The sequence below is a fragment of the Triturus cristatus genome, chromosome 8 (genome assembly GCF_964204655.1).
Source record: "Triturus cristatus chromosome 8, aTriCri1.1, whole genome shotgun sequence".
Lineage (NCBI taxonomy): Eukaryota > Metazoa > Chordata > Amphibia > Caudata > Salamandridae > Triturus > Triturus cristatus.
In genome coordinates, this window is record NC_140591.1 from 662,582,685 (window position 1) to 662,726,863 (window position 144,179).

The following is a 144,179-nucleotide window of genomic DNA, read 5'->3' on the forward strand; positions in this document are numbered from 1 at the left end:
ACCCGGCCCAATTAAAGCCCAGCATTCATCTATCCTAAGCACTGCGCCATCCAACCATCTTTTAATTGATGCATACATTCCTACTTATGTACATACATACATCTGTTCCTGCACTTATCTTAAGCATCTATGAGCGCACTCGCCTATTGTAAGCACTGTGTCATTCATGCAGCCATACGCCTATATATCCATAGATACATCTGTCCCATAAACAATTCTAAGCATCTATCAGTCCACCAGTCTATCGTAAGTACTGGTCCCTGTATTCATTTATCCTTCCATTCATACATTGATACATCCATCTATGTATATATGCATGGATGCATCTGGCCATGCATCCACTCGCCTTTTATTCAACTATGCGTTCTCATTTTCGGGCTTCGTCCGCCCCCGATCCTAAATAGGACGTATTAAACTCATCCATCCAGCCTGTTAAGGGGTCGAAAAGGTTTGCGAAAAGCTTTGACAGGCAGATTATTTTATAAAGAATAACAAAGCTTTGAGTTGCTCTTTGTGGAGCATACTTCACCATCCTTCTCTGGTGGTGTTTTAAAGAAAGGTACATAAGCAAAAGAAATGTAAAGGAGCTTTTAAGTCTAAGACGTTAATCTCAAAACTTAATGTTTTGTCGAGTTGTATATAGGTACACTCTTTAAAAGTGGCCATGACTGACAGATTCTGAATACCTGTATTTCTTAAATTTGAGAAAGTATACCAGAGAGGTAATTTGGGGTGGTGAGAACCTTGATTTCTATATTTCCATGTGAAGTACAGCATAGGAATATAAAAGTAAGTGGAAAGCTTGTATGTTCATATTAAAGAGGGGGTTTGAGAACTAAGTGAGGCAGGCAAAGCGTGTGTTTTCGTAGCCCTAAAACAAGAGAATGTGTAAGGTCAGAACAGGTTTGTGCTGGAGTTGCTTGCTTGTGGTTGTTTCAAGAGGCGCAAACAGAGCAAATTTCGGGGGAGCCTAATTTTTTCAGCAATAGGCAGAGTGGGGATGTAGGGACTGTAAAAAGGGGTGAAAAAGAACAGAGTCTTCTTTACCAAAAAATGATCTTTTGAAAACCTGTGAAGTACTCGGGTGCGGCTGTGTGTGTGCGCTCGGGAAGCTGTTTGAGAGAGTCCGGGTCAATGGGCGATGCGCATCTGGTGGTGTGTTTGCTAATTACCCCACAATGATGTTGCTGCTGCGTTGCAAAAAGAGTAGGGAAATTCTGAGAGAAAAAGTGTCTTTTTAAAGGATTTCTCTTCTCCTACAATGCGAGTCACCTGGCATGATGTCTGCACTTCTAAGTAGTGAGTAATGTGCATGCTCTCACAGTCTCACTGCAGTGCAATAAAGAAAAAAAAGGGATGAGGTTTGCGAGGTGCGAAAGTAGACCCCCATAAAGACCACCTAAAATAAAGTGCTGTTGCTCAGAGACCCACAGAAACCCCCGCACTTAAAACTGGGGGTTCAGTGTTATGCTTGGAAAGTTGTAGGTAAAATTGTAGGCTAATAATGGTCATTTTTGTGTGTGCTTTTTGGTTGATAATATCATCTTAAGTACATAGATTAAAACATTTTTAAAATACTATCTATAAAGTTGTCTGTGGTGGGTTGAGGGGGGAGGGTTGTGGGGTGGTTGGGTGCGGCCGAGAGTTGAAAAGTACGAGGTAGTGCAGTTACATATGAATTGTAAAGGTGTTTGTAAATAATTAAATAAATACTTGCTGTATGTTCTATGGCACTACTTGTCATGTTAGTGCTGCTCTGTCATGTTCAATCACGTTGCAGCACTGGGTGTGGAAGTCATTAGTGGAAGTTTTGTAATTGTATGTTATAATTTTAATATAGTGAATAAAGGTGAAAAATAATTGAATCTATTTTATTTTTCCGAACATTTTTTCATTTGGATTAAAATTTAGAAATGCCAAGAAGAAGTAAAAAAAAAAAGAAAAGAGAAGAAAAATATATATTTTTGCAAAAGGCAAAAGTTTGTATTTGGAAAAAATGGGAGCAGTACAGAAAAACTTTGTTCTACTATAAGTACAAGATGAACAAAGGATCACACAAGAGGAAAAATAGGAATTTTTCAAGTAAGGTGAAGCAGAGTTCAATTTTAAATACCAGGAAAAGGAAAGATGATAAAGAAATAGTATCTGTTACTCGGAGACAAAAGGAGTTTCATGAAAATCGTCAGAGACTTTTTCGATCTAGAGTGATTCAGAATTCAATGAAAGAATGCTTCAAATATAAAAGGAATGTTCTTGAATTGAAAGAGAAACAGCGTATTGAAAATATAGTGGATAGTGCTTTCAATTTAAAGCAGGAGTTATTCATTTTGATTTTGAAGAGAAAGTATTAAACAGAAAGTTAAGTTGTTACAAGGACTAGATCTATGTCATGTAAGAAAATATACTGAGAAGTATGGGCATTCTCTGGCTTGTCTTTGAAGAAAAGTTTGTAAAAATGTTTTTTATCAGTTGAGGATGTTAGCAGTATGTTATTCAGAAAAGCGGAGGTTTGTGAGGAAAGTGTACTATGAAAAAAGTTTTTTAAGTGAACTGAGTACAAGTCTTTTATATGCTTCTTTTTTAGTTGTTCAAAACAAGTGTGATGATATTGAAATGCAATATTTTGGTTCAGAGGAGCAGTTCATAGAACGTGAAAGTTTTACAATTACAGATGTTGGAGGAGATGGGAAAGCACTGATCAGTTTGAAGAAGAAATTGGAAAGTTTAATGTAGTGTGGTGTGAAATACGAGACTATGTTTGTGTTTGTTGTCGATGTTCTGATTATAAAAGTCAAAGTAGGAATGTTGATTTGTATTTGAAAAGTGAAAAGGATAACAATGGTAGGTGGGTAGAATTTACAATTTACTTGTTGGTGGAAGGTCAATTTGAGTTAGGTAGTGATCAACGTATATGTAAATATTGTTAGAACAAATTAGAAGAGAACAAAATGCCTTTTAGAGTACATTATAACTTAGAATTAGTAACTATTCCGGAGGAACTGGCAGAATTGAATACATATGAGTCTGTTCTAATTCAATGTGTTAATTATTTTCAAACTATAATTCGGATGGAGCCTAAAATCATGTAAACTGTCACCAACAGACTAGCAAAGAGGTTTGAAGGAAGAGTGGTCTACTTACCCTTGGATTTAAAGAAAAATATGGAAACTATTGCTGGAGTGAAAGATGAAAATTAGGCAGTAGTCATTCTAGTAAATGTTGTAGTAACAAAAAGTCGGAAAATATGGGAAGATTTTGTGGGTGTTAATAAAGCTGAACAGGCAACCTTATATCTTGTAGAGAACAATATTTATTACAAAACTGTAAATGTGGGTGAACAGGTAATAAGTTTGGAAGACGAATCTTGTTGATCGATATTCTGAAGCTGTAATCGGTACAGGTGGATCATTATACCATCCACCTTCTCCTGTAGGAAACAGCTGTGGAAAATAATTACCTTCCAAGGTTTTCTCCCATACACTTATTGGAGTTCCCTGTGCTTTTTACATTTCAAATAACTCAATGCTGCTTCCTATTACTTCTTTTGAATGCAAAGGACATATTGTGTAATGTTCATAAATATCTTCAGTCCTTGAATTGTCCACTTTCTCTATTTGACCACTTGAAATTTCAGATTATATTCTGAAGATCCTAGATTTCGACAGTGCATTTTATACATATTTCACCTTTTTGTTTGAAAGTGATCTGTCTTCTTTGTTGTATGCAGTGAACCACATACTTAAAACTAAAGTTCATCAATAAGTTCTTTCTGTGAAAGAATTTGTGGAGAAACTTCAAGAAAGATATGAAAATTTAGAAGGACACTTAATCAATTTGATGGCATGTCAATGTAGAACAAATGAGTATTGGTATTGTCGTCATGAAGAACTCAAGTGTATGTTACGGAATGTAGGTACAAGAACATGGTTTGTCTCACTTAGCTGTGCAGAGTATGCATGGGAAGATTTGCTTGACTTTCTAAGAGAAGCGAATTCCAATATAAATTTTTTTTAAATAAAGACTCGTGGTGAACCGTGTTCATTGGATCCTGTATATGTGTGCAGATATTGTAATGATAGGTTTCAACCTGTAATGTCTTTTATCTGCAATAAAAAGAATACAGCTCTTCGAGAGGTTACCAATTTCTTTTGGAGAAAGGAGTATCAAGTAAGAGGTGCACCTCATATACATATGCTACAATGGATCAAGGATGAACCTAAATTTGGAAATGATTCTGATGAAACAGTATTGTCTTTCATTGAATAGTATGTGACATGTGATATACCAAGAGAAGAAGGAGATACAAAGAAGCCTGAGATAGCAAGTTTTACGTTTCCAAAGTCACAGTTGTTGAAAGTATTGCTAAAGAAACTACAGCTTTAAAGGAACCTTTTACACCAGATGATGGTTTGGTTTCTCCTGTCCAGTCATTTGTAAAGGAAGAGTAAATAATTTTTTTTCTTCTGTAAGGCACACAATAACTCGGAAATCTCAAAAGAATAACTACAAGTTAAAAAGAAGAGAAGTGGCAAAGTATATCAATGATTACAATACAGTAATTTTAAAAATGTTGAACGCAAACATGGACATTCAATATGTTGCAGATAACTCAATTGCTGTTGCATGTTACGTTACATCGTACATAACACAATGTCACATGTCATGAGTGATGTAATATGTGACGTCATCAGCAGTGCATTGCAGGCACGCAAGTTATAGTTAGCTCAACTAACTATAACTGGTGAATTTCTCTGGTTTTATATGAGTCAAATGTCCAACTAACTATAATGTCCTTGAAACCTATGTTTTTTTCGGTGAATTTCTAAGGTTTTTTAAATGCTAATTCCTAACTATAACGTCTGTAAAACCTATGTTTTTTCAGTGAAAATATATATATATATATATATTACCTACTGGCGGTCGCCAGTAGGCAGTTATAGTTAGGACCACGTTTCCATAGGAAATCTGCAACATTCTATTTTGAATAACTTTGGCGCCGGTCGACGAATCCTCGCGAATTTTTCAAAATAGGTGGGCCGCTCCGCTCCGCTCCTACCCTGAAAGTCTCGGGGGGATTTGTCAAGCGGGGGCTGAGATAAAAGGGGTGTCCCAAAACGCGTTTTTCCCATGCATTTTTCCATAGGACCTTTAGACAGGGCTACAGCCCGAACGGCTGAACAGAATTACTAGAAATTTGGCAGAGAGGTAGTCCTCAGGTCAAGGAAGTGCCTTTTGTAGGTTTGGTGTAAATCTGTTCAGTAGATTCTGAGAAAATAGCCTTTAAATCAATATATATATCTGAGCCAGCTTACGGTGCGCTTACGGTACGCTTACCGTACGCGTACGGTGGCGTGCGCGAGCGCGATTCTGATTGGCTCTTAGATCTTAGTAAACATTCGAATCGGCCGAAACCAGGAAGCGGCGGCCGCCATTTTCTCTCTCGCTCTGAGAGTGATGTTTAAAATATAAAGCACAAAAACATGCAAAGGGGCTGTTTAGACAGCTCCCACACACATAGCAATGTTGAGAGAGTCCCCAAAGATCCCCCAAGGCCAAAAACTGAATTTTTATTTTTTCGCTAATTTCGCCGATTATGCTTACCGTACGCGTACGGTAAAAAATTATAAAAAAAAAAAAATTATCCACACTCTCCCCACCCCGTGTGCAATTGGTGCCCGAAAAATTAAAATATTACCTTTCAAAACGAAGTGCATCATATGTCCTCCATGTGCGCACGGTGCGCGAAGCGTATCGTGCGTACATGGCCCATCTAGCGTAACGTGGGCACGCGGTGCGCGTAGCGCACCGCGTGCCCACCGTGCGTGCATGGCACTAACTGCGTAAAGTGGGCGCACGGAGCGCGAAGCGCACCGCGTGCTCACTGTGCGCGCACGGAACGAACTGCGTTAAGTGGGCGCGCACGCCACGAATGGCGTAAAGTAACTTAGCATTTAAAAAACCGTACAAATTCACTGAAAAAACCATAGGTTTCACACACGTTATAGTTAGGAATTAGCATTTAAAAAACCTTGCAAATTCACTGAAAAAACCATAGGTTTCACACATGTTATAGTTAGCGGAAATTTTACTGATAAAAAACCAATGAAATTCCCCCGTTATAGTTAGTGCAGGCAACTATAACTCACGCGACCGCAATCTTCTGCTGATGACATATGTGTCTTTATGAAAAAAAAATATTTGTAATATATGTATAGCTAAAAATGTATGGAAGAAGACATGGGCAAATAAGTGTCTAAATACAGTATTAGCATCAGCAGAGGATTGCGGTCGCGTGAGTTATAGTTGCCTGCACTAACTATAACGGGGGAATTTCATTGGTTTTTTATCAGTAAAATTTCCGCTAACTATAACATGTGTGAAACCTATGGTTTTTTCAGTGAATATATATATATACAGATATATATATTGATATAAATATATATTAGTATATTATCTACTGGCGGGCACCAGTAGATAGTTATATAGTTAGGACCGTGTTTCCATAGGAAATCTGAAAATTCTATTTTGAATAACTTTGGCGCCGGTTGACGAATCCTCGCGAAATTTTCAAAACTAATAGGGCGCTCCGCTCAGCTCCTACCCTGAAAGTCTCGGGTGATTCGTCAAGCGGGGGCCGAGAAAAAAGGGGGGTCCCAAAACGCGTTTTCCCCATACATTTAGTTGAAGGTACAGCCCGAATGGCTGAACAGAATTACTTGAAATTTGGCAGAGAGGTAGTCCTCAGGTCTGGGAAGTGCCTTTTGTAGGTCTGGTGTCAATCTGTTCGGTAGTTCCTGAGAAAATAGCATTTAAAAGCATATAAATATCTATAGCCGCGCACCGTGCAAGCACCCTAACGTGCGCGAGCGTAATTCTGATTGGTGGTTACATGTTAGTCAACGTTCAAATCGGTCAAAATCAGGAAGTGTCGGCCTCCATTTTGTTTGTTTTCAGTGCGAGAGTGAAAAAGGAAGGTGGCGAATGTGAAAAGGGGGCAGGGTAGAGAGTTCCTGACCCCCTAGCCTTTGTCAGGGGGTCCCTGAAGGACCCTGAAGGCAGAACATTTTTTAAAATTTTTTATTTTTTAAAATCGCGGGTGTGTGCGCACTGTACGCGCACGGTGAAAAACCAAAACATTTTTAATACTTAGTTTATTGTAAAATAAATATATAAAAAAAATAATAAGACATACATAACTTAGCATTTAAAAAAACGTACGAATTCACAGAAAAAACCATAGGTTTCACACACGTTATAGTTAGGAATTAGCATTTAAAAAACCTTGCAAATTCACTTAAAAAACCATAGGTTTCACACATGTTATAGTTAGGTTGATATTTCACTCATAAAAAACCAATGAAATTCCCCCGTTATAGTTAGTTCAGATAACTATAACTCGTGCGACCGCCACTCTATCACAAGGATGATGTCATCAGTGATGCCATGAGTGATGCCACTGACCATGTCATGAGTGATGTAATATGTGACGTCATGAGCAGGATTGCGGGCCCGCGAGTTATAGTTATCTGAACTAACTATAACGGGGGAATTTCATTGGTTTTTTACGAGTGAAATATCCACCTAACTATAACATGTGTGAAACCTATGGTTTTTTAAGTGAATTTGCAAGGTTTTTTAAATGCTAATTCCTAGCTGTAACGTGTGTGAAACCTATGGTTTTTTCATTGAATAGAGATATAGATTTATATCAATATATATTGATATAGATATATATACATTCTTTTAACAGTAATTTCTGAGCACACATGCAAACACCACAGAAGTGAGCGAGGGAGTGAATCAGGAAGAAAGAAAAAAGGGAAATACAAGCTATTGCATAAAAGGCATAGGGAATAGCGAAAGTGAAATCGTCATATTTCCTTGTGTTACAAAACCAGCCATGAACATCAATCCAGTAAAACAACTGTAACCAAACAGATCACAGTAAATGAACACTGCAGAGGAGGATCGTACTTCTCACACTCTCTCTCTCTCTACATCCAATTTCCTTTTTCCCTTCCTGGCCCTCCCTCTCCTTCACTAAGGTAGTCTTACAAGAAGGGTGGAGGTGTGGAAGAAGAGTTAGGAACATGCAACAAGAACTTCAACCTCAGTCCCATTGGATCAAAACAGGTCAGTGCTGATGGTGTAGCTGGGAGAGGGCCATTGTGCCAGGATGGCTGGGGGTGGAGCTGTGCCCTGTTCCACTTGCACTTCAAATGGCTTACCTTCACAATACACAAAGAAACCAGACAGCAGCTTTTGTCACCCCACACATCTTGGAGTTTTGACAGAGAAAGTGAAGAACTTTCAGAACCAGACTTGTTGGCAGGACCAGGCTTTACTCAAAGGCACAGTATAAATATTAGACCCTCAGAATATATCATCATTTCTTTAGTACACTCCTGGACTTGTCATTACAGAAGAGGGACTGTCTTGTTCCCCAAAGTTCTGCCCCACTGCTCGAGGCCTGCCTTGTTCCCCAGAAGACAGCCCTGCTGTTTGAGGCCAGCCTTGATTCTCGGAGGACTGTCCTGCTACTACCAGAGGACTATCCTAGCGCTTGAGGCACGCCTTGTTCACCAGAGGACTGCCATTCTGCTTAAGAAGACTTGATCAACCCCCTTCACCCAGGCTAACCTAAGTGACTCCAAGGTTCAGTTGGATGACTCCTGTTCTGAGCTAAAGAGATACATCAAGCTCGAGAGGCCTCTCTGCAAATGTCTTGCTGAGCTGCTGCAACTGGACCTGCCTGAGACCTGCTGGCCTACGCCAGGGTGAGTCTCTGATTCCCAAGATGTGCCTCCCCAGGTTTTGGACTCTTCGATGGCCTCAGAGTGCACTTCTCTTTGAGAAAAGAAGGAATCTTTACATTTTAAGCTCTTCATAACCAAGAATCCAATGTTTGTACCAAGTCTACGACTGGCAATGTGAGATCTGCACGTCTCATTACACCAATGACAACCTGCAGAGATCCCCAACACCAATTTCCAGAATTTGCCATCCACAATGCCCAAGTGTATCAGTGTGCTGCAGTGATGACAGTTTGTGATGCCAGGCCTGCGTTTTGTCTTACAACGATAACATTTGGAATACTTTTCCTGCTCTTTGCGGCCTCCTGCACGTCAATCGTTTTTTATTTTTGTATTATTTTATTTTTTATGATTTATCCTATTTCTCTAAAGTGATGTGGTATTTTGCTTCTGGTGTGTTTTAACTTTATTACTGTTTGTATACTGCATTACTTTATACATTGCCTCCAAGTTAAGCCTGTCTGCTTTTTTGCCAGTCTACCAGAGGGTTAAGCACAGCTTACTTTAGTGACTTTTGTGGTTCACCCTGACAAGGATTGCGATTTTTGCTTGCTTAGGGTTCTCAATCCCCTCAACCTATAACTCAATTTCTTACAGAGATATTTTTGCGTCCCCTGGAATACCATATTGCTAATGTGTCACATTTTATTGAGGATTTCCAGGAGAGTGGTTTATAATGAATACATTTCAAATGATTATCAATTGTAGGCGCTTGATTTTTACAAGACTACTCTGAAATTATTTGGTTTGAATTGTATATACATATTTTGCAAAGGCGCTTATGTCTGTGTGTTTAAAACTTCAGAGGAAATAGCCCACATTGATTTTGCTGTGCACAGGTTTGAGTTACTGTTGTAAAACTCCTAGGTTACTCCTTATTTAAAAGAATACTCCCAACACACTTCTAGGCTAAAATCACAAATGTTAAACTATGTGAAGAGCCGCGTTTTATAACTTGCATATTTGCAATTTTTATATAACCGCATCTATGTTTACTGATGCTTAAAATGTTTACAGTAATGTTAGAACTGGGGGTCTCTAGATGGCTGAGGTAGGTACCTGAGTCCAAATAGGGACCCTTGCTTCTAGTCAGGGAAAGGAGGGACACACTCTCAGATAACCCCTGCTCACCCCCCCGGTAGCTTGCAGGAGCAGCCAGGCTTATCTCCAAGGCAATATGTAAAGTATTTGCAACCACACTCCCAGTAACACAGTGATAACACCAAAAATGGACAACACACTGTTTTTATAAAAATAGTGGTATCTGTATCAAAAGGAATACGATGAGACCAAATGATAGAAATCCAACATATGCGTATTCGTAATATTTCATTTTGCCGGTTATTAGGCCAACAAGCACTTTTAGGTTCTTACGGTATTAATGAGCAATTCATGATGATCTAATGCAGTCCTAATGCATTGCTATGCAGTTTGTAATACAGTTCGTACTGTAGTAATACGACAGTCCTTTAAGCAAGTTCTAATGCACTTCATAACGCGAGAATAAAGCAGTTCGTAATGCAAAAATAAGGCAGTTCGTAATGCAAGAATCAGGCACTTGGTAATGCAAGGAGTATGTTATAAGCCAATCTGTGCATTCAACTTGGGTACCACTAGGCCCCACCAGCAGAGACAATGGTCATAAGTTTAAAGAGGCGGCCCCGGTACTGCTGGGCAGGTATGGGCCGCTCGGGGACTCAGCGCGTCTAACGTGGTGCAGCGGGAGAGAGATCGGAGCACTCCTGTACTCCTCCTGCGCGCCTCCCCAGACCACATGCGCTTGCGGCTCCCGAACGGAGTACAAGCCTTACCTGGGGAGTGCGCTGCCTCGCTCTCTCTCTCCGCTCGTCGGATGTCCTACTGGGTGGCCCGACGTCATTGCAGCTCCCTTCCTAGGCGATGCTGTAGCCAGACAGGTTACGGCGCTGCCTTCTCCTTCATTGACGAAATCGGGCAGATTCCTTTTGGCGAACAACGATCACAATCCCTTTCACCTTGTAGCTTCCTTTGCTTCAAGAAATCCTTTAGCACGATGCGGCTTGGGCCAGCAGCAGCGATCCTCACTCACAGCCTCAGTTACGATGATGGCTCAAGCCAGAAACAGCAATGCAGCAGTGTGGACGGTGTTTCACACTGCGGGTGCAATGCGGTCATGGGGCACCTCGTAAACAGCACCACAGACCACACGGGAGTCTCAGGCGTGCAAAAGCACATGCGCTAAGCGTCGCTGAGACGCGGTTGAAAACTTTGATGGTCCTGAGTTTCCACAACAGGGGACCAGCTCTCCTTGGGCCCTTGGAGACAAGTTACTTCAGGACATAGCACACAGCAAAGTCTTCTCAAGCAGGGGGACACAGCACAAAGCAAAGTCCCTTGTCCTCTCCTTAGTCAAATCAGCAAACTGCAGGCCAGCCCCAGAACACACAGCAAGGGCAGTCCTTCTCTTCAGTCTCTTCAGCTGTTCTCCTTTGGCAGAGGTTCCTCTTGATCACAAAGTAGTTTCAATCCTTTTTCAGTCTTTAGTTCAGGGGTTTCAGCTCATTTATACCCCTAAATGCCTTTGAAGTCTATGTGTTCAGGGGGCTCTGAACCCGGTCCAAGCCAGTTCTGGGCGTCTTCCTGCGAGTGCACACCTTCTTCCTTTGATAGTGAGGGTCTGGACCACAGACACTCCGCAGGAGGTGGAGCCATTCTTTGGTGGCAGCAGCACAGGGCTCTTCGCATCAAAGGGGCTACTCCTCCCACTACACCAAATGCAGGCCAGCCTGTGTTGTCTCACCTACTCCCTCCCTGGTGTCAGGACACTCCCCAGACCCTGTCACATCCAAACCCAGACAGTCAATAAACCACCAGCCAGAGGCACACAGGATGGTTTAAGACAAGAAACCAGCCACTTCTAAAAGTGTGGTTTCTAAACACACAATTCAAAAACCATCTTCACAAAAAGATGTGTTATTAAATTCTGTGTTCAGGCACAATAAACTCCATCCCTCCATCTTGTGCCTGTAGGAAGATATGCTAAAAATATGGGACCCAGCATTCCCCATTCTGTCCTATGGGCAAGATGGCCTTTCAACAGTGAAAAACGAATTTGGCAGTATTTCACTGCCAGGTCATGGTACAAACCTCAGTACATGTCCTACCTTTCACATACACTGCACCCTGCCCAGTGGGGTACCTTGGGCCTACTATAGGGGTGTCTGATGTACATAAAAAGGGAATGGTAAGGCCTCGCATGTGGGTACACTTGTCAGGACAACAAGGCAGTTAACAAACTGAGTGCAGGCACTGCGGTGGATGGCCTGAGATCTCTTTTTAGGGCTACTTATGTGGGTGGCACTATTAGTGCTGCAGGCCCACTAGTAGCATTTGCATTACCAGCCCTGGAACACATAATGCACTTTACTAGGGAATTTACTAGTAAGGCAAACATACCAATTGTAGACAACCAATTACCATATCACTTTATACAGTGAGCACTTGCACTTTGACACTGATCAGCAGTGGCAAAGTGCCCAAAGCATGTAAGTCAGCAACACAATGTCAGAAAAAGGTCTAGGAGGAAGGCAACATGTTTAAGGAACTTCAGCCAAAAAGGGCCAAGTCCAACAAGTAATATGATTATTACCTAACCATTTGCATTTCATTTAATAACCAGTTTTAATATTTGTATATTTTGACTTTATCAGTGTGTCAAAGTTTACAATTATATGGCTCTTTTCTTTTTTAAATAAACTTTATATTTATTGTTTTTTTTAATACATGTGCAATGTGATATAGATGGTTTAATGCAATGTAAAATGCAATGTAATAATTAAAAATTACTTTTGTTAATTACATTTATTTTAATTTAATTTTTTAGGTGTTAATCTTCATGCTTATAGTGTTATTCACTGCTGCCATTGATATGTATGTGATTCCCTCGCACCACCTGTGACTGGCCATGTGTGGTGTTTGAGTGATCCATACACCAAGGCTTGGGTGGAGTAGATTTGTGCAAGTTTAGCTTACAGTACTGCTGGAGTATATACAGGCGTGACTTTAACAATTATAACTGACTTGCACATTTGTAGTATTCTTGGTTAACTCCCTGAATTCAGAAGTAATACACAAGTTTGAACTCATTTCACAAAGGTTTTTCAGTGGCTTACTCTAGTAATACTGCTGAATTACAGAAAGAAGTCAGACATACTACTGTCTGTCTGCTGAAATTCAGAAGTAAGCTATGAGTACTACAAGTGTAAGTCACACTTATTCATACATTAATCTGGATCTAATTCTTCATGAATTCGGCCCAATATATGTGACAAACACCTTAATAAATTGCATTTAGTATTACATGGAGTAGTAACACTGAAGTACTACCTGATGTACATCTGCAAATTAGCCTCTAAGAAGCAGTCACTAAAGCATTTATAGGTACGAGAAGTTGTTTAACAGGTTACTTTTCTCAATTAGTCAGTCAATAATAGTTTATTTTGGCCAGTAAACATTCTCAATCCCTTTTTATCAGTAATAGAATTGAAATATGTTGTGACCATTTAGATTTTATAAGTGAATAGGATCAGGGGCGTTGTGAACGCCCACATTAGCAGCTACCGTGGGGGTGGAGTTCTTTATGGGCCTCCTCTGTCTTCAGCTCGGCAGACAAAAGCTCATATAATCAACGTGAAAGTGTGGGAGAGTAAGTGAGTGTAAGAAAGGATGGATGGATGGATGCGTGAGTGAGTGAGTGAAAGGTTGAATGGATGGCTGAGTATGAGTATGGAGAGACGGCTAGATGAATGAGTGAAAGGATGGAAGTAAGAATGGATGAGTGAAAAAAATGGAAGGATGGGTGAAAGGGTGGATGGAGGAGTGAAAGGATAGATGGCTGAGTGAAATGGTCAAAGGATGGGTGAGTGAAAGTGTGGATGAATGAATGAGTGCAAAGGTGGATGGATGGATATGTGAAAGGGTGGATGGATGGGTGGATGAGTGAAAGAGTGGATTGTGGATGAGTGAAAGAGTGGATGGATGGATTAGTGGAAGAGAGGATGGATTAACTGGAAGGGTAGATGGATGGATGCCCAAAAGGGTGGACGGATGGCTAAAAGGATGGGTGGAAGGATGAGTAAAAGGGTAGATGGATGGATGGATGGGTTTGGAGATGGATAGGTTTTGACAAGGTGTTGTGAACCCCCCTTAGCAGATACAGTGGGGGTGGAGTTCTTGATGGGTCACTTCTGTCTGCAACTCGACAGACAAAGCCTCATACTTGATGGAAATGGAGGGGTGTGTAAGTGCGTGAAAGGCTGGGTGGATGGATATGTGAGTGAAAGGCTGGAGAGATAAATGGATGGATTAATGAGTGAAAGATGCCTGTAATAATGGATGAGTGAGAGAATGGGTGGATGAGTGAAAGAGATGGTGGATGGACATATGGATGGATTGATGATTGAAAGGGTGAATCTTTGGATGGATGGTGCAAGGGTGGACGGATGAGTGAGTAAAAGTATAGATGGATAAGTAAAATAGTTAATGGATAGATGAGTGGATACATGGGTGTCTAGGGATGTGGATGGATGAGTGAAAGGATGGATGGATGTGTTAAAGGATGGATGAACAAATGAAACAGAGAATGGATGGTGGATGGATAGATAGATGCAGTGAAAGGATGGATAGATGGATCGATGGCTGGGTCATGGATGGATGAGTGAAATGGGTGATAGAGGGATGGAGGACTTAAAGGATGGATGGAGGGATGGGTCACCAGAAAAGTGAATGGATGGATGGATGGAAGTATAGGTTTGTATATAGAAAGGTTTGGATATTAATGGGTGGTCGGATGGATGAACAGACAGAATGGTGAAAGACTAAATGATGGATGAAAGAATGAATGGCTGACAGAATGTAAAGGTGAAATGGTAGATATCAGTGATTGTATGGAAGGATGAATTGCAAGGTTCTAGGCTGGAAGAGACAAACAATCTCCTATTGTGAATGTCACAATGACTTGCTTCAATGTATCAGAAAGGGCCCTGGCACTTCTAAGGAAAGACTGTCTCCTCTTTCTTCACCATAACCTCTGGCACTCCTCCCCCAACTACGAGATGTCATCAATAAGCATGGGCTGTGTGGAGAAACTAACTTCTCCTTCTTCTTTTACTCTGGTCCAGGCTGTGGTCCTCGAAAATGATTCCCACAGGCCTGTATCACTTGTATACAGTACACTAACACATCAAGTACACACACACATACATACAGGTACAATGTACAGAATGTCGTGTCCAGGAATCCTGGTTTGTTGTGAGCAACAAAAATGTATATGAATGTGCATGTAAGCAAAATCTGTCATTATAACTCATGAACCAAATTACACTGCCACCACCACACTGCATGCCTAGAGACCCATGACAAACGCAGTAGTCTCCAGTCATTACAAGGGTGTTCTTGCTGTGCCCTCTCCTGGGACCAGAATCTATCATTGTCAAAAGACTGGGCATAAGTTAACGTACGCACACAAATTTAGTGTGTGGCATGACCCCCCAAAATAAATAGGATCACAGGTATGCAGTTTGGGAACACGGGCCTGAGGCACAGCTCTATATCCTTCAGGAGATGTTCCCATATTCCCATCACTAATTTCTTTGCCTCTCACATGACCAGTAGGGAACAAAGCACCTCACTAGACAGCACAACAGTGATGAAACAAAACACCTACCAACACGGCACTCACCAAATCTGAACTACTTAAAAGCCTCTCTTTTTTTCGGCTGAATTATGAAAAGAACTCTATTTCAAAATCCGTGGAAAGCTTGTAAGCAGACTTATGCCCTTAAGTAGACTTGCTTAGAACAGATCTGAATGCAGTGCACTCCTGACTAATAAACACAGAGCTGAAGGTGGCAATATTAGAGGAGAGAGGTGAGCAATGAGAAAATAACTGCTTTGCTTGACTCCATAAGTAGATGTGATAGCCCTAAAATGTTAAGACCTTAACAAATAGGTCACTGTGTAAAAACTACATCATCAAATTCCTGGCAGAAGGAGCAGAGGTTTCAGATCCAGAGACCCTCTCAATGGGCCTTTTTTCTCATGTTCTAAATGACAAGAGAGCACTTAGAGTAAGCCCATAGCAAAACTTGAGGACTGAGAATCTACTGAGATCTCTTGGTAATGCTTCCTAACTTCAAAATGTAAGAATGAATATTGCAGACAGCTAGGAAAATAGAACCTATCTTCTTCCAAGAGTGCACTTGTAACCTCTACCCAGATACATTCCTTTCTCAGATGATGGGAGAGCCAGGTGAAACCCAGAGCAGAGCAATGGCTCTTCGATGTATGATGGGCACATAGCAACAGGACATAAGTCATATGTGCAAAACTGTTCTTTAGAATAGGCAGAAGTAAAGGCATTAAAAGGAAATTAACTACTTCTTTTTAAGTTATTATACCTTTGCAGCTACTTCTCCACCGGCCCAATAATGGTGGTAGGTATGTCAATATTCACCGGCCAATTTTGTTAGACCCTTGAATCCTTCTGATATATATCCATTATTTCCCTGAATTTAAGGAAATGAGAGGACCTGATAGATCATGGAGAATTTCATAGAGAGAAAGCTGAGTTTACAACCTCATATAGAAGCTACATATAATTCTTGCACCATTTTCTGACAAGTAAAATTATATCTTTGAAAAACAGGAGGCTCAATTTTCCTATTTAAAGCCTAATAACACAAACTCTGGTGGCAGTTTTGGGAAGGACAATATGATTTTGTTTATTCAAAAGCATGTGCAAGAGCAAAGAATAGCCGACCCATGTTTCTCACAGGGCCAGCAGGCCAGGGCTTTCTCAAGGCAGAATATCTTATGTTATTAGGTTGTTGTTCAAATAAAAGGAAAACTGTGGTTCTGGCAAGGTTGCAGCTTCTCCGCATCTGGAGATCTCTGCGGTCCGCATAAGATATTCTGCCTTGAGAAAGCCCTGGCCTGCTGGCCCTTGGGCAAAACATATGTCGGCTGTTCTTTCCTCTTGCACATGCTTTCGAGTAAAAAAAACCTATTATAACCAAGCACTCGATTTCCTGTATATACCACGTCCAATACGACACCTTGGGATTTATTTACATTGCAAATTCATAAGATCAAGAGGGCATAAACCTATCACAAACATGAATACTTACTTAGAACAGGTGGCCTCTGGGTAAAACCACCGTTTTGGTATGTGCCACAGCCTAAATTGGGTCCTGATAAGTTGAGTGTGAATCCTGGTAACACCCATCATATTTGAAGGACCCCAAGGACAATATGATATCTTAGTTCTTTAGGGGACACCCCTTTGAATCTGTTGGTCCACAAAGTGGAAAAAGAGGGCAGATATATTATGGTTTCTGTAACCTACAAGCTAATCCCCTTACACAGGCCAAGACTCTTATGTCATTTCTCATTGCCCTGGGACATTTTACATATGAAGACCTGATAGTTACTGGTGACTTCAACTCCATATGGGACTTGTTGGAAAATGGCCCTCTCTGAAGGGTACCCCCAAACCTTTTGCCTACCTCATAATTTTTTTGATGAATTCCTTCTGTTAGTCTTAGGACTCTGAGCACTTCGTCACTGCTGACCAGTGCTAAAGTGCATGTGCTGTCTTCTCTAAACATGGTAAAAATGGTGTATACATGATTGGCATATTTAGTTTACCTCTAAGTCCCTTGTACAGTTCTATACCATATACCCAGGGAGAATAAATTAAATGCTACAAGTCGGCCTGCCACACTGATTGTGCTACCCACTCAAGTAGCCTTTCAAACCTGTCTCGGGCCTGCCATTGCAAGACCTATGGGTGCAGTTTACTGCCACTTCGACTTGGCATTTCAAACCATTTGCCAAGTATTAAACGCCCCTTTTATTACACATAAGTCACCACTAAGATGGCCCTAGGTAGCCATAAGGGCAGGGTGCTGTGTAAGTAAAAAGCAGGACATGTACTTGTAAGCTTCACATGCCCTGGTAGTGAAAAGCATCCATATTCGTTTTTCACTGGTGTGAGGCCTCTTCCTCTCATAGGCTAACATTGGAAATTCCTTAATACACTCTTAAGCTGTAATTCCTGATTAGAAAGGAGTAGCTGCTTTATGTTTCATATCTTTAAAATTATACATCCTCTTTACTGGTAAATTTGGATTTAACATGCCTATATTAGAAATGTCGCTTTAAGAAACTGGACAATTCCCTGCTTTTACTGCTCTGTGTACCTTGCAGCCTATCTCCAATACATGTCTGGGATGGGTGACAGCTACATTTTGTGCATTCTCTTCAGTCCGCCACAAACACAGGAATAGTGGGTGTGACAGAGAATGTATCTGCATTCATCTATATTCTGATAGCTCTTCCTGAGCAGGAAGAGGGAGGGGAGCTGACTTTTACAACTGAATAGGCATTGTCATGTATCCTCTACAAAGACTGATTACTCCCCATAGATAGCCTGGCAGTCAAGGATGGGATGAAAGGGGACCTGTGCACTTCAAAGTCCGGCTTCTAAGTCACCCTCACTTCAATGGCACATCTTGGTGTAAGTACTGGGGCTTTGACCCTACCAAGACAGTACACTCCTGGGCCTGTGAATAACTTTGCCAGGAGTAAAGACTGCTGTGTTGCACGGAATGCCACTTTCCCATTCTGCAGCACACATAGAAGTTACAAATGCCATTACTGATTGTTTATGTGCAGGAAGGGACACCTTCCTGCCCATAAACAATCTTACCCTGCAGCACAGGCACCCTTGCAAAATGGTGCAAGAGTGCCTGCATTAGCTCTAGGCAGCTAAACATAATGCCAGCGTAGAGCTTTAAGGGCTGTTGTTTGAATGTAGTGTGACTTCTGTTTAAGCAGCAGCCACAATTCTTGTTAGGGTGAGCCACCACAGTCATTAAATTATTCTGTGCTTAACCATCTGGTGGACTGGCACAGTAGCAGTCATGCTTTGCTTAGAGGCAATGTGTAAAGTATTTCTGCAGCAACAATTTATAAAAATAGAGTACATTTTAATTAGTTATTTGTTATCAAAATGTCAAAATTCCAATCAGTAGAACCAGAGTTATACATTTTTAAAGTTCAAAGTAAAAACTTGTGCATAAAAGATCAAAACAGCAACTGCGGACATCTCATTGAGGGAGTCTCAGTCAAAGTAGCGAAATATGGGCAATTACAAGTCTTATACAAAAAGTGAATTGGGCCTGGTTGGCACTTACCGTATTCAAAAGTAATTTGAAGAAAAAGTCTCTGAAAAGGTAGAAGTTCAGCGAGACAAGGCTGCAGGCAGTGTTGGAGGAGGAGTTGTTGCCTTCTGGGAACCACTGCATTCAATATTGGAAAGCTCTACGCAATAGCTCACACTTCAATCCTATTACAAATCTGGAAGGATTGAAGTGTGAGCTACTGGGTAGAGCTTGCCAACATTGAATGCAAAATTAATATAAATATTTGCTTTAATAAATCCATTGTAGGCGCACTTACTTGCTAATACTTGAATATCTCAAGCCTCCAAGGGTACAGTGGGTTTCCCACTCTTCCTCATACTACTTTCTAAAAAAGTGCCATTTTCAAACACACAATTTAAAAACCATCTCCTGAAAAAGATGTGTTATTAAATTCTAAGTTCTGAGAGCCTTAACTACATTTCTCCATCTTGTCCCCATGGAAAGGTATACTTGTAAAATGTTACAAAGTAACTCCCAAGCTAGCCAATCAATCAGATAGCCTTTCAAATAGTGAAACAAGAATTGCACAGTATTTCACTATCAGGACATGTCACACACACCAGTACATGTCCGACCTTTCATTTACACTGCACCCTGTCCATGGGGGTACTTTGGGCCTACCTGAGGGGTGCCTTACAGGTAAGAAAAGGAAAGGTTAGAGCCGGGTAAGTGGGTGTACTTGCCAGGCATTTCAAAACTCTGTTCAGACACTGCAGTGGCAAGTCTGAGTCATTAGTAGAGCTACTTAGGTGGGTGACACAATCAGCGCTGCAGGCCCTCTAGTAGCATATGATTTACAGGCCCTGGGCATGCACAGTGCACTTTATTAGGGACTTAACAGTAAATCAAATATGCCAATCATATATAACCAATTGCAATAACAATGTATACAGTGATCCACTTGCACTTTGAAATTGATCAGCAGTGGCAAGGTATCCAAAGCATCTTAGCCGGCAAAAACGAAATCCAGCACAGCATCTAAAATACAGTAGGTAGAGGCAAAAAGTCAGGGGAAACCACATCAAGGTTGCCAAGTCTAACAGGCGTCCCGTCCAGCTTAAAAGTAGGGAGAACTGACCACCCTCTTGGGAGCTCTCATCAGGAGAACTACCCACCCTCTTCAGAGTTCTCATCAGTAAGACGGAAGAATCTGGACAGACCATCAGCATTGGCGTGTTCTGTGCCACGGCCGGGTTCCACCATAAAGTCCATTCCGTAGGGAGATGGGCCACTTCAACAGTTTTGCGTTCTCATTCATGATTCATCTGATTCCTGGAGCTGCGTCCCAAGGAGCCTATATGATTAATCTTGCTTGGAAAAAAAAAGCAGTTATGGCGATCATGGTTGCCCCTGACTGAAAACCCGCTGCCCAATCTCCGAGCCATGTCCCAATAAGTTTAAACGCTGGTTAGTCGCCTTGAAAATAATCACCCAATGCAAACTTTACTGTTCTGACTGAAAGCACTGATTGAGAGGGGATTAATTAGACCTCATACACAGGCTACAAATAAGACTCCTTGACACAGGAACCTATCACAGCAGCCACTACGGCACAGGAAGGATCCACTTTGCTTGACTTTGAGCCAAGGGTACACTTATGCAATAGCTGCCTTGACATTGCAACGAGAAGTGACATACTACTAAATTTAAGGTCACACACTGATATTAATTAGAATAGGCGTGTTCTTAAGTTGCAAATACAAATGTATAGGCCCCAAGAGAAAACGTCTTATTTTTCCCAGAAAAGGATTATATATGGGACCACTATACCTTTTTAAACCATTGTTCTCCTAATAATACTAAATACCCCAGGTGCCCAAATTTTAGGATCCCCCTGTTCTGACAACATTTAAGTCCAACAGTTGGGCGGTCTACTGCACTGTTTAAAGTGTGCATGTCTGTTTGGCTGGCTGTTGCAATTATTATTAATATTATTATTATTATGGAACTTATAGTGCACGTAGCTACCCTAAAGTGTTTCCCGGCGCATGGCAAGAGTAGGGGGAAGATACAGAAAAAACAGTAACAGAGTTCAAAAAGCCATCATGGGGCAGATTTATGAGCCCCTTGTGCCACTTTTGCGTCACTTTTAACATGGGAAAAGTGACGCAAAAGTGGCGCAAGGGGCTCATAAATCTGCCCCCATGTTTTTAGTCCCTTACGAAAATCTAGGAGAGATGCGAAATCTGCAATACACACTTAAACTTCTCAACCCAGTTGTCTTAAGACAGCTGGGTTGAGAGTAAGTGCAGGCCTCAGAGCGCTGTGGAGCGTTGAGTAAGGCCGATCCCTCCAATCAGGATGCCTCTTACATGCTGCATGTGAGTAGTACCAAGATTGGGCAAGGGAGTTCCAGCATCCTGTTCCAGTTCTTGCAAAGACGAGGACTTTGCAAGTTGTATTTAATTTTTTTAATATTTTTTTGCGCAAATTCCCCTGCCCCCTCCCCGTAGATGCCAGATGCCACTGGCAATGGCAGTTTCCCACTCGATTTTTAGTGCATAGAAAGTTTGCCTTCCAAAAGCCTGTTTTCCATTACACCCTCACATGTAATATGGCAGGAAGACAGAGTAAATGCGTTCACTCGTTTACACGGAACAACAAACAAGAGCCTATGGTTTTTATTTCATAAAGGTTCTTCTGATAGCAGAAAAATCAAACAAACAATATTGAAGCATTGACCTGTTCCTCGACGTGAACATGATTTTAAAAGCATGTTCAATTTACCTACATTATTATCATACAAGAGAAGTAAAGGCAGAAAGGCCCTGGTATCCAAGCGACGGAACACAAAAGTTGGTCTCAGAGAACGCTCTGCCACCCCTTCCAGGAAGTATCCTCAGAGGGGGCCCTGACTGTAGCCAATTTGCGGTGCATAGAGTTTTCCTTATAACAGCCTGTTTAGCATAACATCCTCACCTATATAATCGCATGGAGACAGAGGTAAAGACCTGCCGACGAGAAAGAGCGCATGGCTTTATTTTATCAATATTCTACTGAAAGCAGAAAAATCAAACAAATAATATTGAAACATTGACTTGTTCTTCAAAATGAAACTGACTTCAAAAGCATTCCCAATTAGCCTCCATTATTATCATATTAAAAAGGGGTGAAGCCATAAAGGCTCTCGTATCCAAGAGACAGAACAAAAAATCACTGCAACAATTCTGACCCAAACCCAGAAATGAATCATTCCCATGTTTCAACTGCATTCACTCTATTAGCATCATAAAAGGGACTGAAAATGCATAACCCGGAACTGGAAAAATATTGTGTTATGTTTTTAATCTTCAGATATGTGCAAGAGAGCATGGTTGCATAGATGATGTTTTTTCTATTACAGCTTGAAATTCTAAACGTTACGTTGTAATTGATTGTAATTTATTATAGGAACATGTGTTGATACGCTCTCTAGTGGACTACATAGGCAATCTTATATGTTGTTGGAGATTCGGTTCCTCCAGGTGACCAGAAATGATGCTTGTGTGATAGGACGCTCCGGCAATCATCTAAGCATTTACATTTTGTGTGCTGCTGATATCACGACAAAGGTATATGACCATTGTGTGCCAGTAAGGTGTATAAAACATGAACATCTGCTTTTCCTTCTCTTCTTACCTTGAGGCCTCCGTATATTTCCATCACCATTCTGATTTTTTTTCAGTCAAAGCGTTTATAAGATCAGAGGGCCTCAGTTAAGGGTTTTTTGCCGCAGGGCAGCCCAGCAGGCATTGCTGCTGCGATGTCCTACGGCAAAGAAAAAGGGCAGGACTACACCATATCTTTTAGATATGGTGCATTTTTGTCCTTTCCCCTTCACTGGCACACAGTGGGCTGCTGTGCGCCAACGCAGGCACCTTTGCACCATGGATCAAGGGTGCCTGTTGCGGAGATGATTATTTTTGTGCAGTATGGGAAACCTTCCTGCACAAAAACAATCACAAGAGGCTTTTTCCTCTTGGTATGTGTGCTGCAGAATGCAGCACACATAGAAAGAGAAAAAACGAAAATATTTATCCTCGTGCCTCCCTTACACCTCCCCTGGGGAGCCATTGGTTTTTGGCGCTGCCTCAGACTTACGATTTCTTGTACATCTGGGTAGTGTCAAAAAGCCATAGATGTTGCTTGGAACATCCTTAGCAACACCCTTGGAACGCCCCTTTCACGCTGCTTTCTGTGTGAAAGGGGCTCATATTTATAAGGCCATGTAAGCTGTGTTATGGAGAGGCGTAAGGTAGGCACAACGAGGGGAAATATCTTTATTTCTCCTAATTTTTCCACTTTCTCTGTATGCTGCATTCTGCCGCACACATAGAAAGAGGAAAAGGCCTCTTATGATTGTTTTTGTGCCGGAAGGTTTCCCTTCCTGCACAAAAATAATCATTCCTGCAATGCAGGCACCCTTGCACCATGTTGCAAAGGTGCCTGGGTTTGGCGCAATGTAGCCCAATGTGTGCCAGCGCAGGGGAAAAGGACAGGAATGCATTCCTACCCTTAAAATTGTGGTAGGGCAGCACCGCACGCTGCCCTAAAGCAAAAAACCCATAAATGAGGCCCTCAATGATTGATGGTGAGGTGTTCATTTTGTCTTTGTAGAGAGATATGTTTATATTGTTTATCTAAATTAATAAAACATACATTGTCAATGTTATGGCTATTACTTTTCAATCCAAATAATTAAAGTTTAATAATTAATGTTCAGAGTCATTGCAGAGACTCAAACCCAGTTCCCCAGATTCGAGGTCGACCGCCCTAGCCGTTAGGCCAACTCCTCTCCCCACTAATGATATATTGTTCACATTGTATACCATACAGACACAAAAACACTGAGACTAACACTATAGGCTAAAAAAATGGAACAATATATATGAGTCATATATCGTGTAGCACACCACATATACAAATATATAAAAGTACAAGACAATTCAACACCATATAGCATTACATACAAAGATATATGCCATATAATCAACATAGACCAACATTTAACATTTACATAGTCCTGAAGAAGAACTGTGGAGATGTTTTTCACTTACACTCTTTGAATAGGGGTCGAAACGTCGACTTACAGATCAGACATTCCGCACTAACACTTCACATATTGGTGCTCAATAACAAAGCTATATGCGTTCATTTATAAGCTAAGTTTCTACGGATGCCTAATGAAAACAATTATTTCCTTTTCAATGTGCATTGTAAATGTTAAATGTTGGTCTATGTTGATTACATGGAACATATCTATGTATGTCTTGTTCTTTTATGTGCACTTATGAGTTCGCCATTATTCATTTAGCATAGCGTGACACCGTTACCACAAGCAACCAATGAACGCAGCTTGTCCTGGAACAAAGAGTAAACTGATGTCTCCAAATGGTTGAGTTGAGTGCTTTACTGGGATGCTGCCACCCTGACATGCAGCCAAAAGACCTTTTATGTGACGCCAGAGAATGCTTCTGCGCAGCACAGTCTCTGCCGGCTTTCCTGGAAACCTCCGCAGACACATGGCTTCCCATCAGTTGATATTTACAGAAAGGTGAATAGGCACTCGAGAAAAGCAAGCTGATGTGAGCAAATGTCTAGCACCTTTAACAACTGGTATTCTATCGAAACACTACAGGTTTCAGCCAAGACTTTATCGACTTCAGAGATTTTTTAAACTATTTAATCTGATTAGACAATTAATAATATAGTGAATCCGTGTCCAAGAAAACATTATACGGCTTCGCAATTTCACAACTACTGCACAGTATCACCGATTCAGTCACACGAGATATCATTCTCCTGTAGTGTTATTGTGCTTTAGGAAAATGCAACACCTTACTGTGTGCAAATAGTGGAGTGCTTGAGGGAACCTGCGGAATATTCCAGTAAACTGCCAGCTATTGGCTGTCCTCGAGACTCGCGTGCTGCATCTACAACTGGCACACAAGTCACGTGCTGACATTTTAGCCCCTCCAAGAAATGGGAGTAAATTGCACTAACGTCAGGTAATATCTAGCTATGATTATTTGCGTAAGTAACCCACGCCTCTCTTAAAATTGCAAAAAAGGCAACACATTATTCTCGAATTTGAACATCCATTTTCATTTCATACGCAGTGCCAAAATGTGTTTTATGGTGGATAGAGTTCGTGGCCCATATTAATTGTCATTGATCCCAATTTTATACAGTGCTTCCGGATCAGCGTGTACATTTTTTCTTTTGACAAGCCTTTATCATAAATTAATTGGAAATATTCTGTTATTTTGGCGTTCGTATATTACTCTCCGTACCTCTTGCCAGGCCTAAAGTACACATGTCACTTGCACCTTATCATTCATAATCAGGCTTGGACCCAGATGAGCAGATTTAAAAAGGCGGAAAATAAAAAACCCAAATGTAGAGAACAATGGGAAACATGATGAAACGAGAAAGCAGGGTGATTAAAAGCTGAAAGAAAGAGATGAAGAAGCAGAGGGACACATCATATAAAGTAAGCACTGGAAATGCTAATCCAAAACACGTCTCTGCCTTACGTCTGGATAGTTGAAAAACTTGAAGGACTGTATTTTATCACCATAAGTAGTGATACATGGACATACTACTACCGGTGTTCTTCATTACTCTGATCCATTGTCATGTAAGGCGCCCTGTAGAAAGGTGGAATCTGACTACATGGTTGCCCCCAATTTTTTTCTGGTGTTTTGATGGTTTTTGACTTAGTTTGGCTGGGAACCTGCTATTCAGGTCCCCAGAATATTTGCTTTCTCTTATAAATTGATTCCATGTACGTACATAACAGATTGGATTCGGAGGTGCCCTTATAAGTCCCTAGTATATGGTATACTATGTACCCAGGGCATAGGTACCCCAGAGGCCTTCCAGGGGCTGACGCATGTATTATGCCACCCCTTGGAAAGCACTCCAAAATGACACCACAGGTCTGCTACTGCAGCCTGGGTAAGGTGGTGCAAGCACCCCTTACTGAGATATAGGTTCACTATATCTCACCTATCACTGCACATAGAAACCTATCAGTCACCCCTATGGCAGGCCTTATCAATCCCGAAGGCAGGGTGCTTGGTTGTGTGTGTGTGAGAGGGTGCCCAGGCATGAGCTGATCCCCTCTGCAGCCTTTGGAATCTCTTCTCCGGGGTTGTCTGTGATGCAGCCTGAACATATACTCTTAAGTGCATTACAACCCAACGGTAAATGCTAACTTTGGACTGGCTGCACGGAAACATATTGTGTTTGGTGTCAAACACCTTGGAATCATACCCCCACACCAGTAACTGGTGTGGAAGTATGATCCCACCCTTCTAGAGGGAGAGATATGACAACACCTGTATACCTGGTACCAACTTAAAAGAGCCCTGGCATCACAAAATGGATGCTGCAGCCACAGACACGAGTCTGGCCTCCTGCTGCTGATCGAAACTCCAGCAGGGGAGGCCTGAACAATAGGTTTCCAGTCACAGGGAGGTATCACCACCTCCCAGACAGGCTTTAGCGTATTGGGGCTGGGTGGGTGCACTCTGAGAGTGCTTTGAAGTCCTGCACTGGGGCCACATTTGGTGTCCCTGTGCATAGTCAAGCTCAAACCAGTTCAGGGGCTACCAGCCCCTGCTCTCGCACGAAACTGGGCAAAGAAATGGGTGTAGCCACCCCTCTTTCCAAACCCTCCCATAGGTGGGTCCCCTGAGTTAGTCCAATCCCTTCCTTGGGTATAAAGTAGGAACCCCTGGCAACAGGATTTTAGATATCCCTGGACAAAACTCTGCAACTGAATCCTGGAACTTCGGCGCTCTACTCAAGACTAGAAGATCGAAGAAATCTCCCTTGGGTTCAAGGAGTGACTCCCCTGCTTGGCAGGCACCAACAAAGCAATTGCCGGTCTGCATCTCCGAAGCTCCAGATGGACTCCGAAGTATCTGCAGCCCAGGATGGGGATTTCCAGACTTCTCAGAGGCTGACCCGAGTCCACAGCAAAGCTGAGACCCGCAGCCTTCGTGAGTGACGTGGAACCAGAACTCCTGGACACCGTGCACATTTGCAAGAACATTGACTTCTCAATGTCTCTTGAAGTTGTGCTTTGGGTTGCTTGTAGCCCAAGCCCCGAGCACCTTTTGCACCAAAGATCGTGGGTGTACACTCCACAAGTGTTCCGTGAGCCCACTTCTTGAATTTCCGCTTAAGGCTCCTTCACGATCCCTGGTCCTTCGACGGGTGGGTCCCTGTGAAGGCAACTATGATTTTCCTTGGGCTTCTCTGGTTGCTCCAGATGTCCCCTGACTCCCCACCACGTGGTGAGTCCTTCAGACCTGGCTGGTCTGCAACAAAGCATCTTTCTCCTTTCTGCGTGGGTTGCTGTTGCCAAGGCTTGTTGTGTCCAATCAGGGTACCGACACTGCAGCACTCGACATCCTTTGTGGGACAGCTCAAATTCAGCTCCTGGTCATCTTCAACGCCTCCTGGTCCTCGTGGCTGAAGAGTAAATCTTCACCTGCTTCACCTGAAACACCCGACATCGATGGGCATTCGTCTATCGTGCCCCTGGTCACCCTGTCCCCTCTGCTTTCAGTTTCTTCACATCTTCAATCCAGGCTTGGATCCCTTCGGACACTTCGCATCTTCCCAGCAGCAGCACTTCTTCGCCACCTTCCATTGAAAATGACAACGCGACCCAACACCATTTGACACCTATGCACCCCGGCTTCCCCGGGTGAGGTAACTCGAGTACACCGGTGCTCCCATGGGTGTTGACCCTAGAACTGCCTAAGTCCAAAAGGGTTTGGTCCTAGTCCACCTCTAAGTGTCCTTAATCTTTCAAAATCCAACCGTGACTTTCCCCATAGAAGCTAACTGGAGCTCGCGGCTGTATTCTCACACTGCACGCGGCCCCCGTGGGTCCCCTGTGTCACTACCTTGGGTGGTTCCTTGGGGTCCCAGCGATTCTACAGGCTCTAGGCTTTGTGTCTAGTTAAGTCGTGGTTCTTATACCACTATTTTAGTATATGGTTTGGCTCGCCCCTAGGGCCTAACGTGTATTTCGTGCTACTTTACTGTTTATTTGAAGTGTAACATGTGCATTTACCTCTAGCCTCATAAAGAGACTAGAGGGGTGTGTTTAGTAATAAATACATATATTTTATATATATACCTGGTGTGGTTTCCTTTCATTTAGCCATTCAAGAGATTATAGACTGGTAAAACGTGCTGCTTTACATTCCTTCAAGACTTAGCCTGAAGGCTGCTCTCCATAGCTACCACTAGGATAGCTTTCAATGAAGGTTGTCTTTAACCTATCATCAATAAGTGGTTGTTTGGACTGGTGCAAGGTGCCCACTATAACTAGTGGACAGCATATACCAGGCCATCTTCTCACATTGGTGTGCAGTGTCCAACTTCTCACACGCCCTGTCTGCTCGTGATAGAGTGAGCTAGAGCTACTAAACACAAGTCTTTCTTCAGCTATTAATTTAACCCAACACCCCTCCGCCCAATTAGAAATAGAAATTACCCCTTACCTTCCCTTGCTCAGTTAACAAGCTATATTGAAGGGTAAGGAAAATGTGATAGGGAGGGAACTAGACTGTGATGGGGAAGAAATAGGCTCAAGGTAATGAAGATTATCAGTAATAATATGATCATTTTCTAGCTAAAGAGTTTGAGAAAAGTATCTGCAGAAGGTCATGTTGCAGCCCTGCACCAGAGGACCATCATGTGCTTCTGCCCATGATACTGCTTCTCCCCCGGTTGATCTTCCTTGGATGTAACCTGACACCTGAAGTTGAACAAAAGATTATGTTTTTGCAGTTGCTTGTTGTGTCCACCTACTAAGGGAAAATGATTTTTACTCTGCTTGGCCAGGCAATAGAAAATAATTCAATTTTTTTAAATCTTCTGTCTCTTCCAAATAGATTTGCAAACCCCTGCATGCATCCAGCAATAAAGGGTCCTGATCCTTTTCCTCAGACAGGAAAATTGGGAAGCACTTTTTCAGCTACGGATGAAACTGAGACTGTATATTGGGCTTTAACTTGGGCTCAAACATTTGAACCTCCCTATCCAGTGAAAATCTGACATAAAGATAGGATGCTAACAGTTCCTGTATTTCACCTAACCACCTAGCTGAATAAAATGGTTACAAGGAAAGTTTCCTTTGATGTTAACCATTGCAGATATGCAGAATTTAACATCTCAAAAGAGGGGGTCCTAAATACTTTTAATAACAGTGAGCATACCCCATGGAGGAACAACTGACAGTTGAAGAGGAATGATTTCCGAGAGGACATCCAAGGGCTCCCTAAAACATCTAAAGGCTGCCTGTTGGGAAGAAAGGATGAGGGAGATAAACCTTCTTGAAACCCCTCCTTCGAACAGTCCAGAATGACAAGAGTTAGCAACGAGGTTCTTGATTGAACACCACTTCTCAAAATATGTCCAGTGCTTTGAGCACAAGGACAAAGTAAAAGGTGTTCTGGGCTCCTGAATACAAATGGCTTATTCCCTAGAACAGCCTTGGTTTCCTAACTTGCTCCTCTCAAAATCCACAGATTTAGTTCATGTGATACTGCGAGTCAAAAGAGGGTGCCTGATAAGAGGCAGACATAGCAGAAAGTAAATGCATTGCTACTCCAATAGTTGATTTAGAGTCAGAAAGCGTATGTTTCGGTGCCTGAATGGAGATGTCAGGATTATTATAATCCTCTCCTCCTGAATCTTCTGAAATAACCTAGGGTGAACAGTAATGGGAGGAAAGTCCTGCAGCAGACCCTAAAAGACAGAGCATCTATTGCCGAAGCTTGATTGTTCCACATTTCCAACCAGAAATTGATGAGGAGAGCATAGGACTGGAATGCGAAAAGATCCAACCACAGAAAACTATCTGTCTCTATAACTTGCTGGAATGCTTACCTTCCTAGCTGGAAGTCACTGAAGTCGAAAATCTCTGCTTATGCTGTTGGCTTGAAATTTATCCTTCCCTATGATATACATTGACATTATACAAAAGGGATCTGTCTCTGTATATACACTGATTGCTTGCACCACTTCAGCTAGAGGCTAGACCCTGTTTCCTCCCTGTTAGATGATGGAGATCTTAGCCATCTGGTTGTCTGTCCTAACAACTGCTTCCAATTTGAGGACTGAAGAGAGTTTTCCTGTGATCAGCTGTCCTTTGCCTCCTATTATTCCAGTGTGGCAGCCCCAACCCCAATTATTTGAATCGGCTGTCAACACTACTGGAATTGATAGAATTACCAACATCTTTTTAGGAAGGTTTTTTAGACATAACCTTCAGCTGAGGTCCTTTGCTAAGGTCTTAGATAGCAGAATCAAAGTTTCAAATCGTAGGGAACTGGAGACCACTAGGCTAAAAGGTGGAGTTGAAGCGGTTTGAGATGGAGGTGTGACCATGAGACCTCTGCTGTTTAAGTGGTCATTAATCCCTTAAACCCCCAACATCAGTCTTAGAAGTGCTTGAGAAAGTGATAAAAGATTCCTTAGGGCATCCTGTAAAATCTATGCTATTGATTTCAATAAGTAGACTTGACATTTGTACATGTTGATCAGCTCACAAACACAATTTCCGGGCAGGACTGACACTCAGAGGCTCTCTGTACATTGACTTGTGCTCCAGAAAGTGAATGGGAATAATATGCAGTCATCTAGTATGGCATGATTTGAATATCGTTTAAATGCAAAAATGCCACCACTGACTCTAGTTCCTTTGTAAAAATTCTCAGAGCTGAGGAGAGGCCACATGGGAGGGCTTTGAACTTAAAATATCGTCCGCCTACCACAAACATTACAATTACCTGACTTTTTCAACAGATGAGAACAAGAAATAAGCATCATGGATATCCAAAGTTATTAAAATATCCCCTTATGAAATCAGGGGAATCATCTCTTGTCTCATTCTGACTTGTATGTACTGAACAAACTAGATCACATACTTCAAGTCTAGTACTGGTTAATAAGTACTGTCTGGTTATGGAAACAAGAATACCTTTGAATGTTCCTCCTGAATTTCTTTGGGGACTGGTTACTTACATGATCTCTCCCTTCAATATTAGATGTGCAATGCCTTCTAGAAGAGAGAGTATCTTACTTGTCTTCCTGTAGTCAGTATTTCTCAAACATTGATTCTGGTTACTGTTTTAGCTCTACAGAATAACCACTTTTAGCAATGATTGCATCCACTTGTCATTTATGAACTGTTTTCATGTGTTGTAAAACTTGAACAGTCTTGCACCTATCATCTCCCCTTGGTAGTCATGCTTTAAGAGATTGAGATTGAAGTTGCACTGGGACTTTTCTACAAGTGCAGCCTACTGTCCATGGGCTTGGCCCTGAAAGGGATGAAACTCCTGAAAGATGAACTGCATCACTTTACTTTGTGAACAAGACTTATTTGCAGGAAACAGTCTGAAAGTCTGAAAATACTCTTTCTCAGCTGCCTTCTGAATATACTCTTTTAATTCCAGCTCAAAAAGCTTGTAGCCTGAAAAAAAGAAGACAAATCTTGAGACGCTGACCACATCCAGCTTCCATACCCTCATGCAACACCCTCCTGGATGCTGTCAAAGCACTTTCTCCAGGTGCAGAGGACCATCACGATTAGAACTTTGTGTACAATAAACGTTTTGCAAGTAATTTCACATTCTCTACAATTATTGTAGGATCCTACTCCTCCTGGAAGCAGTCAAATTAGGACTGAAAATCCTTAGATTGTGTTTGGACCACATATGCCAAATATGAGCATACATTTTATAGTGAAATTCAAAGCACCATATACCCATTTCAGGGTACACTTTTTTTTATCTCATTGAGCAGTCAATAAAGGTGCATTTGAGGCCCAAGGGAATGAGGAAGCTACACAGGACAAGATTGAGTTTACCTTCGGTACTTGAGGATAACTTTTAACAAACTTTTCCAAAGGATATCTTTTGTTTAAGAAACAAGGGAAATTGATATTATCGATATCCTTCCACTCTCTAAGGACAATATTGTTTAGTACCTCATGGAAAGGTAGATGCTCTGTATCTTGCAGTTTGTATTGAGCTTAGAAGCCTTCTTTTGGGTTAATGGGAGGAAGCATCTAAACTCAGTATTTCTCTTATATGCCCCTACATCTGCCGAAAATGAGCTCCTTGGACATATTTCCCTGTAGGACTAATGTCTTTCTCTCCCTCAATAGCACAACCCATTAATTGTTTCTTAGTAGCTCATTCACTCAAGGCTGTAGCTAATGCCTTATGCATCGTTGACTACAAGTCCAGTCTTGTTAAAGATATGACCTCCTGGTCATTCTTCTCAATTTCTGTATGGTATCTTTTTTTAGAACACTTAGCCTGTTGCATGATTGATAAGCATATGCCCCCAGTTTTCGATTACCATTTGCTGGGAATTTCTATAGTAACTAAGGACCCAATTTAAATGTTGGCAGTATGGATACTTTGTTGTGACAGAGCATCCTCACCACTGAGAATATTGTACGCCTGACTCATTTAGATGTCAATGGATCTTCGGGTTAGTTAAGGGGGGGGGGGGCTACTCTACCTCCGCTGTGATAAATCCTCTCCAATGGCTCTGGGGACTAAGGGCCACAAGAGAAATGACTGCATGTCTGCCCACCCAATTTGGATGGGTCGATATGTAGTAATTTTTTACTGTTCCTTACCACCAGGTAAAACCTGGTGGTAAGGCATAGTAAAAACATTTTAATGCTTCACCCGCTATGGGAGGAGCCTCCCAGAGAGAGGAAAGCATTACTTTTTTTCTTTGCAAAAAGAAAGTCCTGAAAGAAAAAAAGATTACTGTTTGTTAAAGGGCTGCTTCCTTCCGACACAGCCTTGTGACACACAGGTAAATACATTGACGGAAATTGCTGTGACATCGGTTCCTGCCAATGACTTTATAAATGACTGCAAGCTAGGTTGTCATTTATAATTTGTCGGACGGAGTAGTCACGACTTGGAGGACATAAAGTCCTCAACTTGGTCAATAGTGACTACTGAGTCTGACAAAAGATAAATCAAGTCCTAAATCTCTTCCTTTGAGATCTGTACTACCAAATACATCTCCCCTGCACCAGACCTGTCTCCTTGTGCAATCTTTTTGTCACTGTAGCAAGACTAATTTTTCTCCCAATGCATAGGGTTTGGCCACAGCTCACCCCACCATCTTGCTGAGAATTTTGTGACCCTCCCAGCTCAGCACATGGAAGAGGTGTGTGGGACAGACCAACACCCTGAAGCCTGCGCTTGCTAAACTGAAGAGTTGTCCCATAAGATAGCAAGCAACAATAGCATTACTATTTAAGAAAGTACATCTTACCTACCCGTCACCTCCTGACTTTTCCATTAAGGAGGCAAAAACAAAGCAGGGGGGAGGAGAGTGGGGAGCAGCAATTTTTAAGGCGGCAGAAGGGAGTTTGGGTGTTAAAGAAAAGACTTGTTTTTAGTAGTACTGTGTCTACGAGAGTTGGAGCGCCTCACATGGTGCTGACTGAAATGGGGAGGATGGCTGAAGGGGTAAGGGTTGCTTATCACATGCACTTTAGAATAACGTGTTGCTTTGACTGGAAATGAAGTTTTGACATTGTTAAAGTAAACAACAGAACACCGCACAATGATATAACACACAGTAACATAGCAGCACAACAAAATAGTGTGATACAACCAATCATTCAAACTAGAATGCTGCACAACACAACAGCACATTGAAATAATGCAGCACAATAACACAACTCCACAATAACACATAACAACAACATATTGCACCAAAACAAGTATGCACAAACATTCTGGTCCCACAGCACCACCTCCACAAATCTTCTTTTATAATACTGAGGTAAAAGGTGTTCGCACCAAGCACTGACTCACTTACCAACAGGGACGTGTTAGTGCCTTTCAAAAATGATTTATGATGCAGTCAACCATGACAGGGGAGGAAAAGGCATGAGGTGGATTGATAATATGTAGGCAGCCTTGGCGTGCGATGACAGACATTCAGCAGAAACTGCGTCGTCTTCTGATAAAAAAAAATGTTTTTACAAATCAAGCACTGAATGTTACAAGTCATACTGGTGCAGTTTACAAAATGTATTTATGAAACGGCACGGGAAGAAATGTAGGCCGGGTAGTTACAGGCATCTTGCGCTGTGCTGGCCATTTAGAAGTTTCAAGCTCTCTGGGGTGCCAGCAGGAGGCTTTTTCACTTTTAAGTGGTGAGAAACATACAACAGAGATTTCAGATGGCATTAAATGTATTCCAGGCTGTGCAGGTGTTGGAAAGCGGCTTATGGGTGCAATGAGCAAAATATAGCAACAGCGGTCACTACAGGAATCCTATCGCACTCCTGAGGACAGCCAATTGAAAAGCTTGTCGTTCCTACCCCCCGGAGCTGCTTTCTCGCGATCTGTGATTGATCCACGCGCTTGCAACTGTCAGCTATTTTCTAAGTCACTCTTCAAAGACGCTGTTGAGTTTCTTTTCTTTTCTTGTTACGCTGGATCCTAGAAAGACACACATTGCTTCGATGTTTTCTCAGAAAGGCTACATATATTTCCATTTATGGACAGAAATGCACAAAGCTGAAAGTAAGTTGCTCAAGTTGTAAAAATATATTTTACAATCTCATTCTAGTACATTGCAACTGATGTAAAGAAAAGCCTTTGCATGAATGTTTTGTATTTTTGATGATGTTAGAATTTTAGTGTTTTTATGTTCGTGCTACTAAAAAAGTAGCAAATGAAGTAGCTTGGAAGTTACTTGGTAGCGATAATAATAAGGAACTAGGGGGCATATCAACAAGGGCTTTATCTCTGCTTTTTTGGCTTTAAAAGCCAAAAAAGGAGAGATAAAACTAGCGCCCTATCAACAACAGGGTGCTAACATGCAAATTGGCATGTTAGCACCCTTTTATACTACGCTTCCCCTTGCATCTCTAATGAGATGCAAAGGGGGCATTCCAGAGTAAAACAATAGGAGCAATGTCGCTAAGCGACATTTCTCCTATTATCAAGAATGTCGCTAACCCTGTTAGAGACAAAAAAAGCAGCGCAAACCGCGGTTAACGCTGCATTTTTACGTCTGGTATTTTTCAGACTTAGCCATGATATCCTATGGAAGAAGGATATCATGGCTAAGTTTGCCTGTCCCTATCAACAAGGTAACGTGAGATTATCGCTGGGTTTCCAGCGATAATCTCACGTTAGCCTGTTAGCGTGAGGATTTTTATCGCTATTTAGATAAGCGTTGCTAATAGCACGCTATCTCAGCGATAAAAATTCACGCTAGCCGGCGATAATTATCCTAGCGCTAAGTGCGCTTAGAGATAATTATCGCCGGTTGTTGTTGATATGCCCCAACGTTCTTCTTTGGTTTGCACTCGAGGAGTGTTCAAGCCCTTAAGCTCCAGTGGTAAACATTTCTGTCCTTCCTGCCTGTACTGGCACCTTTATGGCAGCCTAGCTCCAACTTGGGCACCCGTGCACCATGCCTCCGTTGCAGGCAGGATTGGTTTTGTGCTTCTGTGTTTGCTGCAGAATACATGGAAAGAGGAAAAAGTGAGGAGAAATTAAAATATTTCTCCTTGTTATGCCTTAGAAGAGTATGATTTTGACGCTTCCCCAGGTTTACATCACTTTGTAAATCGGAGGCATGTGTCAAATTCCATGGGTGTTGCGTGGGAAAACCCGCCACAGTGCCCATGGAACTCCTCTAGATTTGCTCTGCGTCAGCTTATTCATGATTTATGAGGCCACTCAAAGCCAAGGAGGGTGGCTTTGTGTGGCTTCGCTAATCTTTAAGAGAGCCATGCGTTATGGATGCACCCCTTTACATGGTCCAAAAGTGATCGAGGGCTCTCATAAATTACTGAAGTGACTCTTTGGCACAGCAGGTTTTTGGGCCCCCTTTTTTGACCTCAAGACAATTCCAATTACATAAATGCATGTAGACTCAAGTATGTTTCCTTCTGTAACACCAATTGGGCAGGTACACATTTTTCGCCTGTGCATTGAGAAGAGGGTATTTCGTCTTTTACAAGGACACAGCAATTGATAAAAATAAGATAATGCATTGTGCTTTGGTACAGCATTACTGACAAATCTGCAGACGCACACAGACAGTTTGCAGGCGCCACCCAGAAAGGGTACACTATGGAGCAGGACGTTTTCATGCACGACGATAAGGATTCCACAGATTCTACCAAGAATGTACATGGGCTACGGTGCAACACACTGTTCCTCTTTAAATAATTTCTTAACATTTTGATATCCTTGGACTCGTTTGGGATAGTGTTTTGGGACAGCAAGATAACATTGAGGTGCTCCACATTACTTTTCCTGGTGAGTTTTCGTGGACACTGACATCAAATTCTGTGGAGTGTCTTGGGCAGTCGCCACAGACATACAAAACAACACACCAATGAAGTTAAGAGCTGCCATATACCTGCGGTTATGAAGGTAAATAGACATAATATCGAAAAAATAATATCGAACAACAAGAATATCGAAGTTAAAATATCGAGATAACATTAATATCGAAGTGTAGAATATCGAGGTAAGTAATATCGTTTTTTTAGTGTTTAGTAAAATATCGAAGTATGAAATATCGATGTAGTAATATCGTTTGAAGATAATATCGATTGAATAGTTTTGTTAGAAATATCGAAATATAATATATATATTGTTTAAAATGTGTATTTAGTGTATATTGAATAAGTAAATTGTTTAATTATATGTATAAATACTTTATTAAAGTTTAAAATATAATTAATAGTGTTAAGTAATTTATAGTATGATATGTTTTAGGAGCGGGATGTTGGGTTATTAGGGGATAAGGGTGGGGAGTGTTTTAAAAATATTAGTGTAAAATCAGATAATAATTTAAAAATATTAAATAATAAATAATTATGAATAGTAAATTGTAATGAAATTTCTAAATTAAATATTTATAATTTAGAAAATAATAAAGAAATTATATATATTTTTTAGGAGCGGGATGTTGGGTTATTAGGGGATAAGGGTGGGGAGTGTTTTAAAATTGTTAGTGTAAAATCAGATAATAATTTAAAAATATTAAATAATAAATAATTATGATTAGTAAATTGTAATGAAATTTCTAAATTAAATATTTATAATTTAGAAAATAAAAAAGAAATTATATATATTTTTTAGGAGCGGGATGTTGGGTTATTAGGGGAGAAGGGTGGGGAGTGTTTTCAAAATGTTATTGTAAAATCAGATAATAATGTAAAAATATTTAATATTCAAGATTTCGAAATTTCAAAATTTCAATAAAAATTCGAAATTATATAATTTGAAATTATAATGAAATTTAAATTTTGTTTTATGAGTGGGATGTAGGGTTATTAGTGTATAAGGGTGGGGAGTGTATTAAAAAGATTACTGTAAAATTGGATAATAAGTTATAAATATTAATACTAAAGAATTAGAAATGTTAAAATTTAAATGTAATTTTGACAATGTTTTTAAAAAAAAATTCAAATTAATTTCGAAATTCTTTTTTTGTTTCATGGTTGGGAATTTGGGTTATTAGGGTGTAAGGGTGTGGATTGTATTTGAATAATTATTACAAAATTATAGATTAATAAATAAATATTTAATTTGGAATAAGTCAAATTTGTGAACATTTTATGTCAAAATCTAATTATATAATTTACATTGGAAATTATAATTTAAATATTTATGTTGTATTTATGGGTGGGGAGTAATTTTTTAAAATAATATTGTAAACATAGATCATAAAAAAATTCAATTTATTAGTAAATATTGTGAAATCTAAAATTTTAAATAAAAATTATAATTAAATAATTGTATATTTGCAATTTATATGGAAAACATATTGTACATATTTATTTTGGAATTAGGGTTAATATGGGATAGGGGTGGGTATTGTAACTATAGTATTGTTAAATTTAATAGTTTTTAAATGATATCTCATAGTTAATGAATGTAGATTATTAATATTTTAAGTGATGTTATAACCAGCACCTTGTCTCAGTTTGATCTTTCTGGAGCAGGAATATTAAATTTAATTGGGTTAGTGTCCAGCACCTTCCCTGAGTTTATGTTAACTGGAGTGGGAATAGTAAATTATATAGGGTTACTGTCCAGCACCTTCTCTGAATTTATGTTAACTGGAGTGGGAATAGTAAATTATATAGGGTTACTGTCCACCACCTTCCATGACTTTATTTTAACTGGAGTGGGAATAGTAAATTATATACAGTTAGTGTCCAGCATCTTCCCTGAGTTTATGATAACTGGAGTGGGAATAGTAAATTATTTAGGGTTAGTGTCCAGCACCTTTCTTGACTTTATGTTAACTGGAGTGGGAATAGTAAATTATATAGGGTTACTGTCCAGCACCTTTCTTGAGTTTATGTTAACTGGAGTGGGAATAGTAAATTATATAGGGTTACTGTCCAGCACCTTCTCTGAATTTATGTTAGCTGGAGTGGGAATATTAAATTATATAGGGTTAATGTCCACCACCTTCCATGACTTTATCTTAACTGGAGTGGGAATAGTAAATTATATACAGTTAGTGTCCAGCATCTTCCCTGAGTTTATGATAACTGGAGTGGGAATAGTAAATTATTTAGGGTTAGTGTCCAGCACCTTTCCTGACTTTATGTTAACTGGAGTGGGAATAGTAAATTATATAGGGTTACTGTCCAGCACCTTTCTTGAGTTTATGTTATTGGAGTGGGAATAGTAAATTATATAGGGTTACTGTCCAGCACCTTTCCTGACTTAATGTTAACTGGAGAGGGAATATTAAATTATATAGGGTTACTATATAGCACCTTCCTTGACTTTATGTTAACTGGAGTGGGAATAGTAAATTATATATGGTTACTGGCCAGCACCTTTCCTGAGTTTATGTTAACTGGAGTGGGAATAGTAAATTATATAGGTTTACTGTCCAGCACCTTCCTTGACTTTATGTTAACTGGAGTGGGAATTGTAAATTATATAGGGTTACTGGCCAGCACCTTTCCTGAGTTTATGTTAACTGGAGTGGGAATAGTAAATTATATAGGGTTAGTGTCCAGCATCTTCTCTGACTTTATGTTAACTGGAGTGGGAATAGTAAATTATATAGGGTTACTGTCCACCACCTTCTCAGAATTTATGTTAACTGGAGTGGGAATAGTAAATTATATAGGGTTACTGTCAAGCATTTTCCCTGAATTTATGTTAACTGGAGTGGGAATAGCAAATTATATAGGGTTACTGTCCAGCACCTTCCTTGACTTTATGTTAACTGGAGTGGGAATAGTAAATTATATAGGGTTACTGTCCAGCACCTTCCTTGACTTTATGTTAACTGGAGTGGGAATAGTAAATGATATAGGGTTACTGTCCAGCACCTTTCCTGACTTTATGTTAACTGGAGTGGGAATAGTAAATTATATAGGGTTAGTGTCCAGCAGTTTTCCTAACTTTAATGTAGGTGAAATGGGAATAGTAATTTGTATAGGGTTAGTGTGCTGAATGTATATGTATTGTGTTAATGAAGTATGTTTTTGGATTAAATGTTGGAAAAAAATGTGATTATTTACATTTTTAAACAATTAAATTAGCTACATTATATATGTGAGAGTTATAAATTATGAAATCCAATGACACATTTTATATTTTTAGATAAGCTTTATTTTTGTTGAAGAAAGTAGACAGATTTTTTTTTTTTTATTTACAGAATGGAGTATACATTAGTAGACATACAGCAAATATGCATTCATTTGTGTCTTTTTGCAATGTTTTAAGGAAAATAAAATGTATTGATATTATCACATTTTATAACAGAAGTATTGATAATTACAAAAAAACATACATAACATTTATTACTTTTTAACATTGTTTGCAAATAAACATATTCTTACAGTATTCATATCATAATGTTTTTGTTGGCTATATACATAAAAAAAATCATTGCATATTTAATTTCTGAAGAATATTGTTTCATTTTTATTTTGTTGTTGTACATAATTAGTACATGACAAAAAGTATATTTTTATGCTATGTATTTTTAATGATGATTAATAATATTATTGTAGGAAATGTTAATATTATTAATTGTTATATTTTATAATTATATGAAAAAAATTGTTTTGCAACATGTACATTTTGTAAATAATTTTTAAATAATAAAAACATTTTATTATAGTTTGTACAGTTGTGAAAAAAAATTACTGTATTATAATCATAATAATAATGTATTTATAATTATTATGAATATAATTTTTTAAGGTATTGTTTATTACAAAATAATGTTAAAAAAATTTAGATACATTTATGTTATATTACCTACTGGCGGTCGCCAGTAGGTAGTTATAGTTAGGACCACGTTTCCATAGGAAAACCTCAACATTCTATTTTGAATAACTTTGGCGCCGGTCGACGAATCCTCGCGAATTTCTCAAAATAGGTGGGGCGCTACGCTCCGCTCCTACCCTGAAAGTCTCGGGGGGATTCGTCAAGCGGGGGCTGAGATAAAAGGGGGGTCCCAAAACGCGTTTTTCCCATGCATTTTTCCATAGGACCTTTAGAACGAGCTACAGCCCGAACGGCTGAACAGAATTACTAGAAATTTGGCAGAGAGGTAGTCCCTAGGTCAAGGAAGTGCCTTTTGTAGGTTTGGTGTAAATCTGTTCAGTAGATTCTGAGAAAATAGCCTTTAAATCAATATATATATCTGAGCCCGCTTACGGTACGCTTACCGTACGCTTACGGTAAGCGTACGGTGGCGTGCGCGAGCGCGATTCTGATTGGCTCTTAGATCTTAGTAAACATTCGAATCGGCAGAAACCAGGAAGCGGCGTCCGCCATTTTGTCTACCGCACTGAGTGTTATGTATCAAACATGATGGCCAAAAACATGTTACGGGGAGGTTTTGACAACTCCCTCTCACATAGTCATGTTGAGGGAGTCCCCAAACATCCCCCAAGAGCAAAAACGGCATTATTTTTTTTTCGGCAATTTCGCGGGGTACGTTTACCGTACGCTTACCGTAAGCGTACGGTAAAAAAATACAAATAAAAAAAACACTATCCACATTTTCTCCACTCCTTGTGCAAATGGTGGCCGAAGGCCACCATTTGTGCATGGCTTATCAGAGCACAGAAATTTCCCAAAAAATTTCAACAGATTACCTATCACAAGGAAGCGCATAATATGTCCTCCATGTGCGCATGGTGCGCGAAGCGCATCGTGCGTACATGGCCCATCTAGCGTAACGTGGGCACGGCACTAACTGCGTAAAGTGGGTGCGCGGTGCGCGAAGCGCACCGCGTGCTCACTGTGCGCGCACGGTGCGCGAAGCGCACCGTGCGCGCACGGAACGAACTGCGTTAAGTGGGCGCGCACGCCACGAATGGCGTAAAGTCACTTAGCATTTAAAAAACCGTACAAATTCACTGAAAAAACCATAGGTTTCACACACGTTATAGTTAGGAATTAGCATTTAAAAAACCTTGCAAATTCACTGAAAAAACCATAGGTTTCACACATGTTATAGTTAGCGGAAATTTTACTGATAAAAAACCAATGAAATTGCCCCGTTATAGTTAGTGCTGGCAACTATAACTCACGCGACCGCAATCTTCTGCTGATGACATATGTGTCTTTATGAAAAAAAAATATTTGTAATATATGTATAGCTAAAAATGTATGGAAGAAGACATGGGCAAATAAGTGTCTAAATACAGTATTAGCATCAGCAGAGGATTGCGGTCGCGTGAGTTATAGTTGCCAGCACTAACTATAACGGGGCAATTTCATTGGTTTTTTATCAGTAAAATTTCCGCTAACTATAACATGTGTGAAACCTATGGTTTTTTCAGTGAATTTATATATGATTATAATGTTTTAATGTATTTACACTGATTTAAGTAGGGACTTTCATTTGAATGGGATTATTTTGTAACCGCTTCATGTTATTTTGGGTCATTTTGGACTGAGGAAGCTCGCGGTTGGAAGCTGCGTCGCGTTGAGCAAGGTAAGGGGTGTTTTAAGTATTAAGTGTTATTAAATACTTATGTTTAGGGTAGTTAGGATGTTTATAGTGTATTGATAGATAATTTAAAATGTTTTGGGTGTTTTTGACGTGTTAGTAATGATTTAGTTACGTCTGGTTGTTTACTGGTTGTGACGTAGTTTTCGAAGTAAATATTGTGATTAAATATGTGTTGTTTTGAAATGATGTAATTGTATTTATTAAATGTATTTGGGTGTGATTGTGTGGGTGGGTATGTTTTGTTCTGTTTTTCAGGTAAATGTTGATCGATGTTTTTTCGAAGACCAAGACGCGTTTTTTTTTTTAAAGTGTGTGTTACTTGATTTAAGTAATAATGTTAACACACTTTTTAACTTTTTACGGGATTTCATGGAGCGTTTATTTTGATTTTTCATTTCTTTTCGGGTTTTTGAGGGTTTGGATATTATGATGGAAAGAGAGACGTTATTTTTTTTTTTTTTTTACAGTGTGTTTTAGTTAATGAAACTAATAAAGTTATCACACTGTTTTTTTCACCGGGATTTCCAGGAGCGTTTGTTACTATTTTGACCTATTTTTCGGGTTTTTGAGGGTTTCACGTTTTTGGATTTGTCGAGGATGGATTTACATTGGATGTGTTGATATTTTCATTTTTGGTGCGGCAAATTTTTTATTATTACTATGGATTGACATAGAAATGGAAGGAGTATTACTTGGTGGAATTCATCTTGTATGGCTACATCAATGGTAAGTTATATTTTGTTATAATTTGGGTGGGAAATGTTATTATAGTTTATTGTTATATATATTATATTTACAGAAATAATATTTAATTGTACAGATATATTTCCTATATGAAAAGGAAATGTATCTGACAATTATATATTATTTAGGAAAATATAGTATTAATATATGATTGCAATTGTTTATTGTATTGACCTATTTCATTTATTAGCTGTGTGTATGTTAATTATAAAATGCTTTTGGCTATTAGTGATAGGTAGTCTAGGCCACTTGTTGATGGGTATAGGTTTACTTGACTTTGTAGTAGATCAAACATTTGTTTGGTTTGTTTAGTTAATTTAGGACCTATTTGAGTAACAGATTGTTGCATCCGTAATTCTTGGTAGCTTTGTTCTTTTTGTAGAGATTCCAGGAGTTTTTGTAGGGTAGGTTTCCCTCTGCTTGTAGTTGCTTGGAAGGCATTATGCCATCCTTCAACACTATTGTTTGTTTTGGATTGTTTATTTAAGGTACTCAGGTATACATTCCACCAAGGAATGTGGAACTTTGGTTGTCTTCTATGTCCTGATCGATGTAATCTTCCCACCCAGGTGTCCTCAAAGTAGTCTAGGAGTTGGCTTAATTTGTCTTCGTTCTTTTTGTAATAGGGACTTTCTATTAGAATATTATAGTGTTCTGCTACATCTGTTACAGGTACGTATGCTAGTGCTATTAGTTTTTTAACCTGGTAGGCAAAAGTACTATCTGTAGCATATTGTACACTTAGGGTGGACTTTTGCAGATGTCTCCATAGACTCTGGTTAAAATGATAATAGCAACCTTGGATTGCTGTGTGTGGATAATTTTTTAGTATTGAATTGATCATGGCTAATTCGAAATCAATAATTATTTTTTGTGGGAAATAATTATTGGTTTCTTCTTTAATTTTGGTTAATATTTCTATGTATGTTGTTTGCTGTTTATTTGGTAAGAGGGCATAGATGAATGGAATGTTAGAATGTTGGTACAATCCATGCACTGTGTACAGCTGGTAAAATGGTTTTGGACAAACTTTAAAAGTTCCATCCATCATCCAAGTGTCACATTGTTGTAATTTCACTAAATTGTTTGCAGTAGCAAACATAATTATTCTTTTCTCAGGAGATTTGTTGTCAAAAAAAATAAATGGTTCATTAGTGTGAGTTATGCTTAATTCTGGGGGAATGATTACTGTATCAAATGTTTTAGGGGTAGGTAAAGTTTTGGTAGTTAGTTTTTTTTGTCTAGCTATAGTTCTTTTTAAACAATCAATGGGGGGTAATTGTGCTGATGCATGGTGTGGTATTTTTATTAATTGTTCTTTGAGTATTTGGGTGGTGGGTTTATCAGTGCTAGTACTTGCTTCTTTAATGTTTTCAAGAGCATTTCTAACTTCTATCTCTGTAATATTGGGGGGGTGATTATGTTCTTTTACAGAAAGAACAGTGGTTTCTTTTGTAATAGCTCTACCATAGCATTTGTTTGAGTAGTATTTGCTACATTTCCAAAACATTTTCAGACCACTTTGCTTTTCTTGTGTATATACATAACCCATATAACATAACAACATTTTATTTTTTTGAGACGTTATAAATTCAGCACCTTCAGTCATGTTGTTCTGTATTATGCTAGGGGAGATGAAAAAATATTTTGTAAATATAAACAATGTTATCGATATTTTAAATATATTTACATTTTAGTGAATATACTTACAATGTATAATTTGATGTGTTGAAAGATGTTAATTAGCTGACTTCAAGCTTTCAGTTTAATCTTGGAGATAGATTTTCTGTTGATAAGAGAAAAAAATGTGTTAATAGTTGGATACATTTTTTTGAATGTGCTACTGTTTTAAGGGGAAAGTAACATTCTGGCTGCGTATTTTAGGATGTTTAATGATTGAGGTTTATATACTTACTTATTTCTTTGGTCCAGTAGGTGATTGCGTAGAAGGTAGTTTTGGATGGTTCAGTGGTTTTCTGTAGAGGAGACAAATAAGGAATAAATATTTTTTAGATTTATTTTTTTATTTAATAGTTGTAGGTGGGTAGGAAAAAGTAAAACAATACTTACATTGATTAATATTAGAGTTGTGGGGATGTCCAAAATATTTCTGTCTTTTTAGAAGGTATCTATAGAGGCGAAATGAATGTAATTAAATGAAGTGTAGTACATTCATTTATAGAAATAGTTTCAGCTGTAGCATTCTAGATTAGTTGCTTTATAAACAGAGTTTAACTTACTTTCTGTAGTTGTTAAATTTTCTTTTGGACTGTAATTCTTCTTTCAGGAAACAGTTGAGTAGAGTTTCGTCTTATTTCTTCTTTTCAGTTTGTAGTGTGAAAGAGATGTTGAAATGTAGTGTTTTTATAGTGTGCAATTAATTAGTTGCTTCATTTCATTGGTTTAATTTGAAATGTGAGCATGTCATTGGTCCACCTTAATTTTTTTTTTCTTTTCTGGCTGTTTGTTTCCTTGTAAGGGAAACGCTAATTAGCAACTTATTAGTAGTAAGTCATTGTTTATTTGTAGTATTAAATGCTTTAAAGAGATTTTTAAATGTGGTTTAATGCATGTATAATAATTATAAAATTATTTATGTAGTGAAATGTATTCATATTGTTTATGGAATGTTTATTTTTAAATGTATGTGTTTGAACGAAAATTTTAATGTTATTTACGTGTTTTATTATGTATTGCAATGTTAATGTATGTGTTGTGCTTAAAGTATATTTTCTTCATAGTTTTTTAGATAGTCGATATTGTGAAATATTCTATATTTTGGTTGTCTATATTTCTGGTTTCGATTATTTTGTCATTTACATTGTCATTTAAGAGTAGACGATAATTTTGTTAACGATATTTTTAACTTCGATATAATGATATACGATATTTTGTTAAGACGATATTGTGTACTCGATATTTTTGTATTTTGTTTAATAAGTATGGTGAGTCGATAATATTGTAGTCGATAATTTAGCAACGATATTTTAAGTAGTCGATATTTTGGTAATCGATATTATGTCAGTGATCCGGTTATGAAACGGTGAAGGCATCTCTTACAGAGTATTCCTTACTAGTGATACATATTTTTTTGCCCTGAGGAAGTTCTCTATATGGGAATGAAACGCTTTGGCTGGTTTGCCTATACCTGATGCTTTTTTAAGAAAAGAGATTTATTGAAATAAAGAAGTAATTATTTCTAACCATTTGGTCTATTGGACTTCTTGAGCTGCGCACCCCCACTCATCACAATATCTTTTGATCTGGAGCACAGTGACGTCACTCAATGGCTGGTGCAGGGGTAGCTTGCACAGCAAACACACATATAGGAACTGGCACGAGGTGCGGCATAGGAGGTTCGCCTTTGCTGCTTTTGAAAATCAAATAGGGTGCACCTTTAGTCCTCCCTCAAAGGCACAAATGGAGATGGTAGAAAAAGTGCTCGGACCACTCCTTTGTTTGCCCCTTAGGATAGTGGGGTTAGCAGCAGTCTTATCAGCTGTCTGGCTGAAAGTGTAGGTTTTATCCTCTCTCTTATTATATCCTTACTTTTAAACATGCAAGCTATCCATCCACAGAGAGGGGTAATTCAGTGGATATGCCTGCAGCATGCCCATCTGTACTTATCTGTGTTAGGAATACAGGCATTAAAATAGTCTGTGACTGTTGAGCTTATGGCCCGTCTCCTTCTTGCGTAAAATATCCCACTGGGGTCTCTCTGTCACTAATCAATTAGGGGACACCAGCAAAGTTGGTTGCCCTTTTGTACCCCCTTACACTATTAGGGCTTGATTCACAAAGTTAAACTTACACTAATGTGTAAATTCCTGATTGCTTGGCAATCCCAAAGGGATTTAGCGATGGGACACTCTGTTGAGTAGCTGTGCGCTCTATAAATCCTTGCTTAAGATTAACATTAACATTTATTAGTAGTATATTTACGAGTGCGGAGTCTCCACACACTCTGGGCCTCATTTATGAAAAGTGACGCATCGCTGCAAGAAAACAGCGATGCGTCACTTTTCTCTGCGCCCTCCTTGCGACACCAATGATGCGTCATATTTGCAATATGACTCATCATGTCACAAGGAGTTACAGATACGTCAGTATTCCTGACGTAGCTGTAGGCACAAAAATGACGCATTGCTGGAGTGTGTCACAAAAGTGACGCAACTCTAGCAATGGGTCATTTCACATGGGCACGTCCCATGTGAAATGTGCCTGCGTACGTCTTACGGATATTGACGCATTTGCGTCCTAGAAGTGGCGCAGTGAAATCTTATAGATTTTACTGCGTCACTTCTATGACCCTCTCTTGCGTCGTAGCCCCCCCCCTGCATACATTATACCTGGCGCAGGTATAATGTGGCGCAGGGGTTTACAAAGTGACATATCTACCGAGAAGCGTCACTTTGTAAATATGGTGCAACAAGGCGCATTTTCTACGCCGGTGGTGCATCACAAAAAGTAACGCACCAGCGGCGCAAAAGTGACACAAGGGCCCATAAATAAGCCCCCCTATCTTTTCATGTGCGGAGACAATCCTCACTCAGAAAGATACCATTAGTAAATCCCTTTGGGATTACCAAGCAGTCATAAACTTACACAAAAGTTTAAGTTTACCTTTGTGAATCACGCCTTCAGTTTCTGAGTCTAACATCTCCGTTAGCAATCTGTTCTGTGATCCAGCTAAGATACATGGGTATGTTTCAACTTTGATTACATAATGAGCAGATATTATTTCATAATTTCTCGAGACAATTTGGTTATAAGGGTTATAAGACACCTGCAGTTCGACGCATTATTCTTTCTGTACTTGAAGGATACACTGTTTCGTGCCAAGATTGATTTGATAAATGGGGAGGAAAAAGTTGCTATCTAAAAGGTCCAAATGAATTGGAACTCCTATTTGGAATGCCTTTTTCAGGAGGATACGTTATGCCACATTAACTCAGGGCCGGCTCTAGGGCAGTACGACCGGTACCACCGCACCGGGTGCTGACTCTTCAAGGGGGCGCCATCCTTGGAAGTATTTTATAGCTTTAAAAGCACCTGTTGCTGCATTGCTAGCCTCCGGCAAGTCTCATACAGCAATACAAATGTCAAGATAACTAACTACAGTGATTAATTTTCTTCCTGGAGAGAGAAGGAGTTTTGTCATTTTATGGTAGCACAGAGGGTTCATATGCCTGCTGCCAAGAATGTGTACCGTGCAGATCAGAAAGTGCATATATTTTAAATCAGTCAGTGCTTTTGACAGAGAGATCCTTTTGTTACTGGCAGTGTAGATGTTAAAATCCTAACATGGAACAGTGAGCTAATTACTGTCAAAGAGCTGCATACAAACTGCAAGATATAGATTAGAGTATTATAATTTTTCCTCTGTCTTTCATTATTCTAATGTTTCAAAAAGGGTTCATTTTGGTAAAAATAAAAAATCTCTATTATTAACCCCTTGCATGCCCTTGACGGAACAACTCCGTCATGAGCCACGGGCGCCGTGTGCTCATGACGGAGTGGTTCCGTCATGCTGCGGCCGTTGGCGCCCGCTCCACCCACGTGGTGCTAATTCCCCGCCTGTGCGGGCGATTAGCGCAAGTGGGTGGAGTCATGACGGAACCACGCCGTCATGAGCACAGCTCGCCCGTGACTCATGACGGCGTGGTTCCGTCATGAGCATAGCGGCGCCGCAAACCCCCCAAACCCCCCCAGCGCTGCGGCGGAATTCGCGCCGCAGCGAAGGGGTTAAATGAAACCCCAAACCATGGCGTTATGTTTACAATTATGAGTCTGTGCTTCTCCGGACGAAGCACTCTTAAACTAAAATGTCTACCAGTATGGATGACATGTGACTCCTACACCTTGTAGTCTTCTGGCTTATGTAACATTTCCTATACACTGATTAACACACCCATGATTGATTGTCTTTGTGTAGTGTGTGTGTGTGTGTGTGATGTAAAGTGCTCTGACACCCAACACTGGTATAGGAGGTGCCATACAACTAATTAAATACATGTGAGAGAGAGTGATTATGGAGACTTGAGGGGGCACTGTGAAAGGGTGGTAGTGAGGGAGTCTGTGGGGGGCGTCAACAAACATTGTCGCACAGGGCGCCACCAGTGCTAAAGCCGGCCCTGCATTAACTAAATTAAATAACCATATATGGAATGAGTGTTTTTTTCCCTGTCTGCTAGGGTTACAGTGAAGGTCCCAAATGGTACATTTAATGATGGATATTTTTTCTTCTTTCAAGAATACAGATGGTTTTACTACTGCCATCATTGTGGGTCTGCTCCGTCGGGGTGGTGAAGAGGGGTGAGGAAGGTAGGATACTGCGTAACTGTCTAGGGTTTCCACCTTTTATTTAGAGCAAAATATACCCCCGTTGTTCATGAACACGCAAGATGTTGCATCTTGAGTAGGAATTTATTTAAATTCGTATTAAGGGGCATATCATCAATGACCGGCGATAATTATCGCTAAGCGCACTTGGAATTCTATCGCTGAGATAGCATGTTATTAGCAACGCTTATCTCAAAAGCGATAAAATTCCAAGCGCTAATTGCTAAATGTGAGATTATCGCTGGAAATCCAGCGATAATCTCACAAAGTTTGGCGATAGTTTGATGATAGGGTAAGGCATACTTAGTCATGATATCCACCTTACATAGGATATCATGGCTAAGTCAGTCTTGAAGCAGGCATAAGGAAAGCAGCGATAACAGAGGTTATCGCTACTTTTCTTGCCGCTATGCTTCTTAGCGTGAGGCTTGATAATAGGAGAAATTAGAGACATTTTTCCTGTTATTCTGGGGAGGAACGCCCACCCTGCATCTCATTAGAGATGCAAAGCTGGGCGTTAAGGGAAAGGTCGAAGAAGCATGGATTCACGCGTTAGTGTGTCCTTGCTAATAGGGTGTTCAAATTATCGCCGCTTTTTGTCCAAAAACAGACGAAAAAAGCGGCGATAATTTTTTATCGCCTCGTTGATTATATGCCCCTTAGTTTTGCTTCACTTGGGGGCATATTATCAAGACACGGCGTTAAATTTATTGCCGCTTTGGCGGCAGAAAACTGCCGCTAAAGCGGCGATAATGGGCTTGATAATATGCCCTGGAGAATTCCCATAAAAGCCCATGTTCTGGTGTCAACATGGGCTTCTATTGGAATTCTCTGCGGCATATTATCAAGCCCACTACCGCCGCTTTAGCAGCAGTTTTCTGCCGCGAAAGCAGCGATAATTTAAACGCCGTGCTTGATTATGTGCCCTTTGGTGATTTCCGCTTCTTTTTGCTCCCTTCTTCTTCCCTCCTTTTTCCTCGGTGCCCAAAACTAATTATACTTTATTAACATGCAGCATTGCTTGCACAGTCATGGATAGCAATGCACTCATGATAATCTGCACTAATGATGCTTGCAACCGGGTTAGGTAGATGTATTTCAGAGTTGCACATCTGCCGCTAGTTAAAATGTTATTTCTGTCTTCAGGCAGTGCTCCACATATGCGAAGTCGATCAGATTCACTAATTCAATTAATGATCTTAACCTACACAGGGGTTTCACATGCAAGTGCTTAAAGTTCAGCAAAAACATAACTTTTAATAATTCATCAGTGAAAAAATAATTTCTTCTAGATAAATAATTGCAATAGAGAAGTCTCTAAGGACACCAGCTTACTGTAATGAATGAGGTCAGGGCAGTATGTGGTCGCTTAGAAAAGTGCTATTCATAAGGAGCACAACCTTTGGGATTACTCTGGTTTTCAATGGGACTGACATAAATTATAAAAAGGTGCAAGGTATGCATTACTACAGCATGGCAAAAAAAAGCCACTGAGATACTGTCTCAGTAAAATATGAGGAAAACAAAAAATACAGGTTGCCACCTGCACTGAAAAAGTTGGTTGCTTACAACAGCCGTCCCGACTTTTATTTAGGAACTGCCCTCACAGTAAGCACGTTTGTGGCTGCACAGGGAGCATTAGGGTAAACTGTCTCTGATGTTACCCGGCTCACTTAGTTAAAGGTGTACCAGGGTATAAGCAGGACAGTGTGCCCTTAGTGTAATACAGTCTATAGTGACTTTTAAGAATTCCAAATTTAACCTGATGATAAAAAAATTAGGGACGCTTTCTATTTCCGGTGCACAATTTCCTACCCTCATTTCTGCCCCATGAATTCACTTCATCAGAATCTTTACTTCTTTTTAAAACTTCCTAAGCAGTACACCTGTATTTCTATGGAACATCTTTTTGTGTGTTCTACACACTGCCCTTTACTTGGTTCCCCCCATTCCGGCTACTTTGTCTTTCATTTGCTGCATTCCACAGGTTACACTCAGCTCTTTGCCAGGCACTTTGCGGTTTTAATATTCCAAGTCATCATTCTTTCTTCTGATCCATTTTTTTTTTCCTCCAATGCTTTTCACACTCCTCACCTTCTCCTTTCTAGAGTAGTCTCTGCTCAACCTGCACCTCTCTCTTCTTTTTCTGTCCTTCCCCGTGTTCGCTACTCTTCCAGCCCTACTTGCAATTCTTTCTTTTTTTAGTTTTTCAATACTCAGAGATCATACACATTGAAATGCTCTCCCTGCTTAACTGATAGCTCTGTATATGGATACATCCTAACCAAGCAAGGCTATTGGATTTTTCAATGGTTCACTAACATCAATATTTTTCGCTTCATGAGAGAATTTAAGAATATCATGCCCCAAATAATATCTTTGTTGCAGAGGTTGTAGGAAGCTGGCTCTCTATATAGTGTATTAAAATGAAGTACACTTTGCCGAGAGTCCATTGGATCCCAAATTGGCACACACGAAAAAGTAGATAATACTAACGCTCTATTTGTGGTTGTGTGGGCGAGCAGTTTGGCTTATCAGAAGGTATTGCTAAGCATTTGAAGTCCTCACAGTGACAATAAATGAGACACACTTAAGAATAAATCAGAGACTAATTTGCAAAAATAACACAGATTTTTAATTTATTTTTAAGACCAAGAACATAATTCGAGAGTAAATATTTTTTTAAGATATGAATTTTCAAAGTTCACAAAATAATTCACAGTTGCGCACAATGATAACCTAAGGGAGAAAATTTAAAAAAATTATATAAAATCATACAGTTGATTCTAAGGGTTCACCTTCAGAGTTTAGGGTGGAGGCAGGCCAAGGTCCAGTGTTCCACCAGCAGATGATTGGGAACATCCCGGATTCGTCTGGGAGCAGGGTGATGAAGTCTTTGGTAGCTGGTGAGCTACGAAGAATGGGGCCACCTAAAAACAGGCTGCAGAGGAGGACTTATATGTAAGTCCGGAGGACCCCACATGAAGGAGTGGGTCACAAGGGCCACAGGAGCACTCCTGGTTCATTGGTACCCAGGCCGGGTGGGCTGGGTGCAGAGCAAATAGGTTAGCCGGCCTCTGTGCATCAACGCTGTCTTTGCGGTCAGGGGCAGGCAGGTTGCAGGGAAGATTTCCAGACTTTTTGACTGCTCATGAAGTGGGTCTCAGCGGTCTTGATGCCCCTCAACAGGTGCTTGCTTCCTTGGCATTTGGAGTCAGGATTGGACCCTTTCTGTTGGTGTCAGTTGTAGGCAGTCCAGTACCACAAGTATTGCTATGGCACAGCGCCAGTAGGTCCTTGATTCCTCTCACTCGGTGGGGGAATAGATGTAACTCTCCAGAGCTATTGTCAGGGGTCACGGGGATGCTGCACATCAGTAAACCATACTCCATCAGTGCCTGTGGTTTGCAGGTGAATAGTTCCTATACTCCAAGGGAGTAGACGATTGGCGAGGGGCTTGAGTTGCTCTGGGGCTCTTGGAGGCCTCACAGCAGCAGGACAAGACAGCACACCATGATTGTCGAGCTCTTGAGGAAGCAGGCAGGGTTTGCGCCAAATGTTCTGGAGTAAGTACTCCAATCTTGGGTCAGCAGCACTTCTTTGTCCATGTCTTCTTTGTATCCATCAAATCTAAAGTTCAGGAATCCAGAGGTTCCACATAAATACTAAATTTAGGCGTGTTACAGGGGTAGACAGGTAGTAGCCAATGGACTACCTACCTTTAGGGTGTCTACACCCTCTATGTGACCATTTATTTGAGAAGTGGACAAAACCTTACCCTAATTGGCAAATTCACTCTCAAACAAGATGGAAGAAACTGAAAAGGGGGGTCCAGATCACTTGCCCCACCTTAGGGGTGGTGCTGGGTGTATGGGGACCCACCTCTTCATCTAATAAATATTCCCACTTGGCCTCTTGCCAAATGTGGAGTAGGACAGGGGGGTTGGCATCCTCCACTATCTAGAGATGCCTGGGTTGCACTTCAAAGGTACCACCATTTTTGGGTGAAATATATTTCTGTTTTTTAGACTCTTTTTTTTACTGGGGCACTGCTGCCCAGTCCATATTGTATGGGTTCAGACCCCTAAACATGTAAATATTGGCTAAACCATATTGGTATATTTACCTCTCCTGTTAGGTTTTCATATATGATGTAGAAACAATTCCACTGGCATGGACAGTTATATGTCACTGCACTTAAGTTGCCAGCCACACACTGAAAGCAAAGCATGGCTTCATGTCTACCAATCTAGCCAGAATGCAGCAGATTAAATAACCCTTTTGACGGGGAAAAACATTTCCTCTTAAATAATAATAGGTCTCCCCTAAATAGCCCTTGTAGGCCACATGGTAGTGTGCATAATATTTAAAAGTTGGACATTTAGAAATGAAATGTTGGCATATCCCTACAGTGAAAAACCCTCTTACGATATTTTTATTGTGGAAGACTCTGGCTGTCTTATCAGGAAAACTAGATTGCAGATTAATCTATTCATTTTTTAAGCTCAGGTGTGGGACAAGCTAGAGAAATGGTTCAACAACGATCACCAAAAATTAAAATATTTATTAAAAATCCAATTCAATTGTAAAGTTGTGATAAATATTTAGACATGGTAACTCTTAGAAAGTGACATTTTCCCTGCCTGAAGTTCCTGAAGACTAAGGGGCTTATTTATGAGAGCCCTGCATCCCTTTTGCACCAAGTAAAGTGGTAGATGCATGATGCAGTGCTTACATAAAGATTTATAAAGCAACGCCAAACCACCCTGCATGGCTTTGAGTGGCCTCATAAATCATGAGTAAGGCGAAGCAGTGCAAATCGCTGCTTCACCTTACTCTGTGCCTGGGAGGCATTCCATGGGCACTGCGGTATGTTTTCCTAATCAAAACCCATGGAAATTGATGCTTCCCCAGATTTACAAAGTGGGGTAAACCTGGGGAAGTGTCAAATTTCTACGCCTTCCGAGGTGATTCGTAACAAAGAGAAATATGTTTATTTCTCCCAATTTTTCCTCTTTCCATGTGTGCTGCATTCTGCAGTACATACAAGAAGAGGAAAATACCTGATAGGAATTTTTTAGTCCAGGAAGCTGCCCTTTCTTGCACAAAAACATTCCTGCAAGCAACAGGGGCAGCCTTGCACCATGGTGCAAGAGAGGGTACCTACGTTAGCAGTAGGCTGTCATAACAGCACCAGCACAGACAGAAAGGACAGAAATGTATTGCTTAAATACAGTGCATTCCCGCCCTTTCACCTTGGCGCAGGGCAGCACAGCAAGATGTCTTGCTGCGCTGCCCTATGCCAAAATGCTATAAATGAGGCCCTAATTGTATTAGTCTGCCAAAAGCTCCTGCTGCCATTGGTTGGGCTTAATGGATTGTGAACACTGTTCCCAGAGCAGAACAATTGGCTTAGGCCTGTTGGGCAGTATGGGATTGGAGTGAGGTTCATGACAAGTGTAAACTCAAGAAGAGCAGCTGGCAGAGTTTAGGACTTTAAGTTACTTTCAAGGGAAAAGGGCGAGGCCTACTAATTCATAGTTTAGTATAAGGGTGGACCTGTCGAAGGCATGGCCTTTGTTCCTTAGACTCTCTGTAGCCATTTGGGCATTAGTCCAGAGTCAGGGAGAGCGTTTCCTAGAACCAGTTTGGTGCAGCTAAGGAGGAGGGAAATGCTCACATCCATAAACACACCCCTGGCTGGCACACCGGCTCCCTTCATAGGCAGAAGGTTGTGCCATCTTGAATTTATCTTAGAATAGTGCAATGTGGGATAGTTTAGAATAAGACAAACAGGATGTGCTGCAAAAGTGTAAGGTTTGGCCCTTGGCAACGATTACCACAATGGTTAGGGAGAGGCCAGGGGTCACTCCCACCCTCCGACTGATGAAAGCTACAAAAGTGGCACATCCTCCACTGCTCAGCAGAACACTCTCCAGAATTGTGGAAGCACAGAAGAGAATTGGACCTGCTGCCAAAGTCCTATGTCTAGACCTAAAAGACTTGTTCTGCTCCCACTTATACCCATGCGAATACGTTGTCTCCAAGGGTCTCTTGTTTCAACTCCTGTGTGGCTACAAGGAACTGAATTGTATAGCTGACCCATAGAAGATAGAACTGGATCAGACCTCCTGGCCTCGACTAGAGTGACTCATGGCTTTTACTTGCTGTCCATGAGGTCCTGGGAGACTTAGAAGTGACCCAGAGGAGATGCTTCAGAAACATTGAAAAGTTTGAACTTGCTAGACTTCCAACGCATCATGGCAAAACTTGTGCAATTTCAATGTGACTTATCTGGATACAGGTTCAGGCCTGTCCTGCTGGATGATTTTGAGCCATAAAAGACTAGGAGCACTAGTTACAGTTTGGAGGAGAGGGTCTAGAGTCGTCAAGACCACTAAGAATACTCTGATGAGGTAACATTTAGTCCATTGGCATAAACCTTCTTATGACAGGCCAAGAGAGTAGGGGCCATTGGAACGACCACATAACACTGTCTGTCCTATTTAGTGTAGATAGGGTTCTGTGTTTTTTTTCTGTCCCTCACTGCAAGGTATGACTTGGCAGTGCGGAACAGAAAAAAATAATGGCACCCTCACCATGGAAGAAAGTCTGCACTGGTGTGGTGGTCATTGTATTTTCTTTCCAAAGCCAACTCCTACTTAAGGAGTTTGTTTTTTAAGAAAATAAAAATATTTGGAAAAGTTTTGTAGCCAACTGTCATCTTTGATGGTGCCATCTAGCAAACCTTTCCAACATTGACTAGAACCTCCATAACAGCACTTCCTCCCAAGCTATAGAGATGTCCACCGAGCCTTATTTGGCAGGTGGATTTAAAGTAGGGTGTCACACACAAAGTCTTCCACCTTCTATCCATGTTCCAAACCCAAAATCCAGCCTTAAGTGTGAAGGTAGAAACGTTGAACAGGAAAACCTACAAAAAGGAGAGTTGGCTGAGAAATTAGAAATTCTCCCACTCTGAGCTTTTTTTCTCACCGAAGCCAAAGGCTTCAGCAGGACCACAGCCAAAAGCAACCAGCCAGTAGGTATCTAGCATTGAGAGGAGTTTTATCAATACAGCTTGCATCTCTGGATACATGGTAACATTTTTAAGAAAGCCCTCCTAGTTGGCCAGAGCCCGGGGGCTTTGTGCAATCTTTTAGAGGGAACAGGAGCACAGGCTCCCATCCCTGAGCCTTTTGGAGGGGTCAGAGATCCCATCCGATGGGGGCAATATGGTAAGGGGGTGTGGCCACTTCTCCTCAAGCAGTTATGTGATCCTGGGGACCCCATTCCTCAGGGATGATAGGTAAATGGAAGGGGAGGGGGGATTGCCTGCCCAAACCACAGGGAGGCCCCATCCCCTGGGGATGACATTTAAATTTAGGGAAGTGGGGTGTGCTGCCCCCCAACCCTAGCCTAATCGAGCAATCCAGGGCCAAAATTGCAATTTTGGAGAGGTGGGGTGCAACTCCCTGTAGGAGAGTAGATCTGCTTCACATGGGTACCCCCTATTTTTGCTGGTGTTTTACTGTTTTTCGACCTTAGTCTGGCTGTGGCCCTGCTAATCAGGACCCCAGCCTAGCTGCTTCCTCTCTAAAATGGTTTCGGTGTACATTAGGTACATCTCTAATTAGATTCTGGAGGGCCTTAAAAGTCCCTAGTATATGGTATACTATGTACCCAGGGCATAGGTACCTCAGAGGCCTACCAGGGGCTGAAGCATGTATTATGCCACGCCTGGGAGCACTCCAAAATGACACCACAGGTCTGCTACTGCAACCTGGGTAAGGTGGTGCATGCACCCCTTACTGTGGTATAGGCTACCTATATCACTACCATTGCACACACATGTAAAACATATAAGTCACTCCTATGGCAGGTCTTAACAATCCTGAAGGCAGAGTGCTTGGTTTTTATGTGAGAGGGTGCCCCTGTATGAGCAGAGCCCCTCTGCAGCATTCAGAGTACCTCCTCTGATGCTGTTTGTGGTGCAGCCTGTCCATATACTCTTAAGTGTATTATAACCTCGCGGAAAATGCTAACTTTGGACTGGCTGCACGGAAACATGTCATGTTTGGTGTGAAACACTTTGGAATACTACCCCCCCCCCGCCAGTTCTGGCGGCGGGGGGAACATTTCACCCTTCTAGAGGGAGAGACATGTACCCACTGGTCTAACCGGTAAAGACTTTCTAGAGCCCAGGCATCACAAAATGGATGCCACTGCCACAGACACGGGTCTGGCCTCCTGCTGCTGACCGAAACTCCAGCAGGGGAGGCCTGGACAATAGGTTTCCTGTCATAGGGAGGTGTAACCACCTCCCCAGACAGGCAGCTGTGTATTGGGGCTGTGCGGGAGCACCCTCTGGTGCTTTGAAGTCCTGCACTGGGGGCACACTTGGTGTACCTGTGCATAGTCCAGTTCAAACCGGTTGCAGGGGCTTCCTGCCCCTGCTCTGGTGCGAACCTGGACAAAGGAAATGGGTGTAACCACCCCTCTTTCCAGACCCTCCCATAGGTGGGTCCCCAGAGTATGTCCAACCCCCTATCTTAGTATAAGTATAGGAACCCAGTCCTTGAGACCTTAGATTACCCTGGACGAAACTCTGCAACATATATCCTGGACCTTTGACTTTCTATTTCAACTAGAAGACTGAAGACATCTCCCTTGGGGTCAAGGAGTGACTCGCCTGCTTGGCAGGCACCAAAGAAGCAACTGTCCGGTCTGCAACTCTGAAGCTCCTGCCGGACGCTGAATTCTTTGTATCACCAGAGGTGGATTTCCAGACTTCCCCGAGGCTACCCTGATTCCACAGCAAAGCTGAGGCCCGTGGCTATCGTGGGTGACGTAGAACTGTGACCCCTGGACACCATGAACTTTTGCCGGTACATCATCTTTCTTGTCTTCCTTGAAGTTGTGATTTGGGCTCTGAGAAGCCCCAGCCTTGAGCACCAAAGGCACCAAAGATCTCTGGCCTCCAATCCAACCAGTGACCCGTGGGCCAGCTTCTAGTACGATTGCTTGAGGCTCCTTTGCGATCACTAGCCCGTTGGCTAGTGGGTCCCCAGGAAGGCAACTCCTTTTCTGCTTGGGCTTTCCTGCTTGCTCCGGACATGCCCTGACTTACCCTTGTGGGGTGAGTCCCCCAGACCTTGCTGGTCTGCACCGCAGTCCTTTCTCTGAATTCCAGTGACTTGCCGTTGACAAGGCTTGTTGGGTCCATTTTGGTCACCGACACCGCAGCACTCGACAGATTTCCTGCGACAGCTCAAATCTGGCTCAGTCAGTGCCTCCTGGACCTCGTGGCTGAAGAGTCAATGCACCCGTCAACTCACCTGAAGCACCCAACATCTATGGGCATTGGTCCATCCTGCCCTTGGTCACTGGCTAGTGACCCAGACTCTGTCCCCTCTGCTTTCAGGTTGCTTTCATCCCAGATCCAGGCTTGCATCTCTTCGGACACTTCTCCTCTTCACGGCAGCAGCAGTTCTTTGCAGGCTTCCATTGCAATCGACGACGCGACCCGACACCAAAAGACACCTATGCACCCGGCTTCCCTGGGTGAGGTAACATGAGTACTCCGGTGCTCCCGTGGGTGTCGGCCCTAGACACCCCTAAGTCCAAAAATGTTTGCTTGTAGTTGTCCTCTAAGTGTCCTTAACATGTAATTTTCCAACCGCAACTTTCCCCATAGAAGTTAAGGGCGATTCGCGCCTGTGTTCTAACACTGCACGTGTCCCCTGTGGGTTCCCTATGTCACTACCTTGGGTGGTTCCTTGGGGCCCAAACACTTCTAAAGGCTCTAGGCCTTGTGTCTAGTTCAGTCGTGGTTCTTATACCACTTTATTGGTATATGGTTTGATACGCCGCTAGGGCCCAAACGTGTATTTGTGCTTTTACTGTTGAATACTGACTTTGGACTTTGGATATATACCTGGTGTGGTTGTCATTTCAATTGGTCATTCAAGAGATTATAGACTGGTAAAACAAGCTGCTTTACACTCCTTCAAGACTTAGCTTAAAGGCTGCTCCACATAGCTACCACTAGGATAGCTTTCACTAAAGGTTGTCTTTAACCTATCACCATAAAGGGTTGTTTGGACTGGTACAGGGTGTCCACTTTAATTAGTTGTAAACCATGTGGTAAGTGATACTACCCAAATGTTGGTATCGGTAGTGCATGTAAGGATTCTTATAAGCACGAGAGGGTCTTTACTCCAAACGTCATTATATACTCGGGTAGTAGCAAGTGCATACAAGCTCACACCATGGTGTGCTGGCTTTTACTGGGTGGTGGTTCCTCTCTGCAGACAGCGTGAGATATGGTGCTTTTATCAAGGTTACTAGTGCAATAGGTCGCGCTATGCCTCAAGAGGAGAGCTAAAATTAAGGGACATAGTCGGTCTGGCCCGCATGCAACATGGTGCTCTTAGTGCGGACAACACGCCATGAGCCGCAAGATACCGGCGGGATTCTAAAAACGTAATTAGTAAACATACACACGCTGAAAGCATTCAAAAGGTTACGTGGTAGTTGAGAAGGTTGCATATGCAGAAACGGCCCGTAAGGGAGGTTTTCCCTGAGGGCTTTAGGATGGAAACTCTGGTAGAGTAGGGGGCAATGGCTGTCAGTGGGTTTTTTGTAAGTTATAGTTTCCAGCTTGTTAGGTTTTCTAGTGATCAGAAGATCCAGGAAAGGTAGTACTGTCTTCGAGCTATTAGCTGTGAATTTATGCTATGGGTTAAGACTGTTGATCCAAGTGAGGAAAGCAGGAATGTTGTCACTAGTGCCTTTCCAAAACACCAGGATGTCGTCTATATAGCGTCGACACAGTTGGACATTGTCCAATAAGGGGTTGGAGTCAGTGAGCATGTACCTGCCCTCAAAGTCTGACATGTAAAGACATGCCAGAGTGGGGGCAAATGTACTGGCCATAGAGGCTCCCTGGGTCTGGTGGAAGAGGCGATTCTCAAATTGAAAGAAGTTTTCGGTTAGTGCAATTTGTGCACATTCCATGATGAAGCTGATGTGGGTAGGTGAGGTCCATGGGTTGTTGCGTAGGATTGCCTCCACCACCTCAAAAGTGATCTGTTGGGGGATGTTGGTGTAGAGGGCATCTACATCCAAGGTTAGGAGGACATCTGGTAGATTATCCTCTTGGTTGGTAGTCTCTATTAGTTTAAGGACATCTCTGGTGTCCTGGAGGAAAGTGGGTGTGGTGCGGACCAAGGGTTGAAAGAAGTGATCGCAAAATTTAGAGAGGGGTTCCAAGACTGACCCTATGCCCGAGATGATGGGTCTTCCCGGCGGGGTTATTACCCCTTTGTGGATTTTGGGCAGAGTGTAAAAACAGGGCAGTCTTGGACTGTCATTTGTTAAGAAGTCCACCTCGTGTTTGGTGATCCATCCGTGTTTGAGGGCTGCAGAGACTAATGACTTAATACGAATGATAAGGCAGATACCCATAGTAAATAGTATAATACAGTACTATCTACAAATTCTATACACCAAGTACATTTATAAGGTGTGGCTGTTTATTTTCAGATCTTCACTGAAGATATTAAGGTACTGGAGATTGTTAAATAATGTAGAATGTGGGGAGCGGCCTAGTTAGAGGTGGTGTATCTCACACTGGTGTTGCAAGCATAGCTTTAAGGTTGTATGCCATTGCACCCGTCTCAGAAATGTGTGTAGTGTCCATTAGTAAACTACAGAGGGTTGTCCATAGGGCCTCCCAGAAGGCGTATTTTCAGTGGCAAATATTATCCTGTCAAGTTCTTGAAATAAAATTGCAGATCATGTAAAGTCTTTAAGAGGGTAATCCCCTAAAGATGAATAGAATATTGTTCACAGCTGTAGTGTATTACTTTCAGGCCACACACCATTTCGGATGATACAATAAATGGATGATGTCATTAGTGATGCCATCAATGATGCCAACAATTAATGTAATTTACTTGTCATGAGTGATGTAATATTTGAGGTCATGAGCAGTGCACGGTGGGTCACAAATTATAGTTAGCTCTTCAAATTATAACTGGTGAATATCAGTGGGTTTTTTAAATGTTAGATTTTACCTTATTTCAACACCTATCTATAACGTAACTTTAACTTTTGATTTTTTCTGTGAATTTGTAGGGTTTATGTAACTTTTGCTACAATCTTATTACCATGCCTAAATATAATGTTACCTGAACCTTTATTTCTTTTGGTGAATTTCTGAGATTTTATAATATAAGTTAAGACCTTCTTACCATATATAACTATAATGTCACTTTAACCTTTGTGTTTTTAGTGAACTTTTAAGGTTTTTAAAGTAAAGGAAGCTCTTATTACTATGCCTAACTGCATAGTCTTTTTTGCAATTTTGGTTTTCATTAAATTCCATAGTTTTTTGGATCATATTTACCAAACTCCCCTGCTGAGCACAGCTTTTGAAGATTGGGCAGGGGATTGGATGCAGGGCCTGACCTGAAAATTAATTGCACACATTAGGACCCTCTCTTGATTGGCAGAGCATGGAGAAAATGTTGTGGCAGCTATTATAGGATTCCGGGTCCTGGTCAAAATTAAAATGCTTTGTAGTGAAAGACAGGTTTGGTGGGTCAGAAAAAGGAGCGCATATTCGGGGTGATAAATATTGTAGTCACAATATAAATCATTTGTTGGTGGAACCATACTAATTTAAAAAAATGGTGGTTTGTTCAAAGGTGACTTTACCCAGTGAAAACTACTGATACTCTCTCAGCATTGACACACCACTTTTGAGAGGAAACTGCTTTCTCTCATTATTGTCCCATAGTGATCTCAAAAGGTGCTCCAGAAGCTAAAATGAGAAAACATTTTCTTTGAATTCGCACTAGAATGAAGTCTGACATTGTGAGTAAAACATATACTTCCATGAGATGCAGTAGCCTGTTGATTTCTCATTGATCTACTATGGCCTACCACATTGTTGTAATGAACAATGAGTGTGCTAAACATACAATACATTTTATAGTTATGATAGAAGTATGGCACACCCAAAGCCATCTTGATGTATTCAGAGCTCTAACACTTAAAGCACTTACTTTAGAAATGAACAAAATGAGAGGGTGGGTTTTTTTCTTAGAAATTCTGCTAGTCCTTCTAGCAAGCTAACATGAGTAAAAAATTTCTATTAGTTCCCAAATGTATTTCTCATCCATGTCAGTAAAACATTCTGACATGCAGACTGAAATGTACTTTCAAAACCAGCAGCAGTCTGTCAACTAACTCCCCCATTGTGCTCTAATAAACAATTAGAGTGCTAACATTTGTTTTATGACAAAAATGTGGCACTTCTAAAACCATTTAGATGGAATCAAAGCTGTAAAACCTAAAGCATTCCCTTTAGAAATGAGCAAAACAAGTGGGTTCTTTTTGTCATACAAAACATGGTAAGTTCTTAAGAAAGCTAAAATGAGCATGAGCAGGTAACAGGCACAGTGGCAGAACAACAAACCCTGGAAGGCGGAAAGGAGAGTGCTGAAACATGCACACGGACAACGGAAGTCAGGGTGTAGGGGGGAAGAGTCAGCTAGCTGACCATGGAGAGCCGGCTGGCATGGGCAGTCGTAGCACAGATGACCATGAAAGGCAGGAGGTAGGGGGCAGAGGCATGCAGATGTTGAATAGAGACCATGCAAGAAGAGGGCAACAGCAGAATGCTGACCACAGAGGGATGGCAGGCATTAGCAGGAGCAGCACAACAAACACCTGAGGTCAGGAGGAAGGGGGACATGTGCACACATATAAGAACAAAGGAGAGGGTTATAGGCACCAAGCTTACCATGGAGGACAATAAGGCATGGGCCAGGAAGCTGACAACAAAGGGCATGCAAGAGGGTAAGGGGCACACAGATGGACTATGGAAGGCAAGTGGGAGGGTCCATGGACAGGGGCAGAAATCTGACTATTCCGTGCAGGCCGGCATAGGCAATGTCAGTAAGCTGACAATGGGGGCATGAGAGAAGTAACAGAGGCATACAGACTGAGAACGTAGGGCAGACAGGAGGTGGAATAGGCAGGGACAGTAAGCTGTCCATGGAGGCCAACATAAAAAAAATATCAGTTACAACAGGTTGAGACTAGGAGTCTATGGATAACTGAACAACCAACCAGATCCCCAGCGATTTAACCTTGGAGGGTGGAGATGGGGGTTACCCACAGACATAGGCCAATAAGACTTCTGCCATCTCTTAATATTATTTCCAACTACGAGAATCTCAGTTTTAGTGGCATTCATTATGGTCCACGGTGTCAAATGCCATCAGCAGTTCTAACAGCAGGAGTGTGGCTGAGTCAACCTGATGCCAAATACATTTTAATTCATCCAGGTCCAGATCTAGTGCTATTTCCATCTCTCTACCCTGGAAAAAAGTTGTTCTTACTAGCAAGAGCAGATGAAGACCAGAGGCCGTATTACAAAAAGTGCCCTGGGGTGCAACATGCATTTGCACGCGCTTTGCGTGCCTCCGGGCACTATGTTATTACAGAAGAGGAAGCAGATGCTTGTGCAGCCTCTGTAATACCGATAGCGCTGGTGCACATAAAGGGGTGTCCCCTCACTTGCATGGGGGAGTGCCCCATGCAAATGAGGCAATCCCTCTGCCTCCGGGCCTGCGGCGTATTACAGATGCGGGCTCATAGGCAAAGAATCTCTCAGAAGTCGCATTGACAGTGCTCCACCTAAAAGGTGATGCACCATCAGTGCGACCCCTGAGAGCATCCCTCTGGAGGGGGGGAAAGAGGCTGCTATGGAGACCACCCAGGCATCCACTTGATGGCGGGTGCAGTCACTGCACCCGCCTGCAAGGGAATCTCTAATCCCCTTTAAAAATGCAGTCAGGTGCCACAAGCACTGTGAAAACACAGAGCGGCTTCAATGCAGCCGCTCATTTTTTCACATGAATACTCTGCCCTGGGGGCAGCGTGACTTCTTGGCTGCCCTGGGACAGCGTATTTATCATAATACTGCGCATTTTCCATCATTGCGCCGGTGCACCTTTTAAAAGGTACACCCAGTGCAATGAAGGAAAATGCACGCATGCATAATATGGCCCCTGGTGACCAGTTGTTCCCTAATAGATACAGTGGGGCTCTTATCTTCGATGGAAACAAATGCTTTATTATTGTTCTTGCCGATTGTTTTGATTTTATTAGGTGAAAAATGACTAAGTTTGCGAAAATCTTGTGAGACGTTTAAAGAAGGGGAACAGCAATGTGGTAAAATACATTATTTCATATAGGAAAGAGATCTCTGATGCCTGATGTCTTTTTGAATAATTACAGCTACTTGGTTAGAAATTGGCTGCTCACATTGCTTCATAGGAGGAGACTGGAAACTAACCCACTACACAACCTTGGACATGATTGGTGCTTTTCACAGAGAAATGTTAATGACAGATCAATACCGAGTAGTATGAAGGACAACAACTGGATTACTGGATCTGTAGACCGGGCCACCATGTTGTCAAGGAATATATTTCTGACCTAAGTATGCATGGTTCTTGTTCACTGTTAAACTATTTTCATTATCACTATACTCATTGATGCCTTTTCTAAAACCATATTCAAGTTGTTATTGACCCATACCCAATTCTGGTCAGACTCAATCTGACTCACATATGCTCCTCCACAAAGAGTCGTTTGATGAACACCCCAAAGTACAAAATGCCTAAAAAAACTATCTCAGGTCAAGTATCTGCTCATTCTGTGACCACAAAGAAGGTGTAGTATCTTCAAGGCATGTTAATGCCATAACCAGGATTGAGGAGAAGAAATGCTCTCACTCCAAAAAACTTGAAGAAAGATTTGACTTGGCAATTAAACATTCATCATCCTCCACATTGTCTGTGAGAATTTGAAAAGGAAAAAGGTGATCTCTATTCTCTTTATTTTTCTTAGGTTTAGTGTACTCTATACATTATGAAAAATGGTCAAGGGTTAGGCATATTATAGCTTGTCAACTGTAACAGAGAAAAGCACAAACTGCAGCTTATACAATAAACATATAGGGCCTTATTACAACTTTGGTGGTCCTATAACAGACTGTACAATGCACCCACCGCTTTAGGACTGCTAAAGCTGTGGTGCTGCTGCCCGCCAAATTAGGACTTTAATCCTGCCTCCGCCAGTGGTCCTGCTGTGGTCTGACTGCAGTGGTCTGTTAGGCTCATAGAAGAGCCTAACATGCAGAACACCACTGTCAGAGTGCCGAATACACCTTCCTACATGGTGTGGCATACGTGCCACACTGTGTAGGAAATGGGAGTGCAAATACAATGGGGCACAACACAGGTGCTCCCTCCGCATGCACCCTCAGGCACAGGAGTGGCAGGGGGCCCGGTTAGGACCCCTTTAATTACCTCACCGCCACCCATTTCATGGTGGGCTCAATGCCATGGAAAGAGAGGTAGCTTGGCAACTCCCAATATGATTGGCGGTGCCGCTGCGGCAGCACCAGCATCCTACTATGCCTGACCGTTGCACGACTGCGGCTGGATCCTTGATCCTCGGTGGTCACATCAGTCCTGTGCCGGTTTGACTGACACACTCGTAATAAAGCAGGCATGGTCCGCAGTGTGGCGGTGGTTGGACTGCCACCATGGGTTTGGCAGTTGCATTGCCCACTAAACTCATTTTGAGGCCCATAGTCTTTAACTTCCATCCAGTCAAGATTGTGAAGCACTCAAGGATTTCTTCTATCACCAAACTAAAATTTCAGCTGAAGAAATATACCTAAGACACCTTCAACTACTCTCTCAGATGAAACAGAGCATTACTAAGTGGAAAAATATGATCCAGGAAACTCTCAGAGGTCAATAAAGTCATGTCCTCCAATAAAGTTCCAGGAGAAAAATGGCCTCCTCTCTGACTGCTGTAAGACATACATGTTATATCTCATCTCTCTCCTGTACTGCATAGGTTAGTCAACAACACCATGGCTATGCCAACATCTTCAAGGAATTTCATGTTGTTCCTAAACTACCCTCCTAAATTGTTTATGAAAGCTAAAGTGAAATTCTGTCTAAGGTTCTGAAAAACAGGCTGAGGAAAGTGATGTACAGGTCATATCAATCAATTTGTGCTTTATTCAGCAATACAAGTCATAAAAGCATACATCAAATACAAAATTACTCATACAAATGCAACCTTCTATAGATCATGAAAAACAGTATACAACATAATAAAATCAGCGCATTACGAAATATCGTTAAAATATAAGTTTGTTAAATATTTACACAGCCTTATTCTCTATTTGCCTACAAAAAAACAGACAGATATTAGTCAATAAAAACAAGTTCTTTTGCAGTCCAAGGGACATTTATACAGGTTGAGGGTGATCACCACATCTGTATTCACAGCAAATAAACATGGGGAGCTGGTGTGATAACTAACCTGGGGCATTCCTTGTGAGAAATGCAAATATGCAGGCGCACGTGCACACACAGTTTTCCTAAGCATTACCGGTACGATGAGGAAGAGGAGGAGGGCAGCCCAGGGATGAAGAGGTAAGTGGTTTTAAGTTTATTTTTATTTACTGTTAACTTACTTCTTAATAGGGGGGTGGAGGCGGGCGGCATAGGGAGGTTCCAGGGAGTTCAACAGAGTTTGTTTGCAACTCCGTGGAACTCTGCATAACCCCGCTTTGCCCACTACGTCCAGGGTTAGTGATAACTGCTTCAGCATTTCAAAAGATGTCAGTATGGGGCATATTTAGAATAAATGTTGAAGAGCGTAGTAAAGCCAAGAAGGTTAACAACACGCTGCGTCACACTAGAAATGCAGGGCTTCACCATATTTACTAGAATATGGTGCAGCCCTGTGTTTCCCCCTGTGCTGGCACTAACTTTAGCTGCCTAGTGCCAATGCAGGCACCCTTGCACCATAGTGCAAGAGTGTCTGTGTTGAGGGAAAGAGTGTTTATGTGCAGGAAGGTCCCCCTTCCTGCACATGAACAATCATAGGCAATTTGCTGTTTCTATGTGTGCTGCACAAGGCTGCAAACATGGAAACAGCAAAAAACAAGGAAAAATAAAGCATTTCACCTCATTTCACCTGTTTAAGACAAGGTTGTACCTGGTCTTAATGTTGGCGCTGCCTCCTATTTATGCTGTCCTTGTAAATAGGAGGCAAATAGAAGGCACCTTCAAAATCAATGGGTGTTGTGGTGGAACACCCACGGCAACACCCATTGCTCTCCCGCTTCACACTAGATACAGTGTAAAAAGGTGCCTTATTTACAAGGCTATTAACAGGTAAATGTGCGTACAAGGTATTTGTTCAGGTGTAGTTAGTAAGAAAGTTCATATAGTAATGTATCGAGGTTCCAACCGGTAACCTGCAGTTAAACAATTTAAAGTTCAATTTTTGATTACTTCCTAAGAGATTTGTAAAAGATACTAATGAAACGGGTGTAAATTATTCAAAAAACAAATTTATGTGATGTACATGATAAGGGTACAAAGAATTAGAACAGCACAAAAATGACAGAGATTTACAAAAGGATTCTGTACTGTTAACACCTCAGAGTCATTGATGCGAACATCTATTCGAAACATAAATATATCAGTAGAACAGTGAGTCTGAATAAAACAGAAAACACTTTCTAAAGAAAACCAATCAACAAGGAAATAGATGTAGTTTCAGTCTTGTTGGTGTGTAAGTGGCTGAATGGGTTGGTGAGTAGCTACATGAGTGTCTATATGGGTTAATGATTGATTGTCGGAGTACCTGTATGGGTACCTGAGTGTCTCTGTGTGGGCGGGTGGGGGTGTGTGTGACATCCTGAATAGATGTGTGGGTGGGTGATTCACTAGGTTTATGGGTTCATGCATGCATCTGTAAGGGGCTGTATCAGTGAGTGAGTGTGCGTATGGCTGTGTTGGTGAGTGGATGGATGTCTTAGTGGTATATGTGAGTAATGACATATGTGAAAGGCAGTAATGTGAGTATTGGTGTATATAAGGGACTATATGTGAGAGTGAGTGATTGTGAGAGTGGCTGTATGGATGAGTGTGTGCTTGTGTCAGTGATTGCATAAGAGAGTAAGTATTTGTTAGAATCTGTATGAATAAGTGAGGTGGTGTGTTTATAACTGTATAGCTCAGTAAATGGCAGTGTGATTGATTCTTCGGGTGACCGACTAGGTGTGTGAGTAACTCTATGGGGGAGTGCAGGTATGTGATTGTCTATATGGGTGTATGAGTGAATATATCAGTGAATATATCAGTGGCTGTATTGATGAGTGACTGTGTGTATGAGAGTCTGTATGGGTTAGTGAGTGGATGTGTGTCTAGATCTATGACAGTTAGATGGTATGTACTAAATGGTATTGGTGTATCTATGGGTTTGAGAATGGTAGTCTGTATTTTAGAGTGGGTGCATCAAAGGTTATATTAGGGTGTACAGCTATTAAGTGAATGATGTCATCAGTGATGTCATTTGAGATGTCATCAGTGATGCCATCAGCGATGTCACTGACCATGTTATGAGTCATGCGATATGTGACGTCTTCAGCAGTGCATTGTGGAGGCGTGAATTATAGTTAGCTCAGCTAACTATAACAGCTGAATTTCTCTGGCTTTGTATGAGTGAAATGTCAGCCTAACTACAACATCCCTGAAGCCTGTGTTCTTTCAGTGAATATCTAAGTTTTTTTAAATGCTAATTCCTAGCTACAACGTCCCTGACACCTGTTTTTCAGTGAATTTCTCATGTATTTTAAATGGTAATTACTAACTATAACGTCCCTAAAACCTGTGGTTTTTGCAGTGAATTTTGAAGGTTTTTTAAATGCTAATTTCTACCTATAACTTTCCTGAAACCTGTTTTTTTCAGTGACTTTCTAGGGTTTTTTATATGCTAATTTCTAACTATGCCTACATAGGTAAGACATGCACAAAAAGGAAGAAATGCGCAGAAAGATATTAAGAGAAGTGCAAAAAGAGGTGAGGTGCAGAAAGAGGACAAAAGGTGCAGAAAGAAGCAAGAGAAAAGCAGAAAGAGGCAAGAGAAGTGCAGAAAGAGAAAGAAAGGTGCAGAAAGAAGCAACAGAGGTGCAGAAAGAGGCCTACTTCGACTGTACCTTTCCACAGACTCATACAAATTAGCCTAATCACTAATTCTTCTCCCAAGATGTCTTAAACCTCACGTTTCTCTTGAAGGTTCACTATTAATCGACTGCTCAGAATGTTAGGCCTACCAAATGTTAAACAGCGATCCTAACCATATCACTGTTGTAAGTCTCACCATGTTTGCGTCTGTGCTTTTACCTACTGACATGTTACAAAAAAATGTAACATACAAATACTTGAATACCTATGTTTTAAACAGTATACTCTGTAAATGTGTGTACAAAAAGGTGTATGCATTTATTTCTGTTCACAATACAGGGCACATGGGTATTCAATAGTATATTTGAGGGGCTCCATAAAACTTATATAAATAAGACCAGTCTGCTTGTGCAACCGAATGACAGATCAAAACAGAGAAGATTTGACCACATATAGGAGAAGTTATTCACTTTTTAAGGTACCATCTTCAGATGCATAACACATATTAGAATACATGTACAGGTAAACATATACCTCAGTCACGAGAGCACGCAGACTATGAAACTTGACAGCTTGCACTTCCCATTTGAGTACAGAAAGAAGTGAGAGAAGTTCACAAAGAAGCAAGAGAGTTGCAGAAACAGGCAAAAGAGGTGCAGAAAGTGGGAACAGGAATGCAAACAGAGGCAAAAGAAGTGCAGAAAGAGGGAAGAGGTGTACAGAAAGAGGCAAGAGGGGTGCAGACATTTGCAAGAGAGGTGCAGAAAGAAGCAAGAGCAGTGCAGAAAAAACCAACAGAGGTGCAGAATGAGGCATTAGGGGTGCCGAAAGAGTCAAGAGAAGTGCAGAAAGAAGCAAATGAGGTAGAGAAAGAGTCAAGAGGGGTGCAGACAGAGGCAAGAAAGGTGCAGAAGGAGGGAAGATGAGTGAAGAAAGAGGCAAGAGGGGTGCAACAATTTGCAAGAGAGGTGCAGAAAGAAGCAAGAGCAGTGCAGAAAAAAACACACGATTGGATCAGCACCACAATCGGTCAAAAGCAAAATCCATAATTGTACAAAATTAGTAACAGTAAAAACAAGTCACTGCTAATGCAAGATTGTCTTGTCTCATTCTTCTTTTTTATTCCATTTAATCAAAAACGTTTTTTTCTTCATCAGCAAGCGCGTTTCGTCCTGTTGACTTATGACTTCTTCACGGATGAAATTTAAAAACATATATATGTACAACCTTACAAGAGACACTACATAAACACAGATACAACCATTTTAAAAACCACAAACAATATTTACAAACACATTTTTATACAAAAAAAGAGACACATATGTAAAAAAGACAACATGATTGTGCACCATACCCAAAACCTGATATCTATAAGTCACTTATTTACAGAAAACATTTAAAAATGATAACACAGAATTTAAGAACATGCATGTGTCCATCAAAAAGCTGGCGAGAGGAATCAGAAACAGACACAAAAACATTTAGACAGGAAGGGAGACAATAGAAAAAGATGACACTCAAGTGGTGACTCAAAAAAAAAGGAAGGAAGGGGAGGAGAAAAGGGAAGGGGAGGAAATAGGATATGTAGATGAAGACTATATATTCTGCAAATCCTTTGTGCAAACACCAGGGTTGTTAAAAACCTCACCACCTTGAAAGAATTGTAAGTATAGGGAGCATGTCATCCACCACATGCAACCCTATCCTAAAACCAAAAGTGAGCACCAAAATAACGAGTGCAAAGAGCAACAAGGAATTCCAAAAGAAGACATACCAAAAATGGAAGACTAGCCACAGATCAATCAAGAACTGTTATTGTCCATATGCAACTGGTGCTGTGATATGCGCAGATTTATTACTACCAAGTAGTTTCTACAAGCACAAATGGAAAAAGGAAGAAAGATTTTATTTACATTGAGAGTAAATACCGCGTTATAAAAATATCATGGTTTAGAGCGTTCCGTATATATTGGCGTCCCACTTACCTATTTAATCAATATGTCAGTTACATATTGCACGATCTATTCGTGGTCTACTCAGTACTACACAATCCAGTCCAAGGAATAGATAAATATACCGTTCATGTCTTTATCTCCCTAATTCAATACACAGAAACTATTCCAATGGGACATCACATCCATATGCATATATCCCCAAGGGGTCGTATTACATTCCTTACAACCCCACGGTATCCTGGGGCTTGTAGTTATATCTAAATATTATCAAGCCTCACTTTCATTAGAACTCCAAAGTATCCCAGAGCTTAGCGTCCTCTCTTTTCAAACCCATGTTGTCCCATATCTTTGGAGACACCCATAGTGGTCATTCAAGCCAAAAAATATATATAAGGCAATCATCCAGTTTCCAAATATCCGTTTTCATACAAATCAAAAGCATTATTTTAAAACAAATGTATTCACAGAACTATCATGGTGTAAACACCAAAAGAATAATCTATTGTCCGAATTTATTGGTGGTGTAGATTACCGAAACACCCAATCTTGCTGCATATGCCGCTTACTTGTACTCAAAACAGTCTCGGTCTCCCAAATGGTCATCTGAGGCAAGACCAATTTAGTGTTTGTTTTAAATTCCCCCCTAACCAATCACACCCGATCCCGTAAACACCCCAAGTGTGTATATACAGGCACGCCATGTTAAACTGGCCAGAAAATGATGGAATAAAATAGAAACATGTAACCAACGAAGAGCGAGAAAGGGTTAGCAACAAGGGATACTCCTATTCCCCTTAGAGAAAGACTGCAAAAACACTAGAAGGACTATAACCTCGAAGAAATCAGCAATGAAATCAGCGAGATACGACAGGACTGAAAAAAAGGCAAAGAAATCTTCCTTTTTAAAAAAAATCTTCCTGTAGGTTGGTGAGTGAAAGGTCTTTTAAAAAAAAGGAAGATTTATTTTCCTTTTCTTCAGTCCTGTCATTTCTCGTGGATTTCATTGCTGATTTCTTCGGGGGTTATATTCCTTGTAGTGTTTTTGCATAAAATAGAAACAACCATCACCAATAGTCTGGATGGTTTAAATTCGAAGGAATATTTTTTTAAAACGAATTAACCCAGAGACCCATCATTGTTTAAGCATCAAAGCCGACCATTTTCCATGTCACAATGCAGACAATTACCAGAGGCTCCGTATTGCTGGTCATATCACCATTATTTTTAAAAATAAAAAAAGCCTATTTTCCAAATTACAGTATAGACGATTAACGGAACGGTCTATATTACTAATAATATCACTCACTTATATACGAATGAAATGGAGGGCACCCTGGTCTTGTGGCAACTATGCCTAACATGACCACGCGACCATCCCAAACATGTACTCTGGAGCTAGGCATGATTGATGAGTACCACCATGCACCGGTTCCGATGTTGTATACAAAAGAGCAGAATTAGCCATTTTACTCCCAGGATACCGGGCTAGTCATACGTCATAAATATAGATTAACTATTATCGATGATGAGAGGGAGGAGAAAAAAGCTTGATACAGAGGAAAGTTATAATAAGCATGAGATGTAGGTATAAACAAAATTGTGCATTAACAAATACATTTATAATTGCACACTTCCTTCCATTTCAATCATGAAGTGCCATAAACATTTATAATACCATAGTATAAGTGGGTCTTCTAACTGGTCACACATGATCAAGGGGAAAATAGAATAAAATGTCAAGGACTATACCAACACGAAATAAGGACAGATATGACATTCAGAGAGAGTTTCATATACGCATTTGGCACCCTATTTCTTTTCTAAGATATAGAAGTGCAGAAACTGCTGAAAGAGGCAAGAGAGTGCTCCCACCATGCTATAGCAAACTGCATTGTCCTGGGAGAATCCCCCTGGGACATTGCTGGAGCCAGCTCTGGGGAGGGGCAGTCCCCAAGGCCATGGAGGGCTCCTGGATGGGGGCCACGCGGCCCCCATTCCATCTATACTGTAGCCCTGGGGAGGTGGTGGTTCCTGGAGCTGGGGGCTGCAACAGAGCCCCACCTTTACTAAATTTGTGCCCCAGGGAGATGGCTGTCCCTGGGGTTACGGGGGGCCACGTGCCCCGCATTACATTAAATCAGCCCCAGGTAGGTGGCACTTCCTGGTGCTCCATGGGGTGGCTGGAGCTCCCCCCACATCTTTTGAATTTGTGCCAAGGGGAGGTGATGGTACCTGGGGCTGCAGGGGAGCCGTGTGGCCCCCAGCATTTAACATAATTAGTCCCAGGGAACCGGCTTTGTGGGGGGGCAAGAGTCCCGCATCCGGTTGGGACACAGGCTCCCTTTGAAGAAAAGGGTGACTTGGGAAAATCGTGCACCCTGTTTCGGGCACCCCCTGGTGCCTGCCAAAATGTGCAAGGTTAGAAAGGGGGTTCCTTGGGTACCCCCACAGGTCAAATTCTGACAGCCGATCCGAGTCAGAACAATTGATTCGCTAACGCTGTCCGAATCTGACTTCGTAATCGCTCGGTATGAAAGCTTCTGAGTCATTCGGAAATGCGGCCCGTAGACACATACGATTCGGCTCCAAACGACTCAGACATTCCGAATGCCGTCAGGTTCGGATTCTGAACCGAGTTGGAAAGCCTGAACGTTGTAATCGTTTGTTTGGAAAGGTTTCTGAATCGGTCGGAAACAAGGCTTTCGAATCCGATTCGGCAGACCCAAATCCAATTCGGAGCCTTTCACAATGGCATCATAATCAACCCCTAGAAGTGCAATCACTCTAATCCAACAGGTTAAAGTCCCAGGCCCAGATAAAATCCCAGGTGATCTATTTCACCATAATTTGTCTGTATGGGTCCCATATATTAATTGTTTGACCATCACCATAGTGGAGGGAGCCCCCATTCCTGACACATGGAACGTTGCGGAAATTATCTCCATTTTTAAAAAAAGGGATAAGGGATATCCTGTAAACTATAGGAGCAAGGGGCTCAACAGCTGATTAACCTGAATGAAACACTTGTCAGCTGTGGGTATATATGCATGATTTATCCAAAGAAATTGGAAGACAATTACATTATCGTACATTTCCTTTTAAAATTACAAGAAGTGCCTTAATACCTTTTACATAAGTCATGTATTTACTGGACCAATGGTCTTACCCAGTAGCTTTTCTGGCTCATATACCTTCAAGATTATAGGGGAGGTGTGTTGGCTCCAAAATCAATTCAGACTCTCTTCACAATGTTCATTTTGTACAATTAAAACGGTATTCCAAAATTAAATCTTCTTTGGCATGTTTGGTAATTTATTTTTATTTTCATTCTCAAGTGTGTTTCAAAAAGATAATACTACTTCATCACACATTTTAAGTCAGACGAATGACAGATGCAAGAGAGGGGATTCTTATGTCTTAATCATCAAGTATAATTATTAACTAACCCCGCTATTGGTAGTGGAGACCTATGTTCATCAACAAGGAGAGATGATAAGGAGCACTCATTTACAACAAACACCATGAACTGTGAAGTCCAATTGGGGCTTCACAAGAATCAATAAAGAAAATTGGTTGAGTTAAAGTGCTTTATTAACAAATTAAGTCATATTTATTTATATGTTTAGTAAATATTGCAATTAAGTCCTCACAATCATGGATTCAAATAATCATAGTTGGTATTTCAAAACAAGAAAAAAAGCCACATTAGTTAGAATTACAAGCAAAGTAAAGACAATAAAACAACTGTGTTCCATAAAGGAAATCCATGATCTAAATCAATAGATAGTTGGGCATATAAGAAAGGCAATCTCCTTCAATAAGTAAGGTAAGGTATCAGTTTTAGAAATGGAAATTAAGGTTTCTGATCAGAGAATGTCAATGCATAGGCATGAAGGCTTGGAACTGAATCAGTGGAAATTAGCAGAAGCTGGGAAGTATTCTCAGCTATAAATCAGCAGGCATGCCTAGTATCTGAGGGAGAAAGTGAAGGGCTTTGACGGCTTCTCTCTGCTCCACCCAAATAAAATAAGGAACAGACTAATATATTTTGACAAAAGGATCTTTGCAAGAAATCTTGCATTCGCCACACCCAACAAGTAACCAATCCTCAGCAAACTCTAGGAGCAGGCAAACTTCCTGGTTTCTCAGATCTTCTCAATAGAGTACAAAGTCAAGTCCTTGAATTAATGTAAGTGACCACATCTTGTGGATCATGCAGTTCTTCCCATGTGTCACGTTTCCTCCCATCTCTTCTCCCCACTGTCAGTTGTCTAATGCATAACCAATGCCTATTCACTAAATAACAGAAGACTTCTGGAATGGCGCAACACGTTCAGAGGAAGAGAAAAACATCTTGTGCAAGACAACAGTTTAACGCGAAAACAGATCTCTTAACCCTAACATGCAAAGTAGACATTTAATATGACATCAGTAGTCAGGCTAACGTAGTTAAAACAATATGTTAATTCGTTCTGTGTTTTTAACGTGTAATTTTGATTACCTACTACAGATTTGTATTCATTATGTACGTGTTATTCAGCAAAGAAATGTGCACTTTTTAGTTAAATATGTTAAAATTCGCTCTGTCACACGACAATTAACTATTAACCCTCCAAAATATCCAAGAAACCTACAGCAGCCAAAGGGAGCATTAAGGACTAAGGTTAACAACACAAAGTAACGTATGTATGCTGACATTGGATTTAAAACAATTACAATTTATTTGGAAATATATTTTTCTCTACTATGCCTGCAGGTATTTTTCAGCTGATTGCTTTCTAATTTAGCTATTCTATTTGTTCCCTGTGCTGTGTTTCTCAGGCATCTATTTTTAGGACAATAAAACTACCACTCACTTTGCGCATTGCCGTACCTGTGTGAAAGTTGTTACTGCACGTATTGAGCATGTCTAGCTGTTATGTTCTATCAGAAACACTAAACAACATTTAAGTATTTTAGCAGTGTCTCCAAACTGAATGCATAAGCTATAAAATGTCTAACTTTATCACTAGATGAATATTTGTAATAAACTTGGACTCCAGTAACTACAATTCTTCTTTTCATGCTTTACTAGATTCAGTCTCATATCCTTTTATCTTTTTCATAATAGCTTATCCGTTTTCGCCATTATGATTCATTTTATGAAAGCAGCTGCAGCCAGGCCTGCAACACAGTTTAGCTTTTCAGATAAATGTTTGTTGCTTTTATAGACTACTTTGTAATTCTAAACCATGAATGAAAACTGTCTGAGAAATACTGCACTTGAACTCTGTTAGTATGCAGTACTTTCCTGCACACCATGGAAAAGCACGTAGAGCTGTTTCAAACTGAGCGTGGTAGTTTTTTTTTTGTTGATTTAGAGATATGCTTATTTGTTCTAAATATTAATTAAGAACACACTGCTCTTAGCACAAAAGTAGACCTGCCTGGTAAACCCGGTGATATGAAACCTATCTTCCAATATATCTAATATTGCAGATGAAAGTGATTAGAATGTCCATGTTCCTTCCTGTACTTGGTGTAGTTCATCAATCACTGCTATGATTTAATTTCCTGCTTTTAGTCCTGGCCGTGTGATAAACCTCCTTAAAAAAATTGTTGTTCAGAGATTTTCATTTTTGATTTGTGTTTTTGTACCATTAGAGTAGTAATTAAGCTTGGGTAGACATTGCTTATCCAGGCCAAATTTTTCTGGATGATATTTAAAAGAAATTACAGCTGCGTTGCAGTGATGTGTATTATTTCAGGAAACAGGAGACCTATATACTTCATTTTGTGTCAAAACATAGGTTTTGGGGGTCAAGTAGTCTTAAAGAAACTGGAAAAAACTCCTCAGAGCAAACCTTTCATCATTTTCCAAAATGGCAGCTCTATAATGATGTCATTTAGCCTTCATATTGGTAATTTGTTTGACTATTGTTTTTGCTTCAGGTTTTCTGTTGATTGAAATTCAAAAACTTGAGCGAAGCATTTGGATGCTGAGGATCTTTACCTCCTGACAGAGTATTGCTAACTACACAATCTGAGGACTCCTTCAGCAAAGACAAAATGTCATATGCCAAACTCATCCAAAAGAAAAGCTAACATCAACTGCTGCTGAACAGAAAGGAGTTCTGTGATGCTGCAGAAATACGGCAAGACAAAAATCACAAAATATTGAAAATGACGGATGAAGATGATTAGAGATTTTATCATTCTAACAACAAGCGCTACAAGTCTTAAACAATGGGAAAAAGCCTGGAAAGAATTTGTAAAAAAACAGCAGAAACCAGTGAATCACAACAAGAATCTGAGTCTTCTAAAAAAGCAACGACAATCTAACCTAATGCTCATCCACTTAAAAGATCAATGGCTACCCCTTGCTCCTCTCCAATTAACTAATCAGAAAGCAGAGGCTCTTCAAAGTGTTACTTGTGGTTTAGCCGGGAGCAAGGGCCAAAGGGGTTGAAGAAAGAACATAGTACAGGTTATGTGAGTCATAAAAGCCAACCATGTTTTTATCTACAACTAGTTTCTTCCAAGGGGAAGTTTTCAGTCAAGTAGCTGATCTAAACAGTGAGGTGAATGTATTTGCAGTGGATTTATATGCCCATCTGAACTGCATGCATGCATACCTTGGACAAATATGAATATGAATGAGCTCTGAGCAGCAATGTAACCACAAACCTTCAGTTAAGTTTGAACTCTTTGAAAAAGCAACGTAAGTTTTACTTGATTACTGGCTTTGGGTTCACACTCGGTGAGATCAGAGAAATAATGGTCAACATTGATGAAACTGTATTGATTCATAATAATCAAATTAAGATTTTTCTGGTGAAAATGTACAATGACAGAATTTATTTTTTTCAGTTTAACAAAAAGGATGAGTCACTTACGGTGTCCTCAGCGGATTTTACTTCTGAAGTTCTTGCTGCCAAAATAAGATCACAGGATGCAGTATAATCAGCAGGAACCATTTTGAGAAAAATCCTGAAGCTTTGGATGTTGAACTTAATGACAAATCTTTGTGATGTCCTAGAGCTCCACAAATCATGGGAGTCAACAAGAATGCCTGATGTTGTCTTAACATGTATTATATCATTGTTTAATATCAGCAAAGCAAAACTGTTACAAGCTACGGTTCTTAAGTTCAGAACAGAAGCTGGCAATGTTGATGATGGCTTTGAAGATATAAGTCAAGAAGTGGAAGACAATCCCATGAACCAAAAGGCATATGCTGTGCAAACATACTGTATTTTCAAAATCATGTTTTAGGAATGACATCACAGCAAAAAGAAAACTCCACTACACATGATGACTGCCCACGCAATCTATGACAGGTTCAAAAGTAAAGTGCTAATCACTTCAATTGAATATGAATGGTATATCAATAAGTGGTAATGACATAGTATGGGGCAGAAACTTGATAGCAGCTCATGCTGTAAAATCTTGTGAATCATACAGCACAACACTTCCAAATCACTTTTCCAGGACAGGATTTACAACTGCTGCTCTTGATAAATTGGATTTTAAAGACAGCTCCTCTTTGTCTCAAACATCCAGCACACATGATACTGCCATTGGGCTGTTTCAAGTCCGTACCAATGAAGCAGCAGCTGGAAAAAAAATTATGTCAGCTGTTGGCATAAATAAACAAAGCTTCAAACTTTTAACCCAACTGCCTTACCAACATGTGCAAAATCACTATAAGCCATGAACACATCCCAGTGTACCATAATGTTTCAAGGAGGCAAGGACATGGATCTTCTTCTACCCGATGATGTGGTCTGCAAAGCTGATTTAACTGAATTTACCATATCACTTACTCTGTGCGGACTGAAGGATGAAGAACAGCCAATTCCTCGGTGGGCTGTAATTCATGCTCTTATCTCCTAAGATATGGTCCCACTGAAGAATGTTGGGTTTCTACCAGTAATACCATTTCCAGTCACAAACTACACAACTGTATGCACAGCTCTAAAAACATTCAAAAATGTGCATGCTCAGCTTGAAGACCAGCCTATCCTGCCCATTTTCTGCTTTAATCATATTTTACCATATTGAAGCTGACATTTTTATGAGCAATCCATTAGAATTTAATGATCTTTATCCAATGATGAATATTTTCCAAATGACAACAGTTGTGTTGTGGTGTGCAGGAAGTTATCTCAGTGGATGTGGCATAGACGATGCACTAATTGAAGCTGAAATCTTTGGAAGCAAAACTGTCCAGTCAGTATTGTGTGTAACTCATTATGTTAGCTTATTTTAAGGCGTGCTCATCATGTATGAGGCTATAGAAACATTGTGTTGGAATGATTTCGGGAATAGGAATGAAAAAATAGGTTTTGCATATCTTATCTTAGAAGTGAACAAGAAACAGGGTGCACTCTATTTGAAAGAAATAACGCAAAGACAGGCAATGTTCAATACACTCTGTTTAAATTCAGAAAACCGGAAAATCAAGTTCATTGAGGTTGTCAAGAATGTGAAGGAAAATTCGAACTTTGCAAGTACTGGGGAAATGTTATACACATGATAGCTCTAGTGATAAATTTGCTACATGCTGATCAAGAAGGTGATTGGGATTTGCATATGAAGACTGTCAAGTCACTGATTACTGTGTTAATAATCTAAGGACATTTTGTGGTGAAGGACAGAGAGTGATGGTGCAATGCTGTGGCTTCAGAAATGAAACTGGAACAGACGATCCAGAGATCACAAAAAAGCTCCAATGGAATTGTTGATCAGACACATAAAAGTGAACATGTTACTCCTTTGCAGCTAGTTTATTATGAATTCCTTTCTATATGCAGCGATTTCAGAGAGATGACTAATTGAAAGTTAATGGACTATTGTGAAACTGTTCCTCACCACAAACTTGTGGGAAAGAGAGGGGAACATTTTAATGAACATTTTGACAGCCTTCTTCATTTCATGCAGCAGTAAAGAAACCCCTTTGAAATTACTGAGCCTGTGAGACTACAAAACTTTGGGCCCGATTCACAGAACGAACTTAAGACAAAATCCTAAACTTACTACTTTTGGTATTCTCATAAGTTAGGATTTTGTCTTAAGTTTGTCTTAAGACAAACTTAAGACAGACTTAAGACAGACTTAAGACAAACTTAAGACAGACTTAAGACAGACTTAAGAAAGACTTAAGGCAAACTTAAGACAGACTTAAGATAGACTTAAGACAAACTTAAGACAGACTTAAGTTAGGATTTTGTCTTAAGTTTGTCTTAAGTCTGTCTTAAGTCTGTCTTAAGTCTGTCTTAAGTTTGTCTTAAGTTTGTCTTAAGTCTGTCTTAAGTCTGTCTTAAGTCTGTCTTAAGTTTGTCTTAAGTTTGTCTTAAGACAAACTTAAGACAAAATCCTAACTTCTGTGAATACCAATAGTAGTAAGTTTAGGATTTTGTCTTAAGTTCGTTCTGTGAATCAGCCCCATGGTGACCAAACAATATGTGAATCACGATATAAAGACACGTCTACTAGATGTCCTGGAACATGGATCAAAACAATCCCCTGAACTGAAGCTGGAGAGATTTGTATTGAAAGGGAAAACGCAGTTTGACATATTCACTAAAGCTAAACTTCCACACTTTAATTCCCATAGTAAGAGATTCGTCCAACCAGCCACTACAAAAAACAAGGTTTGCAAGCACATAGAAGGATGGATGTAGCAAAAGAAAGGGGATTATTTATGAAGGACATTCTGTTGTATGATCTTCTTCCAAAAAACTCATTATTTGATGGAGAGGCTGCAACCATACCAGTAGAGCACAAACTTGTACAAGAGTTCAACAAAATATTTTCACCTGAAGAATTTCAATATGAAAACATGTCCTTATTTAAAACTGCTGTTGTTGTGGACTATATGTCACAATTGTGAATGGTCAAGTTGTTATCAATGCAAACCTTCCGAGAGGTTATTCAGACTATTGTACATATATCAATGTCAGTGTGCTCCTTGCAAGAACTACACATTGTCTTTGACATTTATCTTGAACTATTGGTCAAAGAATGTGAGCGAACCAGATGAATCTCTACACGTGGAACAACTGACCTTGGCTGCATCAAACATTCAACACCTTTACCTGTGCAACTTGATAAGTTCTGGTCATCAAACAAGATGAACTTGGAGATGTTAACTCGCCAAACCATTGCTGATGCTTCAGTGAACACTGAATTTCCAATTATTGAAAGTGGAACGATTGTCAATGAGGTGTTGGTGCCTGCAGAGATATATTCACATGGTACGGGCCATATTGTTCAAGAACTTAATCGCAAATTAGAGTAAGCTGATCTTTGTGTTATGCCACATGTTGAGTGGGCTGTTTGAAATGGTTCCAATCTAGTCATTGTATGGTCAAATGACACAGATGTTATGATTGTGCTACTTAGATTTGCTTAAATGTTCATCAGTCATGGATTGTCAGAGTTATGGATACATTATGGATCAGGTAAGAAAATATACTTAAACCTCTTTCATATTCTGTACAAGAAACTTGACCCAGAGATGCCAAGAGTTCTTATAAAGGTACATATTTTTACAGGTGATGACACTGTGAGCAAAATTGTACGAAAGCTTTGAGCTATAACTGGTGAACCTTTAAAGTTTCTAAAAGGAGTTGCTGAGACAGACGAAGAATGTGACTTTAAAGACAAAGAAAATTACCTTGTGTATGTGTGGAGAAGGAATTCCGACTGTCGCACATATGACAATCTTCGGTACAGTGAGCTCAAGAGATCAGTCCCACTAACTGAACTTCCACCAATATCATATTCTGTGCATGGACACATTAAAAGAGCTTACTTCCTGTTTAGATGTGTACATTTGGATCATACATGTGTAGAGAACGTTCCGTGTAAATTTGGTTGGGAAGATGTTGATGGAGTGCTAAAACTGATGAATTGTCCAAAGGCTCTACCCACAGACCTTAAACGTACATATACTTGCAAAACTTGTGCAACAAAAAGATGTCCCTGTTGATATGCTCTTCTCAATTGTTCAGCATTCTGCAAGTGGTCCACAAGTGATTGCCGAAACAAATAAACAAAGTGAACTATGAAAATGTGTTTGAAACAAGAGTAAATCATAATTTTATTTTCATATTCAGATCACAAACATTGTTTAGTGTACACATAAAAGGATTACAAACCATTATTATTTGTTTCACTTCTAAACATGTCTCTTCTTCTTCTAATATAGCCGCCATTTTGTAAAGTGGTGGATGGGTTGATCTAAGGAGTTATTTTCTGTCTCTTTAGGAATGTTTGACCCCGAAAGTCTATCTTTTGACATCAAAATGAAGTATATAGGTCTCATGGGTTCGGAAATATTACATCATCATTGCAACACATCTGTTATTTTTAAAAATGTCATCCAGAAAAATTTGACCCGGATCGGCAATGTGTACCCAAGCTAAATTTCTTCTCTAATGATCTCTAGACAACAATTATTTTATGGCCGTATGTTAGGGGCCAGGATTATTATCCACAGACCTACAGAACCAGTCTTCCTCATTTCCATCACTGTGGCTCACTAAAAGATAGGGGGGCAGATTTACTAGATTCTCCTGGAACTCATTGCAGTAGCCGCAAAAGTTGCATTTTGCTTCATGATAGGGAGACAGCAGTAGAGCACATTATTTACAGAAATATAGCACTCTCCTCCCCTCTCTCTTGCGCCATTGCAGCAATTTGCTGCCATGCCCCACAGACACACATTTGCACTATGGTGCAGGGGTGTCTTCATGAGTCTAGCATTGGTTTTGTACTGGAAAGGAATCCCCTCCAGTACCAAATACAATGCTTAGACTAACTTGAAACTTTTTCCAACTTTGTATGTGTGCTGTACAGTGAAGCACAGATATAAAATCAAAAAAGAAAGGAGATATAAAAGCATGTGTCCTCCATCACACCTATTTGAAATGTGGGCTATGCTCTCACATAAAACCATGTCTACTTTGTAAAGTAGGGCTTAGCATTAAAAACCTTGGGTGGTTGCATGAGAACTCCAACCGACAACACAAGCTCCCATTGCAGAAAGTGGTGGGTGCGGAAAACCCGGCACCCTGTGGTGGCCACACTGTGCATGGTTGGAAAGAGAGGACCCATGGGTACCCCACGGGCCCCAACCAGAGTCCTCTGGGTGAAGGGAGGCCAGCTACGAGCCCCCAAAGTCACTTTCCAACAGGCAATCCATGTCAGAACAACGGATTGTCCAAATCCGACATCGTAATGTGTGGGTCGGAAACGCGGTCCATAGACCTGTACGAGCCAGCTCTGCCCGACTCGGTTTCTCTGAATGCCGTTCAGAAGTGAGTTGGAACCGAGTCGGTCAGTCCGAATGGTTTCCGACTATCGTAATCGGTCGGTCGGATGAGTTTCAAAGTCAGTCAGAAACGGGGATTCCGAAATGGATTCGGACGAACCGAATACCTTTCCGAGCCTTTCCGACCAACTTCATAATGAGACCCTAAGTGTGTAAATGGGAAATAACAAAACCAATATAAAGCAGTAGAAACACTCAAGAAATTGGTTTGCATATTGTTACAGATATACCTTAGCATGACTAGTTATAGGTATCAACAGACACCATTGTTTTCAGTTGGTAGTGTTAATGGTTATAAATGTTTTTGTTTGTGAGGTGGATTTTCGATTATGATAGCTTTTACTTTTATGTTTTTAATATTTCCCTTAGGTATAAGTGACTGTATAGTCTATTAATTGTGCACTTTGGACACTTACAGTTTTATGTAAAAAAAGGGGTATCCTTTAATTAAACCAATGTATGTGAAGGACTTTTTTCAAATTAAGTGAATCAATCATCCAAAGAAATTATAATAATTTATTTGAAAAATAATTCCAAAACATTTGGTTTTGTTTTAACCACTGAAATAATTTGTGGGTGTTTCTCATTCATTTGATTTAAAGAAATAAACAAACACGTATGTTTTCACAACTGTATACAATTTCTGCAGTTTTACACTTCCCCAGTTATTCTATTTATTGCACTTTCACAGCACTTTTTTATTTGATTGAAAATAGAGATAATCTCCAGTGATGTCAGTGAGATGCTGTTAGGGATCCTATTCAACTTATAATCAAAAATGAAAAGCTGAAGTGGACCCCTTTAGTCTCTCATAGCAGAGATGTTGGATAAGTGTTACATTTCTCCAGTTAGATTATTTATCAGGTATAGGAAGCTGGCTCTGTATATACTATACCCAAGTAAGGTAAAGTGTGCACAGAGGCCAGGGAGAACTCAGAGGTATAGCAGAGGCTAAATTAGGTAAATACTAACAGCTCTCTTTGTGGAAGTGTTGGATGGCTGTTAGGCTTATCCAGAGGGTGTGTTAAGCATTTATTGTATTCACTCACTCATGGACTGATTACACACACTCAGAGACAGAATCCTGACCAATTGGGTAAGCATAAAAAATGTATCCTTATGTTTGATTTCTAGAACCAAACAGGACTTGGTACAGGCAGGTAAAATCTACGTTCAATTGTAAACCTATACAAGGAAATGCAATTGGGAATGGATTTGCAATTTTTACAGGTTGATATGATTTCAAAAAGCCGGTTAAATTACACTGTAATTACTTTTAGAATACTTTTGACTACTTTCAGATTGCATTGACTACTGGAGGTGGTATGCCTAGATACCACACAGAGGGACCTCACAATACAAGGTAAGACCTTTCTTGATTTAAGTTATAGTGCCTTTTTCCTCCATACAAAACAACCGTTCAACACATAGAAACATTTTAGGCCCAAAAACTCATATTATGGGTTCCTAAGAGAGAAAAATGGTTATCGGTTTCACAGGTAAGTAAACATCTCACGATTGGGAGTTTTGGGGGTTAGGACCAAGGTTCCCAAGGACTAGGTAGGTTCTCAAGTTGCACCACCAGCGGCACTGTGGTGGCCTGGTGCAGAATTCAGCCTAAAATTAGCCAATGAAGCAAAAGAGACCTTCGGTTTGGGACTGCTTATGAGCAGTGTGGGAGCAAAGCTACTGGGGTTAAGGTCAGCACTGCAGGGGCCAAGGATCAGCTCAGGAGCTGCACCACTAGTGGCACAGGGGTGGCCAGGTGCAGGGTGCCAAGAAGTTATCGGGGACCCTGTGCATTCCAATGGAGACATTTGGTTCAGCAACGTTTCTGCAGGCTCTGGCAGGAAGACTTCCTGAAGGCGACCGCCATCTGGAGATGTAAGTTGGGGTCATGGGGGGTGCCTGGAAACCATCGGTTGGGCCACTAAAGGCTGAGGGCATTTGGTGAAGGGGTGTCTTCTGGCATCAAACTTCTGCTTAGGCCCTTCCTTGGGATGGGTACACCCGCTATTATGCCACCCTGCAGTGGGAGGGGGATGAGCCTCTCCCTAATTGGCTGGGTCCCCTTCTCTCCAAGATGGAGGGGACTGAGATGTGTGCCTCCCCTCACCCACCTGAGGTGTAGGGTTTGTAAAGGTGGGCACACCTCTCCTCCTAGCTTGATTTTCCTGAAAATTCTCTCACCCAAAGTGGGGGGGGGGCAGAACCTGTGGGAGCCAGTTGCTGGGGGCAGCAAAAGGCAGGAACAGCTTGTAAAGGTGGCAGGTCTTTGAAGCTTCCACTTTGTGGGCCCAGCTCATCCTGGGGAGGAAACATGACATCTCTGCCCAGGATAGGCTTTGTTTCTGGACCCAGAGAGTGGAGGCTCTTTACCCATGGGCCAGAAACCTGTCTGGGGTGGCAAATGGCAGGAAGCCATTCAGGAACCACACCAGGGCCGGTCATTTTTCAGAAGGCATCTCTAAGATGGCCTCTGAGTGCATTTTACATTAAATACTGAGCTGGCATCAGTGTCGGTTTAATGTGCTCAGGTGTTTGCAAGAAAAGATCCCAGTTTTGAGTGAAGCCCTTATGGATCTGTGGAGTTCATAATGATCAACTCCCAGACCATATACTCTTTATGGCTTTACCACACTTACAATGTCTAAGAATGGTCTTAGACACTGTAGGGGTGCAGTGCTCATGCCACCATACCCTCACCTGAGAACTAGTGCACCCTGGTAGAAGGTTGACTTAACTAGGCCTCAGGCAGTGGGTTGCAGGCATGGCACACAGGGATGTGTGCCATGTCAACTCTTCACTTTTCTCAGCACCAAAACACACAGTCTGCAATGGCAGTGTGTGGTATTTTAGGTAAAGGGTGGCACAATAGGTGCTGCAGCCCTTAGAGGCCTTCCCTGGTCACAGTGCCCTTGGTGCCCATGGTACCTTTTACAAGGGGCCTACCTGTGGCCAGAGGTGAGCCAATTGTGGCTAAGAAGGTACAGTTTTGGGAAAGAAAATAGGCCCTGGGAACAGTCAAGGCACATCACATCAGGTTGCATCAGATGTCAGTCAAAACATGGGAGCTAATCATGCAAAAAGGGGCACTTTCCTACAGTGAGTTACCTAACAAGTAACAGTGAATAGTCACAGGCACTGTTGGCATCTTAATGACATTGTTGGTCCTGACACTGGGGCAGAAAGTGGCAAGACTGGAATTCAAGATAAACTAAGGGCCTGCAGTGGAACTGCAACACTTCCCAAAATAAGTTGTTATGAATACAATGTATGTGTGTCTGTGGGGCCAGTTTGACATGCCTATGTGAGCACAGGTTACAGGTGATTCTTGGATGGTATTTAAAATTTTGAATATATAGAAGGGAGCACTTATGCATATGATTTATTAAATTGGTTGCCAACAAAGTAAGGGTTCATAGGTATCGTGAGAAGCAATCGAAAGGCATCCCACATGGACATTCTCATTTTACTCACTGAGATACTTCATTCTCTACATAGATGAATGGCTTTGTGAAGAACAGCACTGGCAAGTTATCCTGGAACAGAGATGTTGACACCATGCTGGAGAAGGAACCACTACTAGGTCTGATACCTACATGAACCCTTTGGGCAGGAAGTTATTGTTTTACTATTGCAGTGGAGAAAAACATTCCAAATAAATTTACCATTTGAACGTTAATGAACAAGCAATTGGACTGGTGTAGATTACGCAATGAGCCTCCATTACATGAAAAAATAACGCTTTTATGGTTAACCAATTGGCTGTAGCTGTGAATAACGAAACCAATATTATGAAGTAAAATCATTCAATGAATGAGTTTGCGAGTCTTTCAGATATACCATAGCATGAACAGTCAGATCCCAAAATCCTGGTTTTTAGGCACCTCTGACAAACATCAGTATCTTGAACATGACAGATTAGAATGTGTTCAGAGGCCATGTTTGAATTCACAATTACATTTATCAGGTTGAAGGTGAATCCTCATCGTACATTAAAAATCCTGGCAATAGTATAGACCATCTAAAAAATAAAAACTGTGCAACGGGTCCAATGATCTTGTGACCAAGTGACATAACTGAATTACAATAGAATTCTAGTTCTTCCTCCTTCATGACAAGGGCAGCAAGTGACCATTTCCCATTCAAGTCCTGGGTTCTGCAAACAAGTTCCTGTGACTTCTTACAATTCTTTGACAGGGCAGTTTTCAAAACCTATGAGACTGGCAGCAACCAGGACAAATATATCAATGTAATGGTCCATACCTGAGACCATAACCCAGCTTAGTGGCCAAAACTTTGAAGGCTCTTCCCAAGGATTGAGAATGCTTAACAACCAAATATAGTACTGATTCCTGCTGCTGAAACATCATTGGGCTCCAGAATATTTGTGAATGATATTTACTCAGGCCGGAGCGTTTACAAACTCCTGACAGAATGAAAACCTCTAGTAAATATTGGATGACAAAGCAGAGATATTTCAGAACAATAGCTTTATGAAGACAGACCGCCATCAGTTTATTTAAGTTTTTATTTAGCATTTCAATTAGACACATCTAATTATAACCAAGAAAAGAGATTAGTGTGGGTCCGACTGGGATATGAAACAGGTCCAGGTGCCAAAAGAAAAGTGGCCCGCATAAGTGAATCAGTGGGATAAAAAATTGAGAAACATAAAGGTATTTTGCAAGTTTAGAGAGACTGCGTGTTTATGGTAATGTCAGGAAATCAACAGTAAAAATTTGGGGTGGGTGAAGAATTCCGCTTCGCCTGTGGAGTTAGCAGAGTTTTGCCCATTTCCCCCTCTGTGAGGAGTTCTGAAAAACTGAGTAAAGTGATGCAGAGCAGAGTTTTTTCTCTTAGGCAGCTCGATAACGGTAAATTGGTGAGAGCTTGTGAGAAAAAATGATGCGCTAGACCTCCTCCTGGCAAGATTTCTCATTGCACGCGGTCACAGCAGGTCACGACCGCTTGTGTTGAGAAATCTTCCATTTGCGTTGAGGAAGCAGCCGCTCGAGTAGAATGTCTACTGAAGCGGCAGAAAGCAGCAGCACCCTCTAGCGCGACGTGCTGTGCAGTTTGCTCTGACTTTCCAGTGTGAGACTATCTCTTGGGACTAAAAATCAGTGCGAGCAGAACAACTTAATAGGCTCACTGCTAGCGGAACTCCACGGAGAGTGGCTGAGATGTTCTGGCACTTTGCGGAGTTTCCCGTGGTAAAACGCTGAAAACTCTGCCAAGGCTTAGGCTTAGTAAAAACCCACCAGATCATACAATAGGCAAAAACATAGCCCCTAAACTTATTTCTTAGAGAGCCCATCTTTCACTGCCAAATTGCCCTATGGCCAGTCCTACCCTGTAAGGGATACAGATACAAAGCCTTAGAGTGATGTTTTCCTACCAGGAATTAAGACAAAACTGGTTCCCATAAATTACAGTTCAAAACTCTGTGATGGAAGTTGAGCTTATGCTATGCAAACAAATGATGGGCGGAATGCTGAATAAATCATACATTCACCCCCAGTCAAGAGATCTGGGTTAAATCCATCGTTCTTTTGCTCACCATGCCACCCCAGTTTAGACCCAGCCATATGCAAATCATTCTTGACCCTGTGCCTCATGGGAACAGTCTAGATCGAACTGCCAAGCCAGGTCCTCACTGGACCGAAAACAAGCATCCTGGGACCGGTTTCTGGGTATTACCCTACATCAGCCAGGCTAGCTTGAATCCAGTGGCACAGTGAGCAAGGGACCCACGTCGGGGCATACCCATCTCACTTAGGGTGAAAAGTGCTATGCAAACAAATGATGGAAGGAATGCTGAATAAATCATACATTCACCCCCAGTCAAGAGATCTGGGTTAAATCCATTGTTCTTTTGCTCACCATGCCACCCCAGTTTAGGCGCTGCAATATGCAAATCAGTCTTGCCTGCGTGCCTCATGGGAACAGTCTAGACCGAACTGCCAAGCCAGGTCCTCCCTGGACCAGAAACAAGCATCCTGGGACCGGTTTCTGGGTATTACCCTTCATCACAGGCTAGCTTGAATCCAGTGGCACAGTGAGTAAGGGACCCACATCATTAGTTGAGCTTATGCTATAAAAGTTGAAGAAGAACCTAAGTCTTCACCTCCAGCAGGTGTATCAATGGTGCTTAATTTGGAGTGTTAACAATCTCCAGAGTAAACCATGATTAATGCAAGCTGTTCTACTATACTGTGGCTAAATTACAGCTGTACATACTGATTTAAAAAATTCATCTACAGAGGCCAATACAGCAACATCATCAGAGCTCCTTTGATTGTAGTTGTCAAAGGTTAGAACAACTGTCCGACATAAAACATTCTGAAAAGCTGCCTGAAAATTGCCTGACTCATCCACCTAACTCAGAAAACCAGAAATTGATGAGTATTCCATCCCATTCAAGTCACACAGAGAGACATCACACAGGACCTCATGAAGCCTGCATGATACCTGTATCCAAACCGGCTGGGTCTTTGGCATATTTTTCCCTAAAAACTGCCCATTGTTGGAGTTCAAGACAATCTATCAATTTAAACGTGTAGTGGTGCAATAATAATAAGCATTGGTGTCACACACATACCCCAAACCGAAATGGCTAATTGCTGTGAGAGTCAACTTACATTTCTTTTTATTTCCAGTTTTATTCTGAAGCACTCTAACCACTAGTTATGTGTCAGAGCATTGGACAGGCAGTGATAAAAGTTAAAAGGTCAACAATGGTGAAAAAACCTTTATGGAGGTAGTCCATGCTTCAGTGTGGCATTCCTAAACCTATGACTGGCAAACCGATATTCATATTGGTATATTTTTACAGGTCAGTGCTTTGAGTAAACTAGGACAAGTACAGCCATGGTTATTGTGTCATTAAACGATTAATTGAGTCATTGAATAAAAGTTGCATTTAAACATTTGGCCCACAACAGGAAATCTGGTATTTGACTATGATTCAGGTATTTCTCAGCTCAAACAGCAATTTCCAGCAGAGGGGTCCGTTTCTCCCTTCCTCCTTGTCTTAGAGGGTGCTGACACCTGGGTGGATCTTCAGTCAATGTAACATGCACATCCCTGTTTCTACAACAATTTACTTGCTGATAGCTCTCAGTGAACCACTTCACATACATAGAAAATGATGTTATGTGCAATTACCTCCACACATGCTTCTTTTCCATCTTGGTGCAACAGTTTGTAACTGAAATGAAAGAAGCACTAGAAAGTCATTAAGCATAACCATGCTTAGCGCAGTTGCAATATGGGGCCTCACCATGACCCCACTGCTCATAGACGTTGATTCATCAATATGGCAGAGGTGATGGACGTGACATTACCCCAGGTGGCGCTACTTCGTTGACCACTTGTCCCACTTCTAGATCCTCAATTGTGTTCGATTTGGTCCTGAGATGTTGAGAAATGGTCTAAGTTTGAACTACAGAAACATCTAAGCAATTTGACCGAAGCTATTTTTGCTGCTTCTATGACCTCAAAGACTAGAGACTGCAAGAACAGGGCATGGGATAAGCCACGTGCCCAGATAAGAGAGGTCTAATTCCTCATGTGAATTCTTGTACACATGGACAAAGACTCAAGGAGGAGCTGTGTATTTACACACCTGACAGACAAAAGCAACAATCAGCGAGTTCAGACACGCCTGACACATGCTTCATCTTTCTCCCTTGTACCCATTTTATAGTGTTGGAATTATCAGGGCTCCACTGGCCACCCAGTAACTCCAGCACTGTGATGTTGGCTACAGGCTAAAAATTTGACTTTTGAGCCACATGAGATCCCAGAACCCCACTTTGCAGTAATAGCTCCATTCTAGCCGTGGCCTTCTGCTGGGTGCTGGTTTGAACATTTTTGGCACAGCTGATTTTGGTTTCCAGTCCAGATCTTGGTATTAGGTCTTCTATGCATTAATTACTTGCATAAGCACATGTTCCCAACACTTTTGAATAGATTTTTTTTTTCTGAAAGTGCACCAAAAACATCCCAACCCAGATGAAATATTGTAAGTAAGGCTTTGGAAATAAAAAGAAAACTTTTTATTCTAATTTTGAATAGGATGTGTAGATTAGATAAATTAGTCAATGCAATGAAGTCACAAAGCCAAAGGAAAAGAGAAGTGAAAAAAAGTAACTTTTGTAAAGTGTTCTTGGGAGAATGGAAGCACAGTTCAAGTACGGAACCATTTTTTAATGAAGAGAGTTATCTTCAAAGTAATAGTTTTTGCATGCAGTTGACACCAATGGTAGAGCATATGAAGTTAAGGATGGTTGTGTGATGGAAAAAGAGAAAATGGTCCCAAGAAATGAGGAAGAAGTAATGGCTGCTGAGGCTATGGGGAGACGTCCAAAAGCCCCAGTGTACACTTGGAACTGTAGTAGTATTTGTACTGTGCGTCAGGAATCTATTGATAAATTACGTGACTTTCTAAGAGAATATAGTAAAAAGAGTGTGAAACAGAAGATGAAGGTGCTTCAAACACTAGATCCATGCAGAGTGAGAGAGAATACTGGTTTGCAAGGACATTCTCTGGCTTGTCTATCTAGAAAAGTGTGTAAAAGTGTTTTTCATCATTTTAGGATGCTGGCTGTTCATCATACTGAAATGAGAAAGTTTGTGAGAACATTGTATTTTGCTAAAAGTCCAGCAGTAAAGTTGAATGAGTTGAATAATGCTCTGTTCCGTGGATCTGTATCAGATGTAGTGAAGGTTACTGATGAGATTCAGTTTTGTTACTTTGGTCCAGAACAAGAAAGTGCAGAAAAGGACACAGTTAATGAGGAAAATGAGGAACAGAATGTAGAACTCATTATTACTAAAAATTTTGAGGAAGAAATGACAACATTTACTATCATCTCTAATGAAAGACCAAATATTACTTGTATTTGTTGCCGCAGAAGCCATTATAAAATTCAAACAAGGAATGTTGATCTGTATAAAAAAAGTGATAATGAAGATAATTATAAGTGGAAGGATTTTGCAACATATATATTTCTGGAAAATATTTTGAATTGGGTGAAGATCAGCGTATTTGTAAATACTGTTATAACAAGTTAGAAGAAAATAGAATGCCGACCAGAGCTGTACATAATAATTTAGAATTGGATGCTATTCCTGCCGAACTTTCTGATTTAAATACATATGAGTCTATACTCATTCAATGTGTTCATTCATTCCAGACCATAGTACGTATGGAGCCCAAAACTGCTAAATTACCTCCTTCAGATTTACTGAGAGGTTTAAAAGGAAGAGTGGTGTATTTGCCCTTGGATTTGAAAAAAAATATGGAAACTATTGATGCAGATACTTTGGAAACTGAACCATTAGTTATTCTGGTTAATGGTGTACCTACAAAGAATAAGAAGATTTGGCAGGAGCTGGTAGATGTACGGAAAGTACAAAGAGCAAATTTATATTTGAAAAGGAATAATAAATGGTATGAATCAATTTATATAGATGAAGAAGAAGAAGATTTACAAGAAGACACAGAAACACTAACTGGACAAATTGAAAAAGTGGACAAGTCAAAGGAAGAAGAAATTTATGAACATTTTAGCATACATCCTCTTCATTCAAAAGAAGTTATGGGAGACACTATTGATCTGTTTCAGATGAAGAAAGCAAAAGGAACTCCTGTGAGTGTATGGGAGAAGAGCTTGGAAGCTCGATGTTTTCCTCAGCTGTTTCCTACAGGAAAAGGTGGACGATACGATGAATGCCCAGAACAGATTCCAGCTTCTGAGTATCGGACTACAAGACTATATGCTGAAGATTCAAGATTTCATCAAAGTATTCCTTATTTGTTTCATCTTTTATTTGAAAGCGACTTGTCTGCATTATCTTATGCAGTAAATCACATTTTAAAAAGTGGAGTACATCTACATAATGTGTCTGCTAAGGATTTTATGGAGAAAGTGCAGCACCGAGATGATCATTTGGAAACACAACTGATCAATCTGATGGCTTGTCAGCGTGGGACAAATGAATATTGGTACCGACGCCATGGAGAATTGAAATGCATGTTACGGAATTTAGGAACTCCTACATGGTTTGTAACCCTAAGCTGTGCCGAGTACGCTTGGGATGATTTATTGGATTTTCTACGAGAGGCAAATTCAAACATTAAAAACATTGAATACAAGACAGCAGGAGAATTGTGCTCATTGGATCCGGTTAATGTTTGCAGATATTTCAATCATAGATTTGAGGCTATGATGTCCTTCATCTGCAATAAAAAAAATCCACCTCTTGGAGAAGTAGTGGATTTCTTTTGGAGAAAAGAGTACCAAGCAAGAGGTGCTCCTCATATTCATATGCTGTTGTGGATCAAGGATGCCCCAAAATTTGGAACAGATGCTGATGAAGCAGTGTTATCTTTCATTGAAGAATATGCAACATGTGCTATACCTAAAAGCAGAGAAGAGAAAAAGTTAAAAGAGCAAGTTTTACGTTTCCAAAGTCATCGGTGTGGAAAATACTGTCGTCGGAAGTACAAGACCAAAGATAAATTCTACACAAAGTGTCGATTTGGATTTCCTAGACCTGTTCTTTCAAAAGGAAGAGTCAACAGTTTTATGTCAGCTGTGCGACATACTATAACCAGAAAATCTCCCAAAAATACATACAACCTAAGAAGAAAAGAAGAGTCAAAATTTATAAATGACTACAACCCAGTCATTTTAACCATGTGGAATGCTAACATGGATATTCAGTATGTGGCAGACAATTCTATTGCTGTTGCTCGGTATGTCACATCTTACATCACTAAATCTGAGAAAACAGAATTGAAGGAAATGTGGGAAGAGATTTCTCACGAGAAGACTGGCAGTAAGAAGCTGTACAGTTTCAGTTTAAAGATGTTATCGCATCGAGAAATTGGATCCTACGAATGCTCAGATAGGTTATCATCTGCAAGTCTTTACTCGAAATCTAGAAGAATAATTTGGGTCAGTTTAGGCCTTGCAGGAATGCGAAATTGGGTACTGAAATCTGTTGGAGAAATTGAATATTTGGCCGAGAATGACCCAGAAAGTACAGATATTTTGAAAACAAACATGTTGGACACATATTACCCAAAAAGAAGTCATCATCTTGAGAACATGAGTCTCTATGAAGTGCTGCAGAACTAAATTTTTTCACGGAAAGCCACAGAAGACATCAACAATGGAAAATATAAAGTCATTGGTGAGGAAGGATGTTTGGTGAAGCAAACAAAAGGAAGTTTGATAAATCACAGGAAGCTGAGTTGCGACACTACTGACAAAAAGGAATTTTACTACTTGGCTCTTTTACAGCTGTTTAAACCATGGCGTTCAGAGGACGAACTACTGGGAGAATTTCAAAGCTATGAAGATTCTTTTAATGCTAGCAAAGACAGCATAGAATGCAGTACTTTCACAACTTATGTCCAAATGTTAAATGAAGAAAATGAACAGGAAGCAAAAATTGCAGGTGAAGTAGCTAGAGACAGTTCTCAAGACAGCCAAAGTTCAGGAACACTTAGTCAAGATCCCCTAGGACAACCAATTGTAGAAAATGAAGCTGCAGTAGCCATGACTGAAGTAGAAACGGCTATGAATCAAGCACAGGAAGATTCAATCGACTTACTAAATCTGGAACAACAACTGAATGAAGAACAAAAACATATTTATGAAGAAGTCACCAAAAAAATAGATCATGGATTACTACATGAAAAAAAACAGTGCTCATGCACATCATTTGAACCAATCAGGATGTATGTGAGTGGACAAGCTGGAACTGGTAAAAGTTTCTTAATAAAAGTCATCAGCAGCTACCTACAGCAAAAAACAGCTTGAAATTTGTCTTGTGTGGTAACTGCTCCAACTGGGTTAGCAGCCTATAACATAAAAGGAATTACCTTACATCGCTTGCTAATGTTACCAGTGGAGCATGAGAACAAAATACCACAAGCTAACTGGAGAAGCATGCTTTGAAGTTTCAAGAGTGTTGAAGAAGATGCAAGTACTTATTATTGATGAGGTGAGCATGGTTTCAAACTTAATGCTTGCCTTTGTGCATTTAAGAATGCAACAAATTCTTAAGAGAGACTATGACGTGTTATTTGGAGGTAAACACGTCATAGTTTTTGGAGATCTTTTACAGCTCACTCCAGTTAAAGGACAACCAGTGTTTAATACTGTGACACATGAAGACACGAAGAAGTCATTAGGAAGCATTGGTAATGCGAATATTTGGTCGTTCTTTGAGTACAAAGAACTCACTACCAATATGAGACAAGCAAACGATGAAGATTATGCAAGTATTCTGAAAGATATCAGAATTGGACTACTCACAGAAGTTGGCAAAAAAGCATTACAGAGTAGGATGCTACATAATTTATTTCCAAATGAAGAAATAGTTGCAGAGAAAATATACAAGAACATTGCTGAAAAAAATACTGTAATCTGCTTAATGCCAACACTACGTGAGTGCTCAATATTCAATGAGGAACTTTTGAAATTGGAAAAGGAAGAGATTAAGAAAATGGAAGCAGAGGACAAAATTCAGCATGAAAGAATTACTTTTACATTAACAGGCAAACTGAAAAATAAATTGGATTCACTAGAGAAGAACATTTCCAAAACAGCTGGATTAGAAAAAAATCTATATGTTTGCATGAATTGTCGAGTGATTTTAAGGAGAAATTTGGATGTAGAAAAAGGTTTAGTGAATGGAGCTATGGGAAGTGTTGTGGGTTTCATTAATTATCAGAAAAAAGAAGGAATTGAATGTTTAAACATTAAATTTGATCAGATAGAAGAAGTTAAAGACATTTGTCGTTGTTCAGTTCGTTTCATGCTTGTGAAAGACTTATATGTGCGTAGAAAGCAGTTTCCATTTTCTCTAGCATATGCTGTAACTATTCTCAAGTCTCAAGGATTGACTGTAGATAGTGCTTTTGTAAACATTGGTTCTACTGTGTTCAAAGAAGGTATGGCATATGTTGCTCTGTCACGAGTAAAAACATTATCTGGTTTATTTATGATAGACTTTGATGACTCAAAAGTTAGTGCTGTTACAAACTGTGTAAAGGAGTATAATAGATTAAGAAGAACCTATGCTCCTCATTTAGGACAGTATCCTGTGATTGAAAAACATGTTGTTTCTCGGAAAAGGAAATTTGAAAATATCTGTAATGTGGATGAACAGAACAAAAAAAAAAGGACAGTGATGTGATAGCAAGGAAAAAGAAAAAGGACAGTGTTGAAGAGGTTGTTGGTTGCCATTTTGAAAATAGCTCTGGTGTCAACTGCTATGCAAATGTAGTGCTGAATGTTGTATTTTATCTTGAAAAGTTGCTAGAACAGATAATAGTAAATCATGGAAAAAGATTGTGTTCTCTGCTGAGTCTCCTTTTTGAGAAGCTGAGTACTGATAAAACTGAAATAGAAAGTGCTACTGATGTTAGAAATCTTTTAGATGTATGTTGTGGTTCTACACAGTTTAAAGAAAATGTCCAGCAAGATGCACAGGAATTCTTAATATATATTTTGAGTGTACTTGAAGATGAAGGAGTAGAAGTAGAAAACTTATTTGGTGTCTGTTACAAATGGGAACATTGCTGTGAAAACTGTATGAACACATGTAGTAGTAATGTTGATTCAGAAAGGTTCATATTTTTACCATTACCACAAAGTAAATCAGTGACTTTTAGTAAATTAGTTAAAGATACCAATCACAACATGGAATGTTCTGAATGTAAATCTGACATGTTTTCCACGTTATTTTTACAGAAATATGGTCAGTATGTAATTTTAATGATGCAACGTTGTAGAGCTGATGGTTCAAAATTGGATACTTTAATAAAGAAGTTTACAGGACAACAATTATCAATCTCTGGAAAAACTTTTGTTACAGTTGCAATAATTTTTCATGAAGGACCTACTGTAACTTCTGGACATTACACAGTTTATCTTAAATTTGAAAAAGGCTGGACACTGTGTAATGATTCCCAATTGATTTTCAAGCAACGTTTGCCTTATGATTTACCCAATTCTTACTTAATTTTTCTGAAACCTAAATTTTGAAAAATAAAAACTGCATCTGAAGAAAGCATTTTTTGTAATTTTAAAGGATTATAATTGAAGATATCACTTAAAAAGGATTTTGAAATTACTATTTGGCCTAAAGGAAAAGTAATAAAAACAATTGTGGAGTCCTTTGACAGAAATAATTTTGGCATGTGTGCTTTTGCGACAAGGTTTAAAGACGGTTTATCTAGAAAAATTTTATTCATCTAGAAAAGTACTTGTAATATATATGTAATATTTCTAACAAGGTATATTTTAGTGAGGATAGTTTTTGGGCTTTTTTTAAACAATCTTTCAGATTGTTTTTTTTTTGCCCGCTGTTAAATGATGAATACAATTGTTTTCACTATTTTAAGTGAAAATTAAAAAATTCTGAAAACAGCAAAAAATTGCTTTGTAAAATATGTAAAAACAAGTAATGCTTTTTGTAATGTATGATTGAATATTAATACTTTTTTCCTTTTTTGCAGAACTAGAAAGAAAAAATAAAAAAAGAAATTCTGTTCCCTTGCAAAATACAAAAAATTTTTTTTTTTAAAATATATATATTTTTTTTTAAAAGTGAAAAATATTTGTATTTCTCAATCCTCCCTTTTCATGCTTCCATTTCTTCACCTCTTTTTGTACATTTTTTTTTTTTTTTTTTAATTCAAAATTTTAAAAAAACATCCTTGGGTGCGCGCAGGGTGCGCGCACCCCAAAAAAAAAATAAAAAAAAAAAATCCCCCAAAAAATTTTGGGGGTTTAGTTTTTAAGTGGCTCTTAAAAGAGCCCTTGAGTTAATGGAGGGAAACAGGAAGAGAAAAATGAAAAAAAAGAAAAAACATCTATGGCCTACTGCACTCATGCGCATCAAGTTTTCTCTGAATGAGATCAAGACTGGTCTCACCCACAGAAATAAGTCGACCGCAAACAGTGCAGCGTGTGGACAAACTCGCAAAACAAGGTGGTCCAAAAAGAGGTGTGGAAGAAGGCAAAGGCACCACTGCAGAAGAAGTGCTCGCTTGAGCTGCCGAAGATGTGCTCGGCTGAGCTGCTGCAGATGTCGTCGGTTGAGCAGGTGGAGGGTTTGCTCCAGAAGCTCGACGAAAAGTCACTGGATGCATTTTGTCAACATGCCTCAACATAGTGTGAATGCTAAAAGAATACTTCTTGGTAGGATTCCCACGTGACAAGACTTTTTGACAAAGTACACAAGAAATTTTAGGTGCATTTACCTTTTTTTGTCCCTCTGGAAAAGTGAAAAACTGCCATATAAAGCTGTCTTTCTGCTTCCTGTTCCTCTGCCTCTCAAGAGTGTCCTGGTCACTGTCTGAAGATGGTTGCTGTTCAGCCATTGTCTCTCAACAACAGAATAGCTCCTTCTCCAAAGGAATCAGAACTAATAATGAGGGGAGTAGGTGTGGTTTGGGAAGAATCTGGAACTGAAAGTACTTCAAACCAATCAAAAGTGATGATTCATGATCACATGACTTGCCATGAGGGGATTGGGTGTGGTGTTGAAACAATCAGAAACTGAAAGTAATGATAACCAATAAGAAGTGTTGTTTTATTAAGCATATAACCCGAGGTGCGCGCACTGTGCAAGCTCCGAGTGCGCACCTAGTGATTATGCATGCGCGAACGCGTAGGAGTGCATGTACATATGTCATATGCGCGTATGTAACGCGCATACGTTGAACACGCGTATACGCGAACGTTATTGCGCGTAATTTAAGCGTATGCGGAAGTGAACCGCGTGGAGCGCGTATGACGCACGCACGCATGCGTACGTACGTACGCATACGTACTGGGTGCGCGCTCCCAGCGCGCACTATAACGTATGTATGCGTACGTAAATAACGTACGACGGTATTCATAAAAAACTTACGAAAACGTACTAGGAGCGTGCTCAGAGCGCGCACCCCAAGAATTTATATAAAAAAAAAAAAGTGGAGAAAAATTAATTGCAAAAATTAAATAAACTGTTCAACTTTATCCTAATTGAAATTTAAAAAAAAGAGCAAAAACAAATAAAAGGATACAGATAATATATAAATGAATACATAGTAATTTTATTTTTATTATAAAAAAAAAAAAAATAATTTAATAATTCAAAAATTCGCATTTAAAAAACCGTACAAATTCACTGAAAAAACCAAAGGTTTCACACACGTTATAGTTAGGAATTAGCATTTAAAAAACCTTGCAAATTCACTGAAAAAACCATAGGTTTCACACATGTTATAGTTAGCTGGACATTTCTCTCATACAAAACCAATGAAATTCCCCCGTTATAGTTAGTTCAGCTAACTATAACTCGCGTGCGCCCGCAATGCACTCACTGATGACATCTCAAATGACATCACTCATGACATCACTGATGACATCATCCTTGTGATAGAGTGGCACACCTCCTCTCACTCTAATATAACCTTTGATACACACATTCAAAAATAGAGGCTAAAATTTAAAAAACAATGGACATACCAATACCAGTTACAACAACCTATTCAGTAATTCTAAGATCCACATTCACATCCACTCATTCACCAACAGTCCTATACAGTCACTCATACATGTACTCACTCATCATATGTACTCATACACCTATACATCCTGTTACACAATGCCACTCATCCATAGAGTTACTCACACACATAGTCACTCATGCTAATAAAGAATCAAACATACTTTTACTTGCATATACAGTTATACACACACCACCACACTTACTTCTACGGAAACTTACACATACTTAGTCTTTTAAACAATCACTTATAGAAACACATACTTATTCATACAGGAACTCTTTCAATCTTTCACTCTCACACATACTCACTTATATACACCGATAGTCACATATACTAGTTTAAAACATATGTAGCTACTCATAAAGACACTATTGAGACAGTCTATCACTCACTAACACACCCATACACACACTCATCCACCCATACAGTCCTGCACACATGCTGTCTTCAACACATACAAACAGTGAGTTACTCATTCATGCACCTTATGCACTACGTAATACCCCCCACCGAACCATGCACACACTCAGACTGATACTCAAAAAAACAACTAATAACCTATATAGACACCCATGTAGCTACTCACCAACCCATGCAGCCACTTATACACAAAGTGAGAGACTGATACAGATATTTAAATATTTAAACATTACTCACTAAGCCATGTATTCACTATGATACACTTAATCAGTCAGTTACACAATCAATTTTTCAAAAACAAATCATCCATTTAGACACTTATATGCCCATTTATTCTTCCATCAACCTTGAGATATACATATATAAAACATATTTAATTTTCAGAAAAACATACATTCACTGGATGATGTCATCAGTGATGTCATGAGTGATGTCATTTGAGATGTCATCAGTGATGTCATGAGTGATGTCACTGACCATGTCATGAGTGATGTAATATGTGACGTCATCAGCAGTGCATTGCGGGCGCGCGAGTTATAGTTAGCTGAACTAACTATAACGGGGAATTTCATTGGTTTTGTATGAGAGAAATGTCCAGCTAACTATAACATGTGTGAAACCTATGGTTTTTTCAGTGAATTTGCAAGGTTTTTTAAATGCTAATTCCTAACTATAACGTGTGTGAAACCTTTGTTTTTTTCAGTGAATATATATATATATATATTCACTGAAAAAACCATAGGTTTCACACATGTTATAGTTAGTGGAAATTTTACTGATAAAAAACCAATGAAATTGCCCCGTTATAGTTAGCGCAGGCAACTATAACTCACGCGACCACAATCCTCTGCTGATGCTAATACTGTATTTAGACACTTATTTGCCCATGTCTTCTTCCATACATTTTTAGCTATACATATATTACAAATATTTTTTTTTCATAAAGACACATATGTCATCAGCAGAGGATTGCGGTCGCGTGAGTTATAGTTGCCTGCGCTAACTATAACGGGGCAATTTCATTGGTTTTTTATCAGTAAAATTTCCACTAACTATAACATGTGTGAAACCTATGGTTTTTTCAGTGAATTTGCAAGGTTTTTTAAATGCTAATTCCGAACTATAACGTGTGTGAAACCTATGGTTTTTTCAGTGAATTAGTACGGTTTTTTAAATGCTAAGTTTTTTTCCCTTATAATAAGCCCTGTACATTTGGTGGCCTACGGCCACCAAAAGCACAGGGGGTGGGGTAAGTGTGGATAGTGTTTTTTTCCATTGTAATAAGCCCAGCACATTTGGTGGCCTTCGGCCACCAAAAGCACAGGGGGTGGGGTAAGTGTGGATAGTGTTTTTTTTATTTTTATTTTTTTACCGTACGCTTACCGTAAGCGTACGGTAAGCGTACCCCGCGAAATTGCCGAAAAAAAAATAAAACCGTTTTTGCACTTGGGGGATGTTTGGGGACTCCCTCAACATGACTATGTGGGAGGGAGTTGTCAAAACAGCCCCTTTACATGTTTTTGGGCTTCCGATTTTAAAAATCTCTCTCAGTGCGAGAGACAAAATGGCGGCCGCCGCTTCCTGGTTTCGGCCGATTCGAATGTTTACTAAGATCTAACAGCCAATCAGAATCGCGCTCGCGCACGCCACCGTACGCTTACCGTAAGCGTACGGTAAGCGTACCGTAAGCTGGCTCAGATATATATATTGATTTAAAGGCTATTTTCTCAGAATCTACTGAACAGATTTACACCAAACCTACAAAAGGCACTTCCTTGACCTAGGGACTACCTCTCTGCCAAATTTTGAGTAATTCTGTTCAGCCATTCGGGCTGTAGCTCGTTCTAAAGGTCCTATGGAAAAATGCATGGGAAAAACGCGTTTTGGGACCCCCCTTTTATCTCAGCCCCCGCTTGACGAATCCCCCCGAGACTTTCAGGGTAGGAGCGGAGCGTAGCGCCCCACCTATTTTGAGAAATTCGCGAGGATTCGTCGACCGGCGCCAAAGTTATTCAAAATAGAATGTTGAGGTTTTCCTATGGAAACGTGGTCCTAACTATAACTACCTACTGGCTATCGCCAGTAGGTAATATATATATATATATATATATATATATATATATATATATATATATATATATATATATATATATATATATATATATATATATATATATATATATATATATATATATAACCTACTGGCGGTCGCCAGTAGGTAGTTATAGTTAGGACCCCTTTTCCATAGGAAATCCGCAACATTCTATTTTGAATAACTTTGGCGCCGGTCGATGAATCCTCGCGAATTTCTCAAAATAGGTGGGGCGCTACGCTCCGCTCCTACCCTGAAAGTCTCGGGGGGATACGTCAAGCGGGGGCTGAGATAAAAGGGGGGTCCCAAAACGTGTTTTTCCCATGCATTTTTCCATAGGACCTTTAGAACGAGCTACAGCCCGAACGGCTGAACAGAATTACTAGAAATTTGGCAGAGAGGTAGTCCCTATGTCAAGGAAGTGCCTTTTGTAGGTTTGGTGTAAATCTGTTCAGTAGATTCTGAGAAAATAGCCTTTAAATCAATATATATATCTGAGCCCGCTTACGGTACGCTTACCGTACGCTTACCGTAAGCTTGCGGTACGCGTACGGTGGCGTGCGCGAGCGCGATTCTGATTGGCTGTTAGATCTTAGTAAACATTCGAATCGGCCGAAACCAGGAAGCGGCGGCCGCCATTTTGTGTGTTTCACTCAGAAAAAAAAGAGTGAAAACAAGAAAAGGGGGCAATGAGGAGAGTTACAGACCCCCTTACATTTGTGAGGGGGTCAAAGAAGGACTGAAAAGTACAAAGAAAACATTTATTGATTTTTAAAAAAATCACGGGGTACGCGTACGGTAAGCTTACGGTAAGCGTACGGTAGAAAAAAAAATAAAAAAATAAATGAAATTCAGATTTAAGTGTTTAGATATTAGGGGGCTCTAAAAAGAGCCGTTGTGTTTATGAAATGATTTTTTAGTGGTACCTACAAGTAAGTACCGATGCAGAGTCTAAGGTTCAAGAGGAAGACTCTGTTCCCTTCATCATTGAAGTGCACACCATCTCCTCTATAAATGTCTTGCATGTCATAACGCAAGTTGTTGTGGTAAATGGCACCCATACCATAGTCACGGAGGAAAGCAGAAACAGATTTGTTGACGTGCTTTCTTGCTTTGTCAATCTGCGGACAGAAATGATTGGACCAGTTCCATTTTTGCCTTTGGCATATGTTGGAAAACACAAAGGCAGTTTTAGGGAAAAGTGAAAACAGTTGTGCAAAGGTGTCCTTCATAAGCATTTCCAGACCTACCCCAGTCAAAGTGCCTAGGTCATTGCCACCACAGTGCACTATTATGAGGTCAGGGTGTTGGATTTGCATGAAGGATTTCACCAATGGCATCAATTGGTGCCACTTTAACCCTCTCTGACCAATCCATTTAATGTCTACATTTGGCAAAGCAAGGTCTCTCACCATATCTGTTTTCTCTGCAAACTTTTCACTCCAGAAGACATAGCTGTGCCCTACAATCCACACTGTGAACATCTTCAAAGGAGAACTGGATGCACTCAGGAGGTGTCTTTCAGTAGAATGGCAATATGAAAAGAAAGACAGTTTGGAAATGGAGGCATACATATTTTTTTCAAAACAAAAAGAACTGATTGGCTGTTTCATACCATTCTAGAATAAAAACTAGGCTGTATGTGTAAACTAATAGAAGCATGTTTTGTATTGGTACAAAAAAATGTGTTACCAAAGAACAGTACTATGGATTTGCTGTTAGGTTTGAAAAGTCAAGCACTCTTGCTCTGTGGAATTGAAACATTGTGTGGCGAACTTCTGACCTAACTCCACACAGCAGTGTTCCATGAGCTGTTGCTATGGTAGCAGGCAGAAGTCAAGTTGGGGGAAGGGTACTAGGCAGAAGTCAAGATGGGGGCAGGGTACTTTTGGAAAAGGGTTGGTTTTCAACCAATAGAAATGTGTGATTACATTTGAAAAAAAGGGGGAAGCACGGAGATTTGAAACTTACATGTATATGTGTGGAAAAATAGAGGGAAAGTTTGCCATTATCTGGTTCTGCTGAGAGGAGAGAGGTGAACAGAACAGAGATCCTGGCTCTGATAATCTGCTGTTTGAGTGCCACATTTCTTTCACAACTAACTAATTTTAAAGGTGAGGTTAGAGTTTGAGAGGAGATGTATTTGGTAAATTAAGAAATGAATAATAGAAATGGAAATTCTTTTTGTTGAAGTTGCGTTTATCATTTTCTGTTTTGGGAGAAATTTAAATGTGAGGAACATGTAAAATAATATGGACTATGTTTTCACGATAAATTAAGGTGTACTGGAAAAAAAAAGAATAGTTTAAGGGTTTGAGGTTGGACTCAGTAATGCAAATACATTCAGCATCACTAAGGCTGGTTGCCCTTGCTGGAATGTAGGCAGCCACCCAGGTTACACATGGTGGTGGTCTGAAAAAGCAGTTTGGACATGTGCATTTAAAAAAATCGAAAAAGTGGTTTCATAATGTGTCAGTCTGTAAAAGTGATTTTCACTTGCCAAAAAAAAAGAGCAGTAAGTGTGCTTTCAAATTGGCAAAGAAATTTCGTTTTGGGACTAATGTGAAAACATGACTCTGTGTGGAAATAGGAATTACAGGCAGAGATTTATTGCGTTTTTTTCTGGTGATTTCACAGTTGCATTAGTAGGAAAAAGGGGGAGCGATTTTTTGGGGGAAGAAGCAGACTCTTAGCACACACCCATCTGCTTGCCATGTATAATCATGCACAGTATTTACAAGCGAGTGGGGTTTTCAGGTTTAAGTCTGTAGTGCAAATACATTCAGCATCACTAAGGCTGGTTGCCCTTGCTGGAATGTAGGCAGCCACCCAGGTTACACATGGTGGTGGTCTGAAAAAGCAGTTTGGACATGTGCATTTAAAAAAATCAAAAAAGTGGTTTCATAATGTGTCAGTCTGTAAAAGTGATTTTCACTTGCCAAAAAAAAAGAGCAGTAAGTGTGCATTCAAATTGGCAAAGAAATTTCGTTTTGGGACTAATGTGAAAACATGACTCTGTGTGGAAATAGGAATCACAGGCAGAGATTTATTGCGTTTTTTTCTGGTGATTTCACAGTTGCATTAGTAGGAAAAAGGGGGAGCGATTTTTTGGGGGAAGAAGCAGACTCTTAGCACACACCCATCTGCTTGCCATGTATAATCATGCACAGTATTTACAAGCGAGTGGGGTTTTCAGGTTTCAGTCTGTAATGCAAATACATTCAGCATCACTAAGGCTGGTTGCCCTTGCTGGAATGTAGGCAGCCACCCAGGTTACACATGGTGGTGGTCTGAAAAAGCAGTTTGGACATGTGCATTTAAAAAAATCAAAAAAGTGGTTTCATAATGTGTCAGTCTGTAAAAGTGATTTTCACTTGCCAAAAAAAAAGAGCAGTAAGTGTGCATTTAAATTGGCAAAGAAATTTCGTTTTGGGACTAATGTGAAAACATGACTCTGTGTGGAAATAGGAATTACAGGCAGAGATTTATTGCGTTTTTTTCTGGTGATTTCACAGTTGCATTAGTAGGAAAAAGGGGGAGCGATTTTTTGGGGGAAGAAGCAGACTCTTAGCACACACCCATCTGCTTGCCATGAATAATCATGCACAGTATTTACAAGCGAGTGGGGTTTTCAGGTTTCAGTCTGTAATGCAAATACATTCAGCATCACTAAGGCTGGTTGCCCTTGCTGGAATGTAGGCAGCCACCCAGGTTACACATGGTGGTGGTCTGAAAAAGCAGTTTGGACATGTGCATTTAAAAAAATCAAAAAAGTGGTTTCATAATGTGTCAGTCTGTAAAAGTGATTTTCACTTGCCAAAAAAAAAGAGCAGTAAGTGTGCTTTCAAATTGGCAAAGAAATTTCGTTTTGGGACTAATGTGAAAACATGACTCTGTGTGGAAATAGGAATTACAGGCAGAGATTTATTGTGTTTTTTTCTGGTGATTTCACAGTTGCATTAGTAGGAAAAAGGGGGAGCGATTTTTTGGGGGAAGAAGCAGACTCTTAGCACACACCCATCTGCTTGCCATGTATAATCATGCACAGTATTTACAAGCGAGTGGGGTTTTCAGGTTTCAGTCTGTAATGCAAATACATTCAGCATCACTAAGGCTGGTTGCCCTTGCTGGAATGTAGGCAGCCACCCAGGTTACACATGGTGGTGGTCTGAAAAAGCAGTTTGGACATGTGCATTTAAAAAAATCAAAAAAGTGGTTTCATAATGTGTCAGTCTGTAAAAGTGATTTTCACTTGCCAAAAAAAAAGAGCAGTAAGTGTGCTTTCAAATTGGCAAAGAAATTTCGTTTTGGGACTAATGTGAAAACATGACTCTGTGTGGAAATAGGAATTACAGGCAGAAATTTATTGCGTTTTTTTCTGGTGATTTCACAGTTGCATTAGTAGGAAAAAGGGGGAGCGATTTTTTGGGGGAAGAAGCAGACTCTTAGCACACACCCATCTGCTTGCCATGTATAATCATGCACAGTATTTACAAGCGAGTGGGGTTTTCAGGTTTCAGTCTGTAATGCAAATACATTCAGCATCACTAAGGCTGGTTGCCCTTGCTGGAATGTAGGCAGCCACCCAGGTTACACATGGTGGTGGTCTGAAAAAGCAGTTTGGATATGTGCATTTAAAAAAATCAAAAAAGTGGTTTCATAATGTGTCAGTCTGTAAAAGTGATTTTCACTTGCCAAAAAAAAAGAGCAGTAAATGTGCTTTCAAATTGGCAAAGAAATTTCGTTTTGGGACTAATGTGAAAACATGACTCTGTGTGGAAATAGGAATTACAGGCAGAGATTTATTGCGTTTTTTTCTGGTGATTTCACAGTTGCATTAGTAGGAAAAAGGGGGAGCGATTTTTTGGGGGAAGAAGCAGACTCTTAGCACACACCCATCTGCTTGCCATGTATAATCATGCACAGTATTTACAAGCGAGTGGGGTTTTCAGGTTTCAGTCTGTAATGCAAATACATTCAGCATCACTAAGGCTGGTTGCCCTTGCTGGAATGTAGGCAGCCACCCAGGTTACACATGGTGGTGGTTTGAAAAAGCAGTTTGGACATGTGCATTTAAAAAAATCAAAAAAGTGGTTTCATAATGTGTCAGTCTGTAAAAGTGATTTTCACTTGCCAAAAAAAAAGAGCAGTAAGTGTGCTTTCAAATTGGCAAAGAAATTTCGTTTTGGGACTAATGTGAAAACATGACTCTGTGTGGAAATAGGAATTACAGGCAGAGATTTATTGCGTTTTTTTCTGGTGATTTCACAGTTGCATTAGTAGGAAAAAGGGGGAGCGATTTTTTGGGGGAAGAAGCAGACTCTTAGCACACACCCATCTGCTTGCCATGTATAATCATGCACAGTATTTACAAGCGAGTGGGGTTTTCAGGTTTCAGTCTGTAATGCAAATACATTCAGCATCACTAAGGCTGGTTGCCCTTGCTGGAGTGTAGCAGTCTGGACATGGGCTTTTTAAAAAATCTGAAAATTGGTTTCATAATGTGTCAGTCTGTAAAAGTGATTTTCACTTGCCAAAAAAAAAGAGCAGTAAGTGTGCATTCAAATTGGCAAAAAAATTTCATTTTGTGACTATTGTGAAAAGAAATGTAGTAATATATTTAAATAAAATAAAGGAATTTTTTTTCAGTTTTTTTCAGGTATTGCTGAAGAGCAGTGAACAAAATTTAAGATGCCTACAAAATCCAGAGTTCAAAAAACGCTAAAAAAAAACCTATATTTGAAGACAACTAGAGGACCAAAGTTAGTAGAAGATGCTGATGTTGGGAAAAAGAAAAAATCTTCTGGTAAGCAAAAAAAACAATTTCTTAAAAATATATTCAAAAGAATGAAAAATGTACAAAATGTCTGTACTCGAAAGGATGTTTTTAAAAAAAAAGAAGAGGAAAAAATTGACAATTTAGTTAATGCAAATATACCTTCAGCAACTGAAAAGATTTATATAAATAGAAAAACAGCGTTTAAAGAGATACGTAGAAAAATGTTTCAGAGAAGAGTTATGTCTAATTTGATGAAGGATGTGAAGAAATATAAGAAAAAGACAAAGTTTTATAAAAGAAAAAAAGAAATAGAAGCCATTGCAGCAAAGGCATTAGAATTAAAAAGGAAACTATTCATATTAATTTTGAATAGGATGCGTACATTAGACAAAATGGTTAATGTACTGAAATCACATAGCAAAAGGAAAAGAGTAGTGAACAGAACAAACTTTTGTAAAGTGTTTTTAGGCAAGTGGATGCATAGTTCAAGTAGTGAACCTTTTTTTAATGAAGAAAGCTATTTTCAAAGTAATAGTTTGCTGCATGCAGTTGACACCAGAGGTCGTTCATACGAAGTAAAAAATGGTTGCATAATGGAGAAGGAGATAATGGTTCCAAGAGATGAGGTACAAGTGATGGCAGATGAGGCAATGGGGAGACGTCCTAAAGCCCCAGTGTACACTTGGAATTGTAGTAGTATTTGCACTGTGCGTCAGGAATCTATTGACAAATTTCGAGAGTTTCTAAGAGAATATAGTAAAAAAAGTATAAAACAGAAGATTAAGGTGCTTCAAAGTCTGGATCCATGCAGAGTGAGAGAGAATACTGGTTTGCAGGGTCATTCTCTGGCTTGTCTATCTAGAAAAGTGTGCAATAGTGTTTTCCATCATTTTAGGATGCTGGCTGTTCATCATACTGAAATGAGAAAGTTTGTGAGACGGTTGTATTTTGCTAAAAGTCCAGCAATAAAGTTAGATGAATTGAATAGGGCTCTGTTCCGAGGAACGGTATCAGATGTAGAGAAGGTTGTTGATGAAATTCAGTTTTGTTACTTTGGTCCTGAACAAAACAGTGCAGAGAAGGACACACTAAATGAGGAAGAAGTGGAAGAGAATGTAGAACCATTTGTAAGTAAGACATTTAATGATCACATTACAAAATTTGAAAAAATCTCTAATGAAAGACCAAATATTACTTGTATTGGTTGCCGCAGAACTCATTATAGAAAACAAACCAGGTATGGTGATCTGTACAGAAAGAGTGAAAATGAAGATAATTATAAGTGGAAGGATTTTGCCACATATATATTTCTTGAAAATTGTTTTGAATTGGGTGAAGTTCAGCGTATTTGTAAATACTGTTACAACAAGTTAGAGGAAAATAGAATGCCGACCAGAGCTGTACATAATAATTTAGAATTGGATGCTATTCCTGCTGAACTTTCTGAATTAAATACTTATGAGTCTATACTCATTCAATGTGTTCATCCGTTCCAGACCATAGTATGTATGGAGCCCAAAACTGGTAAATTACCTCCTTCTGATTTACTGAGAGGTTTAAAAGGTAGAGTGGTGTATTTGCCCTTGGATTTGAAAAAAAATATGGAAACTATTGATGCGGATACTTTGGAAACTGAACCATTAGTTATTCTGGTTAATGGTGTACCTACAAAGAATAAGAAGATTTGGCAGGAGCTGGTAGATGTACGGAAAGTACAAAGAGCAAATTTGTATTTGAAAAGGAATAACAAATGGTATGAATCAATTTATATAGAAGAAGAAGAAGAAGAAGATTTACAAGAAGACACAGAAACACCAACTGGACAAATTGAAAAAGTGGACAAGTCAAAGGAAGAAGAAATTTATGAACATTTTAGCATACATCCTCTTCATTCAAAAGAAGTTATGGGAGACAATATTGATCTCTTTCAGATGAAGAAAGCAAAAGGAACTCCCGTGAGTGTATGGGAGGAGAGTTTGGAAGCTCGATGTTTTCCCCAGCTGTTTCCTAAAGGAAAAAGAGGACGATACGATGAACGTCCAGAACAGATTCCAGCTTCTGAGTATCGGACTACAAGACTATATGCTGAAGATCCCAGATTTCGACAAAGTATTCCTTATTTGTTCCATCTTTTATTTGAAAGCGACTTGTCTGCACTGTCTTATGCAGTAAATCACATTTTAAAAAGTGGAGTACATTTACAAAATGTGTCTGCTAAGGATTTTATGGAGAAAGTGCAGCACCGAGATGATCATTTGGAAACACAACTGATCAATCTGATGGCTTGTCAGCGTGGGACAAATGAATATTGGTACCGACGTCATGGTGAATTAAAATGCATGTTACGGAATTTAGGAACTCCAACATGGTTCCTTACCCTAAGCTGTGCCGAGTACGCTTGGGATGATTTACTGGATTTTCTACGAGAGGCAAATTCAAACATTAAAAACATCGAATACAAGACAGCAGGAGAACTGTGCTCATTGGATCCGGTTAATGTTTGCAGATATTTCAATCATAGATTTGAGGCTATGATGTCCTTCATCTGCAATAAAAAAAATCCACCTCTTGGAGAAGTAGTGGATTTCTTTTGGAGAAAAGAGTACCAGGCAAGAGGTGCTCCTCATATTCATATGCTGTTGTGGATCAAGGATGCCCCAAAGTTTGGAACAGATACTGATGAAGTAGTGTTATCTTACATTGAAGAATATGCAACATGTGCTATACCAAAAAGCACAGAAGAGAAAAAGTTAAAGGAGCAAGTTTTACGTTTCCAAAGTCATCGGTGTGGAAAATACTGTCGACGGAAATACAAGAGCAAAGAAAAATACTACACTAAATGTCGATTTGGATTTCCTAGACCTGTTCTTTCAAATGGAAGAGTTAACAGTTTTATGTCAGCTGTGAGACATATTATCACAAGAAAATCACCTAAGAATACCTACAACCTTAAAAGAAAAGAAGAATCAAAAAATATAAATGACTACAACCCAGTCATTTTATCCATGTGGAACGCTAACATGGATATACAGTATGTAGCTGACAATTCCATTGCTGTTGCTCGATATGTAACGTCTTACATTACGAAATCAGAAAAAACAGAATTGAAGGAAATGTGGGAAGAGATTTCTCACGAGAAGACTGTCAGTAAGAAGCTGTACAGTTTCAGTTTGAAGATGTTATCGCATCGAGAAATTGGATCCTACGAAGGTTCAGATAGGTTATCTTCTGCAAGTCTCTACTCGAAGTCAAGAAGAATAATTTGGGCAAGTTTAGGCCTTGCAGCAATGAGAAATCGGGTTCTGAAATCTGTAGGAGAAATTGAATATTTGGCCGAGAATGACCCAGAAAGTACAGATATTTTGAAATCAAACATGTTGGACACTTATTATCCCAAGAGAAGTCATCATCTGGAGAACATGTGTCTCTATGAAGTGCTGCAGAACTACATTTATTCACGGAAAGCCGCAGAAGACATCAACAATGGAAAATATAAAGTCGTTGGTGAAGAAGGATGTTTGGTGAAGCAAACAAAAGGAAGTTTGATAAATCACCGGAAGCTGAGTTGTGACACTACTGACAAGAAGGAATTTTACTACTTGGCTCTTTTACAGCTGTTTAAACCATGGCGTACAGAGGATGAACTACTGGGAGAATTTCAAAGCTATGAAGATTCTTTTAATGCTTGCAAAGACAGCATACAATGCAGTACATTCTCAACTTATCTGCAAATGTTAAATGAAGAAATTGAACAGGAAACTACAATTGCAGCAGAAATAGCTAGAGACAGTTCTCAGGACAGCCAAAGTTCAGGAACACTCAGTCAAGATCCCCTAGGACAACCAATCGTTGAAAATGAAGCATCAATAGCCATGAATGAAGTGGAAACGGCTATGAATCAAGCTCAAGAAGAATTTATAGACTTAGAAAATTTGGAAAGACAACTGAATCAAGAGCAGCAACAAATTTATGAAGAGATCAAAAACAAAATTGATCACGGATTTCTACATGAAAAAAAGAGTGCTCATGCACATCATTTCATCCAATCAGGATGTATGTAAGCGGACAAGCTGGAACTGGAAAAAGTTTCCTAATAAAAGTCATCAGAAGCTACCTACAGCAAAAAACGGATTCTACTTTGTCTTGTGTGGTTACTGCTCTAACTGGGTTAGCAGCATATAACATAAAAGGAATCACTTTACATCGTTTGCTAATGTTACCAGTGGAGCATGAGAACAAAATACAATACAACAAGCTAACTGGAGAAGCATCCTTGGAAGTTTCAAGAGTATTGAAGAAGATGCAAGTTCTCATTATTGATGAGGTGAGCATGGTATCAAACTTAATGCTTGCCTTTGTGCATTTAAGAATGCAGCAAATTTTGAAGACAGACTATGACATGTTATTTGGTGGAAAACACGTCATAGTTTTTGGAGATCTTCTGCAGCTTACTCCAGTTAAAGGACAACCAGTATTTAATACTGTCACACATGAAGACACGAAGAAGTCATTGGGAAGCATCGGAAATACAAATATTTGGTCCTTCTTTGAGTACAAGGAACTTACTACTAATATGAGGCAAGCAAGCGATGAAGAATATGGAAGTATTCTGAAAAATATCAGAATTGGACTACTCACAGAAGTTGGCAAAAAAGCATTACAGAGTCGGCTGCTACATAATTTATTTCCAAAGGAAGAAATAGTTGCAGAGAAAATATACAAGAATATTGCAGAAAACAAAAGTGTCATCTGCTTAATGCCAACTCTACGTGAATGCTCAATATTTAACGAGGAGCTTTTGAAATTGGAAAAGGAAGAGATGAGGAAATTGGAAGCAGTGGACAAAATTGAGGATGGAAGAATTACTGTCACAGTAACAGGCAAACTGAAAAATAAATTGGACTCACTAGAGAAGAACATCTCCAAAACAGCTGGATTAGAAAAAAATCTATATGTTTGCATGAACTGTAGAGTATTTTTAAGAAGAAATTTGGATGTTGAAAAAGGTTTAGTTAATGGAGCTATGGGAAGAGTTGTGGGTTTTATTAATTATCAGAAAAAAGAAGGAATTGAATGTTTAAAAATAAAATTTGATCAGATAGAAGAAGTTAAAGATATTTGTCGTTGTACAGTTCGTTCCATGCTTGTGAAAGACTTATATGTACGTAGGAAGCAGTTTCCGTTTTCTCTAGCATATGCTGTAACTATTCACAAGTCTTAAGGATTGACTGTAGATTGTGCTTTTGTGAACATTGGTTCAACTGTGTTCAAAGAAGATATGGCATATGTTGCTTTGTCACGAGTGAAAACATTATCAGGTTTATTCATGATAGACTTTGATGATTCAAAAGTTAGTGCTGATACAAACTGTGTAAAGGAGTATAATAGATTAAGAAGAAGCTATGCTCCTCATTTAGGTCAGTATCCTGTGTTGGAGAAACGTGTAGTTTCTCGTAAAAGAAAAAAATGAGAATATCTGTAATGAAGATGTAGAGAAGAGGAAAAAAAAGAGGAGTGATGTAATTGCAAGCAAAAAGAAAAAGGAAAATGAAGAACAGGTTGTAGGATGTCATTTTGAAAATAGCTCTGGTGTCAACTGCTACGCAAATGTAGTGCTGAATGTTGCATTTTATCTGGAAAGTTTGCAAGAGCAGATAATAGTAAATCAGGGAAAAAGATTCTGTTCTGAGCTGAGTCTCCTTTTTCAAAAGCTGAGTAAAGATAAAACTCAAATAGAAAGTGCTACTGAAATTAGAAAACTTTTAGATATATTTTCAGGACGAACACAGTTTTCTCAAAATGAACAGCAAGATGCACATGAATTTTTGATGTATTTTCTTCAGGTAGTGGATGAAGAATGAGTTCCCATTGAAATTTTTTTTGGTTTCTCTTATAAATGGGAACATAGTTGTGAAAATTGTTATAATATATGTGGCTCTAATGTTGATAATGAAAAGTTTATTTATTTGACATTGCCAGAGAGTAAAACAGTCACTTTTGCAAAATTAGTTAAAGATGCTAATCATAGCATGAAATGTGGTGAGTGTAAATCTGACATGTTTTCAACGTTAATTTTAAAGGAATACGGACAGTATGTAATTTTAATGATGCAACGATGTAGAGCTGATGGTTCAAAATTGGATACTTTAATAAAGAAGTTTACAGGACAGCAATTATCAATTTCAGGAACATTTTTGTAACTGTTGCAATAATTTTCCATGATGGACCTACTGTTACTTCTGGACATTACACAGTTTATCTTAAATGTGAAAAAGGCTGGACACTGTGTAATGATTCCCAATTGATTTTCAAACAACGTTTGGCTTTTGATTTAGCAAATTCCTATCTAATATTCCTGAAACCTAAATTTTAGAGAGATTTGGCAAGATCTGGACAAAATAATTTTACCATTTTACTGGATTACCATTGCAATTTTGTAAAAAAAAGATTTTTTAAATTATCATTTGGCCTAATGGAAAGATAACCAATTGTAATGTGGACTTTTTTAATTTTTAATGAAACTTTCAAAAACCAATAATTTAGAGATAATCGGTAACATCTGCACAATTTAAATTTTGGAATGTTATTGGACTGCCATTGGAAATTTTTTCAAAAATGATTTAAAAAATTACTATTTGGCCATGTGGAAAAGTAACCAATTCTATTGTGGACTTAATAAATTATTCAAAAAATTTTCGTGAACCAAAATGTTACAGAGAATCAGTGAGATCTGAACAAATTAAACTTTAGAATTTTATTGGATTACCGTTGGAAATGTATTCCAAAAAAAAATGTAAAATTACTATTTGGCCTAAAGGAAATGGAATCAGATGTATTGTGGAGTTATTTGAGATATAATATTGTGATTATACTTCTGAAACAAACATATCAGACGGTATTTTAAAGAAATAAGTATTGGTATTAGATGATATTTTTTTAGATAATTATGCATTTCTATAATGTTAAGTTTAAGTAAAAAGAGATTCTGGGCTTTTTTAATACAATCTTTGTGATTGTTATTTTTTTTTGCCCGCTGTAAAATGATGAATGCAATTGCTTTCACAATTTATAGTGAAATGCAATATATTCTGAAAACAGCAAAAATAAGGCAAAAATATTTTTTGAAAAATATGTAAATATGTGTACTGTATTATAAAATGTTTTAAAAATATTAATACTTTTTTCTTTTTTTTCAGATTGATATAGAAAAATTTCGAAAACTAGAACCATTTTTAAAGCTATTTTTTTAAAAAACAAATGAATAAATATTTTTTTGAGTGGGTATGGTAAGTCAATAATAATAATTGTAGTCTCTCAAGGACCTTGTAATGTGAATATTGATTTTTAGTGTTTTAAAAAAAAAAAAAAAAAAAAGTACGCGCACAGTACGCGTACGGTAAAAAAAAAAAAAAAAAAAGTTTTTAAAAACATATGTAAAAAAAAGATGAAAGATAAGGTTGGCTCTTAAAAGAACCGTTGTGTTCATGCAGGGACAGAGGAAAGAAAGAATGGGAAAATTATTCAAAGCGACAAGTGTGCTGATCTATTTTGTTGTTCACTAGGGAAACACTGGTCTCCCTATGGCAAATTAGATCTTGACAAAAGGCGCATCGAATATCAACCCTCCGAAATCGAGGGTTCATTTCCAGAGGGCCAGCAAAAGGAGATGCTCCCCCCACAGATGAAGGGCTCACCTGACCTGCAGAAGAAGGAGTCAGCTCTGCAGATGATGGTCCAGACTGAGCTGCTGTGGATGTACTTGCTTGTCTTTCTGAAGAGTTACCTCCAAAAAGATGACCATGTGTCCTTCTGTGTACATCCTTGAGGTGTCTCTTCATGGTATGATTCCCAAAGGAATACTTCCTGTCAGGATTACCTCTTGAAAGTACACGCTGACACAGCTTGCAAGTTACTAAGGGTGCATTCACCTTTTGCTGGCCTTCAGGAAAAGTAAAATAATCCCATACATAAGAGGGCTTTTGTTTCCTCGCTCTCTGCCTCAAAACAGTGCTGCTAGTGCTAGCCTCACTCTCAGAAGAGCTCTGCTGTTCTGCCATCGTATCACAAAGACAACCCAGCTCCTTCTCCTAAGGGATCACAAGCAGAAATGAGGGGAATGGGTGTGGTGTAGGAGAGTTCTAGAACTGAAAGTAGTTTCAACCAATCAAAAGTTGTGTTTCATGATCACATGACCTACCGTACGCTTACGGTGCGCTTACGGTACGCTTACGTCAAAAGTGCGCATGCGCGTAAAAAAGACACGCGCTTGCGCGCATGCGCATAACAGACACTACCCGACACTTCCGCGTAACGTGCGCGTGTAGCGTACGCGCGCACGCGTCCCACGCGGAGTACGCACGGCTACGCAAATTGCGTACCTATACGCAAGCAGCGTAGAAAAATTACGGGCGTTGCGTAAACCGTACGCTTACCGTAAGCTTACGGTACGCGTACTAAAAAAATAATAAAAAAAAATAAAAAAAGTACTGCAAATAAATTTTACATGTTTATTTTAAAAAATATATTAAAAAAAAAACATATTAAAGCACACGTTATAGTTAGGAATTAGCATTTAAAAAACCTTAGAAATTCAGTGAAAAAACCATAGGTTTCACACACGTTATAGTTAGGAATTAGCATTTAAAAAACCTTAGAAATTCAGTGAAAAAACCATAGGTTTCACACATGTTATAGTTAGCTGGACATTTTACTCGTAAAAAACCAATGAAATTCCCCCGTTATAGTTAGTTCAGCTAACTATAACTCGCGCGCCCGCAATGCACTGCTGATGACGTCACATATTACATCACTCATGACATGGTCAGTGACATCACTCATGACATCACTGATGACATCTCAAATGACATCACTGATGACATCACTGATGACATCATCCTTGTGATAGAGTGGCAGACCTCCTCTTCCCCTAATATAACCTTTGATACACGCATTCAAAAATAGAGACTAAGGGCCTCATTTATGAAAAGTGACGCATCACTGCGTGAAAACAGTGATGCGCCACTTTTCACTGCGCCCTCCCTGCGACTCCAGTGATGCGTCATATTTACAGTATGACGCATCATGTCGCAAGGAGTCACAGATACGTCAGTATTTCTGACGTATCTGTAGGCGCAAAAGTGACGCATCGCTGGAGTGTGTCACAAGAGTGACGCAACTCCAGCAATGTGTCCTTTCACATGGGGCAAGCCCCATGTGAAAGGGCCTGCGTCAGTCTTACGCCTGCCTTAAGGCAGGCGCAAGAAATTGACGCATTTGCACCCTAGAAGTGGCGCAGTGAAATCTCGTAGATTTCACTGCGTCACTTCTACGACCCTTTGTTGCGTCAAAACGCCCCCCTTGCATACATTATACCTGGCGCAGGTATAATGTGGCGCAGGGGTTTACAAAGTGACGCATCTACCTAGATGCGTCACTTTGTAAATATGGCGCAACATGGCACATGTTTTACGCCACTGGTGCGTCACAAAAAGTGACGCACCGGCGGCGCAAAAGTGACGCAGGGGCTCATAAATGAGCCCCTAAAATTTTCAAAACAATGGACATACCAATAACAGTTACAACAACCTCTTCAGTAATTCTAAGATCCACATACACATCCACTCATTCACCAACAGTCCTATACAGTCACTCATACATGTACTCACTTATCATATGTACTCATACACCTATACATCCTGTTACACAATGCCACTCATCCATAGAGCTACTCACACACATAGTCACTCATGTTAATAAAGAATCAAACATACATTTACTTGCATATACAGTTATACACACACCACCACACTTACTTCTACGGAAACTTACACATACTTAGTCTTTTAAACAATCACTTATAGAAATACATACTTATTCATACAGAAACTCTTTCAATCTCTCACTCTCACATATACTCACATATATAAACCAATAGTCACATATACTAGTTTTAAACATATGTAGTTACTCATAAAGACACTATTGAGACAGTCATTCACTCACTAACACACCCATACACACACTCATCCACCCATGCAGTCCTGCACACATGCTCTGTTCAACACATACAAACAGTGAGTCACTCATTCATGCACCTATGCACTACGTCATACCCCCCACCGAACCATGCAGACACTCAGACTAATACTCAAAAAACCAACTAATAACCTATATAGACACCCATGTAGCTACTCACCAACCCATGCAGCCACTTATACACAAAGTGAAAAAATGATACAGATATTTACATATTTAAATATTACTCACTAAGCCATGTATTCACTATGATACACTTAATCAGTCAGTTACACAATCAATTTTTCAAAAAGAAATCATCCATTTAGACAGTAATATACCCATTTATTCTTCTATCAACCTTGAGATATACATATATAAAACATATTTAATATTCAGAAAAACACACATTCACTGGATGATGTCATCGGTGATGTCATCAGTGATGTCATTTGAGATGTCATCAGTGATGTCATGAGTGATGTCACTGACCATGTCATGAGTGATGTAATATGTGACGTCATCAGCAGTGCATTGCGGGCGCGCGAGTTATAGTTAGCTGAACTAACTATAACGGGGGAATTTCATTGGTTTTTTACGAGTAAAATGTCCAGCTAACTATAACATGTGTGAAACCTATGGTTTTTTCACTGAATATATATATATATATCACCAAAACTGCCCAGCAGATGAGGCCGCAGCACACAGCAAGTGAAGGCACAACCTTTATTTTCCACAACAGAAAGCTTACGATTCCGTTTTTTATTCCTCCTGGCCTGACGCGTTTCAAAGGGTGTCTCCCTTCTCCTCAGAGGCCCCTTGTGCAAATGGATTTCGTGCTGCCACAAGTTTCCTGCATGTTTTAACGTTTCTTTTAATTGTTCCAGGTGTGCCTTTTTCGTTCCATTCAACCAATGCATGCTGGTCCTTGTGGTAAAAATGATGCAAATTTAACCCTCCAGTGGGTCCCAAGAGTCACAAGTCTTTTAAAAGAGTTAATTCAAGCCCTGTTTGGGACCCCGAATCGTACGTTAACTGTTGAAATTAATGTTTGCTGTGCCTTTTGACAAGGGGGAAGCTTTCCCCCCTGTAAGCATCCCAGTGTCGGATGGCGCGATCCCTCCACGGCCTGGACCCGCCGTGTCAAATATATCACCAAAACTGCCCAGCAGATGAGGCCGCAGCACACAGCAAGTGAAGGCACAACCTTTATTTTCCACAACAGAAAGCTTACGATTCCGTTTTTTACTCCTCCTGGCCTGACGCGTTTCAAAGGGTGTCTCCCTTCTCCTCAGAGGCCCCTTGTGCAAATGGATTTCGTGCTGCCACAAGTTCCCTGCATGTTTTAACGTTTCTTTTAATTGGCACCAGGTGTGCCTTTTTCGTTCCATTCAACCAATGCATGCTGGTCCTTGTGGTAAAAATGATGCAAATTTAACCCTCCAGTGGGTCCCAAGAGTCACAAGTCTTTTAAAAGAGTTAATTCAAGCCCCGTTTGGGACCCCGAATCGTACGTTAACTGTTGAAATTAATGTTTGCTGTGCCTTTTGACAAGGGGGAAGCTTTCCCCCCTGTAAGCATCCCAGTGTCGGATGGCGCGATCCCTCCACGGCCTGGACCCGCCGTGTCAAATATATCACCAAAACTGCCCAGCAGATGAGGCCGCAGCACACAGCAAGTGAAGGCACAACCTTTATTTTCCACAACAGAAAGCTTACGATTCCGTTTTTTATTCCTCCTGGCCTGACGCGTTTCAAAGGGTGTCTCCCTTCTCCTCAGAGGCCCCTTGTGCAAATGGATTTCGTGCTGCCACAAGTTCCCTGCATGTTTTAACGTTTCTTTTAATTGGCACCAGGTGTGCCTTTTTCGTTCCATTCAACCAATGCATGCTGGTCCTTGTGGTAAAAATGATGCAAATTTAACCCTCCAGTGGGTCCCAAGAGTCACAAGTCTTTTAAAAGAGTTAATTCAAGCCCCGTTTGGGACCCCGAATCGTAGGTTAACTGTTGAAATTAATGTTTGCTGTGCCTTTTGACAAGGGGGAAGCTTTCCCCCCTGTAAGCATCCCAGTGTCGGATGGCGCGATCCCTCCACGGCCTGGACCCGCCGTGTCAAATATATCACCAAAACTGCCCAGCAGATGAGGCCGCAGCACACAGCAAGTGAAGGCACAACCTTTATTTTCCACAACAGAAAGCTTACGATTCCGTTTTTTATTCCTCCTGGCCTGACGCGTTTCAAAGGGTGTCTCCCTTCTCCTCAGAGGCCCCTTGTGCAAATGGATTTCGTGCTGCCACAAGTTCCCTGCATGTTTTAACGTTTCTTTTAATTGGCACCAGGTGTGCCTTTTTCGTTCCATTCAACCAATGCATGCTGGTCCTTGTGGTAAAAATGATGCAAATTTAACCCTCCAGTGGGTCCCAAGAGTCACAAGTCTTTTAAAAGAGTTAATTCAAGCCCCGTTTGGGACCCCGAATCGTACGTTAACTGTTGAAATTAATGTTTGCTGTGCCTTTTGACAAGGGGGAAGCTTTCCCCCCTGTAAGCATCCCAGTGTCGGATGGCGCGATCCCTCCACGGCCTGGACCCGCCGTGTCAAATATATCACCAAAACTGCCCAGCAGATGAGGCCGCAGCACACAGCAAGTGAAGGCACAACCTTTATTTTCCACAACAGAAAGCTTACGATTCCGTTTTTTATTCCTCCTGGCCTGACGCGTTTCAAAGGGTGTCTCCCTTCTCCTCAGAGGCCCCTTGTGCAAATGGATTTCGTGCTGCCACAAGTTCCCTGCATGTTTTAACGTTTCTTTTAATTGGCACCAGGTGTGCCTTTTTCGTTCCATTCAACCAATGCATGCTGGTCCTTGTGGTAAAAATGATGCAAATTTAACCCTCCAGTGGGTCCCAAGAGTCACAAGTCTTTTAAAAGAGTTAATTCAAGCCCCGTTTGGGACCCCGAATCGTACGTTAACTGTTGAAATTAATGTTTGCTGTGCCTTTTGACAAGGGGGAAGCTTTCCCCCCTGTAAGCATCCCAGTGTCGGATGGCGCGATCCCTCCACGGCCTGAACCACCCGTGTCAAATATATCACCAAAACTGCCCAGCAGATGAGGCCGCAGCACACAGCAAGTGAAGGCACAACCTTTATTTTCCACAACAGAAAGCTTACGATTCCGTTTATTATTCCTCCTGGCCTGACGCGTTTCAAAGGGTGTCTCCCTTCTCCTCAGAGGCCCCTTGTGCAAATGGATTTCGTGCTGCCACAAGTTCCCTGCATGTTTTAACGTTTCTTTTAAGGAATAAAAAACGGAATCGTAAGCTTTCTGTTGTGGAAAATAAAGGTTGTGCCTTCACTTGCTGTGTGCTGCGGCCTCATCTGCTGGGCAGTTTTGGTGATATATTTGACACGGCGGGTCCAGGCCGTGGAGGGATCGCGCCATCCGACACTGGGATGCTTACAGGGGGGAAAGCTTCCCCCTTGTCAAAAGGCACAGCAAACATTAATTTCAACAGTTAACGTACGATTCGGGGTCCCAAACGGGGCTTGAATTAACTCTTTTAAAAGACTTGTGACTCTTGGGACCCACTGGAGGGTTAAATTTGCATCATTTTTACCACAAGGACCAGCATGCATTGGTTGAATGGAACGAAAAAGGCACACCTGGTGCCAATTAAAAGAAACGTTAAAACATGCAGGGAACTTGTGGCAGCACGAAATCCATTTGCACAAGGGGCCTCTGAGGAGAAGGGAGACACCCTTTGAAACGCGTCAGGCCAGGAGGAATAAAAAACGGAATCGTAAGCTTTCTGTTGTGGAAAATAAAGGTTGTGCCTTCACTTGCTGTGTGCTGCGGCCTCATCTGCTGGGCAGTTTTGGTGATATATTTGACACGGCGGGTCCAGGCCGTGGAGGGATCGCGCCATCTGACACTGGGATGCTTACAGGGGGGAAAGCTTCCCCCTTGTCAAAAGGCACAGCAAACATTAATTTCAACAGTTAACGTACGATTCGGGGTCCCAAACGGGGCTTGAATTAACTCTTTTAAAAGACTTGTGACTCTTGGGACCCACTGGAGGGTTAAATTTGCATCATTTTTACCACAAGGACCAGCATGCATTGGTTGAATGGAACGAAAAAGGCACATCTGGTGCCAATTAAAAGAAACGTTAAAACATGCAGGGAACTTGTGGCAGCACGAAATCCATTTGCACAAGGGGCATCTGAGGAGAAGGGAGACACCCTTTGAAATGCGTCAGGCCAGGAGGAATAAAAAACGGAATCGTAAGCTTTCTGTTGTGGAAAATAAAGGTTGTGCCTTCACTTGCTGTGTGCTGCGGCCTCATCTGCTGGGCAGTTTTGGTGATATATTTGACACGGCGGGTCCAGGCCGTGGAGGGATCGCGCCATCCGACACTGGGATGCTTACAGGGGGGAAAGCTTCCCCCTTGTCAAAAGGCACAGCAAACATTAATTTCAACAGTTAACGTACGATTCGGGGTCCCAAACGGGGCTTGAATTAACTCTTTTAAAAGACTTGTGACTCTTGGGACCCACTGGAGGGTTAAATTTGCATCATTTTTACCACAAGGACCAGCATGCATTGGTTGAATGGAACGAAAAAGGCACACCTGGTGCCAATTAAAAGAAACGTTAAAACATGCAGGGAACTTGTGGCAGCACGAAATCCATTTGCACAAGGGGCCTCTGAGGAGAAGGGAGACACCCTTTGAAACGCGTCAGGCCAGGAGGAATAAAAAACGGAATCGTAAGCTTTCTGTTGTGGAAAATAAAGGTTGTGCCTTCACTTGCTGTGTGCTGCGGCCTCATCTGCTGGGCAGTTTTGGTGATATATTTGACACGGCGGGTCCAGGCCGTGGAGGGATCGCGCCATCTGACACTGGGATGCTTACAGGGGGGAAAGCTTCCCCCTTGTCAAAAGGCACAGCAAACATTAATTTCAACAGTTAACGTACGATTCGGGGTCCCAAACGGGGCTTGAATTAACTCTTTTAAAAGACTTGTGACTCTTGGGACCCACTGGAGGGTTAAATTTGCATCATTTTTACCACAAGGACCAGCATGCATTGGTTGAATGGAACGAAAAAGGCACATCTGGTGCCAATTAAAAGAAACGTTAAAACATGCAGGGAACTTGTGGCAGCACGAAATCCATTTGCACAAGGGGCCTCTGAGGAGAAGGGAGACACCCTTTGAAATGCGTCAGGCCAGGAGGAATAAAAAACGGAATCGTAAGCTTTCTGTTGTGGAAAATAAAGGTTGTGCCTTCACTTGCTGTGTGCTGCGGCCTCATCTGCTGGGCAGTTTTGGTGATATATATATATATATATATTTTTTTTTTTTATTGCCTACTTTATCTGAGGGCTTGATCTTCAGTCTCAAATCCATTTTAAGTGTTTTGATGGCTTCCCATTGCTTTCTTGATATATTATAATTATTTCTCAAGTTTTTTTTTTGTTGATAGGTTTTTTAGATCTTTAAGGATTACTTCGCCAAAGACGTCAATGATGTCAAAGGGAACTTGTGGCATAATTGTCGATTTTCTTTTAAATTTACATTTGCCTCCTATTTGTTCAACACGTATGTCTTCCATGGATGTTTTAGGGACTACTAGTTCATCATTGTATGCTGCTGCTCTTCAATAAATCACCGGAGAATCAACTACCTGTGTTCTCTTCTACAGGGGCCAGCCTTTGTTCGGATTAATTATAGCGGCTGGAGCCCAGCCGAAGGAGAGACCCACCACGAGTGTGGGCCCGTTTTGGCATCAAACGGCATCATGAGTGTATGGGAGGAAGTGTTTACGGGAAGAGCGGCATGAACAAGCAACTTTTAAAAGCGAACCCTGGCACCAACCCACTGTGACTTTATTATTGAATTCATTGTGCATATCCCAAAGACAAACTCACATGAGGAATATGAACTGCAGCACTACAAGGACCAGAGGGCCATGTGAATGGCCCCGCCCACTGGGGCAGTCCTAGAATGTTTAAATAGCGTGCAGGATTGTCTGGGTTTGATGCAAGAAATGCCATTGAGAAAGGGATTCACACCCGAAACGCGTCTGGCATGGGACTTTAATTGGATGCAGTCTGTTTGTTTCAATTGTATGCTGCTGCTCTTCAATAAATCACCGGAGAATCAACTACCTGTGTTCTCTTCTACAGGGGCAATCCTTTGTTCGGATTGATAATAGCGGCTAGAGCCCAGCCACAGGAGAGACCCACCGCGAGTGCGGGCCCGTTTTGGCGTCAAACGGCGTCATGAGTGTACGGGAGGAAGTGTTTACGGGAAGAGAGGCATGAACAAGCAACTTTTAAAAGCGAACCCTGGCACCAACCCACTGGGGTTTTATTATTGAATTTATTGTGCATATCCCAAAGACGAATTCACATGAGGAATAAGAACTGCAGCACTACAAGGACCAGAGGGCCATGTGGATGGCCCCGCCCACTGGGGCTGTCCTAGAATGTTTAAATAGCGTGCAGGATTGTCTGGGTTTGATGCAAGAAATGCCATTGAGAAAGGGATTCACACCCGAAACGCGTCTGGCATGGGACTTTAATTGGATGCAGTCTGTTTGTTTCAATTGTATGCTGCTGCTCTTCAATAAATCACCGGAGAATCAACTACCTGTGTTCTCTTCTACAGGGGCAATCCTTTGTTCGGATTGATAATAGCGGCTGGAGCCCAGCCACAGGAGAGACCCACCGCGAGTGCGGGCCCGTTTTGGCGTCAAACGGCGTCATGAGTGTACGGGAGGAAGTGTTTACGGGAAGAGCGGCATGAACAAGCAACTTTTAAAAGCGAACCCTGGCACCAACCCACTGGGGTTTTATTATTGAATTTATTGTGCATATCCCAAAGACGAATTCACATGAGGAATATGAACTGCAGCACTACAAGGACCAGAGGGCCATGTGGATGGCCCCGCCCACTGGGGCAGTCCTAGAATGTTTAAATAGCGTGCAGGATTGTCTGGGTTTGATGCAAGAAATGCCTTTGAGAAAGGGATTCACACCCGAAACGCGTCTGGCATAGGACTTTATTTGGATGCAGTATGTTTGTTTCAATTGTATGCTGCTGCTCTGCAATAAATCACCGGAAAATCAACTACCTGTGCTCTCTTCAACAGGGGCCATCCTTCGTTTGGATTGATAATAGCGGCTGGAACCCAGCCGCAGGAGAGACCCACCGCGAGTGCGGGCCCGTTTTGGCGTCAAACAGCGTTATGAGTGTACGGGAGGAAGGGTTTACGGGAAGAGCGGCATGAACAAGCAAATTTTAAAAGCGAACCCTGGCACCAACCCACTGGGGCTTTATTATTGAATTAATTGTGCATATCCCAAAGACGAACTCACATGAGGAATATGAACTGCAGCACTACAAGGACCAGAGGGCCATGTGGATGGCCCGGCCCACTGGGGCTGTCCTAGAATGTTTAAATAGCGTGCAGGATGGTCTGGGTTTGATGCAAGAAATGCCATTAAGAAAGGGATTCACACCCGAAACACGTCTGGCATGAGACTTTAATTGGATGCAGTCTGTTTGTTTCAATTGTATGCTGCTGCTCTTCAATAAATCACCGGAGAATAACTACCTGTGTACTCTTCTACAGGGGCCATCCTTTGTTCGGATTGATAATAGCGGCTGGAGCCCAGCCGCAGGAGAGACCCACCGCGAGTGCGGGCCCGTTTTGGTGTCAAACGGCGTCATGAGTGTACGGGAGGAAGTGTTTACGGGAAGAGGGGCATGAACAAGCAACTTTTAAAAGCAAACCCTGGCACCAACCCACTGGGGCTTTATTATTGAATTAATTGTGCATATCCCAAAGACGAACTCACATGAGGAATATGAACTGCAGCACTACAAGGACCAGAGGGCCATGTGGATGGCCCCGCCCACTGGGGCTGTCCTAGATTGTTTACATAGCACGCAGGATTGTCTGGGTTTGATGCAAGAAATGCCATTGCGAAAGGGATTCACACCCGATACGCGTCTGGCATGGGACTTTAATTGGATGCAGTCTGCTTGTTTCAATTGTATGTTGCTGCTCTTCAATAAATCACCAGAGAATCATCTACCTGTGTTCTCTTCTACAGGGACCATCCTTTGTTCGGATTGATAATAGCGGCTGGAGCACGGCCGCAGGAGAGACCCATCACGAGTGCGGGCCCGTTTTGGCGTCAAACGGCGTCATGAGTGTACGGGACGAAGTGTTTACGGGAAGAGCGACATGAACAAGCAACTTTTAAAAGCAAACCCTGGCACCAACCCACTGGGGCTTTATTATTGCATTCATTGTGCATATCCCAAAGACCAACTCACATGAGGAATATGAACTGCAGCACTACAAGGACCAGAGGGCCATATGGATGGCCCCACCCACTGGGGCTGTCCTAGAATGTTTAAATAGCGTGCAGGATTGTCTGGGTATGATGCAAGAAATGCCATTGAGAAAGGGAACACGTCTGGCATGGCACTTTAATTGGATGCAGTCTGTGTGTTTCAATCGTATGCTGCTGCTCTTCAATAAATCACCGGAGAATCAACTACCTGTGTTCTCTTCTACAGGGACCATCCTTTGTTCAGATTGATATATATATATATATATATATATATATATATATATATATATATATATATATATATATATTCACTGAAAAAACCATAGGTTTCAGGGGTGTTATAGCTAGCTGGACTTTTCACTTGTACAAAACCATTGAAATTCCCCCGTTATAGTTAGTTCAGCTAACTTTAACTCGCGCGCCCGCAATGCACTGCTGATGACGTCACATATTACATCACTCATGACATGGTCAGTGACATCACTCATGACATCACTGATGACATCTCAAATGACATCACTGATGACGTCATCCAGTGAATGTGTGTTTTTCTGAAAATTAAATATGTTTTATATATGTATATCTCAAGGTCGATGGAAGAATAAATGGGTATATAAGTGTCTAAATGGATGATTTGTTTTTGAAAAATTGATTGTGTAACTGACTGATTAAGTGTATTATAGTGAATACATGGCTTAGTGAGTAAGGTTTAAATATGTAAATATCTGTATCAGTCTCTCACTTTGTGTATAAGTGGCTGCCTGGGTTGGTGAGTAGCTACATGGGTGTCTATATAGGTTATTAGTTGGTTTTATGAGTATCAGTCTGAGTGTCTGCATGGTTCGGTGGGGGGTATTACGTAGTGCATAGGTGCATGAATGAGTGACTCACTCTTTGTATGTGTTGAAGACAGCATGTGTGCAGGACTGTATGGGTGGATGAGTGTGGGTATGGGGGTGTTAGTGAGTGAATGACTGTCTCAATAGTGTCTTTATGAGTAACTACATATGTTTTAAACTAGTATATGTGACTATTGGTGTATATAAGTGAGTATATGTGAGAGTTAGAGATTGAAAGAGTTCCTGTATGAATAAGTATGTGTTTCTATAAGTGATTGTTTAAAAGACTAAGTATGTGTAAGTTTCTGTAGAAGTAAGTGTGGTGGTGTGTGTATAACTGTATATGCAAATAAATGTATGTTTGTTTCTTTATTAGCATGAGTGACTATGTGTGTGAGTAACTCTATGGATGAGTGGCATTGTGTAACAGGATGTATAGATGTATGAGTACATATGATGAGTGAATACATGTATGAGTGACTGTATAGGACTGTTGGTGAATGAGTGGATGTGTATGTGGATCTTAGAATTACTGAAGAGGTTGTTGTAACTGGTATTGGTATGTCCATTGTTTTGAAAAGTTTAGTCTCTATTTTTGAATGTGTGTATCAAAGGTTATATTAGGGTGAGAGGAGGTCTGCCACTCTATCACAAGGATGATGTCATCAGTGATGTCATTAGAGATGTCATCAGTGATGTCATGAGTGATGTCACTGACCATGTCATGAGTGATGTAATATGTGACGTCATCAGCAGTGCATTGCGGGCGCACGAGTTATAGTTAGCTGAACTAACAATAACGGGGGTATTTCAATGGTTTTGTACATGTGAAAAGTCCAGCTAACTATAACACCCCTGAAACCTATGGTTTTTTCAGTGAATTTCTGAGGTTTTTTAAATGCTAATTCCTAACTATAACGTGCCTGAAACCTATGGTTTTTTCTGTGAATTTCAAAGGTTTTTTAAATGCTAATTCCTAACTATAACGTGTGTGAAACCTTTGGTTTTTTCAGTGAATATATATATATATATATATATATATATATATATATATATATATATATATATATTTTTTTTTTTTATTGCCTACTTTATCTGAGGGCTTGATCTTCAGTCTCAAATCCATTTTAAGTGTTTTGATGGCTTCCCATTGCTTTCTTGATATATTATAATTATTTCTCAAGTTTTTTTTTTGTTGGTAGGTTTTTTAGATCTTTAAGGATTGCTTCGCCAAAGACGTCAATGATGTCAAAGGGAACTTGTGGCATAATTGTCGATTTTCTTTTAAATTTACATTTGCCTCCTATTTGTTCAACACGTATGTCTTCCATGGATGTTTTAGGGACTACTAGTTCATCATTGTATGCTGCTGCTCTTCAATAAATCACCGGAGAATCAACTACCTGTGTTCTCTTCTACAGGGGCCAGCCTTTGTTCGGATTAATAATAGCGGCTGGAGCCCAGCCGAAGGAGAGACCCACCACGAGTGCGGGCCCGTTTTGGCATCAAACGGCATCATGAGTGTATGGGAGGAAGTGTTTACGGGAAGAGCGGCATGAACAAGCAACTTTTAAAAGCGAACCCTGGCACCAACCCACTGTGACTTTATTATTGAATTCATTGTGCATATCCCAAAGACAAACTCACATGAGGAATATGAACTGCAGCACTACAAGGACCAGAGGGCCATGTGAATGGCCCCGCCCACTGGGGCAGTCCTAGAATGTTTAAATAGCGTGCAGGATTGTCTGGGTTTGATGCAAGAAATGCCATTGAGAAAGGGATTCACACCCGAAACGCGTCTGGCATGGGACTTTAATTGGATGCAGTCTGTTTGTTTCGATTGTATGCTGCTGCTCTTCAATAAATCACCGGAGAATCAACTACCTGTGTTCTCTTCTACAGGGGCAATCCTTTGTTCGGATTGATAATAGCGGCTGGAGCCCAGCCACAGGAGAGACCCACCGCGAGTGCGGGCCCGTTTTGGCGTCAAACGGCGTCATGAGTGTACGGGAGGAAGTGTTTACGGGAAGAGCGGCATGAACAAGCAACTTTTAAAAGCGAACCCTGGCACCAACCCACTGGGGTTTTATTATTGAATTTATTGTGCATATCCCAAAGACGAATTCACATGAGGAATATGAACTGCAGCACTACAAGGACCAGAGGGCCATGTGGATGGCCCCGCCCACTGGGGCTGTCCTAGAATGTTTAAATAGCGTGCAGGATTGTCTGGGTTTGATGCAAGAAATGCCATTGAGAAAGGGATTCACACCCGAAACGCGTCTGGCATAGGACTTTATTTGGATGCAGTCTGTTTGTTTCAATTGTATGCTGCTGCTCTGCAATAAATCACCGGAAAATCAACTACCTGTGCTTTCTTCAACAGGGGCCATCCTTCGTTTGGATTGATAATAGCGGCTGGAGCCCAGCCGCAGGAGAGACCCACCGCGAGTGCGGGCCCGTTTTGGCGTCAAACAGCGTTATGAGTGTACGGGAGGAAGGGTTTACGGGAAGAGCGGCATGAACAAGCAAATTTTAAAAGCGAACCCTGGCACCAACCCACTGGGGCTTTATTATTGAATTAATTGTGCATATCCCAAAGACGAACTCACATGAGGAATATGAACTGCAGCACTACAAGGACCAGAGGGCCATGTGGATGGCCCGGCCCACTAGGGCTGTCCTAGAATGTTTAAATAGCGTGCAGGATTGTCTGGGTTTGATGCAAGAAATGCCATTAAGAAAGGGATTCACACCCGAAACACGTCTGGCATGAGACTTTAATTGGATGCAGTCTGTTTGTTTCAATTGTATGCTGCTGCTCTTCAATAAATCACCGGAGAATAACTACCTGTGTACTCTTCTACAGGGGCCATCCTTTGTTCGGATTGATAATAGCGGCTGGAGCCCAGCCGCAGGAGAGACCCACCGCGAGTGCAGGCCCGTTTTGGTGTCAAACGGCGTCATGAGTGTACGGGAGGAAGTGTTTACGGGAAGAGGGGCATGAACAAGCAACTTTTAAAAGCGAACCCTGGCACCAACCCACTGGGGCTTTATTATTGCATTCATTTTGCATATCCCAAAGACCAACTCACATGAGGAATATGAACTGCAGCACTACAAGGACCAGAGGGCCATATGGATGGCCCCACCCACTGGGGCTGTCCTAGAATGTTTAAATAGCGTGCAGGATTGTCTGGGTATGATGCAAGAAATGCCATTGAGAAAGGGAACGCGTCTGGCATGGCACTTTAATTGGATGCAGTCTGTTTGTTTCAATTGTATGCTGCTGCTCTTCAATAAATCACCGGAGAATCAACTACCTGTGTTCTCTTCTACAGGGACCATCCTTTGTTCAGATTGATATATATATATATATATATATTCAAAAAGACGCTGTGAGCTCCTCCTGGGATTTCGCCCGTTGTTGGGTGGTGCGCTACGCCGGTAGAGCCACCGCCGGCAAATTATATCCAAGTTGTCTGCTAATAAGCAAAACGCACTCTCAGTCGCTGTACAGGTAACTTTTAATTAGCACTGTAACGCGTTTCGGGAGACACGCTCCCTTGGTCACACAGTGTGGCATCTGATCACACGCATCCATAAGTACAAGGTGAAATCGACATAGTCAAAGGACTGCCGGTTTACAGTGCAAAACAAATTGTGATAATAGCGGCCATCTTGAAGTGGTGTAACAATATACAAACCGAATGGTATACATATACATAAACAAATCAGACTGGCCTAATGTGCAAGGTGACAGTTATGCGTTAAACCCATGTCAATACAATTCGTCATAGTGACTGGTTGAAGACAGAAATAATGGTCACATATACTGTCGGCTGTCAGTACGAAAATGTTTTTAGCGGCCATCTTGTAATTGTGTGAAATTAGAACCAAGTGGTATGCAATGTCACAGATCAAAACCAGATTTCCTCTCTAAAATACGGAGTTATGCATCTTAATCATGTCAATACATTATGTCATAGTGACCGATTTATGAGAGGAACTATCTCTTACATACTATGGCAAAAGTATATAGTAAAGAAATTAAAGTTGATTACTAGCTTGAATTCAGCCTCATAACTCTATATACAGTACGACAGTAATTCATCAAAGCCATGTCAGTGCATCTCGTCTTAGTGACCGATTGATGAAAAGGGGGGATATCTCATTCATAGTTTGACAAAAGCACAAAAAGTGATTGCTTCAATAAATTGGAATATTCGCACCAGTTTGGATGTGCAAGTGCCGGGAGGAAGAGAATAAGGAGCATACATATTAACTGAACCGGCTTATAAGTTCAAATGTACTCTAAAGTGTACTACGGTGCAGGCGTGATCCCTACAATACAATTCAATAAGACGTGAAATCTAGAAAAAGAAAGAATATGTGAAACAATACTAGTGAAAAAGAGAGTAAATAAGATCCAAATAGAAAAGGGGTGTTTTCATATCTACTTATTTGCAGATTTCATTCCAATGGAACCGAAGAAAAGGGTAGGAGCCCGTGAAGTGCTCGTGAGGATATAAAGGGCCCCTTCCTTTCCTCCTAAAATGATAAACAACAAAGAAAAAATTGTGGTTAAAATATTGCCATTATCATGTTGTCATAAACATCTACACAGACTGTAAGAATTACACATGCATAATACGATGAGAAACTACAGCAAGGAGGGCTAGTCCTCAATCAAGTGTGTTGCCAATTCCTCATCTTGATTATGACCTTTCGGGAATTTCGTTTCAAGGTCCATAATCCACATAGATTCACGTTTCCTCAAGGAGAGTTCCCTGTTACCTCCCCTCCTCCCCACTCTCACTTGTTCTACAAAAAAATAACTAAGTAAATTGCTGTTGGAAAGGTGGAATTCAGCAAAATGCCGTGCAATGGGGTAGTGTGGATCCTTGTTATTCACTGCTCTCAGGTGTTCAAGAACTCTCTTCTTAGCCATGTGAGTGGTACTCCCTACATATCTTTTAGCACAGGGACATTCAAGAACATATACAACATATGTCGTGCTACAAGTAAGGAATTGTGTTATGCTTCTTGTACCAACTCTGCCAGGTATACTCAATTCTTTAACCATCTTGCTGTTTCTGCATGCCTTGCAATGTCCGCAAGGATGGAAGCCTTTCAAATTATAGTGATATGGGTCCTTATTAATTGTAATGTCACCATGTACTAATATTTCTAATGTTTCCTCTCTGGTTATCTTTTAAGACACATGAAAATATGATGGAAAATAATGAGACAAGGGTGATCTTAACTTACAACAAAGATTCAAGTAAGGTTCAAAAAATCCTAACTGACAATTGGAATATTCTTCAGAATGACTCCATCATAGGCCCTAAAATCAGCATCAGACCCAAAATAACATACCGCAAAAGTAAAAGTTTGCGAGATATATTAGTACATGGTGACATTACAATTAATAAGGACCCATATCACTATAATTTGAAAGGCTTCCATCCTTGCGGACATTGCAAGGCATGCAGAAACAGCAAGATGGTTAAAGAATTGAGTATACCTGGCAGAGTTGGTACAAGAAGCATAACACAATTCCTTACTTGTAGCACGACATATGTTGTATATGTTCTTGAATGTCCCTGTGCTAAAAGATATGTAGGGAGTACCACTCACATGGCTAAGAAGAGAGTTCTTGAACACCTGAGAGCAGTGAATAACAAGGATCCACACTACCCCATTGCACGGCATTTTGCTGAATTCCACCTTTCCAACAGCAATTTACTTAGTTATTTTGTTGTAGAACAAGTGAGAGTGGGGAGGAGGGGAGGTAACAGGGAACTGTCCTTGAGGAAACGTGAATCTATGTGGATTATGGACCTTGAAACGAAATTCCCGAAAGGTCATAATCAAGATGAGGAATTGGCAACACACTTGATTGAGGACTAGCCCTCCTTGCTGTAGTTTCTCATCGTATTATGCATGTGTAATTCTTACAGTCTGTGTAGATGTTTATGACAACATGATAATGGCAATATTTTAACCACAATTTTTTCTTTGTTGTTTATCATTTTAGGAGGAAAGGAAGGGGCCCTTTATATCCTCACGAGCACTTCACGGGCTCCTACCCTTTTCTTCGGTTCCATTGGAATGAAATCTGCAAATAAGTAGATATGAAAGCACCCCTTTTCTATTTGGATCTTATTTACTCTCTTTTTCACTAGTATTGTTTCACATATTCTTTCTTTTTCTAGATTTCACGTCTTATTGAATTGTATTGTAGGGATCACGCCTGCACCGTAGTACACTTTAGAGTACATTTGAACTTATAAGCCGGTTCAGTTAATATGTATGCTCCTTATTCTCTTCCTCCCGGCACTTGCACATCCAAACTGGTGCGAATATTCCAATTTATTGAAGCAATCACTTTTTGTGCTTTTGTCAAACTATGAATGAGATAGCCCCCCTTTTCATCAATCGGTCACTAAGACGAGATGCACTGACATGGCTTTGATGAATTACTGTCGTACTGTATATAGAGTTATGAGGCTGAATTCAAGCTAGTAATCAACTTTAATTTCTTTACTATATACTTTTGCCATAGTATGTAAGAGATAGTTCCTCTCATAAATCGGTCACTATGACATAATGTATTGACATGATTAAGATGCATAACTCCGTATTTTAGAGAGGAAATCTGGTTTTGATCTGTGACATTGCATACCACTTGGTTCTAATTTCACACAATTACAAGATGGCCGCTAAAAACATTTTCGTACTGACAGCCGACAGTATATGTGACCATTATTTCTGTCTTCAACCAGTCACTATGACGAATTGTATTGACATGGGTTTAACGCATAACTGTCACCTTGCACATTAGGCCAGTCTGATTTGTTTATGTATATGTATACCATTCGGTTTGTATATTGTTACACCACTTCAAGATGGCCGCTATTATCACAATTTGTTTTGCACTGTAAACCGGCAGTCCTTTGACTATGTCGATTTCACCTTGTACTTATGGATGCGTGTGATCAGATGCCACACTGTGTGACCAAGAGAGCGTGTCTCCCGAAACGCGTTACAGTGCTAATTAAAAGTTACCTGTACAGCGACTGAGAGTGCGTTTTGCTTATTAGCAGACAACTTGGATATAATTTGCCGGCGGTGGCTCTACCGGCGTAGCGCACCACCCAACAACGGGCGAAATCCCAGGAGGAGCTCACAGCGTCTTTTTGAATTTAACGGAGGGATTTTGCCGGCCGCCGAATCATTCGAGACGATTGGAATCAACTACGAGTGGAACCTGCCTGTGTCATCGAAGACCCATCCTGACAGCGTCCTAGAGGTAAGCCAGCCCCGCAGATCGCATCCGAAAGTTTAACGTGGGATACACGCTGACTTGTTCGGCTGCGTTTCTGAGTGGGAGGTAGGCGTCTCTAGTTGGCTGTTCTCCAGGAGGGCATTGGGAGTTCGTGTTCGTATATTTCAGGACTGGGGTATTATCCTCACCGTGACTGTGTCAAGCAGCAAGCTGACTTTACGCTTTCTGGTTTTGGGTCCCTGCAGAACCTTGATGGCGGTTTCCTCTAAAGAATATATTCAAGCGGCATTGGGAACTTCAAATATGTTGAAGGGGAGCTGGTAACTTTTAAGAAACTAGAAGAAAGTTTCAGGTGTTTTCAATAGATACAATCTAGTAAAAACGAGGCTTCGTGGTTACTGATTGTTGACAAACTTTATACTTTGAAGTGAAAGAATTAGCTAACTTACATTCTTCACGGACTGTTCTATTGCCCATGGATATGGATGAGGACTCGCAAAGACGGCTGGCAGCACAAACGCTCTTAGCAAGGGCACCAGGCAAAATACAACAGGGGATTACAAGACCGAACACTGACGCTACCCTCATGATGAAACTTAGAAAATACGAGAAATTAAAAAAATCTGAAACATCAAAATGGTGGGAGGCAATCTCCCTCCAAGACTATATAGACAAAGGGATGGTACCACGCGGATTAAGAATTTATACCACACCATCATATGAATCCCCTAACCCACGTATGTTGGAGGAGTGGTCTGAAAACTCGACGAAAAGCTCAAAAACTATGCTCTGCATTCTTGTCAAATATGCATGGGAAGATCGGAAGAGCATAATGAAAGAGATACTAGAATTAGAAGAAGAACTTAAAACACACAATGAACAAGCTGTAATTAAAAAATTCAAGGAAGAATTAAAAACAAAACTCACGCAGCATGAAGAGGACATAAAAATAAGGAAACAAAGAAAGCTGCATCGCGATTGCATAGACTATGAAACAGGTCGCATATTAACTTATAGCAGGAAGTACGATCACATGTATGATATCCAAACATCCAACACAGATAAGGATATAACTACTATCACGGAAACTACGGCTCAAACGACCACTACAATTGATGACTCGGATTCGGATGTTTCAGAAAGAACAACCAGCACTACATCCGAAGTTGAAATAATAACCCGACCGGCCACTTTTTTGGACGAATTCCGAGTGCTGAAGAAGGGGCGGCAGTCGGGGAGATCAACCCCTCCACAGGAACAAACACTGAGAGGAAGAGGAAGAGGAAACCGTGGGAGGGGAAGAGGACGAGGAAGAGGCAGGGGCGCAGCAAACAAAGGAGAACAAGGCGGAAGCACAGAACAATCAAGAGGAACCACAGAGCCAATGGGAACCAGACGGGGAGGCTACAGGAAGAATCAATGATGGATGACGACACTATGGTAAATAAAACCATTATAAACCTCACTACCCGACACTTGTCTGACCTCGAGAGGAAAACACTTTGTCTTGGTTTATCCTTTTGCCCCACAGAAGTTTTTAACTACTCCAATACAAGAGTAGATATGTTTAAATTTATCCGTAAGCTGAAACTTACCAAATGGCACACCCTCAAAAGTGGTACGTCTGATTTTAGCAGTACATCCTTGAATCCTAATGACCAACCTGGCCTTACTGTAGGAGATGCCAACATGGTACGAACCATGCAGAATCTTGCGTATGATATTAACTCAGATGAAGGCAGTGAAAATACATTTGCAGAGATAAACAATATTGTTACCGATAAAGCAGCAATGACGGGCTTCAAGCCAAAATCCATATTCTATCCTATGCTCCCACACGACAACATTGATACGTTCCATGATATAGTCACCAAATCACTTCTAGATTGCAAGCATGGACGACATAAAGGGAAGGACAAATCCTTTAATCTTACCATGAAACAGAGATCAATTATTACTACATTGGGTAATGATCCTAACCTTGTCATTCGCCCAGCTGACAAGGGGGGCAATGTAGTTTTGCAAGAAAAAGAAATGTATCTAAAAGAAGCATACAGACAACTGGGAAATGACAAATTCTATTCTAAGAGCAGCTCAAGAGAATACAATGAAAGTATTACCACAACATGGGAAAATTTGTCTATATGGCAGCAACAGGGTCTTATTTCATGGGAAGAATTTTTATTCCTTAAAAGAGATTATCCCAAACTCCCCATCATTTACTTTCTTCCCAAAATCCACAAAGACCCACTTGTACCCCCTGGTAGACCAATTTTCTCATCAATTGGTAGTGTATTTGAAAATATATCTAAGTACGTCGATCACTTTTTACAAGACTATGTGTTTAAATTACCCACACATGTCAAAGACACTAAAGACTTCCTTCGCAAAATTGATAGTATTGTATGGCATGAAAACTACATGTTTCTAACCCTAGACGTATGCTCCTTGTATACTATCATTGAACACAGTCAGGGAATTGGAGCATGCATACATTACCTCAATGAGAGAGACATAATGTATCTTGACCACACTAAGATGCTTACAGAGATGATGAACATGTGTCTTCGCAATAATATATTTTTGTTTAACGGCGACCTTTACAAACAAATCACAGGTACATCAATGGGGACATGTTTCGCGCCTAGTTTCGCGAATTTGTTTCTAGGTTTGTGGGAAGAAGAAGTGCGTAATGATGTCAAATATGCCACTCATCTTAACAAAGTTGACACCTGGTTAAGATACATAGATGACCTGTTCCTTATTTGGAAAGGTAGTGAACAGGAAGCGACAGAATTTGTAAACCTCCTGAATGACAACTTCTATAATATTGTTTTAACTCACAACTTACAAAAAGAAGAAATAGAATTCCTTGACATCAAGATCTCAGTTAAAGGCAATGCCTTAGAAACCAAACTGTACCGGAAAGAAACAGCCGGTAATAGCCTTCTTCATGCCCGCAGCAGTCACCCTGACACCCTTAAATGGAGTATACCTTATGGGGAACTGCTGAGGGCAAGACGGAATTGTAGTGACAATGAGGGATACCACAAGGAAGAACAGATAATGCTTAAAAGATTCAGGGAACGAGGTTACCCGGATTGGGTGCTTAACAGGGCTGTCTCTAAAATCGAAAAGATAACCAGAGAGGAAACATTAGAAATTAAGACACATGAAAATATGATGGAAAATAATGAGACAAGGGTGATCTTAACTTACAACAAAGATTCAAGTAAGGTTCAAAAAATCCTAACTGACAATTGGAATATTCTTCAGAATGACTCCATCATAGGCCCTAAAATCAGCATCAGACCCAAAATAACATACCGCAAAAGTAAAAGTTTGCGAGATATATTAGTACATGGTGACATTACAATTAATAAGGACCCATATCACTATAATTTGAAAGGCTTCCATCCTTGCGGACATTGCAAGGCATGCAGAAACAGCAAGATGGTTAAAGAATTGAGTATACCTGGCAGAGTTGGTACAAGAAGCATAACACAATTCCTTACTTGTAGCACGACATATGTTGTATATGTTCTTGAATGTCCCTGTGCTAAAAGATATGTAGGGAGTACCACTCACATGGCTAAGAAGAGAGTTCTTGAACACCTGAGAGCAGTGAATAACAAGGATCCACACTACCCCATTGCACGGCATTTTGCTGAATTCCACCTTTCCAACAGCAATTTACTTAGTTATTTTGTTGTAGAACAAGTGAGAGTGGGGAGGAGGGGAGGTAACAGGGAACTGTCCTTGAGGAAACGTGAATCTATGTGGATTATGGACCTTGAAACGAAATTCCCGAAAGGTCATAATCAAGATGAGGAATTGGCAACACACTTGATTGAGGACTAGCCCTCCTTGCTGTAGTTTCTCATCGTATTATGCATGTGTAATTCTTACAGTCTGTGTAGATGTTTATGACAACATGATAATGGCAATATTTTAACCACAATTTTTTCTTTGTTGTTTATCATTTTAGGAGGAAAGGAAGGGGCCCTTTATATCCTCACGAGCACTTCACGGGCTCCTACCCTTTTCTTCGGTTCCATTGGAATGAAATCTGCAAATAAGTAGATATGAAAACACCCCTTTTCTATTTGGATCTTATTTACTCTCTTTTTCACTAGTATTGTTTCACATATTCTTTCTTTTTTCTAGATTTCACGTCTTATTGAATTGTATTGTAGGGATCACGCCTGCACCGTAGTACACTTTAGAGTACATTTGAACTTATAAGCCGGTTCAGTTAATATGTATGCTCCTTATTCTCTTCCTCCCGGCACTTGCACATCCAAACTGGTGCGAATATTCCAATTTATTGAAGCAATCACTTTTTGTGCTTTTGTCAAACTATGAATGAGATAGCCCCCCTTTTCATCAATCGGTCACTAAGACGAGATGCACTGACATGGCTTTGATGAATTACTGTCGTACTGTATATAGAGTTATGAGGCTGAATTCAAGCTAGTAATCAACTTTAATTTCTTTACTATATACTTTTGCCATAGTATGTAAGAGATAGTTCCTCTCATAAATCGGTCACTATGACATAATGTATTGACATGATTAAGATGCATAACTCCGTATTTTAGAGAGGAAATCTGGTTTTGATCTGTGACATTGCATACCACTTGGTTCTAATTTCACACAATTACAAGATGGCCGCTAAAAACATTTTCGTACTGACAGCCGACAGTATATGTGACCATTATTTCTGTCTTCAACCAGTCACTATGACGAATTGTATTGACATGGGTTTAACGCATAACTGTCACCTTGCACATTAGGCCAGTCTGATTTGTTTATGTATATGTATACCATTCGGTTTGTATATTGTTATACCACTTCAAGATGGCCGCTATTATCACAATTTGTTTTGCACTGTAAACCGGCAGTCCTTTGACTATGTCGATTTCACCTTGTACTTATGGATGCGTGTGATCAGATGCCACACTGTGTGACCAAGGGAGCGTGTCTCCCGAAACGCGTTACAGTGCTAATTAAAAGTTACCTGTACAGCGACTGAGAGTGCGTTTTGCTTATTAGCAGACAACTTGGATATATATATATATATTTTCCACCAATTTCCTCCAAGGAGGAATCACTGCACACCAACGAAGTTGTAAGTTTAAGGGTTTTATTCTTTTACGTGTAAGTTATCACGTAAAAGAATTGAATCGAGGATTGGCCCGTCCTCGACACTAGCACCCGCTATGCGATAGCGCGCTCTCCCTTGGGGCCGTTTGACGAGTCCATATATATATATATATATATATATATATATATATATATATATATATATATATATTCACTGAAAAAACCATAGGTTTCAGGGGTGTTATAGCTAACTGGACTTTTCACTTGTACAAAACCATTGAAATTCCCCCGTTACAGTTAGTTCAGCTAACTATAACTCGCGCGCCCGCAATAATGCACTGCTGATGACGTCACATAGTACATCACTCATGACATGGTCAGTGACATCACTCATGACATCACTGATGACATCTCTGATGACATCACTGATGACGTCATCCAGTGAATGTGTGTTTTTCTGAAAATTAAATATGTTTTATATATGTATATCTCAAGGTCGATGGAAGAATAAATGGGTATATAAGTGTCTAAATGGATGATTTGTTTTTGAAAAATTGATTGTGTAACTGACTGATTAAGTGTATTATAGTGAATACATGGCTTAGTGAGTAATGTTTAAATATGTAAATATCTGTATCAGTCTCTCACTTTGTGTATAAGTGGCTGCCTGGGTTGGTGAGTAGCTACATGGGTGTCTATATAGGTTATTAGTTGGTTTTATGAGTATCAGTCTGAGTGTCTGCATGGTTCGGTGGGGGGTATTACATAGTGCATAGGTGCATGAATGAGTGACTCACTCTTTATATGTGTTGAAGACAGCATGTGTGCAGGACTGTATGGGTGGATGAGTGTGGGTATGGGGGTGTTAGTGAGTGAATGACTGTCTCAATAGTGTCTTTATGAGTAACTACATATGTTTTAAACTAGTATATGTGACTATTGGTGTATATAAGTGAGTATATGTGAGAGTGAGAGATTGAAAGAGTTCCTGTATGAATAAGTATGTGTTTCTATAAGTGATTGTTTAAAAGACTAAGTATGTGTAAGTTTCTGTAGAAGTAAGTGTGGTGGTGTGTGTATAACTGTATATGCAAATAAATGTATGTTTGTTTCTTTATTAGCATGAGTGACTATGTGTGTGAGTAACTCTATGGATGAGTGGCATTGTGTAACAGGATGTATAGGTGTATGAGTACATATGATGAGTGAATACATGTATGAGTGACTGTATAGGACTGTTGGTGAATGAGTGGATGTGCATGTGGATCTTAGAATTACTGAAGAGGTTGTTGTAACTGGTATTGGTATGTCCATTGTTTTGAAAAGTTTAGTCTCTATTTTTGAATGTGTGTATCAAAGGTTATATTAGGGTGAGAGGAGGTCTGCCACTCTATCACAAGGATGATGTCATCAGTGATGTCATTAGAGATGTCATCAGTGATGTCATGAGTGATGTCACTGACCATGTCATGAGTGATGTAATATGTGACGTCATCAGCAGTGCATTGCGGGCGCGCGAGTTATAGTTAGCTGAACTTACAATAACGGGGGAATTTCAATGGTTTTGTACATGTGAAAAGTCCAGCTAACTATAACACCCCTGAAACCTATGGTTTTTTCAGTGAATTTCTGAGGTTTTTTAAATGCTAATTCCTAACTATAACGTGCCTGAAACCTATGGTTTTTTCTGTGAATTTCAAAGGTTTTTTAAATGCTAATTTCTAACTATGCCTACAGAGATAGGACATGTGAAGAAAGAAGAAAAATGCACAAAAAGAAAAAAAAGAAGTGCAGAAAGAAGCAACAGAAGTCCTCAAAGACGAAGAAAAGTGCAGGAAGAAGGATAACGTGCAGAAAGAACAAAAAGAAGAGCAGAAAGAAGCCTTGTTGCAAAATCATCCTGTACCCTCAACTTTTTCAGACGGATACTGGTGGTAACTGAGTCTGACTAACCAGTCCTAGAGCCAGTGCTGTTAAAAGACACTTAGAATACAGTGAAAACACCTACATACACTAGGGAACATTATGCGTTGGGGTCCCCATGTGATTAGCATGACCTCCTCTGTAAGCCCCTAGTATATAATAGGGCATGGGGATTAAAACTACCTCTTAAAACAGGCCACAGGGCGTTTTTGCACACGTTAACTCAGGCCCCGTTCCCTCCCTTCACCACTGTGTAAACACGCCCTGTGTCCGTTTTTAGTTGGGAGATTAAGTTCATTTGAATCCTGAGGGTCCCTAGGGTCCAACTAGCCCACTAGGTACCTCCAGTAAGTGCCACAGAGCTGCGTTGCAGAGAGGTGTAAAAAGTGGCACGGCCTGGACCACCTCTCTGCAATGCAGCTCAGTGGCGCTTACTGGAAGCACTTGGTGGGCTAGTTAGCCCCCAGGGGCCCTCAGTATTGAAGGAAAATTATATCCCCAATTTAGAACGTGCCATAGTGCGTGTTTGCACACGTCACCTCAGGCCCCATCCCCTCCCTTCACCACTGTGTAAATGCGCCCTGTGGCTGTTCTAAGTTGAGAGATTAAGTCCCCTTGAATCCTAAGGGTCCCTAGGGTCAAACTAGACCACTAGGTACCTCCAATAAGCGCCACAGAGCTGCGTTGCAGAGAGGTGTAAAAAGGGGCTTGGCCTCAGAACACCTGTCTGCAGCGCAGCTCCCTGGTGCATACTGGAGATGACTGTTGGGCTAGTTGGCCCTCAGGGACCCTCAGTATTGAAGAGGAATTAATTCCCCAACTTACAACCAGGGGGCGCGTTTGCAGAGTGCTGCAAGGAGGGGGCATGGCCTCCGGCACGATGCCAGCCTTTTATTTATTTTAATTTTTTAAGAAGGGGGGCTGTGTGGTTCCCCTTCTTATTCTAATTGATTGGCCCTGATGACCCCATCCCCCATCCCCCAGGGCCTGTCTCCTAATTATATTTTTTTGACCCCAATCCCCAGGGCCGGCCACTGTTTTTTATTATTTTAAAAAAATATATATTTATAGACACACCTAGGACATGCTGGACAAACCGTACGTACCTATCACCATGACGATTTGCGTGATATTCATTAAAAGGCGACTATGCATACAATGAATCCACGTGGAATGTATTCACACCACTAGTGAAGCTCTGACATGTCTGATGCCCTACCGTGCCTAATCCCGGTAGACACCCTTGTCGTTTATTTATACAAACATGGGTAGCTATTGACGGGCACATTTAATACACATGCACACCAAGCCATTCAAAGGGGATTCGACAAAAAATCGACCAAAACTATGCAAGAAACCCCCCTCACGGTTAATAAAACACACATCCACTGCCGGATGTGTAATACTTTTTATTTTACTCTCTGGAAAGGGGACGAACATCACTTGAGAGTCACAGCGCGCTCCTGGCAGAGCCCAATGCTGTGTTACTCCCACCATTGCCTGCTGAGTGCCACACACCTCTGTGTTGTATTCCACTAGCTAGTGCATATGCTATGACACTCTCTAGCCCATGTGCACTGTAACACCACCCCGGGAATATGTCATGCCACACTTGTCTTCGCACGGGTTATATTGCCCCATCTAACGTGCCTTCCTCGATGCCTATGTTATAACGCACAGTGCTATGCCATACATATTACAATCTGGGATCCATATCTTTGTCACAGTGCATATGCAACGTTACACTACCCAGCACATATTTTATATTACAACTTTAGAGACTACTTAGGTTACACAACACTGCCCTGTGCATATTACACTCCAAGGCGCATATCGCATAGCACGCGCTAGTGCCTGTGCTATCTCGCGCTCTCCAATGAATCTGTCATTGCGCACAATGTATTGCATATTATATTTCACGCCCGGTTCATCTTATATCACACTTTTTGGTGCATAGTTTATACCATACACTATATCTAGTTTTCATTTTCATTTGTGCTCTCAGGACTATGTTCTATATAACACTGTGTTCACCTACCCTTTTCACGGGCATTACATTTTGCGATGGGGGGTGGAGGGTCAGGGGGTGTTTCTGCCAAGTGGGCCCGGAGTTACAGTCACAAACGTCCTCTTCTTCCTGAATAAAAGTGAGATTATGCTGCATACTTGTTCATATTTTAAGTAGTTCGCACAGACACACGTTTTAAAAACAATAAAGTTC